Source organism: Atractosteus spatula, chromosome 3 (assembly GCF_055471065.1).
Source record: "Atractosteus spatula isolate fAtrSpa1 chromosome 3, fAtrSpa1.hap1, whole genome shotgun sequence".
Classification (NCBI taxonomy): domain Eukaryota; kingdom Metazoa; phylum Chordata; class Actinopteri; order Semionotiformes; family Lepisosteidae; genus Atractosteus; species Atractosteus spatula.
In genome coordinates, this window is record NC_142708.1 from 76624515 (window position 1) to 76764013 (window position 139499).

The following is a 139499-nucleotide window of genomic DNA, read 5'->3' on the forward strand; positions in this document are numbered from 1 at the left end:
AGAAAAGCATGTGGGTTTCCCAGTTTGGGATTTGCCCTAGTCTGCGGTGGCAGGCAGACAAAATAAAGAGGCTTGCTGCCGCAGTCGGGTGTGTTGAGCTTGAGAGCACTGCTCTCCCCGGGCAGCCAGGGGCTTGCTGTCGCAGTCTTGCACATTTAGAAACGTGCTGAGCAGAGGATCTGAGCTCGCCATTACCTGAAGGTGCTTCCCAGGGCAAATTTTTCCAGACCCAGAAAATTGATTTTCCTGTCCTGAATATGCATCCTTGTAATTTCTACCAGTGTCCACAGGTCCATTTTAAACTACGTAAAGTGTAACAGACCTCTGGGGATGACTTTATCAATATCTGTCCCAATTTGGAATTTATCCATCTTTATTCAGTACTACTGTAGAGGTTCAGTTCCCTGGGCCTGTACACTCATGACAATACAGAATGTTGAAAACTCATCCAATCTGTGTGGATTCAGATCTCCCGTGGACACAAGGGAACAGCGACAGGCTGTTGCTGCGTCCTCTGGCCCAGTGCCAGGCAGTGCTGGTCCGGCGTGAGGTGTGGGAGAACGAGGGAGAGATTCCTGCTGCAGCACGCTGGCAGTGGCTCTCTGAAGACCGGTTAGTTGGTCCTGGCTTAACTAGCAGAGTTTGTGCACATTGACTGCGGGTCCAAGCAAGTCACACTCTTTTTAGTTCCCGATGTAGCGCTAGTCCTGAATCCTGAGATTCAGCTGTCCACAGTTCCGACTGTAGTTCACTTGTTGATCAGGTGAGCGTTCGCGGTGGGTTCACGAGGCTTGCTGCTGGGCTAACCTCGGGTGGATCCTCTGTTCTCAACTCTTAGAACAAAGGAAAGTCCTGGCACTCGGACACACTGGCCGTCACGTGATTGTCCGAGATGAGTCTGAGAAAGTCCTGGAGGGAAGCATTCTGGGCCCTGTGCTGCCTGTTTTATCTGGAGGAACTTCGGTCGTTCATTGGTTGAATGTTCCGCGGGCATTCGAGACCCACGTGGGGTTACCCTGCCCTACCAAGTCCTGATTGGCTGACGAGGTGGAGGATGAGTAACCATGCACTCTGACATTAGGGTTGTAAACCCTAGGATGAGACTCTCCCTTGGAATCTCCCAGACAGTAAGGCGCCAGAGATGACCATTCATTAGGGTGGCTGGACAATCTCAGCCTTGGGAGTTGTTCCTTATTAGGAAACTCTATTAGATAGAAAAACACCTCAAATCTGAGCCAAATGGAATGGCCTCTCTGTGTCCAGCACCACTAAGATGAGGGAGAGAGAGACTGGCAAGGGAGCAGCAAACAGAATTCCTGTATTATTAATAAGCCTTGCCGCTACACAGGGAACAACACAAACAGAAGTCAAGGATGGGAGCAAAGACACAGAAAGGAAGGAGTTTTGATCCATCACCAGTCTGTGAGACCTGCGCCCTTGTGCTGGGTGGTATGCTGTGTGAGGGCTGAGTGTGACACACAACGAGCGGCCAGACAAAGAGGAATGGACAGCCCTTCCTCACAGATATGAGCCATCGGAAAAACAAACCCCTGAAGACAGCAATGTGGTGCAGAGGCCAGCTTCTGTTTTTCTCTCAGGCAAAACAAGAATTCTGAAATGAGCCTGAACATTAAAAAATAATTAAATTTCAAGCACAACACACATTCCATTCCATGCTCAGATCTAACAGATGTACAGTCATGATGATTGTGTCCCAGTCCTAGAAGATGAAAACTCCTGCAATCTGCCCCCGTAAAAAACAAAACAAACTGAGCTACAGAACCAGGAATTCTCCAGCTTGCCAGAGGGAGAGATGTACAGTATCTGCAGAAGGGTTAGACAGAGGGACTCTGTGCAGTGGTTGTAAACATGCACAGCCAGCTCTGAGGATGACGTGACTGCGATTGGCTGACTGGGGAACAAGCATAACTTTGCTTTTCCTGCCCTCCCACCCACAGCGGAGTGTGCTCTGATAGCATCTGGCCCAGGAGACCTGCACACTCGCTGTAACTGGTTAAAATCCCAGGACTGGGGAATTTATTTTAAAGAGTACATCACGCCACTGAATATATCAGAACAAACATCAGTTTTCCAAAAACACCAGAGAGAGTGCTTTTTAAAAACATAGAATCTTTTGGAAACTAAAAAACTTTCCATAGTCCTCTGATGAGATCCTGCTGCTCATGTTGACTGTTTTTTCCGACTCAGGAGAAAATTTCAGCTTTTCACAATTCTCCTGTGCCCTTCAATCCAGTCCCCTGGCAGAAATTCGGCAGAGGGGAGAGCAGGCAGCATGCGTCTTGAGGCTGAGACACAGGCCCGAGCATTTGCCTGGGAGATTGCAGGCGTTAAGCATGGTCAAAGGTGTCTTCAGCTGCAGGGCTCTCGATGCTGGTCTGCTATCTGCCACAGGTGCAGCCTGGAAGTGTGACAGAAGGGTGATGAAGTCACTGTTGAGAGTCCTCCTCTGTCGCCACATCCTGCTTGAGTCTCTTTTTGTTGTTTGTCTTTTGTCATGATTTCAGACCTCATGGGCTCTGGACACAGACTTTCCTTGTTTTCTGAGTTTCCTCTCTCAGGTTGCCAACAGAGCGGCAGCGAGGACACAGAATCGTGTTGTCCCTCAGTTTGATTGCCGACTCTGACCCTGTTATGTTAATTCACAGGCAACTTTCTAAATGACTTTTTGGAGGCTGTGAACATGTCTGGAGTTTTTTCCAAAGGTACTGTAAATGTGAAATTGGCACACCGATATGTTGAAAAGTGGTTTGGGCTTCTTGACAGGTACTGCGACTGTAGTTCTGTAGGCCTGCAGTCCTCTTCTGTAGCATGGACCCCATGTGCACATGTCTGCAGGGGACAAGGGAGCGAGTTCAGGGAGAGAGTCTTTGAAAAACATTTCACAATCCTTCCAGCTTGTTCTCTCCAAACTGCAAACAGTGGAAAATAGGGGGGAATCCTGACCGCAGTGAGCCTGAATCAGAAGGAAGAAGGGACTGGGAATAAAGGGGGTTTTCTTCCTCTCCAGCTTTCTCAGTAATTCAGCATCTGTGCTGGAATCTGCCCCACAAACACTATGTGACCGTTTTGAGATGCACTACTGACTCGACAGCTGCCGAGCTGCTGTCTTAGTCTAATGTCGCCTACCCCACCAGAAAGAAACCATGCACACACACTGCGGCCTTGCATTTGCCCCAGCCTTCAGTCCTGGTGCTGCACTGGGCACCAGTGCTCAGGAACTCAGCAGTGTGAGGTGGCCAGTACCTGGGTGGGAGAATCCTGGACAAACTCAGGTTGTTGCTGGAAGAGGTGTTAATGGGGCCAGCAGGGGGCGCTCAGCCTGCAGTCTGTGTGGGTCCTAATGCCCCAGTATAGTGACGGGACACTATACTGTAAAAAGGCGCCGTCGTTCGGATGAGACATAAAAACTGAGGTCCATTAAAAGTCCCAGGGCGTTTCTCAAGAAGAGTAGGGGTGTGACCTCAGCATCCTGGCCACATTTCCCCCTGGCCTTTACCAATCATGGCCTCCTAATAATCCCCATCTCTGAACTGGCTTCATTACTCTACTCTCCTCCCCACTGAGAGGTGGTGTGTGGGGAGTGTTCTGGTGCACTATGGCTGCCGTCGCATCATCCAGGTGGGGCTGCACACTAGTGGTGGTGGAGGGGATCTCCATTACCTGTAAAGTGCTTTGAGTGGAGTGTCCATAAAAGCGCTATATAATTGTAAGGAATTACTATTATTATTATTATTATTCCAAACATGGAAAATTCATTTGACAATATTGTTTTATAACCTTCACCAATAAAAAGCAAAAACACATGTATACAAGTAGAGAAAATCGATGGATTCTGCTGCTGCCCTCAGTTGCATTGCTAGTAATCGGAGCTGGCCCAATGTGCTCTTGAGAGCATCTGCAGCTCCTTTCTTTCTCCTCTTGAATCTGGAAATTACGTTGATGAGTTTTGTCTTTGTCTCATCTATTGACTAAACTTCCAAAATCCCCCTGGAACGTCCTTGCATTTCCAGGCAAATTCTGAAGCGCCCAGCCTGGAATATTAACAGCGACAGCAAAGCACAGAAAGTCTTTGCATAACTTTTGACTTTCTTTTTCCGAGAGCCCGAGCTGATCCGTACAGCACAGATGAGGTCGAAACCAAAAAAAGCTTGTTGTCAGTTGCTAGAAAAACTGAGATGCGTATTACAGTTATTCTTCAAATTTTCCACGTATCTGGGTCATATGCAGATACATAAGCTTTCTCCTCACATGATTTGGATTAGGGGGACCAACATCCATTACACACAAAGTCCGTTAGACTTTGCAATTGTAACAGTGAAGTACTAAACAGATAAATCAATTAAATGAAAATAAATTTCCTGGACTGAGTCCAGTGTGTGATGCTGTTTGTCCGCTCAGTTCCAAGAAGCAGCCGCTGCTGACAACCAGCAATTTGGTCTGTTCTCCTCCCTGTGTCTCATGGGAATAGCTCCTGTTGCAGTAGGTGCTGCTCACAAATGTCAATACAGCCGAAGCTGTGTGTCTTAATGGCACTTGCATGGCTGGATTCTGTTTGACACATCAGTACTGCCTTGAAATGGGTCTAATAAACCTTTTCATACTTCATTTTCCCATTGCAAAATGGTGGTGGTTCTCATGGTGTCAGGTTCAGACCTGTGTCCAAGGCTAAACTTGCCTTGTGTGTGTCCTGTGTGTGTAATAATGCAGGGACAGATCATTCAGACAGAAATTGGACTATATTCTGAAAAAAACCCCACAAAAATGCATGGATAGAAATTCTCTGGCTCTTGGGCCATCAGAGCTGGCTATTTTCCAGCTCTGCGTGGGAGGAGTGGTGTGATAAAAGCCCCTGTGCTCCTCCTGGCTGCTGTCAGCACCACTGTGCAAATGGACAGCTCCCTGTGCCAGAGTTCACACACAGGGCCGACTGTCAGACACTGCTTCCTGCTGCAGGCATGTGGAACCGCAGCACCACTGCTGGGCTCACTCACAGCAAACAGCCAGGGGGGCGTGTCCCGGCGTCAGCCCAGCCGAGCGACAGCGCTGCGAGGGACACCCACCGCTGACCCGTTTCCTTCTCAAGAACCTCCCACCAGCTGTGACAGCGTGGGCACGCGAGGTACAGAAAACCAGTCACACGCAACCTCCCTCGGTTTCGTCTGCAGCTCTCTTGGGATCCCAGTCGGCACTGCCTTGGCTCATCGCTGAGCTGTCGCTATGGCTCCATGGGGCTTCTCGATATTTTAGTGTTTTGTCTGTCAAGCGACACAACAGACTCCTGTTTGTGCTCTAACACATTCCTTTCTTTCCTGTGCTGCTGAACACAGCTCTCTTTAGGCTTCGTTCCGTGGGCTGTAGCTTTATCTTTGGGACCTGGTTCACAGGTTGATGTTAAAAGTCCATCTTGATGCTGTATGTGTCCCACTGGCGATTTACTACCGGGGGAAAAACAACTGAGCTCTTGACCTGTGACACAAAGACTGGTCTTGGGCACATGCAGTCAGCTTAGCAGCGAGAAGCTGCACAGGATGTGTGTTTATTTTAATATGAATCATTAATCATTTTAAAAACTGCTGCTTCAGAAAAGGTCCCTGCTCTGTCCAGGCTGTGTGGAGTGGCTGGTCCTGCTGCCCGTCCTACCCCTCTGCAGTCCCCGCTGTGACCCCCCTGTGGTGGAGCATCTGCAGTGGAAAAGGCGACTGTGAGGAGTTTGAGAGCTCAGATCGGGGTCCCTGCCTCTGCACTGGAGGAGGAGGGGCAGTAGCTGTGCAGGAGGGTAAGAGACACAGAGAGGAGGAAGCAGCTGTGCTTTCTGAGCCCCACACCCTCCTCTTGGACATCAAACACTGGGCGTCGCGGCCTTGTGGTGGGAGCGCAGCTCGGAGAGGTCGCGTGAGCGAGAGGCCTCCGCGCGCTGTGCTGGTAAACAGGCTAATCAGCAGAGAGCATCTTTAATTAGTCATCTTGTTCAAAGTGCCAGTCTCCTTCAGATCTTCAAAGCTGCCCTTTGTGCTTCTCTCTCCTCACCTTCAGCCATCTGTCTCTGGCTCACAGAGCCCCCTGGTGGCCACATGCGCACAGGACAGCCAGAAATCTTTTTCTTCCTTCAGTCTCCTCCTCCTCAGTCTCTCTTCTTCAGGGAGGCATGCTTGAGGAGTATCAACAGGTCAATAAGCGAAACCTCTCACTTTGATCACAGCCTGTGCTGAGCTGTGCTCTTCCACACAGTGCAGTTGGCGGTGGGCGCTGACCCCTCTGCGTCAGGCGACGACGGAGCATGAAAGATTAAAGCCTCCAGCTCTGACCCCGAGAGCAGCGGCCCCTCTCTCTCACACACCTGCGGCGAACAGAGGCCACCGCCCGCCTCTGTGGAAGACAGAGCTGCTTTCATGTTGCAAGGCTGTCTGGGAATTCTGTTCGCTTCCAGCTTCAAACACGGATTCGCAAAATGTGTTCAAAGACGCAGGGAGGGAGAGGTATATATGGAAGAGAGAATCAGGAGTGATAGGAGCGGGCAGATCGATCCAGACCCTCCTGTGTTCAACAAGACTGTCTACACCGGTGTGACTTTGGGGAGCCGGCTCCTGTCCCTCAGATGACCAGCAGTGGTCTTCTCGGTCCCGAGGCCAGGCCTGTCAGGACAGCAGCTCTGCTCCAGGTCTGCTCCGTGCGTGAGCTCAACAAGGGGACAATACTGGGCACCACTGCTCTCTTGTGTGTCCTTGCTGGTGGTCCGAGTGCAGCTGCACAGCAGAGCCCTGTGGGGAGCTGGTTAGCAGTAGAGCTGATCTTTCTGAAGTGTGGGCGCATGTCTGAGAGCTGTCTGGCTGACGGGATCACACTCAGGATAACAGACACAGAGGCCCCTCTCTCTCCTGTAGAGATCTCTGCACGGTGTCAAAGGAAAGCAGTCATCTCAGAATAATCGACACTGTGGGGAAAGTGATCACCGTGCACCCACTCCTCCCCGCCCCCCCACATTAAAGACAGGCACATGAAACAGACCCTGGCAGCAGCTCTGACTCACACCACTCGTGTGGAATATTCATTTCCCTTTCTCCCAGGCACAAGAAGAGGACACCGCCAGACGGTCAGCTTTCCGCCTTGTTAATATTTATCCCCGGTCTGGAGACGTGCAGGCGGTCTCTTGGGTACGAGGCCTCCGCCGGCCAGCGCCGGGGTCTCCACGGCAACAGTGGGGTCAGGGTCGTTGACCTCTCCCTGACCCTGGAGCACCCCAGGCCGGCTGACTGTCAGAGGAGCACAATCACGGCAAGCAGGGAAGAGGATGAGCGCGCTGTGAGCTCGTTAGAGTCTGACACCACACACGTCTGGCAGGTCCGGGCAGCGTGAACACCGTGGGCTTTGTCCTTACAGTGTATCACTCATTCGCCTTCAGAGCAGCAGTGGAGAGAGACTCGGCAGGCTGGGGCTGGAGGTCCGTTACACAGCCCAGCTCTGCTGGTCGCTACTGCTGAACCAAGGGGAAGGAAACGTGTGTTTTGCTGTGATGTGTTTGGCTGTTATGTAGGAGTAGGAATGCTTTTCAATTAATTTCCCAAAAATATGATAATGTAGGAAACGGCTCATCAAATCGCTGGCACACAGGGTGGATGTGGTTTTGAACATTAAACAGCAGATCTGTGTGAACCCTCCTTCCTGACCCTGTCCCAGAGGGGGGGAATCTGAGCCACTGTGTCAGGGGAGAAGGAAATGTGCTGCAGCTTCCTGCTGGGGACCCAAGTCAGACACTGGGTGTGTCCGTCTGTCAGGCCCAGCAGCAGGGGCTTCTACAGCCACTCCAGTGTGCGACACCTGCGGTAGAGTGTGTTACAGCATGTTAGAGTCTGTTAGTGGGCGTTAGAGTGTATTAGTGTGCATTAGAGTGTATTAGTGTGTGTTAGTGTGTGTTAGAGTGTGTTAGTGTGTGTTCGTGTGCATTAGTGCGTGTTAGTGTGAATTAGAGTGTGTTAGTGTGCGTTAGTGTGCGTCAGTACACTGCGCCTTGGCAGTCTAATCTGTCCGCTGTGATGTCATTTTCACTGAAATGCTGGAATAATCAAAGTGCTCCCCCAGACCTCCCTTCCTCCTCTCCCTCCAGCTCTGTGAGACTGCTCCTCTCCCGTGCTCTTCCCTTCAGGGAACTCGACCTGGTGCCCTCGGGTTGATTTATCTCTCCAACACTGTCTTTGGAAAGGAAGCGCAGGTCGGTGTAACAGTTTCTTGAGCTTCTGTCTGGCCTTTGTTTTGGCTCACAGCCAGTTCACTGGTCGGTGCTGCAAGTCTGGAATGAAATGTCGCTGAGTCTGATTTGCTGTTCCCACCAGTCTGGTTAATGCAGTCAGGTAGGAAATGCACACTTCCCTCCACACCCCCTGCTGTGCACTGTGCCCAGCACGGTGAGACACAGGACTGTCCAGCACGGTGAGACACAGGACTGTCCAGCAGTTTGAGACACAAGACTGTCCAGCAGGTTGAGACGCAGACTGTCCAGAGGTCTGAGGCCCAGGACTGTCCAGCAGTCTGAGTCCCAGAGTGTCCAGTGGTCTGAGACACAGGACTGTCCAGCAGGTTGAGACCAGGACTGTCCAGTGGTCTTAGACACAGGACTGTCCAGCGGTTTGAGACCCAGACTGTCCAGCGGTCTGAGACACAGAACTGTCCAGCAGGTTGAGACCAGGACTGTCCAGCGGTCTGAGACACAGGACTGTCCAGCAGGTTGAGACCAGGACTGTCCAGCGGTCTGAGACACAGGACTGTCCAGTGGTCTGAGACCAGGACTGTCCAGCGGTCTGAGACCAGGGTCCTTCGTTGCCAGTCTGGTGATTCCAGCGGGTTTCCCTGATGAAGCCCTGAGGGCCAGCAGCTCTGAGTGCTGCAGTGCTCCCAGTGAGCTCCAGTCAGGGGGCTGTGATTCCCAGGGCCAAGAGCAGGGACCCAGTCCAGTCAAACAGAGACCTGTCCTCAGCGCCGTCAGTGTCAGTGAAGGCCGGTGTTAGTGTCTTGAGTGGGGCCAAAGACACGGGTCAGAACCAAACTGAACAGGGCAAATCCAGCACATCTGGACCGGAACCCAGGGCAGAGGTGAAGAGCAGCAGCACCAGCCTCTCAGGCCAGGAGGGAAACAGATATTTTAGTGTTCCTCCTGGGCTGAAATTCCTCTCTTGGCAAGATGTTTTACAATCGCTACGTCGACCCGGATCACACTTGCATCAGAGTGAAGCAGCAGCTGGCGAAACCACAGATAAGAGCAGGAACGGAGCCCGCAAAGCTCGCTCGTCCACCTCCGCGGACCAGGTAGCCTTGCTGCCCGGAGTTTCCCCGTGTGGCTTCGATTTAACACTCAGAGAGCAACATGCTGTTTAAAAATAAAAACCCTGAGTCCTAAATTTAACGGATAAACTCATTACTTAATTGGCAAGACGCGCGCACACGACGAACATTTGTCCTTTGATCGTTCCTCTTCATCTCGACGGCCGCACCTGGTCCCGGCTTCTGAAGAAGGAAACATCAAAAGAGATGACCGTGCGGAGCAAGTCAGGAGTGAGACAGCCCAGCCCCCCCCTCGCCGCCCCCCTCACCTCGCGTGCCCATATTTGGCAGGACACGGGCTCAGCCGCTCGCGGCAGCCGTCAGGAACAGCCGCGGCTCCGAGCGGCGCGCGGGCTTTCTGGAGCGCTCCTGGGGACCCCCGGTTCGGAGGAGCAGAGGGGCTCCACCCTATTTCTGCGCTGGTGAGTTTCCTTGGCTGGGTTCACTGGTTTTGCCATTTCGCTCCTGTCTCTTAAAGGTGGCCGCGAGAGTCTCACGCCAGGCAGTGTTTGCGTCGGCGTCGGGTCCAGCAGCGTGCGGTCACCGGGGACCCCTCAGTCTCAGCTGAGGAAAGGCGCCCGCTGTCTCGGCGTGTTGAACGAGAAGGGCGTCCGCTTGATCTAAGGGAGCGCATGATAGGTGAAGAAATGTAATTTTATTATTGTGAAACTTTCCGATAGCTAATATTATTTCAGAACTAAAAATTCTCTGAGACGATAGTCTTGCTCATTTTACCGTGAATACATGGGTTTTTTTATCATTAAAGAGTTCGATAGTAAACTTAATTGACTTTTCAGGCTTCCTCGCTTATTTTCTGCGTGTGTCGGGCTCGCTATTACACCGGAAAATGGAGACAGAAGAGCGAGCACACCTGCTCAATACGACACGACATCCGCTTAATTTCGTTCTTTTCAGAATCATGTACTTCTCTTACAGTGAAATACCCGCATCGCTCCTCTTTCAGCACCGCCTATCGATCTTAGCTGCTGGACAGAGCCCTGTGATTCAGGGGCAGGTCTCCCGATGTGTACACGCGTGCATGGCCGGGAATCGGATTGCAGTGTTCAAACACGTGTGTTTAATTTAAACAGGGGGATCCCCCAGGCTGGCCAGGGCAGCTGGGAGATCCCCGCGAGCAGGTGTGGTGTGTTCCCCTTGCCTCTGTGCCAGAGTGGCGAAACGCGCGGTTGCTTGGCGAGGCCTTTGTGAGGCTGGAGGGGCCCCAGGGCCCCAGGACCCCGGCGCACTCTGATCAATCAATCACCTTTGCAGTTACAGTGCAGCTGAAAGAGCTGGCGAAAGTGGAAGTCCACTGTTCACTACGGCCTCTCCAGGTGGCACAGACACCTCTGTCAGCTGCCAGAGTCCGCGAGACGGCTCCAGCTGCCCAGGACAGCGGCAGCACAGGTAGCAGGAGTCCTCCTGCTGGGGCAGTGGGAAGGCAGCCCAGCACGCCTGGGCAGGGAGAGGAGAGGCCGTGGGGTCACAGAGCGGGGCCGGAAGACCAGCTCCAGATATGGCACGACTGAACGATCCCGGGAAAGGCCAGTAAATGATAAGATCAGAGACATCAGGATGAATTATGATCACACCACTCTGGAAGAGGCGCTCAGTTAAAACTGTTGTGCATCTATTTCTATGGAAACAGCCAGCCTCCTCCCCCCTTGCTGGCTTTGATTGTGTCGCGGCGCCTGCTTCAGTAATTCCAGTTTCTCTCACAGGTTCTTCACGGGAGCGAGGGAGACCAGGGCCAGCGCTCCGGGGAAGAGGGGTTACAGACACAGCCTGCTGAAGGGCTCAGGGCGAAAAGCCACTGCGTGCTCGCCCCTTGTACCTGGACCAAGACAACCCACTCAGGGATCAGAGAGAACTGTTGAGTGAACCACAGCAGCCTCTGCAGCAGCAGTGTGTTACTATTCAATCTCCTAATTCTGTTCTGTCCCACAGGGACCTTTCCAAAATAGTCCATATCCCTTATTGAATCCCACACTGCACCACGACCGCCAGGCCTTAGTCATCCCGAGACACAGGCCACTCGTGAGGGTTCCCTCCTGCAGCCCCGGATCAGGATCAGGATGATCCAGAGCAATTTCCTGTCCCAATGAAAACAGCAGCAGGACTGTATTGACGTCCCAATGCAGTGTGGCTGCTGGCTCGGCTGCCCCACTTGTTATTGCACACTTTCGACTGGAGGACATTTGACCTGTTGACCTCAGATTCTCCCGGGACGGGTCAAGAGATTAAACTCAATTAGTGGTGAAGATACAGTACTGGGCTTTTTCTGGCCTGGTCATCAACAGAAACTGTTTCTCTAAGCTAATTCTGCTTGAGGAATGGGCGTCTGTAAGAAGAGTTTGGATTGCAGGCCAGGGCTTCAGGAAAACAACACAGCTCTCCGTGACTCCACATTAACAAAGAAGTCAGAGTGCTGACAGAGTTTCTCTTGTAATAAGACCTGAATTTAGGACTTCCTGCAAAAACTCTGGCTCAGTCTGTGTACAGTATGCTCAGTGACAGAGATGATACATGCCTGCGTATCTGTTTAGTCCTCAAATCTGAGAGTTTGTTCCTCTGAAGGAGACATCTGAGGAAGGACCAGAGTTCAGAGAGAGCTGCAGTGTTTCTCTCCCTGTCTCCCGGACTGCCATGGGTCCCCTGCAGGACTAATTGACTTCATGGCTGGAGAGGTGGCCGCCCTGCACTGGAGTCCCTGCTTCTGTTCTGCTGTGGCGGCCCGGCTGTGTGAGACAGAAACGGCCACGGAGAGAGACGAGGACACGAGGACCAGTCCCCTCCGGCTTGTGCACAGCGCTGGTGAAGCACAGCATTAGACTGCCAGGGAGCTTTGCCTTGAATGTCTGATTTTTCCTCCTTCTGTCCCCCAACTCAGTGCAGTAAACCCCTAACGTCCTCAACAGTTTGAGATTCACTTGTCCAGACTGCAAGTCAGGAGAGGGTATAGTGCCGAAGATGGTTAATTCACTTGCTCAGCAAGGGACAGAGATTTATCTTGTCAGATAATTGCCTTTAATTGCAAAGAGGCTCAGAGTAATTGAGTAAATCAGTGGCTAATTGAGTAAGTTGAGAATGGACAGATTGACATTAGCAAGAGTCTTAGGCTGCTTGGCGGACTTATTTGCAAATCTAAAGCCACAGACTGTGCCTTTTGTGTGTGCTGCCACCTGACAGTGGGCTGCTTTCCCACAACCTCAGCTGTACTGAATTGCCCGATAATAAACCCTCAGCACGTGTTGGCAATTACTTTTTAAACAAAGCAGGTTGCCTTTCTCTTTAACTGAAACACCACTTTAAATTGCTGAAATTGAAAATCTTCCCCTTTCCCACAAGTTTAAGCAGTGCTTTTGCAGCTCATGTTACTCAGGAGAGTGCCCCCGTGAGGCGGGGCCGATATCCCCGCGCGCGAGGATGGCGAGGAGGGGCGACGAGGGCTGCCGCGCCGCGCTGCGCCTGAACGAGGACAATGCCCGCTTCGGCCTCCTGGCGGCGCTCATCCTGCTGTACCTGCTGGGCGGCGCGGCCGTGTTCTCTGCGCTGGAGCAGCCGGCCGAGCTGCGCGCCCGCCGCCTCTGGAGGGAGCGGCTCCACGGCTTCACGCAGGCGCACAACGTCAGTGCGGCCGCCCTGCGCGCGCTGCTCCGCCACTACGAGGAGGCCAACGCCGCGGGCATCCGCGTGGACCGCCTGCGGCCGCGATGGGACTTCCCCGGCGCCTTCTACTTCGTGGGCACGGTGGTCTCCACCATCGGTGAGTCTCGGCAGAGTCTGTCCAGTCTCCGACAGGGTCCCTGTGCTCAGCACATGGACACCAGCCAGAGGACACCGGCGGAAACCATGTCCAGGTGCACTTAAAACCCAGAACAGGCCCTTCTTTACACAGAGACTGGTGGGAGTGTGGAACAAGCTATTCAATGAGGAAGGTGAAGCTGATACCCACTGGGGTATGAGGGCAGAGCGGTGGCACTGTGGCTTGAAGGTTGCTGGTTCAAATCCTGCAGACGCCAGAGGAATCCTACTCTGTTGGGCCCCTGAGCAAGGCCCTTACCCCCAGCTGCTTCAGAGGTGCTATACAATGGCTGACCTTGTGCTGTGACCCCAGCCTTCTCTCCCTGTGTGTGTGTCTCATGGAGAGCAAGCTGGGGTATGCGAAAAGATGAATTCCTAATGCAAGAAATTGTATATGGCCAATAAAATGATCTTATCTTATACCCTGGCTTCTTTCAAGAAACAGCTGGAGCAGATCCTGGGATCAATTAACTACAAACCTCCAAATGGCTGGATGGGCCAGTTGCCCTGCTCGTGTTTGTAACTGTAATTATATTCTTAGAAGCACGTCTTCTACGATTGCCAAGTTAAACATCAATATTGAATTTGAAGGCAAAACCACAGTCAAGGATCGACAGCACTGAAACCGTGCTGGAAGCCAAGATTAATTTCTGGCTAATGAGAGCTCTATTGCTGCCTCATACAGAGGGGAGGGGTTTGCACAGTGTATTGTTTTCAGGAAGTGATCTGAGGTCCATTTTCATGTGGAGGGATATAACCTAGCAGGCAGAACTGTTGATTGTGAGCCATGTGGTTTTAGCGTTAAAGCACCAGTAAAGGGGTCTTTATGGTTTCTCATTTGCTTTCCATCTGGTTAGAGGATTATTGTGAAGAGGAGTGTGGGTTGAGCTCTGAGGCCCAGACGACATGTATTCAAGCTTGAACTGGGTTGGCTCGGTTCTGTTACAGTTCTGTACAACAGGGATTCCCCAAGCAGTGGTGCACAGCTGGCTGTAGAGCTGGGTGAGTTAGCTGGCAGTCAGGGCAACAGCGGCTCTGTGACTGGACACTGCACTCCTGCGGTCAGCGCTCACTCCCTTGGCCAGGGCTGAAAACATACAGCAATAATATTCCAACACAGGTCGGTTTGTTTTCTTCGAGGGAAAATGTCTGTCTTGATTTTCGGCAGGATGCGCCTGAGCTCCTGTCAGCAGAAGGTGAGCCAATAAATTCTGGGCCTCAGCCCAAAAGCAACAGAACAATGAGAGTAATGAGAGATTTGCTCCAGGACCCTGGAGATGAAAGGCTGTGGTGTGAAATAGTGCTCGCGCATTACCTTTGCCTGATCTGTCACTGACAGCAGCGGAGGCAGGTGTGAGGCCCTGGGGCTGCGGGCCAGGGCTTGGGCTGCCTGTCATGCCTGCGCAGGAAGCGTGTGGGAAGGAAGCCCAGCCAGTGAGACAGGGTCTGGTTGGGCGAAGGAGCAAAGCACAGGGAAAGGAGCTCGCATCCTGGGTGGAAGCAGTGGGATTGAGCACGTGGGGGAGCTGTTGAACCCACAGCTTGATCCGGTGTGTGCGGAAGCTGCACTCTGGGATTCTACACTGTAGGCCAAGAAAGAAGCAGGTGCAGACAGCTGGGGCACAGCTGTTGCGTAAGAACAGAAGAAGGAACATAAGAGAGGGTAGAGAGGAGAGGAGGCCATTCAGATCATCTAGCCTGTTGGGAATCTGGTAGCTTAAAATAAGATAAGATCACTTTATTGGCCATATACAATTTCTTGCATTAGGAATTTCGCATGTCTTTTCACAGACCCCAGCTTGTTCTCCATGAGACACACAGACAGGGAGAGAAGCTGGGGGTCAGAGTGCAGGGTCAGACATTGCACAGCACCCCTGGAGCAGCAGAGGTTAAGGGGTTAAGGGCCTTGCTCAGGGGTCCAACAGAGTAGGATTCCTCTGCCAGCCTGTGGTTATTGACCCAATGATCTAAATTGAACTATTTTTTAATTTGAAGACACCTGAAGAAAGTTGTGTTTCTTTTCTTCTCTTTTCAACATGGAGTAAAGCTTTATTTGTTCCTAAATTTAACTATTTTTTGAAAGAAACCAGGGTATCGGCTTCAACAACGTGGCTGGGTAGCTTGCTCCATGCTCCTACAATCCTTTGTGTGCAGAACTGCCTCCAGTTCTCAGAGTTAAATGCACTTTCATGTTTTTTTCACTTGAGTCCTGTGGTTCATGTCTTACTGTTGATACTGATGAAGTTCACTGGATCAACTTTGTCAATGACCAATGATTTTGAATACTAGTATCTAAAGTTTTAATAAATTAATGGGTGTCGATGCTGAAATGAAGACAGGACATCACCTTGGCATCTTATACAAAAAAGACACCCCTGTCAGACAGCCCAGTGAGCTCTTCCATGGCGATGGGGGGAGGGCAGACTCTACCAGGCGTCTTGTCCAAGGCCATGGTGAGACACACATACCATTAATGTTAATGTATTCATTAATCTGAGCCGAGAGGCACACAGAGAGTAAGATAATATCCCTGTTTCCAATTCAAGCCCTATTAAGTGCACAATAGAGATGTTCAGCTGTAATCAGGCGTCTCTGTGCGAGTCACTTCATCGTCTTCTCCTTCTCTTTCCATTTTCATTTAAAATGCAGCACACTCCGAAGGGAACCACACTCCACTAATCCAAAATAATTAATTAATTGGCTTAATTAGCTGTTCCTACAGCCTGTTTCACCAGCGGGCCGGTTTTACAGACCTGGGACTCTGTTGCATGTTGAGGTTTACTATAGTAAGAGCAGACAAGAGTATAGTAAGGCCCAGTGACATCATTGTGCTCCATTATATCTTCCAATAAAACCATAAAAAATCATCCCACTTGCATAAGCAAAACTCACATTTAATTGTGGGCAAGCTACAGGAACAAAATGTTTACATTTTGAGCAAAGTAAATCCATGCTATAAGCTTGGTGGAGCCATTTTAAAAGTGCTGTGGCATACTGCCACAAGGAAGCGAACTCTGCTGTTCGAGATGGAGCCAGAGCTGAAACGTTCCGGACAGTTCCTCACCTGGACGTTCGTGTCCTGACGCGCTCATGGTGAGCACAGGTGCGCTGTTGGATTTTGATAGCCAGAGGCCTCAGTTTCCTGCAGCAGAGGCCATAAACCTCGGGCGGCCACTGGGTTTGCTCTTTATGGCCTAGATTAGCCATATGTTCACCTCCTAATCACTGGCTTTGCCATAGAAACCACAGAACTGATTAATTTCCTTATTGAACACAGGTATGAAAATACAGGTACAGCAGTCTGATATCACAGACGATATTTCTGCCTTTGCACGGTATGTTTAAATTGCTCATAAACATGTTATTAACAGCTTATTGGCAGGTCCCAAAAAAGCTCTTTTGGGAAGTGAGGTTTTTCACTGACCACTGACAAGGGTTTTTGCCGTAGGTTTAGGCACGAATGTGAAAGGGGATGAGGTCTGCTCCTTCGGCACAGCCTCTGCGGGATGGGGGACACGCTTGTGCTTCCCGGAGAGCTAGTCTCTCGTCTCCGCGCTGTCTGTCCAGTGGGTGCTCTCCGCTGCCCAGTATCTTCTTCATGCCTGCTGTTCTGCTCAACATCCATAACTGTGTCCTCTCCCCCCGCCCCGCCGCTCCAGGGTTTGGCATGACCACCCCGGCCACCAGTGGGGGGAAGGTCTTCCTCATCTTCTACGGCCTGATCGGCTGCGCGGCCACCATCCTCTTCTTCAACCTCTTCCTGGAGCGCATCATCACACTGCTGGCCTACATCATGCGCTGGTGCCACGAGCAGCAGCTGCGGCGGGCGGGGGGGCTGGCCCCCGCAGGGCCCGGGTGCAGCTCGGGGGAGTCGGGGGGGGAGGTGGACAGCCTGGAGGGGTGGAAGCCCTCCGTCTACTACGTGATGCTGATCCTAGGAGTGGCAGCCATCCTGATCGCCTGCATCGCCTCGGCCCTCTACACCACCATGGAGGGCTGGGGCTACTTCGACTCTCTCTACTTCTGCTTCGTGGCCTTCAGCACCATCGGCTTCGGCGACCTGGTGAGCGGGCAGAAGGAGAGCTACAGGCACCAGGTGGCCTACCGCCTGGGCAACTTCCTGTTCATCCTGATGGGCGTCTGCTGCATCTACTCGCTCTTCAACGTCATCTCCATCGTCATCAAGCAGACGCTCAACTGGATCCTCCAGAAGGTGGACTGTAGCCGCTGTCGTTGTCGCCGCCGCCGCTGCTGCTGCTGCCCCCCCAGCAAGCGCCCGCCGCACCCCCATGGCCACCACAGCCGCAACGCCGTGCAGCCCGCGCCCCCGGCCAGGAGCCGCCGCGCCGACGTCTCCGTGGAGACGGTGTGCGACAGCGAGACGGATGGGCGCCGCCTCTCTGGTGAGATGATCTCTGTGAAGGACTTCCTGGCCTCCAACAAGGTCTCCCTGGCCATCATGCAGAAGCAGCTGTCCGAGACGGCGCACGGCGGACCGCGGCAGAGCCACGCCCGGCACAACGGCTTCTCTGGCGGCGTGGGCGCCCTGGCCATCATGAACAACCGGCTGGTGGAGACCAGTGTGGACAGGTAGCTCCGCACCTGCTGGGCTCTCAGCGCCCGCGCTCCTTCAGCCGAGACAGCCTGCCCACATCTGTTCCCACATTGCCTTCGGATAGAGGAGCCTGGTGCTCCATCCGGGACTGTGTGGAAGTGCTCAGGCAGGAGGCAGGGACTTCGCTCGCTTCCCTGGGAATTTGTTCTGGACCGGAGGGCAGATGGAACAGTGTTGTAATCTTCCCCAGGCCTGTAGGGGTATTGGAGCTGCAAAACGTCTCAGTTCCTCCTTTTAGGCATAAAAGAAGTTCTTTCTTGTGCTCATGGGACGTTTTTGGTGTTGCGTGTGGGCTGTGCAGAGCAGGACAGCGACTGACAGGTAATCAGACTGACAGTATGTTTACTGACATTAAGGAAGCTTGGACTGGTTGTCCACTTGTCTCGAGGGGAGACGAGCTGTAGATGAAGGAGCCCCAGCAGGACCTGATGGGGGAACGCGAGACACGATTTCACCAGTTCAATTGAAGGGGATCTTTAGGAAGGCCAGATTAGACGAGTGCAGAGTGGAATCTAGACAGGACACTGTGTTTATCAACCCGCTCTTATGAACAGTGCCATGGGATCTTTACTGTCCAAGACTACCCAAGCACTCAGGACCTCAGTTTAATGTCTCATCTGAAGTACAGTGCCTTGTACAGTACAGTGTCCCCTGGCACCATACTGGAGCATTTGTTTGGAAAAGCAGGTCCAGGGGAAAAAGCGCCACCTACCTGTTGACCACCATCACGTACAACAGCAGCCTTGCTGTGCTTGAGAGGTCTGATGAGGCCAGTCTACAGGCTGGTAGGCTGACTAGGCTGTCCTGAATATCTGTACGATTGAACCATCTTGCCCTGCTCCTGTCACAGTCACAGGAAAGAGAAACATTTTCCCATTTCCAGCTTTAGTCAGTCTGTGATGTCTTGTTTAAAGCCACAGGGTTTACTGCCCCAAGAACACAGACAGTGAGGTGTGCAGTGGGGTGGTGGCTGATGAGCAAGGCCGGGTGTCTGGAGAAAGGTAGGCGTCCCCTTGCAGAGAACAGCCAATCAGTCTTGTTGCTTTTCTGCCTTTTCCATGATTCCATGATGATTTTCCAGACTTCCAAGTCTGGAGTGTGGGAGGGATCCCATGATATTGGAATGTGGGAATCATTTGTGCTGTCTGACAGTGTAAATGTTCAGTACAGTGAGGTCTATAGTTAAGGGGTGAAGTGTTATGAGCACCATCCAAGAGGACTGATTTTGATTAGTGACAGACGTCAGAAAGCCTGGTGGGAGTGGGAAAGTGCTCTTTGCACCATGTGAACTTGACAGTAAAACAGAGTCTTGTCAGACACACGTGAGGCTGCCTTTGAAACTGTTCCCCTCTCCAGACTTGTCAATGAGACTTCTTTGAAATAGTTCTCTATGATTCACAGTCTCAGCCTCTGGGTAGAGTAACACACCTTGGCTGCAGAGAGAGATATTTTTCTTAAACATATTTAGCATATTATTAAATTTTGGGCCTCCCAGCACTTATGTGTTGTGTAAAGTGTAACATGTTCTCCAATACGTACAATAAATAATTCTGAACTGTTACTCCCCCTCAGAGTTAGAAGTCTGTGAAATGCAGGCCTTCAAAAACTCAGTTAACCCCCAGGAGAAGTCAAGTCTGCACACATTAAGAGATTAAAGTTCCGCATCTGGAAATTCTCCAGGCGTGGGCTGTTTCCTGCCTTACAAACACAAAGAGCTGGGCTGAATGATGTCACAGGAGAAGCAATCAGGCTGCCTGTCTGAAGAGCAGTGCTAGTCCGGCTCTTGGTGCTGTTGGCTGATTTCTGAAGAGCCTTCCAGATATCACCCCCAGCCCCGCAGAGAGAGAAGGGGGAGCCTGGGTCACCTTTCATTCAGGCGGCATTCATCCTCAATTCAGCTGGTCTTGGAGAGCTCTGCTTTGTCCTCGGCTCTTTAACCATTTTGCTTGCAGTGAGATTTTCGAAGGGCCTCTGTTTTGTTTTTCGCTCCCCGTTTTCTCTGTTTCTAACTGACGGCTTCAGTAGCTCCTGTGGAGGAAGCAGACTAGTGCTGCACCAGCGCCAGTGCAGAGAGGCTGTGTCCTCATCCACCCGTGTGTTGGAGTAGGGCGTCCCCCAACCTTAGGACAGACGCCAAGGGCGCCTCTGTGGGCGCGGAGAGGCCTCGGCGAGGGCGCAGGGAATACTCTTGATGGAATCTCTGCTCAGGAGACACAGGTCTCAGGGACAGACTGCCACTGCAAGGAGGGCAGGGGTCTCCAGCCCCAGTCCAGGCATTCTTAGAGGTCACTCTTAGTCACCTGTTATGAAAAGATGAGGGACACTCGTCTAAGTAACCGATCAATTAATCAAGTCATGTTTCAATGCAGCCAACACTGATCCTCGAGGGCTGAAGAATATTTGATTTGTGTTCCAAATGACCTCTAAATTGATTAATTAAATTTAATGATTCAAAGACTGCTGCTGGACTGAGGGACTGAAGCCCCCCAGGACCAGGGTTGGAGAGACAATTAGGGAACTGGGCTGAGGACTCAGCAGTGGGGTTCACAGCCCTGTGGCCCAGTTCTAGATTGTAACTGTGGCAACCACAGCAAAACCCCAGCGGGGACAGGGTCAGTCATGTGACAGATCCACACAATCACGGAATATAGAGCCGGTCAAGGAAAACACTGCCGGTGGATGCATGGTTCATGGGTGTGACAGCAGGATACAGACGTGGGCAGGAAACACACTTGTTTTGTTTGGTGTTTGTTCAACTGAAAGTCAGTTTACGCAGTTCAACCCTTTTCCAGAGCTTGGAGATTGGGGGTCTGGAGATGAGCAGCTGTCCCTCTCCCACGGCTGTGTTCTCCAGCTTCTCCTTTCCTAAATAGGGTAAATAATTGTAGTCAATTAAGGAGGATTATCTCTCCTTCAGTGGAAGTGGGTGTCAGGAGGGTTACGTTGGATAAACACCGGAGGGAAGATTAAAAATTGTTCTGTGGGACTGAATAAACTGTGACCAGCTGGAACTGTCACATTTTGTGACTAATTGAAAACTTCTGCCAAATAAAACCGATTAATCCACAATTCACTTAAATAACAAAAGAAGAGAAAAATATCTCAAATATATATCTCGTCATGGATAATCCCCCTGGACAAAAACAGGAGCTTGTGGGTGGTGATACTGAGATTCACCCCTTTCAAATACGAAATAAGAAGAAGTCTCTCGCACTGTGACTGAATCAGCCCCCAAGCCGAACGATACTGAAACCCTGGACAGTGGGAAATGCAAGGTCTCCAGAACCTCAGAAATTCTTTATTATCATGTGTTACATTTCTTTAAAGATTCTTTGCTCTTATTACTGCCCTTGTCACTATCTTTCTGCCTGCCTAACTTTTCCAGCAAAATCAACCTCTGTGAAGAGCTCTGAAGAGCTGCTAGATTTGTAAGGCACATCAAGGAGGTGCAAAGTGGTACTCTGAACCCTGCGCAACACTGATTTCTCTCCCCGTGCAGTGATCTGAACCCTGCGCAACACTGATTTATCTCCCCGTGCAGTGATCTGAACCCTGCGCAACACTGATTTATCTCCCCGTGCAGTGATCTGAACCCTGCGCAACACTGATTTATCTCCCCGTGCAGTGATCTGAACCCTGCGCAACACTGATTTATGTCCCCACACGGTGTTCTGAACCCTGTGCACCACTCATGTATGTCCCCACCTCAGAGTGTTTCTGGAAGCTGGTTTCCCTGATTCACACCCCATAGTCTGAACCTCAGCAGGGCTGGAGAATTCGAGAGGATGTGCAACAAAAACAAAAACTGAGACTGAGTTACACTGCAGCCCTCTGATGTGTTATAATGCAGAAAAAACATATTTACCAATCCATCATGCCTGAGCACCTGACACGCAAAACATTGCTTTCTTTATGCAATTCTTGTCCACCATATTACAGAATGTCCTTTAATGTCCCTTCATTGTCTACTTAAATCTATAATAGCACCTAAAACAGAAGATGAAGCTTCACGTTTTGATACTTCATTCCCATAACAACTAGTTGCATGGAATTTAGTTTGATTTAAAGGTAATTTTTGAATGATTACAAAAAACGAAAACAGTGCCAAAAGAGTTAGGTGGGCTGAATGGGCTCCTCTTGTTTTTAAGTTAGTCTTGAGAGAAGCCAGCAAATCAGCTTCTACCACACGGCTGCATAGATTGTTCCACACTCCCTCTGGACACGCCCACATAGCTCCCAGTTGAAAGGGCATCAGTGCTGCCCTGTGTCGTGGTCCCTGGACGCACCCGACCAGGTCTGCTCCGTGCCCCTGTCACCAGTCAAGACGTCGCTTCTTCATATTTCAGGAAAGAGATACTTCTCCCTTGTAGATGCAGAAATGTTCCACAGTGCTTTGAAGGTACGTGCTGGCCTTGTTTCTCCTCCTCTACCTGTTCCTGTGTGTGAGATGAACTCATGTCGGATGTGTCAGCAAGGACTGAAGCATGTTTTATGTTACTTTGATTGCCATAACAGCAGACAGTGAGTAGTCCTGGGTGAAAGTGCACTCTGTGCTTTTATTTATTTTTGCTTCAACAGATTGCACCTGAATAATAGCCTGGTGTATTCTAGTCCAGTAGTGTGAGGATCCATGAGTTACACATACAGCTGCTGAATCACATCCTTCCCTGTGGCTGCTGATGCACTACTGGGGGACAGAAGGGGATGCGGAGCTCTGGTTCGAGCCGGAGGTGCTGGAGTCACAAGGCAGGGTGGCGCAGAGCTGAGCGTTACTGCCTCGCAGCGCCAGAGCCCTGGGCTCAATTCCTGGGGTGCTGTCTGTGCGGAGTCTGTATGTTCTCCCCGTATTCGTGTGGGTTTCCCATACAGTCCAAAGACATGCTGGTCGGTTGATCGGTTTCTGAGATGTTGGACTGGTGTCCTGTCCAGGCTGCACCCCGCCTTGTGCCTGTTGCTGGCTGGCACAGGCTCCAGCTCCCCCACGACCCTGAGCTGGATAGAGCAGTGAGAAAACAGGTGGTGGATTACAGGGTAATGTGAAGTTCTGAGCACGTCTCTCGCACTGAGCACCTCCATCCCTCCATCCCTGGCGTGACAGAGGTGTATTTATTTCAAGCAGAAACCCTGAACCACGGCCCTGCGACTGACCAGGGAGGAAAGAGTGGAGACTGTCCACAGCAGCGTGAGCTCTGACACCAGCATCACTTCCAGATGGCGAAACTACTTCCAGTAAAGGCCTGTCACATTAAAATGAGCAGCCGACAGACGAAATACAGCTGTGGCACAATGGAGCAGCCCGTAAGAGGGCCTGGCCGAGCAGCGCGCGAGTCCGTGTCTCTGTGCGCTCAGATCGAGCGTGGGGCTTTCACGAAGCTCTTCATTTGTCTCTGGGCCAAAGAGGTGTCTGTGCGCGTCCCCTTCGGGGGGAAAAGGGCTTTGCCAGAGACGTGTGGAAAAATGATTTTTTTCCCACTGATAGCTGGTGTTGGGGGAGCCTACTGACACACTCTGGCTGCTGTCACAGGTGGGGCTGCACACGGGTGGTGGTGGAGGGGATCTCCATTACCTGTGAAGAGCTCTGAATGGCGTGTCAAGAAAAGCGCTGTATAAGTGTAAGCAATTATTATTATTATTATTATTATTACTTTGTGAGACAGGAAACACCACCTACTGCTCGGGCTCTCTGGTCCTGCACAGCGGAAGCCGGTGTCCGGGTGCCGCTGCAGGAACTCAGCTCATAGCTGATGCAATACCGCCACCTGCTGTGAGAGCACACCCGAGCTGCTCGGGCACTGCGTGTCGTGACTCGTTCCTGGAGCAGATGTCTTTACTGGGGGGTCACTGAGGATGCGCGAGGGCCACTGTACATCGCATTCAAATGGAATTTCCTAAACGGAAAAAGTCAGCGGAAAAATGCTTTACATAGGGGGACATCAGCGGATATTTCTACACACAACAATCGACACAAGAGAGCACTTTGTAGATCTCTTATAGCAATACAAGCTTTCCGTGATCATTTATCATCTGTACAAAATATTTTATCTATTAGATTTCAACAGAAGAGCAGCGGTCTGTCCCTCCCGGTCAGTAAACAGCCAGTTCTGTTTAATCGCGTCTGTTACTAAGCCTTACACAACAAGGAATCGTCCTGTAAAGGTAAACAGCGCGACCTTGTGGACATGATTGAAAACTGCAAGTGGTCATGTTTCTGAAAGAGCTCTCGAGTTTGACCCGTGTTATAATAGTTCTTTACACTTATATAGCACTTTTCTGGACACTCCACTCAAAGTGCTTTACAGGTAATGGGGATCCCCCTCCACCACCACCAATGTGCAGCCCCACCTGGGTGATGCGACGGCAGCCATAGTGCGCCAGAACGCTCCACACACACCAGCTATTAGTGGGGAGGAGAGCAGAGTGATGAAGCCAGTTCAGAGATGGGGATTATTAGGACGCCATGATTGGTAAAGACCAGGGGGAAATGTGGCCAGGAAGCCGGGGTAACACCCCTACTCTTTTCCAGAAACGCCCTGGGATTTTTAATGACCACAGACAGTCAGGACCTCGGTTTCACGTCTCATCTGAAGGACGCCCCCATTTAACAGTATAGTGTCCCCGTCACTATACTGGGGCATTAGGAAGAATGTACAAAATACACTCAACACGCATGCCAGCAGTTATATCACCCTGCAGCTCATGGTGATGGTGTAGGTGTGGTCCGAGGGGCAGGGCTAAATGTGTTCGCCAATCGCCCCGCTTGTGGATAGAAGCTACTGAAGAATCTAGTGGTAAGTGTCCATATGCTCTTGTATCTCTTGCCTGAGGGCAGTGGGGTGAAGAGCTCATGCCCGGGGTGGTGACTGTCCTCTGTGATGGCCAGAATGGTCCTCATAGAGCTGTTTAATCTCGGTGAGACCACAGTCAATGATCTTCTGGGCCATATTGACCATTCTCTGCAGTGCCTTTCTCTCTCGAGAAGAGGTGTTGCCGTACCACACGGTGATCCCGTTGGTGAGGATGCTCTCGATGGTGCAGCGGTAGAAATTCACCAACACAGGTACTGGCATCCCCCATCGCTTGAGGCACCTCAAGAAATCAAGGTGCTGCTGAGCCTTCTTCATGATAGTCGGTGTTCACAGTCCAGGTTAGATCTTTAGAGATGTGAATTCCCAAAAACCTAAAGCTGGTGACTGTTTCCACTTCCGTTCCATCAATACTGAGTGGGCTGTGAGTATGTGTCTCCGAAAGTCTACTATTAGCTCTTTCATTTTATTTACGATTCAAGTCCAGGTTATTGCTATGACACCACCTAAGCAGCTATATGAATTCATCCCTGTAAGTGGACTCGTCATCATCACTGATCAGTCCTATTACAGTGGTGTCAGCCGCAAACTTAATGATGCGGTTGCTGCTGTGTCTTGCTGTGCAGTCGTGAGTGAACAGGGAGTACAGCCTTGGACTCAGACAGCAGCCTTGTGGGGTTCCAGTGCTCAAGGTGAGTGGTGTTGATGTTTTATTGCCTATCCGCACCACCTGTGGTCTCTCGATAAGAAAGTCCAGCAGCCAGTTGCAGACAGAGATGCACAGACCTAATCCCCTGAGCTTTGTCACCGGTTGACTGGGTATGATGGAATTGAATGCTGAACTCTAGTCCACAAACAGCATTCTCACATATGAGTTCTTAGTGTCCAGGTGTTCCAAGGCTGTATGCAGAGCCAGGGAGACAGCATCTTCCACTGATCTGTTGTTCTGGTAGGCGAACTGCAAGGGGTCCAGGGACTCCTTGATGGAGGAGTTGATGTGTGACAACACCAGCTTCTCCAGGCATTTCATCACCACAGATGTTAATGCTACTGGGCGGTAATCGTTCAGGCACGTAATTTTTGCCTTTTTGGGGAGTGGAACAATAGTGTTTTTTTAAAGCAGGTGGGGACAATGGACTGGGACAGGGAGGAGTTAAAGATGTCCGTAAACACTGTGGTCAGCTGGGCAGCTGGGTGTCCTCAGGACGCGAGGTGGTATCCCATCAGGCCCTGCAGCCTTACGAATTTTCACCTTGCTCAGAGTCTTCTGCACGTCTAATGCCCCAGTATAGTGACGGGACACTATACTGTAAAAAGGCGCCGTCGTTCGGATGAGACATAAAAACTGAGGTCCTGACTCTCTGTGGTCATTAAAAGTCCCAGGGCGTTTCTCAAGAAGAGTAGGGGTGTGACCTCAGCATCCTGGCCACATTTCCCCCTGGCCTTTACCAATCATGGCCTCCTAATAATCCCCATCTCTTAACTGGCTTCATCACTCTGCTCTCCTCCCCACTGAGAGCTGGTGTGTGGGGAGCGTTCTGGTGCACTATGGCTGCCGTCGCATCATCCAGGTGGGGCTGCACACTGGTGGAGGTGGAGGGGATCCCCATTACCTGTAAAGTGCTTTGAGTAGAGTGTCCAGAAAAGTGCTATATAAGTGTAAACAATTGTAATTATTACTTCACTGCTCTGACTCTCTCTGCTTGAGCACAGCTGTGGCTCAGTAAGGTTAATACTCCACTTTTCTATAAATATGTGACCAGAGAAAACTGTTCCAATTATGTCAACAATCACCCAGATCCACAGGGCACTCTTAACACCATTAACACACAGCCTTTTCAGCAATTAAGCGAGTTAATTTGTTTGGTTAACTCAGCGCTGCCCTCTGCCACTCCTGACTGCAGCCCAGCGCATGGTGATCTGCGTGTCACAAGACCTGGATGGTTCTGGGCTCGGTGGCGTCTGGCTCAGCAGTTCAGTGCCGAATACTTTCGTGGCGACCCGCTGGAAGATAGGTGTAGCTGGGCTGGCTAGTCCTGGTGTCATCCGACCAGTACACGCTGCTGCTCTCTGTCTTTACTGAGACCCCGGCATGCTGACGAGACGGACTGATTTGAGGGACAGGAGCGGGGCGGGTCACCGACTCGACCGGACCGGCTGCAGCGACTTCCTGCGCTCGTGCTGCCGGGCCGGGCCGGGCCGGGGTCCGTGAGTCCGGTGTCGCACTGGGAGAGAAGCCAGCAGAGCCGCAAAACGCGCAGGTCTCGCTGTTTTTTCTGCGGGGCCGATAGTTCTCTCATATAATAAGGTGTCGGCCGTCTTCTGTTATTGTTCTGACCGGAGCTGTACTCTCTCCGAATCAGCCATTCCGGCCCACAGTGCTGGTCCCTGATCGGGGCTTGTATTATCACCAGAATGGGCCCAGTCTCCATCATTTCTGACACAAATCAGAACAGCGTCTTCTGTTTCGCAAACATTCTAGTGGTTTGTATCATCATTTTTGCCAAAGAAAGTAAATTTACCAGATTAATTAAAATTGTTTAAAAGTAGAGTACGCGCCACGCTCAAGACTGCTCCAAATACGAGCCCTCCTTACAGTCCTACGTGTCGTTTTATTGGAAAAACAAAATCGGTTATAATCTGTTTCGATATTTCCTGCGCCCTGAATTTGGAAACGCAATGCACACTCTGGGTGGGTTTCACACGGGTCTGAACAAGGTCAAGTAGTTTGGACATTTGGAACACAAAGGTGGTGAAGTTTTCAGCGTCAGTTCCAGGTCTTTCATCAAATCACCCTCCAGCTTCCTGCTCGGCTCCCCCGCCGCAATCCTGGAATGCGAAACCAGCAGCAGCCCGAACCCAGCGACAGAGCTGGGCTCTGTGTGTGTACGGCTAGAGCTCAGCCCAGTTTGACGCATTGCAGGTAACAGCCAGCCAATGGCGAGCGTCCTTTCTCCAGCTCGCTCCTCTCCCGGCCAATAGGACTCGGACTTACATTGTCTGCAGTTTGTAACTCTGTCTCTGCGTAACCTTGCGCCTCGGAAACATTGTCCCACAAACTGTAGCAGAGTAACCCGCAACCCATATTCATACAATTATGACACTATAAATAGTATCACAGAAAACCTGATGATAATAAACGCAAGTCACCGACTTGTGTCTGCGCCCTGGAGTGTAATAACCGGCCCGTTGCGTTTTGGGGGGGAGGGGGGTCTGTACAGCAGAAAGGGGTCTTTGTGCGCTCTCTGCAGTACATCGTATCTCTACGCCAAGCGTGCAAATAGTGCACCGTCGACATTTATTGCTGAGCCCTGGAACTCGTAACCTGTTCAATTTCAGTAAAAGGTTGCTATTAGAAAAAAAAAGTCGATACCGCGTAATAAATGTGTTCTAGCGCAGTGGGGAGCTGCGGGATTTTTTTCTTGAACGGTTTAAGGTCGATGTGGGTGAGTGATGTCATCGGGCGGAGGGATACAGTACAAATGAGGCTACCGGGGTAGTGAGCAGGACGCGAGTTCCCGGGCAACTTTGTAACAGCGAGGAGCCGCAGTAGAGACGCAGCAGCACCGATACCGATACCGACACCGACACCGACACCGAGGAAGATGGTGAGTGGACTGGCGGCGGGACGCGACCCAGAGGCGCCGGGGGTCTGTGGCGTGAGCGTGCGAGTAAGGGGCTGATGATACCAGCTGGGCGCTTTATTTCTTGGTGAAGGCGGGTGGCTGGTGCCGGGCTGGAGTCGGCTGCGGACACCGCCGGCACCGGGAGTCCCGCAGGCGGCGGCGGCTCCCGGTTCCGGTCCGCTGGAGGAGAAGGGGGATCCGCCGCGCTCCCGCTTCCTGCCCGCCGTGCGCGAGCCCCGCCGTGCGCACGGCCGGGTGCAAGCGGTCCTGCCGGCGCGCGCCGTGGGGTCCGGCGTGGGAGTGGCCGTGGCTCTTCCTGACCGGCCGCGGGACAGCTAGCGCGGGCGGCCGTGGGGGTCTCGGGGGCTTTTGTTTTCCTCGTAGAGGTGCGGGGCGGCTGCGTGTTGTGCGTGAACGGTGTGGGTACCGGGGAGCAGAAACAGCCGGACTCGCGCCGGGCAGTACCGGCTCGCCCGTGGACCGTGTCCTGGCCGCGCGTGATCGTTCTGTGCGCGGCGCGTGCCGCAGTGCCACGGTCGCGCTGGCGGCGTGTTCTCGGCGCGTGAAGAGGCGGGATGCGCCCCAGTCTGCGTGTCCGGGGCCGCCGGGGGATGTCGGCACCCGGGGCGCCACTGCCCGCGCACACGCAGCCCCCCCCCCCCCGGGGTCGTGATCGTGGTCGTGGTCGCTGCGGTCCTGGAGCTCGCTGTCTGCCCCTGTCCCGCCCTCCGCGCGGCCGTCCCCGACCCCTCACCTGGGCTCGAGCACGTCGGCACGGAGCTGCAATGCAGCTTGAACTCGAGTGACCCCGAGCCCGGGGACAGCTGCCAGGAGCCCCAGAGCTCGGTGATCCTGCAGCGATCCCAGGGAAGTCCGGCTGTGCCAGGTCCGGGACGCAGCAGCACTGTTACTGGGACCAGTTTTGTCCCCTAGTGCCGCTCGGGGATCTCCAGTTCCTACTGGTCCCTCCTCACAGTCAGCCTGAGGAGTTGCAGCAGCTCGGGGGTCACACACAGATCCTTCAGGGGTAGCGTCAGTGGCTGGCGTCTCGGGAGGAAGACTCCTGTGCTGGTGGGGCGGAGGGCCGTCCCGCTGTGTTTGAGAGACCAGCTCCGGCCCGGCCCGGTCCTGGTCCGGTGTCTGTGATCCCTGTGCCCACTCCTGCTCTTGTCCCGATTCCTACTCTGCTTCTCTTTCCACAGGCTGACCAGCTGACCGAGGAGCAGATTGCTGGTACGTGTTTCTCTCGTTCTGCCCGACCCCGAGTGAGAGCGCGTGCCGCGGTGTGGCTAGACCCTGAGGCGCGTGTGTCGGCCCAGATGTGTGTCGTGTTTCAGGGATGCAGATGTCGGGTAACGCTAGCAGCCGTGAGGAGCCTCTGGTGGGTTCAGTGTTTGTGACTTGAATGCTGAAATTCAGCCCTCAGAGGGGAGCTGAACAGAACATGTGCTTCCTACTCACAGCAGAGCTTTTAGCACACGTTTCATAACCAGCTAAACTCCAGGAGTCTTTTTACGGCTTTTTTTTCCTTGGATCCCTATTTCTGTGGATTGGAATTCCAGTAACAAGACTGGTGTTTTTCTGCCCCCTTGGCGCTGTGGTCTTGTTCTGGCGGGATTGTCCAGGAGCCAGGGTCCCTGCCTGCGGAGGGCGACTCCAGGATCGGGGCCGGGCCCTCGTGATCTTCGTCCCTGCAGCCTGGTCTGCCCCGGCGTGTGTGGAGAAGGGCTGTGGCGTGGCATCGTGAAGGAGGGCAGCAGGAGGCTGAGGCCCTGGCAGCACTGCAGGCCGGAAGGCGGCCTGGAAGAGTGGAGACTCGTCAGTGAGGACAGGGCTGCAGGAAGGGAGCTGGTCGGGAGAACTGGACCCCACTGTCCCGGCAGGGCTGCAGATCAGGAATGAAAGCAGATGTGGGATTTGGGAGCTTTCCTGCGGCGTGATCCCCCCTCCTCTGTGCTTCTGCTACATTAAGACCTGTTCGCAGGGACACCTGGTCTCCGGCGTTGCTGCACAAAGCCTTGCTTTTAAAATTTCCCCCGGCTGCGGGGAAGCTCGGGGCAAAGTGATAGTGACGTCCTGGGAGAGGTTTCTAATTGATTTCGGAGAATGTTTTTCTTCCATGTCCTCAAAGAGGATGTTGTGATCTCCGGCTCCCGCTGTGCACGTGCGCGCTCTTGGCGCAGAGGAAAACGGGCCGCGCTGCAGCTGAGGCCGAGCCTGGCTGGGAGTCGCACGCTCCTGCCGAGGCCGAGTCCGAGCCCTGACGGTGCTGCCCCGACCCGGGGGTCTTGGGTTCTGTGGGAACTCCTGCCAGTCGGTTTCCGCCGGAGTTCAAACGTAGCGGTGTTTTGCCTTGTGGCCCCGGTGTTGGTGGCCTGGAAGCGGGAGGGAGGGTGTTGTCTCTGCTCCTGGGAGGAGCCCAGTGTGCCCAGTGTGCGCCATGAGTCTGAACTGGTTTGCCCTGTTCGTGGTGAAAGCCAGCGGTCTGCGCCGTTCCGAGCGACTGGCTGCAGTGTGGAAGAACATGGCTGTTCTCCCAGCTTTCCCTGCGCACACGAGCTGGATTCCTCCACGTGCACGTCCTCCGACAGACCTGGGTCGCTCCTGCCTTGTGCCCCGCCCTAAGGAATCTCTCCCGGAATTCCACCCGGCGATGCCAGAGCGCGCTCCCGTGAAGCTCCAGTGCCCTGGCCGGAGGAGCGTGCCCGCCTGAGCCCCCCCGACGTGGACAGGATGCCGCTCTTGCGATGAAACGGCTCTTTCTGCTTCTCAATAAACACGGCGAGCAGCAGGCTGGGGGGGGAGGGGGAGCACAACTGCCTGGAAACGAGAGGCTGGGTGTTAAATTTCCGGAGCCGAGGTGGGCTTTCGGTTTCCTCTGGAATCCTTTTCCCTCTCGCTCCCTGCGGGCGCGGCGGGCGGCTGGCAGGTCCCTGCTCGGCCTGCGAGCTCTCGTCGTGTGAAAGACACACGAAACCCTTTGTGTGTGTGTGTGCGTGCGTGTGCAGAGGGCAGAACCCTGACTGCTGCTGCTCTGGGAGTTTTGCATAAGATGAGCTTCTCCCCTGCTAGTTTTATTTACATTTTATTACACAAACACTGGTGTCCTGATGTCGGGATGCTGTAGAATTGTCTGGAAGACCTCACCTGCTTCAACAGCCGCCCTCTTTTCCGCGTCCTTGCAGAGTTCAAGGAGGCCTTCTCCCTCTTCGACAAGGACGGCGATGGCACCATCACCACCAAGGAGCTGGGCACGGTGATGCGCTCGCTGGGCCAGAACCCCACTGAGGCCGAGCTGCAGGACATGATCAACGAGGTGGACGCCGACGGTACTGACACCTCTCACTCTCCCGGGCTCAGCTGACGGGCCTTCTGCTCCACAGCGCAGATCAGGAGGAGAGAAGCCTTCCAGCTGTGCTTGTATCTCCTGCTTTAAATCGAGCTGATGTTTCTGTCACAAGTCTCAGGTTGGGCTTGGAGAGAGACAAATGGCCGTGAGGTTTTCAAATCGTTTCTCCCCTGTCCTGCTCAGGTAATGGCACGATCGACTTCCCAGAGTTCCTGACCATGATGGCGCGGAAGATGAAGGACACGGACAGCGAGGAGGAGATCCGAGAAGCCTTCCGCGTGTTCGACAAGGTGAGTCTGGGCCGGGGGAGCTCCTGAGGTTCTGCCCGGTCCGGCTGAGCTGTGGGCGACCCGGGAGGCTGGCGGGGGTGACTCACGGCTCTTGTTGTGGGCCAGGATGGGAACGGCTACATCAGCGCGGCGGAGCTGCGTCACGTCATGACCAACCTGGGGGAGAAGCTGACGGACGAGGAGGTGGACGAGATGATCCGGGAGGCCGACATCGACGGCGACGGCCAGGTCAACTACGAAGGTGAGCCCCCGACCCCCTCTCCCCACCCCGTGCCTGCACCCCTCACACGGCTGACGTGTCGCGCTCCTGTTGGACAGAGCTCTTCCGTGCCGTCACCTCACACCACCACCATTCGTCTCCACAGAGCTGTGAGGTGGATCAGAGTAATTCCTGCTCTGCTTCGCATTCTCACTGGGCAGAACTGTTCTGTAGAAACTGTAAAGCACAACAGACCTTTTTTTTGCATTTCTGTATCCAAACAATTCAGTGTGACATTTCATAAAGACACAGTCTGAAAAATTCAGGCCTGTTGGAATCCATGCATGGATTCCTAATCTGCGGGTCTGTTCGCGCTGCATCTGGGTTGTCTTCCCTAGGCAGCCTGTGAGCAGTGGGAAACGCTGGAATCGCAGACGGGAGACGGCGGTGTGTGACAGGGCTGCAGACACTGGCTGTACAGGGATGTGCAGTGAATTGCGCACCAATCAGCTCTCAATCCTTCTCTTTTTGTTTTGCAGAGTTTGTGCAGATGATGACTGCAAAGTGAAGCGTTTTTCTTCCATTGCCTGTTCTTCTTGATCACTCTGTCTATATATATAAAAAAATCTACAAAAAAATCTTTACTGTTTAAATTCTACAATCTGGTTCGGATTTAACTCCAAAGGCATCTGTCAACGAATTAGAGCAGGGGGAAGGCAAAGAGCCGCAATCTTCAACGTGCATGAGATCTCTTCGTTCTGAACAGCCCGATTTTCCCAAATTAGACCAAAAGAAAAAGACAGAACCAGCGACAGAGGCAGTTTTTTTGTTCGTTGAACAAGAGCAGTTCACCATCGAAGCATTTTCTGTTTGTAACAATTTAACCGTGCAGCTAGCTGGAAACGGGAGCGTTTCGGAGAGCCAGTTCCGACACCTGCATGTGCCTGGCTTGGCGGTTTCTTGTTACAGTAGGGCTCCTGATCCTACGCTCGAAGGAGATGCTGGGTTGTGTACAGAAGGAGGCTATATATACACACATGTAAAATCTTTATTTTAGAGAGGTGGTACAAGCTGGCGAGATCTTAGTGGGGCTGGGATGCAGGGTGTGGAATGAGTGTAAAGCTCTATAGGTTTATTTGATTTTTTTTCTAACTTTTAAAACTTACCACAGCATCAAGCTAGAATAGGGCAATGCATTGATACTGTTGTATTAGGAAAACCGTTTGAGAAAAATAAGTAGTTGCGTCAGGCAGCCCAAGAAAGCATTGCTGTAAATACTTAATTTGCAAAAGAATAAACATGTAAATGTAATGCTTTTCAAATGTGCATTATTAACAAATATGGTGTCGTAAACTGTGCATTGCCTAATATTAATATAATGGTATGGCCTGTGACTTTTTTTCCCTTGGTTTTGAAATAAATGTGCCATAATAAGATCTTGAGCCTCAACTTTTTTGCAAGATGACTTTTAGTACATTAAAATATATATTTGCACTTAAACATTTTGTGTACAAGAATGAACTCTACGATGTAATAACCGAAAACCAAATCTGCTGCTGCTGCTGCTGCTGCTGCTGCTGCTGCTGCTGCTCCTTGTGTCTGCTGGGTTGTGAGCTGTTCGGTGCACATGTTGTCCTAGAAGTGCTGCAGTACTGCTCCATGCTCTGCTCGCCGTCTGACTGAACCGAGGCGCTTGGGGGGGGGTTAGGGTTTGGGGTGCAAGTGATCCTTAGGCCAGTGGCATGAGTGTTAGGAATGAGGTCTTGAACAGCTTCTGTCTTTTAGTTTGCTGTACAAGAGACTGTAGTAATAAAAGCTCTTGCAGTCTCTTACTCCTGCTTCAGTGTGCTAAAGGTGTTGTCAAGGGGGGCTTCCATCTGCGAGGTGCAGCGGGGGTCGGGCCCTGGGGGGACCGGGGAGGCGAAGGCCTTGACTATAGCTGTTCAGTCTGTGCAAGTTGCGTCTCAATTACAAGCTGTGAAATATCAATGTTTTCCAATAAAACCTGAAATTTACGACCTGACTCAGCTGTGCTTCTTGATCCGAGGCGTGGTGTGTCCTGCAGTGCAGTCCGAGCTTTTCACCTCGTCCCGGCCCGATGCTTCCCCAGAACACGGTGTCCTCCAGGAGGTCGCGGACCAGGCAGGAGCAGACGGGTCGCAGGGAGGGGCTTGGTGTGGGAAGAGCCGGACCGGACCAGGGCACTGGGTAGTGCGCGGTTATTAACGCGCAGGACGCTGCCCGCCCGCCTGCGCGGCGGCGCTCAGGTGGGGGTTTAGCCTGGACTGAGCTGCTGTTCCTTCACGGCAACAACAAGCACACGCACCTCATGAGGAGCGGTGTCGGCGCGATGTTTCTGTTGCAGGAAGATGGGTGGCTTTTGGCTTGACTTCCAAAAACCGCGCATGCTGGAGGAGGGGGCAGATGCCTGTCGAAACCATTCTGATCCCCAGTCTCTGGCTTCGCCGCTGGAGAGCAGGGAGAGGCAGGGTCCGGCCCTCGCAGAGCTGGGCGAGGATTTCACTGAGCACGCGGTCTCCCGCAGGGAAGCGGACAGCGCCAGGTGCAGGAGAGGGCGCTCCAGCTTGTGTGTGAGTCCCGGTCTGCTGAGGAAGACATGAGCTGCTGTCCTGTTCACAGTAATCAGACTCCTCATGGAGACTGCTGTGACATCAGACACCTCTCCATTCCTGGGGGGGCACAGCCTTTTACGTTTAGCAGTAGCTGAACTGTTATACTGAGCATTGAAAGAAACTCGGCACTATAGCAAATACATATCATCTGGAGAAATGGCTCTTTCCTGTGGCAGCATGTGAACAGATCATGGTGATTAACATGTTGGCAGGTGGGTTGAGTCCTGTTTTGCTCCAGCTTGCAGAGGCTGCCCTGTGGGCTCTGAGCCCCAGACCCTGCAGGTCACCCCAGGTCTTCCCACAGCGAGGCCCCAGTCTGGAGAGCAGGGCTTCTTAGACACGGCTGCGCTGTCGTCTCACAGGGACACTGGAGGCCACGAGTGTTGAGCTGTGCAGTCAGAGAGCAGAGTTCTGCTCTTCTGCTCCACGGGGTCAGTGTGTCTGCAGGGTGTCCAGTCCTGGTCCTGCAGGGTCAGTGTGTCTGCAGGGTGTCCAGTCCTGGTCCTGCAGGGTCAGTGTGTCTGTGGTGTCCAGTCCTGGTCCTGCAGGGTCAGTGTGTCTGCACTGTCCAGTCCTGGTCCTGCAGGGTCAGTGAGTCTTCAGTGTCCAGTCTTGGTCCTGAGTGGTTAGTGTGTCTGCAGACTGTACTGGACACCCCTTGTCCCTTTGTATTTTTATAATAATAATAACAACAACAACAACAACTTCTTAGTCATGAATTAGTGTTTAACACACCGAAGGAATGACCCCACATTGGTCCTGCCTGGACTTTCACCAGATGTAACAAATACTTAAAAAGTAAAACAATAGGATGTCATTATTTCAATTACCGCATCCGAACGGAGTGGATCTGGATTCTAATTCATTTCTGTGTAATTCTGAGAATGTACTAATATGTCAAAAACAGGAGCGAAACGCTGGAGAGGCGGCGGGGCAGCGGGAAGGTCGCGAGCCGTGTCGCAGCCCGAGCGAAAACCGCGGAAAACCGCTCCTCCAGGAGCCAGAGCAGGAGGAATAACGACTCCTGGCGTCATGGGCACGGAGCGTGAGGGGCGCTGTGAAGTGGAACCGGTGCTGTTGCACAGGAATCACGCAGCAGGTACAAGAGCAAAATGTCTCAAACCATTGGAGTCACTGCAGAACTATGACCTGCGTTTAGGTACAGTAGTCACCAGAAAGATACAGGGTTTCCAGCACAAGTATTTTGCTGCCCTGTTAGGATGTTTGAAAATCAAGACCTGGGTGTGAAATGTATTTCTGGGACCCATCTATGTAGACATTTGGCTCCGTACAGAACAAGGACGGCTGACGAGTCATTTCTGCATCGCAGTTCATTTAAGTTATAGTTGTACTTTTATTCCACTAGGTGGAGGCATTGCACTGAGTGACAAAATGTTTTCACCTCTTTACTTCAGTGTTGAGTGCTGAGCACGCCCGCCCAGTCTCAGTGACATTCATGACATCGGCTCAGGAGTGTATGCTGCTACACAGGGAGATACTTGACCTCTGTCATGGCTTTCAGTTGAGACTTGTGCCCAGAGGGAGGGACAGGGAGTCCTTTCCTACCTCGTTGTGGAAAACACTTCTGCTCCAGGGTTGTGTGTCTGATTCCAGCTTGGGGTGCCTTCTGTGTGGAGCCTGCATGGTTTGTTCATGCTGCTGTGTATCTCAGCCAGTGCTTAGTGTTCTGCCACCTCCCAGAGGTTCTGGGATATATAGATATGAATGAGGACTTTTCAAAATTGCTCATTTCTGGGGGGGGGGGTTATGGGATTTTTCCCTTGGGGAGCCATTTGTTCCCTGTTCAAGCAGTATTGGCTGAGCTCCAGAGGAATACAGCCAATGAGCATGATGGGCCAGATTTCACTTATGACCTTCCTGCTGGTCTGGCTCTGCCCTCTGATGTGCCTTCTCAGCATCACTGACGTTCTCTATCCTGCCTGCTAATGATAAACGACAATCTTCTCAAGTCTGCAGAGTCAAGGGAGTTCCTGTGGAATGAAGTTTCTGGAAAATGGGCTGAAGGTTTTAGACTGCGTCCTAGTGTTGGTCACAGGGAAGTTTCTGGTGCAGATGAAAAGAGAAGCTGAGCAGCAGCCCAGCCCTGGTCACTCAGTGCTGGCCTTCGCCTGGCAGCCAGAGGACAGGGCTGAGCAGCAGGTCTTCCTGCCCCTCGCTCGCCTGTGACAGACGTTCCTCTAATACACAGCTTCTCAGCATGGCCTCTCGGGTCATTAGGGTCAGCAGTGTCTGCAGTGACCAGGACCCGACTGGACTTGAGGATAACAGCAGCACTGTGGAGTTACAGGCAGCAGCTGGCGCCAGAACTTCTCCACCTGGGATGGTCATGACACAGGGCTTCCTGTGGGCAGCCTGGAGAGACTCAAACAGCACAAGACTATGAGGTAAATAACACAGAAATAAGAATTAAAACCTAAGGTGACCCCTAGGACGTGAGGAGTGTATTGCTTTTTTATTGCACGAAGCAGACTTGCTTGTAGCGCTGTGATCTGAGCGCCTGTGTGGTGATTTATTCCAGGACAGAAACTGTTCCAGACCAGGGCTGCCCATCCCGGCAATTCGGATCCTGGGCTGGATCTGTGGGGCGGGGAGGACCGAGGAAGACGAGGGAGAGGAGGGGTGTCAGCTGAATCCTGCAGGTTAGGTCGGTCATGGGGGAGCCAGCAGGGAAATCCCTCTGTTTCCGTCCAACACTGAGCAGGCGCTCAGCCCCTGGGCTACAGCTGCCCAGCCAAGCTGTGGAAGCAGATCCCATCGGATCATCAAGACACGGCCGGGTGAGCTCCCAGGATCAATTAGCTCCTAGAAGTGACCTAGACAGGCCTGTTTTTCCTAGTCATTTCCCGTGCAAGTTCCACACACATGCCTCCCACAGATGAATGTCAGAGAATTATTTTTTAAATTTGTGGTTTTATTTTGTTTTTGTGTATTGTGAAATCCTTATATTGACATGTGTGTAATTGTACTTCCCATATTATTTCCAAAACTGCTTCTGCTTGGTGCTACAGAATGTGTCACTTGACAGACAGCTCTCTGCTCACTGGTGGGTCAGAGAGCTGTCCCCCATGCTGAGCTGTGTTTCACCTCTGTCAGCTGCCCCCCTCAGAAGCTATAGCACTTGCTCCCTATGAGCTGTGTGTCTCAGTGCCTCCAACTTTGACACAGGACAGAAGCAGAGGGCTGGTCAAGTATTTTTATACTGAATGATGTTGGCTTTAGTGCATTAGTCATTTCACAGCTGGGGCTTTTGAGGCCTGCACAGGGTTTTGTTGATGTCTAGTGCAGAGTGGGGCTATGTGTTCTTGGTATACAGTATGTGACGGGAAATCAGTATCTCTGAAAGGGCTGTAAACCAGCTGACACCAGCCACCCCTGGGAGGTCTCACCATACATAGTCTCGGCAGAAGGGGGCGCTGTACCACCCCTCCTCAACACCTCCTTACACCGTGGAACAAGTCTGACAGCATGATCATAAGAGCCGCATGGCTCCATAAATACATATGCCTTTCATGTGAGCTGACAGCAGACGCTACTTTCCCAGTGGATAATTCATTGACTTCATCCCCGTGAACTGCTGCACAAAACGAACTTGACTTCAACAAGCATATTAAGGGAAGTTAAAATTTAAGGTTTTGTGCTGCTGGTACTGATGTGCCTCCTCTCCTTTGTTTGCATGGAAAGACAGGGCGCTAGAAGTTAAATGTGCAGGTCCTGGAGCTGCTGGGTCGGTCCTGCAGGACTGGTGGCCCTGGCCAGCGTTTTCCAAGTAAAGGTGCAGCAACACGCAGCAAAATGCAGACAAGGGCAGGGGAGGTGTGGTTGAGCAGGAAGCAGAGCAAAGTCTGGCCCAGCAGGGCACAGCAGCAGCAGCCGCTCGTGGCATGAGCTCCAGCACCCAGCCTGAGCCGGCTGGCACTCGCAGACACACAGGGCACAGAGTGGGCAGCAACATGGTGATCCGCCCACCTCTGTAACTGCTGACCGTTCCACGGTGAGGACAGACGGTTTAGGAGTTGGCGTTTTCAAGGGGTGTTTGGGCGCTCAGCCATGTCCGTCTCTCTGCAGGCGCACGTCCTTGGGCTGCGGTGCCCGAGAACATGGAATGAATTCCGAGCAGCCTGCTGTTTAGAGTAGAGCTGGCCTGTGCAATGTCACCTCTCAGTGATCTTTCACGTTGGGTCGCTTCGCTGCATCCAAGAACACACTCTTCCTCCTCTCCTCCGGGCACTGGCATGTGCATATATTCACCATTTCCCTTTGGATTGGAGGGTGCCAGCAGAAATCAGCTTTCCACTGTGCCCTCATTCAGCTCCATTGCATCTTGCCAGAGAATCTCAGAGCTGAGCGCTTTGGACACTGGAATGTCAGAGTGTAGGAAATCGACTGCTGCTCCTGACACAGTGCACGGAGATGCAGTTAGCAGCTGTGTGGCATTTGAACTCTCCCTGCTGTTACACACACCCTCACAGGATTAGAAAGGCTAGTTTCGACACAGACTGAGAATACAGCTTCACACCTAGCACAGAACAGGATGCACACAGACAGCAACATCTTCTTGCTTGGCCTTGTGCATCATGCAGGGCCTGAAGCAGATGCTCGTAGCTGAACCACCTGATTAGACACAAGTGCTGGGGAGAAAACAGCTCCATTCCATCTATGAAGTGCTCTGTGTGATGTGGAAGGACGCTGAATGGTCTTTCTTGTGTTTTAAAAATGACCACTGGACTAGTTAAGGAATCCAGTGCTTCTCCTCAGCTGTCTCTGTCTTACTGTTTTCATTCTGACATCAGTCTGCTTCTTCTGTTTGATCTTAAGATGTTTTTTGTCAGTTAAGGCAATGATTACTGTGCTGGTTTTGCTCACTATAAACCTGTCCCTTGTGAAGCCCAGAGAGCACTGCCTGCAGGTGCTGGGCTGTGCTGCTCTCTGCCCAGGCGGACAGCAACAGGAGCAATGCCCTTCTGAGGAAGGAACGGCTGTGGAGCCACACAGAAATGTGCTCCTGACTGGAAGTGCCAGCCTCCTGTTTGCTCTGCACGTGGTACAGCTGGCACAGCACACAAACGCAGAAAGGAAAAAGGCAACAACCTTTTCCAGTCTGCACACTGTTCTTCTCAGTGGGTGTGCAAGATTTTGTTTGATTCATTTTGGTAACTGCTTTTTTTTTTTTCCTTCGGTGTCTGTGACATTTATACACTTACAAGTTGTCACTAATCAGATCTTGCTTATCTGCCTGCCAAGCCCTAGTGCTGTTGTCACTCTCTGTGTTTGCTAGCTATCTGTTTCACTGGCGTCTCGGCCACAGGCATGTTGAACCGCTAACAAAGCTCACAGATTCTTCCACTTGGACTTCAAGGATTTGACTGAAACCAGAGACAAGGACTTTAAATAATGGCGGCAGTGTGTATATACCATATATCAGTAGCCTCTCTGTCTCAGCAATAACTACTGAGCAATCCTGCTTGCTGGGTTACACTGGGCAGTTTGTCAGCTGTGAGATACTGTCCGTTGGCGGCACGTTCCAAGCCAGACAGTAAATAGTCTCAATCCAGTCTCTGAACAGAAATTTCAAAGTAATTTTCAGGCTGCAGGTTGACAGCACAGTGTGAGCGTTGTCCTGCGGTCTTGTGTCTTGGGAAAGTGTGAGAAGGCATTCTGCCCTGTGATTGCTCTGCAAGGCCGACTGTGAGGCAGCAGTGTGAGTGCAGGGGCCCAGCGGACCCCCCCCCCGCGTATTCACTCAGCAGCTCATCACCAGCCTCCGTTCTCGGGGGCCAGCTCGGAGGATGCTTCACTTTCGCTCTGTGCTCAGCGTGTGTCTCTGAGCTGGAAGCTGCACCCTGGGAGGAAATGAGAAAGGCGCAAACGTGCCCCTCCCCTGTAGCAGGCAGCTGGAAGATGGTGTAATTAACTTCAGAGCTGCTCCCGGAGGATCCTCCAACAGCTTCATCCAGACCTGAACCGCAGAAAGCAACACACAGACCCTTGTGGTGACATCATCCTGCACTTGTTTAAAACTCCCTTTGTGAGAAAAAAAGAGATGATATCTAATAAGGGCAGTATCCCTTCTGATGCCCCTTAGCTCAGCGGAGTCTCCCCGTGTCTCACAGTGCTGACAGAACGCGATGCGTCTGGCTCTGTTCAAGCTGGCCATTTCCGGGAGGCACAGCTCCCTCCTCCCAGTACCGCGTTACCCCAGTAACCTGACCGCCTTCAGTGCATTTTGACTGACTGGTCACTCAGCAGGAACCTTTCGTGATCTCCTGCTCCTTTCAAGACCTTTCAGATCCCCCAGCTCTGCCCTGAGCCGTTCAGGGTCTTGTCACGCTGTGTCACGCTGTGTCACGCTGTGCCGAGCTCTGCGGTGTCTCACTGCTCTGCGGCTGCTCGCCTCTGACCAGAGGAACCCAAGACCCACATTCCCACAGAGGTCAGGAGACTGCCCACAGTGACAGAAGTCTCACACACTGAGCACCTTTGGTTTCCTGAGTGCAGCCCGCTGGGGAAACAGTCAGCACTGCAGCTCTTCTGAATAAGACATCAGATCACCAGTTTTTAGGCCATGTCAGTCATTAGTGAAAAAATACGCCACTATAAAAAACTGCCCTGTTACCCCAGCCTCGTGGAGAGGTGAATATTTCTGGACACAAAAGCATTTGATTTTACCGAGCATGATCAGTTTTTCCAAACTCGGTTTTTAAAAACCTTGAACGTTTTTCTTTCAGGATTTTGGTGTGGGAAACAGTAGATGCCCATGGGTGTCTTCTTTGAAATGCACTATTAATTGTTGGTTTCCACAAAAGAACAACAGAATTTGTGCCGTCCCTCAGGTATTGTCTCCTGCAGATAAAGACTTCCTCCTGTACCCTGCGCAGTGACTGGCAGGAAGTGCAGCGCTGGCCTGCAGATCGTATTGGAAACAGCACATCACTGTTTTCATTAGGCCACCACTCACACACATGTAGGTCATTTGCTCCGTTACTGCAGACTGATGAGATGATTGTTCGGAGGAATGCAGGCTCCTGCGGCCGCGGGTCTCGCTCGTGCTGAGAGGCGGATGCATTTCCCTAGTTGCCTCACTCAAAGGAAAAAGCCACCAGCACACACAGGAAGATTGCTGTGTGGAACACAACAGAGCACAAACTGAGCAGCATCTTGCAGGGCCTGACACAGATGCTTGAGTCTAAGGCTGATTCAGATACCAAAGTGTGGCAATGCTGGATAGTTCCACTGTGCCTTGCAGTGCTCTTATACACTGGTACTGTATATTCTGTGTGTTTGTTGGCACACATTCCTTGGTGCTTCAGTTGTGTTGTTTTTGTACATTACTTCTTGCCTTCATACAGTACATTTTTATGAGAGAATACTCTTCCAAGCTGTTTTGGTTTGTGATACCAACTTTTCTTGAAATATGCAAAGCCTCCTAGAATATACATGTAGATGCACATATAGTGCAGAATGCTCTGTATTTCAATACTCCCCATCTCTCATTTCCATGCAGCTGGGTGGTCAGATCCCTGCTAGTCTTCTGAAAGAAGAAAAGAGGCATTGTTTGGGAGTGTGGTGCTGGGGTGGGCCTTACTGTCACAGCAGTGATACCTGTTCTAGCTGCGTCTGAGCTGGGGGAGTGGGAGAGCGTCTCCTGATGACAGCTGGGAAGCGCAGTCTGACCCTCTCCCTCCGGCTGGCTGCCTGGGCTCAGTGACTCTGCCTCTGCCTTGGTCTCACTGACAGACTAGAGGCGTTACACTGCATGCTTCCCAAACCACAGAGCTGCACGGAATTTCTCTTCTGACTTCCAACCGGCGTCTGAACTCGCTGAGAAAGTGGAGGGCGGGGGGGGGTTGGGGTTCATAATTCTTAGTGTGTTGCAATGTGGGTTTCACTCAGTTGTGTTATCTGCTCAAAGCTAACAAGAAAAACAAAATTTTGGAAACGTTATAGGAGGTGAACAAGAAGGCCGATGGCTGGAGGTAAGAAGTGTGCTCTTCCATCCCATCGGATCTCCTTCGTGAGCAATTCTTAACTGATTGTACTCTTTAGAAGAATGCTGTGCTTTTAGGCATGTGTCAAAGAAGAGCCGAGCCGTGACGTGAAGAACAGGTCTCGTTTCTCCCAGGCGCCTGGTCCTGTCTCGAATCCGCCACCTGCCAGCGTTTCCGAAGGGTTTATGTTTCACACAGGAGGACGTGTGAATGCAGATTTACTCAGCTGAGGGCTTGTGGGTAACCACTGAGCTCTGCATTCACACAACATAAAAGAAAATATAAGCAAAGGCAAACAGTGTTGTCCTTGATGTCAGTTGTATGGCTGCCATGCCCCTAATTCAGCACGCGATCGTCCTCGGTGTCGTGATTGCTCAAGTCAGCCCCAATAAGCAAACCTGGAAAGATGCCACTGCATAATTACAGCTAGAGAGGAGGCCAATAAGAATTGAGTGTGATCAAAAACAAACATCAGTTTTCTAAAATTGTTCAGAAAGGTTACTTTTTCAAAAGAAGTGTACCTATATAAATATTGTGAAGCAGAGGTCTTCATTGCAGAAAAGGTCTAACAAGTCTATTCAGTCAGAGGGTAAAGACCATCCTAAGTGACTCTGACTTTTTTGTCTTTAGCTAAGAAGCTGTGCAGGACAGCGAATGAAAGCTCAGACAAAATGACAACAGTAAGAGTCAGTGTCCCTTGGACCAGTGCTGGAGAGCTCTGCCGTATTCTAGACTTAACAACGAAAATCTCACTGCTGCTAGAGTCCACAGAGGCAGCCATGATGTGCCATGCAAGGTATCAGCCAGGAGAGCCTTTGTTACTATACTGTAAGTTAACTGTGGCAGAGTGGTGTGGTTTTCCTCTGACTTCCCTTGTCAAAGATGACACATTGCAGAGAAATAGAACAAACAGGATGCTGATAAGAAGGCAGAGCTGGCTTTAAAAAATTGTAAAACACAACTCCCAGCTGCCATTATCTAACAGGATCAGCAGATAGCTAGCATGACCTAAGATAAGTTTTTGCTGTGATAACTTTTTGTACTTGTTTTGTTTGTGTTTGGCAGGTAAAATGTACTGAGAAAAGGTCTGCCAAGATGTCTTTAAGAACACGTACAGAATGCACTAGCTTTCTTTCCAATGCCAGAGCAGTGGCTCTGTGGCTCAGGATCTGCGCCTCTGGCTGGAAGGTTGCCGGTTCGTATCATGTGGCCAGTAGAGGAATCCTGCTCTGCTGGACCCCTGAGCAAGGCCCTTAACCCCAGCTGCTCCAGGGGCTCTGTACATTGGCTGACCCTGCGCTCTGACCCCAAGCTTCTCTCCCTGTCTGTATGTCTCATGGAGAACAAGCTGGGGTCTGTGAAAAGACAAATTCCTAATACAAGAAATTGTATATGGCCAATAAAGCGATCTTATCTAATGGGCACTGGCACAACCTTATTGAAAGAAGCCTGGGAGCAATCTAACAGCACAAGCAAAGTGCACATCACTGGCCACAATACTGGGAAACTTGCAAGGAAGTGAACAGACACTCTAAGCTGCAAGCAGTTCATGGATGTCTCTGGCCAGGACAGTCCCCGGATACCAATCCTATTGAAAACGGTTTGCAGTTCAATCCCATACAGACTTCATCTGTGAAGCACCACCTGGATGATGCACCAGTCCGCTCCCCCCACACCAGCTCTCAGTGGGGAGGAAAGCAGAAGGATGAAGCCAGTTCAGAGATGGGGATTATTAGGAGGCCATGACTGGTAAGGGCCAATTGGAAATTTGGCCAGGACAACAAAGTAACACCCCTACTCTTCTTTTTTAATGCCCACAAAGAGTCAGGACCTCGGTTTTACATCTCATCCGAAGGACAGCACCTTTTTTTTACAGTCTAGTGTCTCTGTTACTATTAGGCATTAGGACCCACACAGACAGCAGAATGAGCGCCCCCTACTGGCCCCACTAACACCTCTTCCAGCAGCAACCTTAGTTTTTCCAGGAGTCTCCCTTCCAGGTACTGATGAGGCTCACACTGCTGAGCTTTAGTGGGCAGTCAGCTGTGAGTTGCAGAATGATATGGCTGCTGGCTAAACATATGCTCAGTGATATGATATGCTTGGACATGTTGATGCGTATGTGCCCAGCGATAGACTGGCATCATGTCTAGGGTGTGGTTGTGGTATGGGCTCTGTGTTTCTGGGCTTCTTCCAGTTCTGGTATGGGATGAATGGACGCAGGTGTCCTGTGGACAAGGGCACTGCTGGCAGCCAGGAGTACACAAATCACTAAATCACTGGTGTGTCTTTCTGTTTTCTCTCGCAAATCTTAATGAAAAACAGCGTCAACCCAACACAGGTCTCACTTAGGCTGGCAGACAGGATACTTTCTGGCAAAGGCAATCCTTTAAAACGCTGAGAGCCAGCACACTAAAATATGAATGAAATGGCTCACAACACAGACCCAATAGGAAGGGCAGTTTAACAGCAGGTAATAAAAAGAGTAGATTTGTTGGCAGAGGTGTGACCATCTTTCTTATCAACTTTCAGCAGCCTGAGAGAGTATGTTCTGTTGGGCAGTAAAAGATTACAGAAACCTTTGTAGAATGAGCTCTAGCCTCATTCCTCCTGCCAAATCATTTTGATAGAATTTCAAGCACAAGTAGAGTAAGTTCCGAAGGCAGGGTTGTGGGGAAAGGTTATCGCAGCGAGACTGGGGAAGGTAAGGAACACCTGAGCCTCTCTCTGAGACCTGCAGTGGCCAGGGGTGGTGTCAGCAGAGCCAGGTAAACAGCAGGCGCATGTCTTCTCTCGCTGGCGTGGCCCGGCGTACTTTCCCACAAGTCAGCGCGTGGGCTGTGAGAGTCTCAGTTCGTTCTCAGCAGCTCTATTCTCAAGAATCTCTCTAGAGCAGAACACTACTCTAGAGAGTCAATGATGTGATTGATGAGACCACATGTGGCAGCTCTGCACTCAGCCTTGGCCACCACAGCGCCCACTGGCCCTTGACTGTTGTAGGTCAGAGGAGGGGGACTGCACATGTGACTGAATGGCAGTCATTGGTGACAGAACCTACTTGATTCCATTCTTATTTTTCATCAGTTTGTCTTGATCTATCTGGTTTACCACTTTAAGAATGGGCTCTCTTTTAGATCTTTTGTCCTAGATCTGTCCAGCCTCTGATGGTGATGGCAGTTTGGCCCAGATGTAGAGCACGCAGCAGAAGCACACGCGAGGAGATGGAAATGTACGCAAAGGGCACAAAACAGCATTTACTAGCAGAAGCGGTCACGCTGGGTGGGCGCTGTCCTGCAACAGCAGTGGCTCTGGGATGCACACAGTTCCAGTCAGCAGGTGTTGTAAAACGGTTTCTAGTTTTGCGTGTGTACCTAGAGCTCTTGTGTTTCAGCAGAGGGAGATATTTCATCTTTGCTTTCTGTGTCGGAGGTGAGGGGATCTGTTATTATAGGCCCTTAGCTGTCACAAAACCAGCTCCACTCCACAGGAAATGAACATAGTGATACCCCTCCATCTTCAGAAAGAAACATGATGTACCTTTGTGCAATGCGCGAATGCTGAATTGTGATTTGAGATTCCAAGCCCTTGTTGGAGAGTTGCAGTAACAGGAGGCTATGCACTTCACGTCCAGCATACCCAAGCAACATGAAGAATTAGTTTGTCACTTGGGTATCCCTGTCTGTGATCAGCACACCACACACCTGTTAACCATTAAAGGACAATAAAGCTGGTTGAGCCAGCAGTTCAGCTCCCCTCTCCAAGAGCAAATAAGGGAGGATCCCTGCAATATTGTGAACAGTAATTCTCTACACGTGTTCACACAGTGGCTGAGAAAGGGTCTGCTTCTGTCTTAAGATTCAGGTTATCTAACTGCCTGAGGAGCCTGAGGAATGTAACCTGCATCATTCAGAGCCAGCAGCAGTGTCACCTCTGCCCCGCACAGCTCTCCCTCAGAGAAGAGCCCTCTCTGCTCGGATGGGAAAGCCTGAGGAAATCTGTCTTTGCTTTATTCAGCTCAGATGGAAAACACAACATAAAAGGAGATGGTCACAATTTTTAATTGGGTCGCCTGTTGCAGTTCCAGGCTCCCACATCCCTTCCTGTAACGAAGCACCACATGTGCTGAGAACTAAATCCTCTTCTCACACATAGAAACACTTGCTGTGCAGCTCATCCCTTTAATGTGTTTTTCTGAAACAGTTCTTTAAAAAAAAAAAATTCAATAACTGATGTCATGAAGAAAGAAAAAGCCATTAGTAACTCTCATGAGGAAACTTTTCGGGAATTAGGAATGTTTTGTAAGCTTCTTTGGAATGTGATAAAGTTCTGTGGTCCAAATTTCCAAAGAGGCAAAAAATAACCCAAACAGATCAAAGGCATGTAACTCAGCTTAACCACCTGCTTAATTAACAGACTCTTACATTAGAAATGTGAGCATTTTTATCTTGCATGCAGCAACATGTTAATTTTGAATTAAATAGCCTCCTTTTCTGGGGAAAAAGACTTTCCTGTGACTTTGCAGTGGCAAGGCTGAGTGCTGTGAAAACCTAGAAGCCACGATCGCACTCTCTTGCAGACAGTTTCCATCCTGAATGGCCTCCCTCCTCCTTGGGCTGGATCTTGCTCTTTTCTGTGTCTGCGTCCACTGGCCCATGCAGCTGGAACTGAGGATGCAAGCGCTCCTCCTTGCTCCGATCTGGGTGCCAGATTAGTTAGACACCCCAGCTGTCTCCACAATGTGGCTCCAATGCACTGCAATCACTCAGGTTTATTTGTTTCGTTCAAACACTTTTACAAGCACCTCTTTACCAGAGGTCAACACTGCCATGAGCTTGGTTAATGTGCTCACTGTCTACAGCACGTGTAACCTGCCAGTCATCATGCATTGTCTCAGACAGGTAGGAGAACATGGAGAGCCATCGGGCACTATCAGCAGAGCACATGGGGCATGCATACACAGACACAGGCATCGTGATACATGCAACTTTGCACATACATGTAAACAACAGCACTTAATCACAACACACACTGCAGGGTAGAATAATATTGCAGATGGACAGACGTTGTAAGACTGCAGCTCACAATATTCTGTACAATACAGGGGCCCTTTTTACACTGAAGGTTTACAAATGCACTGACCAGTTTGTAAAGTTTTGTGTGATTTTTAGCTTCACTGGCTTGAAGTTCCTGCAGCTGCTCCATGAACTGCAAAGTTGAATTGCTGAGGTCTGGAAGCTCCTTCTTTCCTCCCTCCAGCATCCTTGGCTGCAGGGTGGCGGTTATGCTGCATACCCAAGGAACAGCTCCCCTTCTGACCTGTTCTGCTCTTGTGTTGGTTCCCCATGAGGCAGAGCTGAGAGCATGAGTGCCAGCAGGCTGGAGCCTGGAGCTCCGGGTGAGGAGAAGGGTCAGGCAGGCAGGACTGAGTGTGCTGAGGTCCGGTTACTGGCCCAGAAGTGCAGATCTGCTGCTGACATTCCATCGCATCTCTTTACCATGTTTTGCAGCTTGGAGGGATTCATGAATTATAAAAATTATATGTATCATTTGTTCTGAGGGAAATATAGCTAAACATTCCGGGTTTTCTTTCTGGGATTTATGTATTCTTAAAAACACAAACAAAAAAAATGTATTTCAGAGGATCTTTTTTCCTCCCCTCTGCTGAGTTTTCTTTGTGGTATGCTTTTCTGATGCACGTCTGGTCTAATGCTGTCTGCCTGGTTTTACTGATCAGATATGGTCCTACAGAGGACATGTTCCCAGCTGCATGGTCACCCTATCAAGACCCTTCATGCTGTGCTTACTTTAAAACTCCTTTCCTTTGTCAGGGCAATTACAAAACTCGGCAGTGTCCATTGGACTATTGTTCCTTGCGGAAGGCCTGTGGACAGTCTGGGTTGTGATTCTGACTGTGAACAAATGTGACGGGCCTGCTGAAATTCCCAGAGGGACTACTGACAGGAACCAGCTGGAGTCAGCTCTTCTTGCAGCACACAGGCTTCGGACAGCAGCAGCAGCAGGCACCCCCTTGCCCTCTGCTGCTGTGTCCGAGCCAGTCACGGATCTGAGCTGCACACAAGGGCTGTACTTCCTGTGACGAGGCTCCATGTGTGCAACACTGGCCTTGGCCCTGTTCTCAAGCTCTCTGAAGCTGCTCAAAGTCTGACCTTCCTTCTGCAGTGGGAGCAGAAGAAAGAGAGCTGAAGGAGCAGGAGGAGTCGGTGGCGAGCTCACCCTGTCCTCCTGCATGTGGTTCTTCTGGAGTGGAGAGTTGATGTGTCCAGATGTGAGGAGACCTCTGTTATCAATATAAATTAAACCTGTCACAGTATAAATTAAATTACATCAGTTGTTGTGATGAGAAATGTCCATCCTGCACCTTGAGACCACAAAATAATAATAATTTTAATACATGGTTGAGTGCTAATTAATAGAGTTCCTGCCAGCTAATCTGGAAAGCAGCCCAGCGTTCAGGAAGTTGAGAGCCCTTGCTGTAGTCAAGCAGTCATTGCCACCTTCAGTGTCCTGGCTGGGCGCTGGCCGTGAGGGGCTGCGCTTTCTGGAAGAGGAAGAAGGTAGGGCGCCAGGGTGGCACCCAGCCGCCAGCCCCCTGAGCGTGCTCAGTGAGGGGTGACAGGCAGGCTGCAGTAGGTCTGCTGCTCAAAGGGGGTGCCGTGACCCTGGCTGGGCTCGGGGAAGCTGCTGGTCTTCAGAGCGCTCTGGGAGAAGCGGCAGCACAGCAGGGAACGCAGCTTGTGGAATGTGCTCTTCCGGAAGATGATGAAGATCCAGGGGTCCACGATGGGATTCGTGGCGGAGAAGCGGAACGCCAACAGGTTGTCATCGTCATTGCCCCCTGGAGAGATGGCGCTCACGAAGCCGCAGATCTGGCAGGAGAGACACGAGGACAAACAAAGCATTAAGACATGAAACGGAGGCCAGTGGACAACGGCCTCTGCCCAGTCCTGCACACCAGGAAGCAGGAAGCCCCAGAGGCACACGCAGTCACATGCCAGTGCAGGATTAGTAAGACTGATGGGTTTCATTCATCTGGCAGTGTTTTCCCCATGACCTCAGAGGGCTTGACACCCACCCGTCCCACTCCTAGCTGTAGGAGTGGATTTCTTCTCCCTGAGTTCAGACCAGAGGACTTCCTGTTAGAAGTTCACCTTGGTACATATCTGCCTTGCGTTTTTTTTCCTCTGCTGTGGTCTGATGGCATGTGCCATATTTGCCAGTGTCCCTGTGTGCTTCCTGATCTTCTCGCCGCTTGGTTTGGCTCTGCTCTGCTATGCTGAGAGTTCACTCGTGGCTGCTGAGAGCAGGGGCTTGCGTCTCAGCTGCAGACAGAGGCAATAAGACCACAGTCCTGCCCCATCCTGAAGGACGTGCAGTGGAACCTGAAATCGTAATACAGATGTTTCTGCCTGGTTTGCTACAGACAATTGTATCAGAGTTTTCTTTTCTGCTGATTTTAATCAGAATGTTTGTGTCAGTCACTTTGTGTCAGTTATTATATTTTGTGAAAGTTTCTGTGTTGCTATGGATGTACTGTACAAGCAGATAGAAAATGAGTCATAGGGGAAGTGTACTGAGGTCATTATGTGTGTTTCACAGCTATTTCTGATTTTAAATTCTTTTAATTTGTCTGTTCAGCCTGATGTACAGTAGCAAGAGGAAGGGGACCTCAAGAATTGTAACACAATAATAAAACCAATAATTATCCTGACAGGATAGATACTCTTCAGACGATCAGCTGACCCTCTTCATGATTTTTAAAAGATTGATCTTTTAAAACAGCAAGAGACTGCCAGAGACTGTTTGGAATTTCATTCCACAGCCACGAAATGAGGGACAGTATATCGACACATATTTGCGCGGGCATTCATGAGGTTTTACAGATCCCACACCCATCAGGATTTATTGGAGGTTTCATTAAATAAATGTTGTATTCTGCACTGTGACCCTGGCATGCATTCCTGCTCTTGCCTGTCAGACAGCTGCTTATTGTTTTGGAACTTGTACAGATTTATTACTCTTGTCCACAGTATTTTGTTTATAAAGGAAAAATGACTCTGGGTTCACAATTAGTTTTCAGTTGCCCCTGCTAAACTTGGTTCTCGTTCATGGAAAGACCAGGGTGGGCAGCATATTGTTCCTGTTCTGTGGAGAAACAGCTTCCCTTGCCCACAGCAGTAGCCTCGTTTCCCATTGTCTCTCTCAATAGACTGATCTCCTACTGCCTCTATACAGTAGATAAAAACGTGAGGCCCATCTTGCGATGTTTGGCAGTTTAGTAGGTGGATGAATCTAAAATTTTGTCCAACGTTTTCCTAAAGATTTGCAGAATTTGGACGTCAACCGTCGGGCTGGGTAGTGTGTTCTAGACACCCACTACTTTTGAAATAAAAATAAAGTATTCTCTGTCCTAAATTAATTCCCCTTAAGTTTCACACCAAGTTTATGAAACTGGTTTGAACAAATCTAAACCCTTTAGGATTTTGTCTACCTGGATCAAACCTTTTCTAAATATCCTTTATTCTAACCTGAAGAAATGTATATCCCTCATCCTGTCTGTGTACAACAGTCTCATGAGACTGGGACTCACTCCCATTGCTCTTCTTTGAACCCTTTCTATGGCTATAATATCATTTCAGTGGTACATTAGTCTGTGTAGTAACCTGCTCTGACATATTGACTGTTTACACAGTAATCCTGAGACTTCAGACTCTGCTGCCCTGTTTTGTTCTTAAATGAGCAGAGAAAAAGGAACAAGTAAACATGTATTTCCTCCATGACAATTCTAATAGAAGTGCAGCTCTCAGAGTGTCGATTACATACGCCTATGGGATTTCCTTTGTGCTGCAATTAAGGTCTGCAAATATTTTGTCAGGCCAGCCTGTCGTCAATATCAGCGCTGGCAGCCGGCCTGGGTGCTGCTCCAGTGCAGAGGGGAGAGGCTGCAGCTCCCCCCGTGCTCCTGCCCGCAGGAAAGACAGCTCCCATCTGCTGCAGAAGGCCCTAAATATCCTTCTTCATATCATATCATACTAGGTCATGGTACCATGATACTGTATATCTACTCAACGTCTTTCCAGTTTTCCAGCAGGCTTACAACAGGTTGTGTGACGCACTGGTGTGTATCATACTTTCCCAATCCCCTCTGCTCTCTTCTACTTCTGTACCATGAGCTCAGCTTTCGTTTCATTCAAACTGTAAGTGCATGAGGCATCAGCCAAGTCTGTCAGTGTGGTGAAATGACTAACCCCAAAAGTACCTACAGTTTTCTAAGATCTGCTTGTGAGTGTGTAGGTATTAGGAAGTTTTAAATATGCCATCATGAAGACATCTAAGTTCCAGTTTACACCTCTCTGCTCCTCATCAGTCACTGGAGGTTCAGCCTATCGCTTTCCACTCTAATCAGAGGTTTGTCCGTCTGTCATCTTATCATAGCTGGTGTCGCTGTCTGGCGCGTTTGCTGGCTACAGCAATGCTTGAATGCAGGACAGGTGCAGCTTCCAGAATCCAAAGATATCAAGGGCCTTTGTGTGATTCTTGTGGATCAACATCTATCCCAAAGTATTACTGGATTAATTTTGGAACCCTTTGAAGAGAAAGTTCCAGGACTCAATCACAGATCAGGTTTCTGTTCTAGAGTAGCTCTTCATCAAGATTTGATCTTACAGCTGTCACTCCTGGTCCTGGAGATCAACAGCCCAGCAGGTTTACAGCTGAGCTCAAGTTCCTCAATGTGTAGAGACTTGGAAATAGGTACAAGTCAGGCTTGTAAAATAAGTCTTTAACAACACAGCTCTATCACTGTGAAATGTACCCATTTTAAATGCAGAGCCATGTTGAGCTTCAGAATAAGTAAGCAGATGTTAACATCTTGCTGTTAACATATTAACATTTTTGCCCAGTGTTTGCCTAAGGCCTGGTGTTCAGGTGAAAATAGTGTTCAGGTGAAAAAGTATTTCTTTCATAAATAGCCGGTTACACGAGAACGATGTATTTAATAGATCTGAAGATCTCATTCAGCAGTTTCTTGGAAAAAAGCCAAGGTATCAGCATCAACAACACAGATAGATCGCTTGTTCCACACCCCTGCAACCCATTGGGTATAAAAGCTTCATGTTGTCTCGCCAGTGTGGCAGGATTGCACCCGCTGAACCAAGGGACGTGAGCACTGCCCTCCGAGATGCACCTGCTGGGTGCCTGCCCTTTCACACGACCCAGAGAGCTCTGTCTAGGGCTGTGAAGCTATGGCTCCTGGTTTCAATGACACTGTGGTGCAGGACAGCCGCCGATGACCGTGTGAGCAGGCCGTGCAGCTCCGCTCCGCACGGATCTTCACAATATTCACAGTTTGAACAGTCGAGAGCAAAACGCCACACCAGAACGAACCTGCTCTCTGAGGAGGTGTACCGGCCCGGTGCTGGCTGAGACGCCGACTGGTGGCACATAGGAGGACTCTGTGGGAGGGCTGGAGCTGTGCCAGCTTGTGTTGGGAATTTTCTGTTCGGGATTTTCCGTTGTGGTAATCCGAGGGACAGGAATCCCACCGGAGAGCTGAGGCGGAGCACTCTGGCCAGCCGCCCGGATACCAGGAGCATCCTGGAGTGGGTGTGTGGCTGGGACAGGTACACGCCAGCAAAGCACGTGGAACTCGAGGAGGGAGACAGGGAGACCGTGTGGGCTGTGGCCTGGCAGTGGTGCCGGCGGTCCGGGCCCCGCTCGTGCTGGGGCTGGCTGAGGGCCAGGTGCATGTGTGGATCACACACCAGGGTTACGCTCTGCAGGTGGAATCTGTGTCAGCAGCTAAAGAGAAAGTGTGGCAGACAGGGCAAGTTTACATGAAAGCCAAAACTTTTAAAGAACATTTCTGGTGGAATTCAGCCTCTGAGGACACTGTTTGTCAACAGCGCTGCAGATACTTGCTAATATCATTCGACTAAGAGAAAACCAAGCATGTTTCCTCTCAAGAGAAAAAAGGAATTGTTTTCCAACAGCGGGAAAGCACTTAGAAAGGATCTTCATATTTATTGTGTTAATATAGGAATACTACTGTGTGACACAAGTGGATGATGTGCAATTATTCTTTCTTTATTTGAGCTGGATATATAAATTTCAGATGGCTTACTGCCTATTCAGACTTCCTGAAGGTTTTAAACAATGTTTTTATTTTCAAATAAACAAAGCAAAACAGATTGCTAGAATTGCTGCTTGGCTAAATTTATCAGGCATCAGCCTGACTCCTGGGGCAATGCTTAATTGTTAACAGAAAGCAAAAGTCCGCAGGAGTCAGGCCTCTCCATCTAAACGGGGTTGGGTGCATGAGTCAGACCGTGCAGATGTGTCAACACAAGAAAGAAAACAAAAATCCCAAAGTGTTTACATGATCCAAATGATCATTGCTTTTAAAATGGAAATTGAAACTTCAAATCTTGTCCAGGGAATGAAGGTCAGTCTGCAGAGGTGTATTCTCTAGAGTATGAGTTGACCTGACACTAAACACAGAACAGCAGTGGGAGTAGAGGGCTCCAAATCTGATTTCCTGGGGAAATCTTTGGAAGAATGAGGTGAAATGATGTTTCGGGCTTGGCTTTCTTGAAATAAGTCGAAGAGAAACTAAATTGTACAGTAAGTACAATCTATAAAAACATTGCCTACACAGGTAGTATAAGAACGCCTGGAAGTTAAATGACAGATTCTTTGTACCTGTGCTGGCCATCTCGTACTGTATCTGCAAATCCTCGTGCCTTAGTTGGGTCTCTTTCATGACTCCTCACCCTAGTCAGTCTGCGCTCGCTCACAAGGGGGCTGAGAGTCTGGCTCTGACTGCTGTGCAGTGCAAGTCTTGCTTAGACTCTCAAGAATCCAGTCTCAGGCAGAGACACAAGGAAGAAGCACACTGTTTGTTCCAGTGCATCGAAGACAGGAAGTGGTGATCAGTGCCGCCGCCTCCCCGCCCCAGGGTCCTGTGTTGGAGTTTGCATGTTTTCCTTGGGTTATTATGGGATTGTGCTGGTGCTTCAGGTGCTCCACACCTCCCAGAGTGGGTTTGGATTGGATGTACTTTTTTGCCCTTTTTCCTGGACCTGGCGATGTACTGGCACCCCTCCCAGGAGAGAGCAGTCATATCCTCGCACTCTGTGCTTCCAGGATGAGCTCCAGCTTGCCTTAGCCGTTGCCAGGATAAGCAACTTTCTGATAATGGATGCAAGGATTAGCAGTGCAGCCCAGTAACGCAGCTTCATTAGACAGGCTGTCAGAAACGCATTTACTCAGCGGATGGAAAAATTAAATTCCTAATTCTGTTCTCCCTGGTTTCCAAACTTCCCTGGTTACAGCTCATGGTTCCATGTGTACTATAATATTTCACGAGGAATGACAGCAGCCGAAAGCTTGGGAGAAATTAGAATCGTTTATTGGGATGTGGAGATTTGGCTGAACCCGCTTGGCTGAGGGCCAACCTCCCGGCCGTTGGACGGGGAGGATAGGACCCCCATGCGACCAATGGGGTAGCTGCAAAGGTAGAGAGAGGGTGGAGGAGGGATGCAGAAAACAAACGAGGAAGAGGAGAGGGTGACGTTTGATATTTATGGAGACCGGTTGCTTACGTCAGGATTAGTGAGAATTGCAGCAGCTGTGTCGAATAAGCACGGCTGCCTTCATTCCTCCCGAACTTTCATTAAAAACTCCATTTAATGGGAAAGGCACATTGATGCATGAAGAGACGTGGTTAGGTATGACACCAAGCCCAGAGAAACAATGGCACATAGTGCAAACGTGGTATTTCTGCAACAATACTGTGTACCGTAGCAGAAGTCCACAAGTGCAATGTGTCTGGGTAATGCACATTGCTGCAAGTTGGCCTCCTCTGAAAAGGCAACAGGCAGAGACAGTAAAAAGATATTTGCTGCTGCAGTAGCTAATGATAATAGATACACAGGAAGCTGATGTAATAGGGTCAAGCCCACGCAGTGAGTGAGCAGCTCAAACTTTCACAGTGTGTTCATTAGGAAAAAAGCCATTTTACCCATTATTGGATAAAAGGCCTGGACAAACCTGCCTCCTTATGATACCTCTTCCTAAGCAATTAGACTTGTTTATGCTCTTTTAAAATGTTCTTTTAAAATGATTTCCTTTACAAATGTCCAATGGGAGCAGAGACGTCCAGTACAGAGCCACAAGGAAAGAACGCACAATGTTGATGAGTCCCCACACATGTAAGGTCCAACCCCTGACAGTGTGCTGATATATTCCAGTTCCTGCAATGAGACTGGTGCTGACTTTCAAAGGCACACAAGTTCTTCCAATCACATTCAAGACCTCACTCACCACTCAGACTTGATAGTTTAATCCTTTGCTAGAAGAGCTTAAAATAAAAAAGTGAAACGCCTGCCTGTTCCCAATTGCATCCTACTCCTCAGTCTTGTTTTGGTGACTAATGGATAAAGCTTCATTTGTGGAGATTTGCAACCTTGTCAATCATTGGTCAGGCTGGAGTGTATATAGTGTTTTCATGTAGTATATATAATAGATAGTTTATTGTATTTTGGTACAGGTAAGGCAGAGGAACTGTGAGTTCCTCTGTCTTTGTTCAGTATAGCTCACCTCTTTATTTCAGCAAGAAAATACATATAATGATCTAAAAATAACCATCGGGCCATTATTGGTAAATCTACCAGGACCTGAAATCCTGTTATTACTTTTTTTTTCTTGAGTCCTTTGAAGAAACACTTTGTTTCTGACAGATCCTATCAGCACAGCTGTGAGGTGCAACTTCTCCCCTGGCATTGCAGTCGGCAGACAAGCACTTTCCATCTCTCAGGAAGCCACATCTCACAATCTCATTAACTCCCCTGTGACACTTCTAGCCACAGCCCAGGCAGGTGGGACTTTCACTGACGGCCCTGCGCCTGTGAGCTCAGCAAAGCCCACTGAAGAGCTCTTCTACCTGCACCCCCCCACACTCTATCTGAGTGGAGCGGTGGCTCTGTGGCTCAGGATCTGCGCCTGTGGCTGGAAGGTTACCGGTTCAAATCCCACACCTGCCAGAGAAATCCTACTCTACTGGGCCACTGAGTAAGGCCCTTAACCTCAACTGCTCCAGGGGCACTGTATAAATAGCTGACCCTGTGCTCTGACCCCAAGCTTCTCTCCCTGCCTGTGTGTCTCACGGAGAGCAAGCTGGGGTCTGTGAAAAGACAAATTCCCAATGCAAGAAATTGTATATGGTTAAAAAAGTGATCTTATCTTTCCCTCTCGTACCATTTCCAGCCTCACTTGCATGCTTGGTGCTCTCTGTTGGGAACCCCTGTCAGGAATGCAGACGCCAGGATTGGCCACAGGCTTGCACAGTGAGAAATTATTTCTACAGAAATAATTTATGCCGGAGGTCTGATCTTTCAAGATTTCACCCTTTCAACTCTTCATTTGAGTTGGTGAGCTCATTGGGGCTTCATCTCTGTGTATACGTATCAGCGTCAAATTTCAAAACAAACTCTAATTAGGGATGGTGTGGGAATTAAGCAAAAACGGAAGCTGATTTTCCACAGTAAGGAGGCAAATGTCTCCCTCTGGTTTTAGTCATTTTATGTTTCAACCACAGCAAAAGCAACACAGATGAGTTTCATCTTGTGGTCAGTCCAGAGCTTCCCCAGTGAAGTCATGGAACAGTGCCCTGCTTCAGCAGGCTGTGGGCTGTGGGGCTGTGGTCACTGACACAGTCAGCTCACTACTCACTACTTAGTTAACACTCCGGGTTTCAGGAAGCCTAGGATTTCTGTACTTCATTCTGAGCAAATATAGTTTATTTCTTGTTATTTACACAATGTTGCATACATACATTTCTATGGTATAGGGAATGTACAGGTTACTAAATGACTGATCAAATATGTTTAGATTCATTGTTCATCCCTATAAAACAGCATGCTGTGAATGCTAGAAGAATAGCACACACAGGGTTTGGCACATGTGGCTACCAGTTTAAGAACTGAGTTTTTAATCACCTGATCTCGCTGAAGATCAAAACACTGGGGCATGAAAGAACAATTCTACCAAAGAACAGTGATTGCACATTATATTAGTTGATTGGCCTGGCCTGCAGTGTGCGTGAAGCCAAGCGATACTGTGTCTCGTCACATTGACGTGACCTTTGGCTCAGGAATGAAACATTATTTTATACAGCAAAGTAAAGCATTTTATATTCAAAGTTAGGGTCAAAGTGCTTTACAGTAGGTGTAAAAAACATTTATAAGGACATCAAGTTACAAAGTAAGAAAGACAAGCAGTTAGAAGTGCAGTTCATTAAGATTTACAGTAGTTATCCCAGCAAGCAGGGCGTTGCAGTAATTACTTCTAGATAAGACAAAAGTGATGACCAATGTTTATGCTACAGTCAGAGACTGGACGTAGACTGGCAATATTTTTGAGATGGAAAGGTAATGTTTTTACAATGTTCTGCACATATGCTATATCCTACAGTATACGACCCCAAAATTCCTTCCTTCAACATTCTCTAAATTTTCCACAGATAGGCATTGGCTTTACTGAGTTGATGGAGGTACCGAGTAGCATGACTTCAGTCTTTACGCAGTTTAAGTGAAATAAATATTGAGTCAGCTCGGTTTCTAAATTAGAGATGCAATTTGAGAGTGCAGTAACAGCTACTTCAGTGTCAGGTTTAGTATGAATATAGATTTGAGTATCATCAGCATAGAAATGATCATTCAGAGCAGGTGATTTTAATATGTTACCAAGCTGAATAGTAGGGGGCCTAGAATTGAGCCCTGAGGAACACCAGACGTACTAGACCCAACTTCAGAACAAAACCCCTGGCAATAAGTAAGATAGGGGTTGAACCACTTAAGAGTGGTGTCAGAAACTCCACACACAGAGTATCAAGAGGAAAGAGTGATTAACAGTGTCAAACGCAGCACTGAGGTCTAGGAGAATTAGAATAGAAGAATCAGCTGCCATAAGAAGATCATTAGTAACTTTAACCAGGGTAGTTTCTATGCTGTGTAATCAATTGAAACCAGACTGGAAGGGTTCAAAGAGCTTATTTGCAATGAGGTGATTGTTAAATTGTATTGCAACAGCATGTTCTGAATTTTTCACAAAAAGCAGGCTAGTTAGATATAGGATGAAAATTGTTTAGATTGAGGATTTCTAGCGGTGACAATAATCAGAAGCTGTTGCCCGGGGGTGGGAAGGGGGACAGAGAGCCCCTGGCAGGCTAGCGGAGGAGTGCGTAGCTCACAGAGGGACTGGTGTCCCGCTGAGCAGCTGGTAAACGCATCACCTTTGTTGTCCGTAACTGCCCGGCGACTCCTAGAACAATAGCAGAGCTGAGGCCCTACAGATCTGCACTACAGGAATAGCAGTGGCACCACGAGAACAGCTTTGGTATGTGTAGAGGTGTTTTTACTCTATGTTTATCCAGTGCACTGTGCATTGATTGAATTGTTGTTTTCATTATTTTTTATTTGCTTTGCAAGCGCCCTTATCCAGGGTGACTTTAATTTCAGTGATTTGAAAAAAATTCATGGGTAAAACCTCCAGGTTTTTCTGTTCCTAGGCAGTTGTTTTTCTTAATACACAGACACACAGGATCTATATCTCTATCTAGTTTTAATCAACCAAATCCAAAAGAGCATTTTCTGTGTTGTGCTTGATTTTTTTACAAATCACTGCTTGAAAGTTATGGGAAAACGCTGCTTGGATAATGAACTTGTTTCCTGTGGTCTCTCAGGCGTGCCTGATCTGGGCTTGCAGACAGGCTGTTTTAGTCACACTGCCTGATCTTGATGTGTTCACCCACGCAGCTCGTGCAGCCTCCCGTGTGGACGTGCAGGAGGACCGGTACTGTGCCACCCTCGTGCTTTTCTCAGGGTTGGGCTCCACCGAGACCAACTACTGCGCTCAGCTCTTTGGCTTCGAACTGAGGATTGGCAGGACACATGCAGGTGGTGGACGGCACTTGCTGGAGTTACTGTGTACAGGCCTTTCCCGAACTGCAACAGCCCTGTCTCATAAACCCTTGACTGAAGCTACAGCTGGAAAACTCCAGAGTTCACATCTCACACTCACTGCTACACGTGTATTAGAACGTAATGATGGTTCCACATTAGCCATTCCACCCATGTAACCCGTTTGGCAATTAGTACTGTAGCTAACTGAGCCAATTATCTCATCCAGCCACTTCATTAAGGAAGCCAGGGTATCGGATGTCAGTGCACTTCCAGGTAGAAATTATTTATGTCCTCTTCCTCCAGGGCACTTTCAGTGCATGAAAGCATAGCGGAAAATTCCAAACTAAGTGAAATTGAAATTCAAAAGAGGGTTTATTTGAAAGAAGATAAAATGGGGTAGAGTTCAGGGTTGAGAAGAGATACTTCTCACCAGCACATTTTTTTTAACAAAACGTCTCTTCGGCTTGGAAAGTGCTGTGCTTGGTGAGAAAGCCTCCATACGTGGGCTGCGCTGTGCTCTATTAGCGCTCTGGCATCCAGGCTCCCAGACACGCAGGCATCCGGCATGGGGAAGACACGCAAGGGGTTTCACTGGCTTGCAGAGTGGAAAATGGCTTCCAGGAGGGTCCAGAGGCGGGAAAGAGCAGAAGAACTAATTCCACTTCCAGACGCCAAAGCAGGGCCCAGACAGTGCAGACTGGGGGTCACAGCTGACGAATCCCTCACCCAAGAGACAGACGCACTCCCTGAGCCACAGTGCCCTCTACTGGCACTCAGGGGTAACTGCCGCAGCGGTGGGACCCACTGGCATTCAGCAGTTTCTGTTTCTTCCACCAGTAACTAATTTTTGTCACAAACACCCCCTCTCTGCAAATCGTCTTGTTAGAGCCCTGATGTGCACGTAGGGTTACTGCTGGCTCGCAGAGCAGAGATAAAAAAACAGATAAAAGCTAATTATCAGTTTCAATTAAAGGCTGTGTTGGCTGTATGCAGAAACAAACTCCAAGTGAACTTTGGTGCCCTGGTGAGCTTTATCTCTTGTGTCTGCTCGAGCCTTTTGCGTGCACGCTGATAGATACTCCTCTGTAACGAAGACGTCTGCGGGATTGCTGGAACAGCATCACACCCGCCCTGCTGTGGTCAAGGGAAAACGGAACCGACACAACTTGGGGTAAGAGAGCTAGCTGCTTGCTGAAGAAGCCTGAAGAGGGTCTGCTTACAGCGGCTTGTTGCGATGTTACAGGCACTCAGTATGACTCATCCTAAACCTAAATGCACCAGCTTTGGTTTCATGGCTGAGCTGGCAGCAGGTCTTTACATTGACATGTCTGCTGGTGCAATGTGGCTGCTACACTTTGCCATGCTCTGCCACGCTCTGCCATGCTCTGCCTTGGCATGAGTTACTTTTCAGGGCTGGATGAAGTCCTACAGCTATGGCCAGGAATTGATAGCAATCTTTTTATATAACACTTTTTCTCTTTCTTTAGTAACACCCAAGCCTGATATCTGCAGCACAGTGTCATCCAAAGAGTGCATCAACAGAGAACTGCCCCCTAATATAGCAATGGAGAGCACTGCCTCTGTAAGCGGTGTGTTGTGGCTCATTGTTCACAAGCAACAAACTGGCCCTTCGCTTTCCCTTCCTTCCTTGTGTTCAACCTGATGTTGTCATCAGGTTGTGGAGGTAATTGTCTCCAGTACTGTACAGTATGTGCACCGTGTGCATTGTCAGAAGTGCTGCCTAGTTCAGTCATTCAGTGTGAAGTATTGTTCGTGCTGCTCCTGCGGTGCAGGCCTTCCTTCACAAGGGGTGAAGGAGCATGTTCATACAGCCCCTCAGCACCTTGTGGTTACAGGGACGCAGAGGTACAGAACCATCTAACGCAGCCGCTAGCCAATACACGATACATAAAGCAATAGTGTACTGCATAGCATAGAAGCACCCAGATCATTAAAATACATATCTGCAGATTTAAAATCTTCTCAAATTTTAAAATGATCCAGTTGAAATCCTGAGGAGATTTCATACAGATAAAAATGAAGTAATTGAACATCTTTATCCTGAACTTAGAGGACTGGGGTGGTGGGGGTTTAGTTCAAGCCCTCTAAACCGTTAAGTGTGTCTCGATAGTGTCGCCTCAAACAGTGCCCTTAGAGCCCGCAATGAAACAGACAAGGGCCCGGGGTGGAATCACAGGAGGAAGATTTGGGGCTGAAGAGCAGATCGCTGGGGCTGGTCACACGAGCTCTGGGACTCTGAGACTGGACGATGATGTGAGGAAACAGAATGATTCCACATGACAGGTGCACTGTATTCATTGAGCTGAGTCAGCACGTTCAGTCTGAACTCTCGCACGCCTCTGGACTGCAGTTCCTTCATTGTTTACAATAGAACAGAGCGCAACTGAGAGAGGCGAGAGGCTCTGCCCCAGACGGGAGCTCTGGGACGCTGAATTTTTTCACTGTCACTTCTTAAGCATGTACAGTACCTTTTAGATTCCAGGTGTTGCATTACACACAACGTCACACAACAACCGAAACGCATGTCCCAGCAAGCAGCCTCAAGCAAACAGCATGGAGACGAAAGCAAGAACATATTTTCATTGCGTTTTCATTTCCCAAAACTTGGTCTCCATGTTGTTTCAGTTTATCAGCAGCTGCTTTGGTGAAACCAGCCTCCGCCAGGATTTTTGGCCAAAGAGCGTTCTCATGCCAGCCTTTTTAAGAGCACTGATTGCTGGATAAACACTGCGGTGTGCTTCTCATGCTGACTTTGACTGATGTTAGCGTTCCTGTGCAGTTTTCTTTATGAGCCTTCCAGCCAGGCTGATCAGTTGGAATTGAGAATACTGTTTCTGTGAAGAAAGCTGAACTGTTACAGTAGAGATTTCAGTGTGGGAACCAAGGGTGGCACTAACCTGTAATTCTAAAAATAGGCACCTGAATTCTCACGATGCTAAGTTGATTAATTGATTAATTGATTCAATGCTGGCTGGGAGGACTGAATTGCTAATTGAGAAATGTATTAATTAACTGAATGACTTTTATTAGGTAGTGCTCAGCTCCTCTGGTCTCCTGCGTGCTGTGCTGCGGATGGACCCTGCCATCACTGCTCCTTTCATAGAGGTGTTATTGTCTTAAACAATCAACCTCATTGTTTTTCTATATTAGACTAGAAAGACACTAGAAGACCCTCGGCACTCCAGGACCCGAGTCTGAGTCCTCTGCTGTAGGCAGAGATCACATGTGTCCAAATGTCCAAACAGGATTCTGGATCAGTGGACCCCAGCCCATCTGTGCTGTGTCCTCCCCAGTCTGTCCTCTGAAGCCAGAAAGATTGCCAGGTGTGAGGCCAGGCAGCTCACTGCACAGGGAGAGCTTCAGGGGGAGAGCTGCGTGGGGAGAAGAGTGTCAGGCTGAGACGGGCCAGGCGCCTGCAGACCTCCCACACTTGCACCCTGCCTGGCAGAGAGAGCATGGCTCCTCCCCGGGAGAGATGTGTTTACCCTGCTGTCTGTCTGCTAACAGTGACTTTCACCCTGCAGGGGCCACTGGGGTAGCCGGAGCCTGACATCGCTGCTAGGCAAAGACCTGTTTTCTTCTCTGGCAGAGTGAAGTCTGGTGTTAATATTTTCTGAAAAAGAACCAAGTGATTGTGTGCTTCAAGGCAACAGAGACCAGAACAAAAAAGCAAGCAAACACATTTCTGCTGTATTCTTCACAATTTGGAGCATTACTTATTTCCACTTTGCAGAGTTTACTGTACATCCGACTGCTGCCTGAAAAAGTTACTACTGTAAGAGTGCAGTCTGCCAGACAGATCAGAAATGGGATTGAAAGTGTTTTTTGTAAAATATCGGCAAAGGGTAATAAGGAGAAATTAGTGTTCTGGAGGCACAGACTAGGAATTTCACTCTCTGAGGAACTGATGTCTTTCCATCTGTGCTTGCCTGGTGCAAGAGAAGCTGGGAAACGGCGCTTAGCAGGACTGATGTAAAACCTGTAACAGTGAAGCAATTCCTTCTGTATTGATTTAAAAGATTCATGCCTACAAGAGTACATTGCCAAGTTTTTTCAGACATTCCTCTGAATTGAAGTTTTCTGTAAATATTATATTATCAGAATAATAACTTTTGGATTCCAGTTTTCTTCTTTAAAACTAGCTTAAATCCATTTGTCACTGTGGTGTCCTCCATTACAGTGAGTATAGAGAGCATGCAGACACTAAAACACTCAGCAGAAATATCACACAGAATAGAGAAAACACGTTTTTATAAGTTCTTTCTTCATTTGTAAAATGTGTGCAAATGTTAATCCTTTAAACTTAAACTTAAAGATTTTCCTCCTTTGTCTGCACAGCTCCCATCTCTAAGAGAAAAAAATCTTAAATGCCACATGGCATCCAGGAAGATGCAGTGAACTTGATACTTTGTAAGAAAAGGTCAATGCACGAGCATCAGCATATGCTGTCTCTTAATCCCTAATTAGATTATAATATGAACTGTGCACTGTGCAGAGCCCTGATACAGAAGCAGATTCATGCTTCTATTCTTTGTTTGAAATTAATAAGAGATGTATAACAGAGTGGCATGAGAAAATACTGGAGAAATGGATCAACAGTCAACTTTACTCTCGGAAGAAACACTCTTGGAGGAAAATTGGGCTGAACACAGTATTTTCTGTCTCCTGGGTCTTTCTTATGTCATCCCATTTCCAGTGTGCACTCGTCGACATCGTGTCTAGATCTGTTTTCCTTTGGTTCTCCTTTATTGTGTTCACCCTACGAGCTGACCCCCCTCTCCAAGTGAAGGTCGATGAAGTGAAGATAGGAAGCAAAGTGCTTTGAAGAAATGGTGCTCTGAGGTTTGTGCAGCACTGTTTTCCACCCCAGCTCACTTTCTTCCCTTTCCACCATGAGGAATCATTTAGATACAGGCTGCGATTGGTAACTGTAGCTGGAACAGCAAGCAGGGATTTCTAAAGAGCAGCTAGAGGGGAAAATTGCAAAAGAATGTGAGGACCAGGTAAGGAGGTGACAGCAGATGATATCAGCTGCTTGGCGCAAGACAAACACTGGAAGAAAATGTACTGAATTTGTACACAGTTCATTGATTGTGTGAATTTTAACTCCCTTCTAATTCAGTTCCAAAAATATCGTTATTTCTGACCGCTTACTATGAGTTAACTATACCATAGCTAGCTTTAAAGATGAAGCATGAGGGCTGGATTGCTCTGGAGGGAGATCCAGGCTCTGAACACTCCGTGCTCTGGAACACACTATGGTTTTAAGTCGGAGGACCTGGTGTGTCGTCATGTCCTTTACAGCCTCTCTCTGATCCAATACTGTGTATTGATTTCCCATAAAAGTCTGGAAAATGGATCTCTGGTTAAACCTCAGGCCACTAATGCCTCTTGAATGGTGTGCTGCTCTAGTGTTTTGCTGCTGTAATTGTCTGGTAATTGTCTGTGACACTCAGACAAACTTCCATAATGCTGCAGTCCACAGAAAACTGAACATGTGTTTACCAAATGAAACAGCACATGAAACCTGATCACAGGCATTTATCCCTTCATCTCCAAACTTGTTATTGATGTTTATTGTTGTGATTTGAAGGGAACTTTTTGAATGAAACCCAGCTTATGAGTTGTATTTTCTTTCATATTAATACTTGCTATTGGTCTTATTGCCAAGATGTACACTGTTTATAAGACTTTACAAAATTGCCTGTGATGTATGGGAAGCTTTGTACAAACGACACTGACATCAGTATATCCCCATGACCAAAGAACAAAACTAAAACTCTGCGTGGGAGTCATTATTCCTTTCAGGTTCAAACATGTGGCCTGACCATGCTTTGACCAAAAACTTCTTCAGTGTTTCCCCATAAAACATTAACCCTGCCGAAACCTGAATTACCCCTGAGCACAAATAAAAAGTTCTTCCCGACGACTCCTGTTCTTTTCTGATTGATAGGCTACCTTATGACAAAGAGAAATTGCATCTAACGCAGCCGCTAGCCAATACACGATACATAAAGCAATAGTGTACTGCATAGCATAGAAGCACCCAGATCATTAAAATACATATCTGCAGATTTAAAATCTTCTCAAATTTTAAAATGAACCAGTTGAAATCCTGAGGAGATTTCATACAGATAAAAATGAAGTAATTGAACATCTTTATCCTGAACTTAGAGGACTGGGGTGGTGGGGGTTTAGTTCAAGCCCTCTAAACCGTTAAGTGTGTCTCGATAGTGTCGCCTCAAACAGTGCCCTTAGAGCCCGCAATGAAACAGACAAGGGCCCGGGGTGGAATCACAGGAGGAAGATTTGGGGCTGAAGAGCTGTGAGCACATGGAGCAGATCGTTGGGCCTGGTCACACGAGCTCTCCAGGACTCTGAGGCTGGACGATGATGTGATTCATTAGCTCCATGCTGCATTAGTGCTGCATTCTAATGGCATTGTTCACACAGCTGTAAACACATGGTGGGAGCACTTTCAACAACACTCAAAAGCTTCTCAAAAGATTCCCATTTAGGTATTTTTTCCCAGAAACTTCTATTTTTTTATTTTTTCTAATCTGTGTCTCTGCTTTGCCTGCTTGACGGAGAAGTCCATCCCTCCTAGATACCGCTATGATCGGTCTTCACCGCAGCAGTCGGACACGGACTCTCTCTTCCCAGACAGGTGGCCCGACGACTCCACCCATCCCTCCCCTTCCTCCCAAAGCCCTGTGGCTTTTCCAGCAGCTGCAAAACCATTCTTGCAGGAAACATCATCAATTCCAAAGCGAAAATCTTTTTTTTTTCCAACATATTCATCACCAGCTGGCTTGGCCCCAGCAGTCCATACGATTATGTATCACTGTCAACTTAGTGATGAGATTGTGACTATTTTGGTATTTGTATTTAAACATACTTAGGGTGACCCAGGCTCTGGATTCCGTCGTACATTTTTTCATTTATTAATAGATTTCTCCTAAATTTCTCTGTTTTTTCTGAATTTTATTCTCCATTGAAATGTGCTGCTTGCGCCCTGCCACAGTCCTGTCATCAGAGGTCTAGAAGGACCTTATCTGGACAGCAGGACAGCAGGTGCATCATGATGGGCTGACTGCTGGACGTCTGGGCCCCCAGGGATCAGGCATCTGTCCTATCCTGATGCAGATCCGTAGCAGGGTGGTGAGCAGGGAGAGGCAGTATGGGGATCAAATCTCCAGAAGGCACTGGTGGGACAAGTAGAGCTTGTGCATGTGCAGGCAGAATCAGTGTAAAAATATCGGTGTGAATGTGCCCTGAGCAGAGGCACACAGGGACAATTCCCAGGGCAGCGCCTTCGTTCTGGTGGTTCATGACCCTGGCTGTCCATATCTTCTGCCTGCCCGCAGCTAGGAGAGGCCCCAGGGATCGGGGAGCAGCTCGGGGCCTGGGGGGCTGCGGCTGGACAGTCCTCCCACAGGAGGTGACCATTCTGAGGTTCTAAGCAAACTGAGGCCCTTACCGACGTCACCCTCGCCCAGGCATCGAGACATAAATCCAGCAGCCTGCTTTCAGGAATCAAAAAGATCGGGGCAGAAAGGCAGGGATGTGTTCTCTGGAAACAAGGATGTCTTTTTCTTGATCAGGAGGCATTCTTTTCCAAGAATGTTTGGGTGTGTTTTGAAGAGTAAACTGAAGGTCATGAAGCTGCTCTAGGCCACGGCTGTTCAACGCAATTCCAGATCCTTCCACAAATTCAATGTTATAAAAACAAATCAAACCTGACGGAAGCAAGGTGTTTTCACAGCACAGCAATGAGCAGAGGAGGATCAGGGGAGAATCGATTTTTGGGATTTCGAGAATCCAGAAACACACAGAACAACTGCATATATGGCAACTCATCTGTAAAGGTCAGCATAGTTTTTTTTCAGGACTTTTTTAGGCTTGAAAGTTTTCCTTCTGAGGATTAAATTGAGGTTTTCCAACAGCTGGTTATTTGCCATTTGGAAAATTGCCATACGTACAGTACTTGCTTCTGTTGCTTTGCCATTGTGACCACTGAGCTTTCTCACAGCAGGCAGTGAAAGCCGTCCTCTGCTCACTGCAGAGCGACGCAGTCGGGCAGGGTTAGGGGTCCTCCTGTGCCCTATATCCTCCCTGTCTCCCTCTGACACAGCTAGGCTTCGGTGCTGATGGAAACATCCCAGCAGAGTTAACCCTGCTGAGAGCTGCAGTGGAGTCCTGTGCATTTGTTAGGGGGCCAGCAATGAAGTCATAGTTATTGAGCATTTGAGTTACAGTTTTTATTCAGATTAATATTTTTTGGCAGGAATTTTGACATGCTGATAAAATCCCAAACCCCAGACAAACACTCATGAAATGTGGCAGGAGAGCAGGATCCCGTGGGAAGCTGTCAGAGTGAAGGTCACAGCGGCAGGTCACATGGTTTTGCCACCATACTGCCTTTTTCACAGAATGTGAGGAACTCTCAAAGTTGTTGTTCTCTGAATCCATACCTAGCAGAGGTTGGAAACATAGTGGACCTTGTTATTCCATGTTTGTGATATAAATTATGATGTTATTCCATGTTTGTGATGATTGGTCATGTACTTTAATCTTGGATTTGATAAAACAATTGAACTTTTCTTCTTCTATGAAACTGTGAGGTCAAATGAAGGAATACCTGGTATACAAGATGCAGGTCGTTTTGACTGACAAGATTGCTAATGCCACGATCTTGCCTTAAGAAACCAACACAGGTCAATCAGATCAAGGTATGGGAAATGTGCACCTATTGCATCAAATCTTGGGGATATAGTGTACCAGATTTAAGATGGCCAGTCACATGATTTGTTTCTCTCTTTTTCTCTTGCTGTCTATGATCTAATTCCATCCATGCCTTTGTAAACACAGCACAGCATGTTACATCACTGCAGTTGTTGCAGTACTTGGTATACCTCTTGGACTTGAAATTAGTCAATATAGTCTTTTTTTGTGACTTAATAGCTTTTCAAAAAGCACATAACATTGAGTGCGTTTCAACCTGAAGGCAGCAGCCCTGCAGACTGCAGACAGCTGCTACTGTATCACAATGCACAGAGACCCACAATGCGGAACTTCACAGGCCACACAACAGACAAGGCACTGACACCTCAGACACCAGCTAGTGTTAGGAAGGGAGCCAATATCTAGATCACAGGCAGAGGTGCGATGTGGGAGAACTGAAAGCTGGCACTATTTTAACAAGGGTACAGTACTGTGCCACTTGAATTCCAGTCTGGATATTGTCCCCTCCCAGCTGCTGTTCTTTTCTCTGAGTTGTCATGCTTTTACAACAGCCACCACTGCCATTAGCACTACTTAAACTGTCACCAGGCAATTAACCCCTTTCTCTGCCTGGTCTTGGGACCCCACTGCAGGGAGAGGTTGTATCCCTGCAGTGCTTGGTATGTAGCTCTCTGGAGCCATGGATGTGTCCTCCCACAGTCTGTCCGAGCAGAAGATTTCATTATGAAGTTACATGAGCCAGGAGTGAAACTGCTTTTAATGAAACTGATATTTGTGTGTGGTGTGTCTGAACTGTTCTCTCATTAAAACCATTTGAAAATGTAGCCATGCAGGATGCAATTTCGCTTTTGCTCAAGTTCAGTAAAGTGTTTCCTCCTAGCACAAAAAAAATCAATAACATTTTCCTTCCACGGGACTTAATTTTTTGAGAGAGACAAAACAAAAAACACTTTTAGATCAACAGTGCTCAAGAGTGGAAAGCTGGGAGAGAGCTGGAGTGTGTAGGAAAGGAAGAGGAAACACATCTGGAATCCCACATGTTAGAATAATTATTACTGCTGAGCCACACAAACCCAGGAAAAGCCAAAACAACAGACAGGTCACGACCCTTGAACACTGATGTTAGAGCCTTTGCATTACTAAGATGAATAAGAATGCTCTTGAAGGTCATACCTTGCAGATCAGACAGAGGATTATGAACATCCAATTTGTAGGTGAGACAGAAGCATGTTTTGCATGAAAACATTAAGAATTAACTGATTTCAGATAAAATACAGTTTCTGTTTAAGTAACAACTTCCTTCATTTATACTGCAGACATATGGGTGCAGTGAAGAGCAGAGATGATCTCAGGCTCCAGGGTGGCCGTGCTGCAGGCAAGTACCCTAATAGATACCGCCGGGCACCGTAATTCACAGAGTAATTCTGCAGTTTTCCCATTGTGAAATCATCGGCTGATGGATTTCTATAATTAGATCCTAATTAGAACAGTACTACGGAGTCTTGTACAGCTTATAATGCAAATTATGTTCATAGCTGGCAGTAAAGTGATTGAATTGCTCTGAGCCAGGTTGAGCCAGGCTTTTCCAGATGCCAGCGGCATGGTCCTCTTTAGTTCTTTTCTTCACTCTTTGCTGCAGACAGGCGAAGTCTACCTGGCGTTAAATACAGGTGTCAGACTGTCTGTTTCACCAGTGACTACCCTTCTTGTTTGATATTGGCAACCTTAAGCACTAGTGGGTGTGCTGCCCACCTTTCAGCAGTCACCCCACTGAGAGGCTCCCATACCTCCAGGGTGTGCATGAGGCCTCCCGATGGGGCACCCCAGTTTGCTAGAGCCTAGTCCTGTCAGAATGCGCATCACCACTCCCGTGTCTTAGCAGCCCTGTCAGATTGGCACCGTTATCGATCCCTCCTCTGTCATTAGCTGGACAAATGGATTTGACTTTAAGAAAAATCCATATTTTCCATTGCCTAATAGTAAAGCACAGGCCTCACTGATAAAGGGCCTTGCTGTTTGCACTGGCGCAGTGAAAGTTAATGCAAAGAGGTATTGAGGAAAAAGAAGGAAAAAAACGGTTGTTTACTTTAGCCTTGTGACGTTTCAGCAGCCAATTTCCCAGCAGCCAGAATTGGCTTGAAAACCGGTTGGGATGTTGGCTGTGGGCGTGGTTTGCACCACATCCGGGGTAAACGTGTTTCTGAGCTCCAGAGTTTACAGCACGATCATTAATAATCTCATGTCGGAGACCGTGCGGAACGGAGAGCTGTAAAGAGCAGTATAGAAATCCACCAGAAACTGATGCTTCTGTGAGAATTTACCGTGGTAAATTAATGGTACTGAGCAGTGTAGAAGAGCAGGTAGCACTCTGAACTTTAGGCCAGTGGGTGCTGGGTGCGAGTGAAAGGCTGCTGTCGTACCCTTGTCTGGGCTCTGCGCTCAAGTTGACTCCCGTGACATGACCGGAATAAAAACTGGTGCCTATTTTCGCAAGAGGCTCATGATTTTACCAAGCTCGTGGAGCACGTTTACTTTCACTTCATCATGGGCTCCCACTGTTTGAACTCTACTTCAGCACACCTCACTGTCCTTACTCTACTTTTACCACATTACACTCTTAAAGGGTGTGTGATCCCCAGTCAGCCATGACAGTGCAGAATACAAAATTACATTCCGTTTTTTAGAAATTGTACAAACTTCCTGATGACTCTAAACTGCCAAAAGAGAGGTGTCGCAGTCAAAACAGGCTCAACCCATTGCGAATTCCAGAATGTAACAGATTTGATACCTTTCTTCTGTCTGTTTCCCTGCCAACTGTACTTGGGATTCTCCCTCAAGGTTGCAACATCTTTTCAAACTAGATTTCTCTATTTAATGTTTTGTTCCATAAAACAGAAGTGAAATTAAGACTCTTGGTGCTGTTTTTATCAGTGCAACATTCAAGAAAGCAGCTCTGTGTCTTTGCAGAGACTCTCACTGAAAGGAACAGCACCAGGGAAGGATATGAGGTGGCAATGTAGCCCCCAGGCAGGGGGCAGGCTGGGGCTTCACACACACCTCTGGGCAAGCCACAGAGAGGAAAGCACAGCCCACCCACACCACTGTACTGTGTCAGGATGTGGTCGTGAAACTTTGCCTAAATGATCCCTCAAACCTTTCAGACTGAAGGAAAGTGATGAATTTATTTCTACCCTTGGAAACCCATGATTGCTTCCGAGGAAGAGTGAGAACCTGAGCAGCCGAGTGGAAAAGCCGTCCAGCAGGAAGCGTGCCGCTGGCGAGTCTGGCTAGAGCCTGACTCTGCAGAGCAGCGAGACGGGACCAGAGAGACCCAGACGCAGGCAGCAGGGAGGAGCAGCAGCTGTTGCTTCCTTAGGTGCCCTAAGAGTTTGATAAGGTGTTCGATGTTTTGTAAGATCAGCTGTAGGACACTGACCTTCTAAAGCCAGATGGATCAATCATTTACTGCAGTATGCACTAAACTATTTTTTTTAACTTTATGTAAATGCCCTTTTTTCCCATGAAAAATACAATAGTTCATTTTTATTTGATCTCTAGAGTCAAAAAGTTGACCTGGCAACAGCATAGCTGTTCCTTGTTATAACAGTGAGTAAGATGTGCATGAAAACATTGGCCTTTTCCCAGAATTCCCTCTTACATTCCTTCCTTGTCTTTCCATGACTCTGAGATGCACTGGACATACACTGCACGGTAGTAGAGTGCACACTGCAGATCTGTCAGTCTGATTCACTGTTGTCTGAGAGGTGGTGCTGTTTTTCCTGTTAGTGTGGCATGCCTGCTGTTTCCCCTCGAAGGTGCGGTACTGTGTCTCACACGTGGCACCGCAGGAGTGTGACTCTGTTGTCGTGTCTCAGACTCATCTTTATTCTCTCTCCTTAGCCTGTAAGTGTGACGCCTCCTGGGCTCCCTTGACTAGCTTGCCAGTTCTGCACAGCTGGCATTGACGCAATTTCACACCTGGACACCCCCATCCTGACGGCACCCTAAGTGCCGCTGTGCCAGGCGAGGACCTGAGAGCTGCCTGGCCTGGAGGAGAAGGTGGAAATGTTGCTGGAAAGCTGAGCTTGAGGCCACCGCCTACAGGGCTGTGATCAGTCTTTCACATGTAGTGGCTCTGTCTTCAGTAGAAAGGCCTGTTGTCTGCTCTCATTTACAGCGAAGCATCCACATTCACTGGATGGTTGAATTTCATCTACTGACATGTAGTCATTGCCTGTTCAACAATACCAGCCTTCTGCCACCCAGAGTTCAAATGAGACTTTAGTGGCAGAATTGATTTTTCAGCCTTTTCTATACCGACTCTTGATAAATCATTTGCCAAGTCTGAGACAAGATTGGTCCCTTTGCAACAGTGATTAGAATGAAAAAAACAGCAAAGCAGGCGTAATCTAAATCACCCGCCTTCAGGCCATTTTAATCAGAAGCAGGTGACATGGAACTGGTTTGCTTCTCTATTAGTTTGAATTCCGCTTCGGGCACTGCGTAGCAGACAGCAGGGTGTCGTTTTGCACGGTCCTGTGACCCAGGCAGGAACCTGTGTTTCTCTGCGTAGTCAGTGACCACAGAGTCCGTCCCTCAGCATCACCAGCTTCTTGGGCTGCAGAGGACTGACCGCAGCTCCTCTGTGTCTCATCACTCGCTGCAGGACTGCTTGCTCTCAGTTTCAGCCCTGCCGTTCATTAGCGCTAAAAGACAACTTTACTGTGTAATGCCCTGCCGGTAGAAAGCCTCTGTATTTTCTTTGTTACAAAAGTAGTTATCAAGAGATTAAAATTCAATAGGTCATGCAAATCTTGTTAAATGACTCATGTTCCTGATAACGGTATTTGATCCAGTGTGGACTCTGGACTGGGAAGTGTTAGGGAGGGTTGAGTATTCCCGTGTGATTTTTCAGATTAATGACACTTTTGTTTGTCTGGCCTTGGAATCTTTATAAATCAGTGTTTCGTCCTTTGGGGGGTATTATTTCAGGAAAATTTATTTCAAAACCTTTTATCTTTTGAACAAAACCTGTTCTCAGACTCAGATGTTGAGGGGCGCGTTTGGGGTGCAGAACACGGCTGCCTTCAGAGTTGACAAGGGTGTGGATCTGACAGACAGCCAACTCCAGAGCAATGAGTCCTGTACAGCACTCGCTCAGAAAGATAGACGCCACAGGCAGCAGCCTCTTCTAATGCACTCAGAACCAGAAGACCTCACCACTGAAGCCCTGTGTTTAAAAGGCTGTATGGGAAGGAGATAAATGTGAGCTGTATATCAGCTTGTCAGCTAGCGTTAATGTTCTCCAGCTCTAATACATTCAGTTAGGTCTCCAGTCAGCCTAATGCCTTCAATACCACAGTGGGTCACAGAGTGCTGGCAGTCTGATTGTGCTTTGAGGTTGACCACTTCACCAGGTAGCTATCCAGGCTGCAGACTCTGCACACTGCTCTGGAATGCATTGAATATAAACACTGCAGCTGAGCCACAGGACCTCAGCTTTTAAATCAGCCTTGGTCTTTGCCTTTGTGTAATGGAAAACAGAAGAAATGGAAAGTAAACTTTGACATTGCACAGCACCAGAATCAAAGCCTGTCCCGTTCGGACCTTTGCCTACACATGACCGCTGTATGGTATATTGTTCCATACTATCGCAACCCTTTACGTAAAGAAGTGCCTCCTGGTCTCAGTTTTAAGTGCACTTTCATACAGCTCGCACTGGTGTCCTCTGGTTCGTGTTCCACTGCTCACTCTAAAGACACCTTGTCCGTGTCTGAGGATTGTGAATACTTGTATCAGTTCCCCTCGTAGTCTCCGTTCAAGACTACAAAGGTGCTGTTCCTTCACCTTGTATTCGCAAGTCCTGGAATGTATCTGCTCTTGTCTGGACTCATTTAGAGCAGCAACACATTTTCTCCAATGTGGTGACAAGAATTGTACAAAATGTTCTAAATGTGAAGAAGCACTGAAGAGCTGGGAGAATCTTATCTTGGTCCAGTTTGTCTGGCTGATTCAACTCACTAACAGCTGAACTGGAATAAAGACCCACAGACACACCTGCCCTCCAGGACCAGGACTGGACACCCTGGCGCGGGTGAGGGGGTTCACACAAGCACCCTCAGTACCGGACTGCCCAGTGGGGTCGGATCAGGGCTTCTGCCTGTGCATTTGCAGTGCTGTGCTTGAAAAATAAGACGCAAAAGTTTTCCTCTGTCCCAGAGCTTAGTTGGGGTCTTTCCACTGTCTCTGGGCGCATCTTAACGTGGGAGAAAATGGAATTAGCACAAAAGGTCGTCCCTAAATAAGTCTTTGCTCACCACAGAGGGTAGGAGTAAGCTTTGAGAATTCAAGAAAGGAATTTCTCAAAATCAGTTTTGAAAACTTACATTAGTGGAACACTCCCAGAAGTTCCCAGATACACTGCCTTTTCATCTTTTTCTCAGTAATTCTACACACCTGTGTGAGAGTTACCCGCAGCCGCAGGACAGTACAAGCGGTGTAGTGTTACTGCGCGCTGATGTGTGATGCTGGGATGCGACGCCGCTCAGAGAGATGTGATGGGATTAATGCCAGACTGCGCAGTCCTGGAGGACAGGTACACCTACTGTGTACTGTAGATGTTTTTTATGCGGAGTGAGTCTAATTAGGAAGCCACAACAGGACATCTTTGAGTCCATTGTGAGAAATGCTGTTCGAAGCTCGGCTGTTCTCAAGGGCTCCTGTCTGTGGCTGGGTGCGCTCTGCACAGCTGTTTTCGAGCGCGAGCGGGTTTTTCCCCGAGGCTGCAGAGCAGCATGGAGTCACGCGTGACTAACTGGACGAGTTCGCGAACCTCTTCCAGGGGTGTTCCTGGCTGGCTGAGGCAGGGGTGTCTCTGATGATGAGCTCCCCTGAGCCGACTAGGACATACTTCAGTGAAAAAGACTCTTGGGAAACCTCTTACACTTGGCTTTTGTGAGCAAGAATCACAGCACTGAGCCGCACAAAGTACCCTTCCTCACAGTATCGATGTCTGTTTTGCACAGAGCATGCCAGTACAGACGGCACAGAGAGAAATAACCCTGCTTGTTCTCCTCTGAACTCCGCAGCACTGGCACTGAGTTGCCATCTCTTTCAAACAGTAGAATCATTCAGCCGATAAGAGGAGAACAATTGGAAACGGATGTAGGCTCACGCCTGTTTAACCCATTAGTAAACAGAAGCACCAGGAACCAGACAAGATAACCAGTCCGCAGCATGTGGAGCAAACTGTCACCAGACTCCCCTTCGCCTTTCAGCACAGGTGGACAAGTGACGGACAGTGACCGCAGCATGGACAGTGACCACACGGACAGTGACCACAGCACGGACAGTGACCACACAGACAGTGACCGCAGCACGGACAGTGACCACACGGACAGTGACCACAGCACGGACAGTGACCGCAGCACGGACAGTGACCGCAGCACAGACAGTGACCACAGCACGGACAGTGACTGCAGCACAGACAGTGATCACACAGACAGTGACCACAGCACGGACAGTGATCACACAGACAGTGACCGCAGCGAGTCCACAAAACACGAACCCGTGCCTACTGCCTTTCTGGAAATGAACCACGGCGCCACCAGCAGGACTGTAAGTAAAGGAGTGACTCACGGTGAGGGGCAGCGAGCAGATGACGAATATCAGGGTCATGCAGGCCAGCAGCACCAGGTGCTCCACCTCCTCCTCCCCGTGGCCCAGCCAGCTCTTCCTCTTGCGGCCGGAGGAGACCACCGAGCCCCGGCGGAAGCGCTGGGCCCTGTACATCCGGCACAGGCTGACGATGACGGAGCCGTTGCACAGGAAGACGGCCAGCACGAGGAAGGCCATGAGCGCGGCGTAGGACAGGGAGAAGGCCAGCACCGCGCCGCCCTCCCCCTCCCCGGCTTCCATCTCGATGAAGCACCAGGTGCCCGGGCAGTACTGCTTGTGCTTGCCGTAGCCGAGGAAGGGCAGCGAGCAGAAGAGGCAGGCGCCGGCGTAGACGGCCGGCAGCAGCGCCTTGGCGATCCCGCGGCCCACGTGCTTGGAGTAGAAGTAGGGGTGGCTGATGGCCAGGCAGCGCTCCACCGCCATGGCGAACAGGATGAGCATGGAGGCCAGGCCGAAGAAGGTCATGGCGAAGGCGAAGAGGTCGCACAGCCAGGGGCCGCCCACCAGCCCCAGGAGCGAGGCGTTGCGGGCGTAGGAGACGAAGACGATGGGGCTGAGCACGCAGGTGCCCAGCAGGTCCGTGGCGGCCAGCCCCGTCACCAGGATGCAGAACACGGAGGACTTGCTCCGCTGCTCCTTCCTGTGGACGCCCAGGATGGCCAGCGCCATGACGTTGCCCCCCACGCCGGCGAGGAACATGATGGTGCTGACCGCCGGGTTCCCGTCCGCGTGGATCCTCGTGGTGTTCTCGCACGTCTCGTTCGGCAGCATGGCTCCCATCGGCTCAGGGGCCGCGAAGCGCCATCGGACCCGCCGCACCAGGGCTGGACCTGCGCAGGGAAGCACCAGGAGCTCAAGCAGGCGATCGGCGGTAATGCTCAGACAGAGCTGCCCGCTTCTTCCAGAGCACAGAGCTACACACAGCCCGATCCTGCTCGAGAATTTACACTTCCTTACAGAAACCTGAATTATCTCAAACCCTGAACTGAAAAGCCGCGCGGTGGCTGCCGGAGCTCTTACCTCGCTGACACAGAGCGGTACCGGCTCGGTTCCTCCTCCCCCTGTGTCGGGATCGTCGTGCTCCGAGGTCCCGCTCAGCCCGCTCGGGTCCGAGCTCGGGCGCGCTCCAGCGGCTCTTCAAGCGCCTCCGCGCCCCGGGCGCTCCGCTTCGCTCTAAGGCAGGAGAAACTCTTTCACATTGAACACACAACACATAGGAACTGTTGTGCGCAGCCCGGATGCTTCAGCCCGAGAAGAAGCCGCGCCGTGCGGGGATCTGGCAGGAGCAGGAGCCACCCGTGCTCATGATCACGGCCGCCCGCGAGCTCTCCTCGGGAGCGGCCGGTCCTGCTCTCGAGCAGCTCGCGCAGGAGGGCGGTTTGCCTTTAGACATGTGCCAGGTGCTGCTCGGGATTACTCATCTTTGTGGATTCGCACTCGAGGGCTGAGCAGTTGAAGGAAACTTTTGTCTCGATTCTGCCCCGAGCGTCTCTGAGCGCGCCGAGCGAGCGTGTTCTGCCTCGCGCCGCTGCGAAGCCGGACTGGCGCGCGCACCCCCACTCGGAACATTCCCTCGCCCCCACGCGCGAGGAGCCCTTGCAGAGCGTGATGCCCCACGTCTTTCCAGGCGAACCCGCGTCGCGATGCGCACCCGGAGCTCAGATGATGTGCAGAATTAATAGTCCCGCAGCGACTATTACAAACATTTCCCCAGTTTTAACTATTATTTTCATGACATTTTGATTCAAACGGTAAATCTATTCTGAATCTGCCTCAATCTATTGAACTTGAAAGTTAAACCTATTCTTAATGCGCTTCTGTAATTCTCTTTTTATAATCAATAACATGAGATTCACTCTTGCATTACAATAAAATATTTTATTTAAAAACGGTTTATTTTACTCGTTACCGAGTGTATAAAATAGAGACATACTGTACAGCCCAGTAACCCGTTGAAATGGCAGAATTAAAATTGAAACCTGCCACAGCCTAGTGGGTTATTGTATCGTTTCTTCTCGGGGAGGAGATAGGCTAGACACCTGGCTGTATTTCATACTTTATATTTTGTTTTTTGCGGGGGTTGTGAGTGTAACGTTTTGACAGACGGTCACACCTGAGCTCGGGAAACTGGTTTCTGTGCGAGAGCCGCCGGGAGTCACGCTCACGCGTGTCGTGTGCGCAGAGTGTATCCTCCGACCGAACAGGCTGTCGCTGCGTGTTGCTGCACGTCGGTGCTCTGTTTTCGACGGTGACAGTCCACCAATGTTCTTGCGGACTGTGGTTCGAGTTGCAAGGGGCTGTGTCTGGGCGCCTGAAACCCGCCTTGTTAGCACGAACTCGTCATTACTGCTGTCTCCACAGCGACTGGTAACATCGCGAAGCCACGGCCCACCCTTTGTGTGCTGCTGAAGTGCTTAAATCATTGATGTTTGTCGGAACATCTCACGCGAATGTTTCTAGCCTTCGGGGAAAGGGAGCGCAGGCACAGCGGCTCCGAGGCAGTGGGCAGGTCCAGTGTTATCTGACGTCCCGGATTCCGCCGCCCGGTGAAACCGCAGATGCTCCGTGGAGCGCGGGCGGGGCTGCGGTTCGGCTGGGTTTGCGCTCGACCCGTCGCTCGAGCCGCCGCCCGCGTGGAGGGTCGATCAGCCGGGTACCGAAAGACCCTCGAGCTGTATATTAGGAGCATTCATCTCCACAAGATTTTGTTCACTTAAAAATATATTTTATATATATATATTTATTTTTAATTAAAGCATTAACAACAACAAAGAATACAATATAAACATATAACATTTCAAGACAAAAGCATCGTCAGGGGTACATATTACAAAATAAATACAAAGTTTAAACAAATTAAAGATAAACTCCGCACTGCTTTCATATTTTTACAATTTGAAATAGTCTGCAGATACTCCTTTACATCCATTTTAAAATGTTCAGACATGGGATTCTTCCCAGACCATTTCGTTTTGTGTACATGATAACGTGCCATTTTAATAATTAAGTTAATTACAAACGATATTTTGGTATTGTTTTCGATGGGGCTGAAATTTAACATAACATTAATTTAAAAAGAAAATTACACTCCCCCGGTGTAATAGAGAAGTCGGAGGTACTGTAAATGTAGTGGACACAATCTCATAGCTAAACACCATAGAGCTGTTTTGAACACCAACGGTTACACTAATGGGACTAATGATATGCGGAAAATCCATGAACAGCCCGCAAAGCATTAGACTACAATATGAACAATGTATCGTTGCTTGAAGGTAAACTTTTTAAAGCGGAAATATAACCAGTAAATACTATTTAAAAAACTAAGTGTTGAAAATACGTGGAAAATTCTCGTCAGTTCCGGTTTTTCCTGTGCGTGGGAAGCACTTTGTCGAGCCCGTTGGTTCACATTTTTAAAAACGTTAATGTGAAAAATAGATAATGTCTGTGCTGCACCTTTCCGCGGCGTTGTGCTCTTGTGGCGATAGTGCCGCTTCTCCGGTCTGGGGATTCAGAGCAGAGAGTCAGGGAGGCGGGGCGCCCGGCCGGACCGCGCTCTAGTCAGAGCTCAGCTCGATCGGGCCTCCAGGTTCAGTCACAACACACAAAACACACTACAGCCTCAGAAAGGATTCAAAGAAGAGGGTTCCTGACCTCAGCATTGTCGAGTCCTGAGGGGTGAAGGAACTGCATCTCCGCCGCTCAGAGCAAATGAGATTTGATTCAAGTGCAGCATATCGATCGCAGAGGTGCGCCTGGACCACCTCAGTGCCTTGCTTGTGTTCCCATGGTGAATTTCAAACCCATTATCATCATAGAAATAAATGTAGAAAATACCTGTCAATATTGGTAAAAAAAAAGCCACTCACTGGAATGACTCTCTGATTGCCAGAAATCTACCCATCAGACTGTGGCGTCTTGGCTGGGCGGGGAGCTCGGGTGCCAGTCCTGCTCACCCTGCTGAGCCAGCCCTCCAGGGGCATGGGGACTGTCCACTTCAGTCCAGCACTGTTCTCTGCTCCCAGTTCACAGCTTCGTGATCTCAGCTCTTCCTTCATCATTACATGTATCTTTTCCAACCTAAATAATTCCTGATAAAAAAGGAAGCTGCTTCAGGATACTGAGCAGGGCAAGCCGGCCAGCGCTGCATTAATGGGTCTTTATTATTAGAAAATGGTGATTTCCCTCAGTTCATACCAGTGTACCATTCCAATCAGGGTAGTTATTTTGGATCAGAGAGGCTGTTTTGAAGTGAGGAGTTCTTTGAATGTTCCTCCAGGTCGGCAATAAGCAATAAGCTATGCATTAACTAAAAAGACACTTAGCATCTGTTTTGAGACACCGCAATATTGCTTAAAGACTTCAGTGGCTGTGGCCATATCTTTCATCAGTCAAATCAGAATTTTTAAATAAGATACGGTATGAAAATGAATGCAAAATACATTTTAAAAGATAATGTTTAGAAAAATATTTTTTTGTTCTAATTTTCAGGTTTTCCATTTGTTATCTGTTATTTTGCTAGTCACCATGGTGTCTGCTAAGTCCAGGGTGAGAGTTATCTGTCTGCACAGGCCCTCAGGGTGAGACATCAGTGTACTGAATGTGGGCTTGGACTTGAGTGTCACAGCTGTTCATGTAACACCCACTGGGTGTGGACTGTGTTCCAATGATGTGCAGTGGCCAGTGAATTATCAGATCTGAACATGGCGCTAAAACCCCAAAACGTAACATCTCTGGGCCTGCGGTGTAAATACAGCACAGTACCTGCCATCTGCGTGAGCATCTACATCTGGCCATGCTTGTGTCTGCTCCAGCTGGCCTCTCGCTGTAGCCGTGCTCTCTCTGTGGTACGGCCACCCATTGAAGTATAACGCTGGCTGTGTGTTCTCCATAAACCTGTGAAACCCAAATAAACAGGAAAATGTACAGATATCCACAAGAAAGTGTCGACATTATATATAAAGCAGATTAAACACACAGTTCTGAATTTACTGAGACAGAAGTGCGTGTAGGCGTCTGTTTAAACAGTGCATTTGAAAGTTGTGAAGGCAGATCACTTTTCTATAAATGTCCTGGGTTTGCAGTGCAAGAGGGCCCCGTGTCCAAATGTGGACTTCAATGGTAACTGCGTGGCCCCCTGCCTCAGCTCCTGGTCCCCAGCACGGGCCAGGAGCCTGCCATGGGCCTGACCGGACAGGCTCTTCATAGAGAGCAGGCGGGAAGGCACCGCATCCTGGAGTCACACCCACGTCCAGAGACAAGGGTGGCTGAATGGGTTCGACTGAGTTGAGCCCAGCTCCAGTTATCACCCCTCACTGAGAGCCCTCTGCTCACTAAACAGCGGTGAGTGAGAGCCATCTTCATCTACCAAAGCACGCAGAGTCACAGCCTGGTGCCGCAGCAGGAGCCCATGGAAAGGATGAAAAGCATTATTTTAAAAAAAAAGTGACACAAACAGGAGGAGAGTAATTGATGCTCCTGACAGATCTGTATAAGCAGAGACTGGAAAAGAAGGGCAATCAATGCTTTATTATTTGTTAGAGGGGTTATTTTTGGAGCACCGTGCTGGTACAATTCATTTACTGGTGACAGAACAGCAGGGCAGAGCTTTAACTGTGCCAGAACACCCAGAGCAATTTTCAGCTCCTTTTCTTATGGCATTTAACCTCCTGGGAGAGAAGGGAAAAAGACTTCCCCCCAGTTCGCTCGCTGGTTTCTCTCCAGCGCTGGAGGTGGGCATCAGACTCTCGTCCTGGAGTCCAGGAGCTCTGGAGTCCTGCTGCACGGTTGGTCTTTGAAGCACTTTCCTAGTTTGGCAGCCTTGAGCTGGGGCTTCTCCCGGCTCTCAAGATGAGTCTCACTGCGTCAGGACAGGACTTCAACCTGGTCAACTGAGTCTTCATAGACAAGTGAAAGCACAGTCATGGGCTACTGTGGCATGCGCTGGTAAAAGCACAGTGAAGTACGGTGAAGCACAGTGAAGCATGGTAAAAACTGTTTATCAGCAGTGGCAGAGGGGAAGATGACGGGATTATCTACTGAATTGTTCTGCAGTGACAGCTCTGAAAGAACAGGCCGAGATCACTGAGCTCTCACTTTGCCTCACTGCTTGTCTTGAGGAGGTGTACGTTTAAAAATAACAACCCTGAGCACTTTACAGGGGATTACTTCACTTTTCACCATGATTTCTTGAAACCTGCTGCACCAGGCTGTCACAGCTCTGTGATTTCCCAAGTAAATGAATGTACATTTGAACAATATTGAGTGTGTACTGAGGATTGTTGATGCTGCAGTTTCTTCACACTGCTGGTTCTACAGGAAAGAAAGTAGATGAGCAGTGCAAATTGTGCAGCGGGACTGAAGACATCTGCTGCCGTGCTGTATAACCACCCTGTTCATGCCTGCATGATGGCATCTAGACCCTCTGTGAGGCGGAGCTAAAGCTCGATGTGCAGATCTGGCTGCTTTAAATAACAAACCAGGGCCCCTGGCACCCGTGGACAGCAGCAAACTAGTAACACTCCAGCAGGCAAAATGCCTGAAATTGCTTTGTGTGAGTAGGCTTTATGTTCATGTAATCGCTTCCTGTGTTGATGGGCCACATTAATAATTGACTACAAGTCCTGTGATACATAGATCTAACTGCAGCTGAGATGAACTGATGAATAATTTTGGTACAGGACTAGTGTCATGTCCCTTGGTTTGTGAATATTTGCAGCACGGAAGATGCAGCTCGCATGTGTGCACAAGGTCGTATGTGTTGAAGACTAGAAAGCAGCTGCTGAGCAGTTCTGATTCACAAAAGCCCAGAGAACTGCAGCAGCACTCTGTCTGAAAGGGCAGGCAGCAGCATGCTTAACAGATACCATGTACTAAACTTAAGAGTCTGAAAGGTGTACACACGAACTTAGAAGTGCACGTGAAACTGAATACGCACCGCTGTGCACTCCCATTCACCCCTGTTTCACAGAAAGGAAAGATAATGCAAAAGAAAAAGCCTTTTATTTCTTCCTGTTTCTGTGCTGTTTCACAGCACTGAATATTATCAGCCAAGCTCTGTCTGCTCCACCCTTCTCCCGGAATTGCAGTGCCTTACTGCTGTTAAAAACCTGGTTCACTTGGCGAATCTGCTGGGGCTCCAGGCAGTGGGATCTTTGGATTCAGCTTCAGCGATCCCGGGTACATGTAGGGCCTGAGTTAGTGCAGAAGCAGACGTTTGCCTGGTACCATGCTCATTGCTCAGGGCTGTGTCTGGATCACCACCTGCCTAGACAGACCTCCTGGTGTTCCACTGACCAGCCCCTGACTCACGCCTGGTGGCCACAGTACCTTCAGCACAAGGCAGACAGTCAGAACATGAGCAGCTCATGATGTGACACATCTGAATGCCTGTGGCAATCTGGCATTGATTTTGAATAATTATATTTTATTGCCTCTGCAATCACATATCCTCTCTTTAAAGAAACAAATCGTGTCATGAAAGGATTTTCATTAGTTCCCCTTTCCTTTAGATAGGTCTGGACTTTCTTTTCTTGCACAAAAATGTAAACAAAGAATTGTGTAATTTTTAAAGAACTCAAATTCAAGCCTTTGAATTTTCCGAAAATATATATTTTCTTTGCACCTGTGATGTCCTTCCCTACACATCATATTAATTCCAGGTTTAGTTCTCTGTGATGGTTTATAAAAATTGTCGTTGTATTGCTGTAGATCCGAACTATATTTTGTCAAGAGGGTCAAGTGAGGTCAGTCTTGCGTTGCCGGTCTGCTGAAGGATGCTGCTGTTGCTCGACGGAGCCAAGAGGAAGCTGGGAGTTTCAGTTCTGTTGGACACTTCTTGTTCTCTTGGGCCTCTTCTAGCCACACCCTCACTCACACCCACACACATGAAACCTGAGCGGATCTGCCAAGCACAACATGTCTAAGAATAATATTTAACAACAAGGACAACTAGCGCTGTCTGGGGCTAGCTGGCCATTCTCCGGCAGGAAGCACCTACAGATGTGCATATTTTGTTGTTGATTTTTATTTTTATTTTTGGGAAAAGATGAGCAGTGTAGCTCAGCTTCTGGCAGTGTGCTGCAATAGTGGGTCTGTGAGCTGTTCCATTCCAGATCGCTCAGTCAGAAATGAGCGCAGCATGAGAAGACCTCCTAAAAAGATCTTTTGAAGTTGCTATAGTTGTAGTAATGCAGAAGGAACAAGTAATAGGTTTATTCCATGCTGAAAAAAAGAAGAAAGAGAACACAACGTTTCGGCCGTGGAGCCTACCCACCTGAACTACGTAATGCAGAAGGTTTTTTTTAAAAAGCAAGTGATTGAAGTTGCACTTAAAATGAGTGATTTGAACAGACCTGGTCTGCTGTAGTGTGTTTGTGAGAAAGAGAGAGACAGTCTCCTGGTTCATGTCCTGGTTACAGTGAGCCTTCTTTCCAATGTGGAAGGTGCCCTTGGCAGGTCCCTGTTGCTTGTAAGGAAGTGAAATTTAAAGGTGGTTTAGAGACTGGGTTCAGCAGAACCAGAAACATTTACACCTGCAGCTTCCGAAGGATTCCAGGTGAATCCTCAGGAAAAGTAGCCCTTGAGTTTGCTCCCGGTCTCCCTGTGTGCTGCTGTTGAAGAGAGGAGCCTGGAGCACTGACCGAACTTTGACTGGAGTCTCCCCAAAGTGCTTTCGATTCCAGGGCACGGGACTGGAGCCTAAAGGCAAGAACTGGCTTTTCCTTAAACAAAACAAGGGTCAGGATTTGTTTTCGTGGAAAATTCCTGATTAATGAAGGACATCCATGCACGAAAAGCACGGAATTCCCCAGCATCCTTTCAGTGCCACAGCAGTGTTGAGGAGGCAGTGGGCAGGAACTAACGATCCATTTAATTCCCCTGAATTAATCATCCACCAGCTCCCTAATGCAAACAAGTGAGAAATCACTTCCACGTGTGTGATTGTAGTTCACTGCACATAGGAGCTCAGTTATTTTAGAGATTTCCCTCTCCAGCTGGCCTGGAGTTGATGACTGACTTTCAGCTTCAGCTCCAAGACTGCTCTCCTTAATTCTTTCATACGAATGCCAATGGAGTGACAGTGGAATGCAGCAGGTGCTTATAAGACAGTTGTAATATGAATACTGTGCAGCCATGGAAGCCATAGAACAAAGGGGACAAAGACAGCAACCGCATGAGGACACTGCCCCAGTCTAATGGCCTGGAAAAGGGCTGTGTGCCCTCTGGTGCACGCAGTGATATTAGTTCCCCTGGTGCTGTAGTTCTGTAATTTTCTATAATAATAATAATTGCTTACACTTATATAACGCTTTTCTGCACACACCACTCAAAGCGGCAGCCATAGTGCGCCAGTACTCTCACCGCACATCAGATATCAACGGGGAGGTGAGCAGTGGGATGAAGCCAGTTCAGAGAGGGGGATTATGAGGAGGCCATGATTGGTAAGGGCCAATGGGAAATTTGGCCAGAACGCCGGGGTTACATCCCTACTCTTTTCGAAAACCCCCCTGGGATTTTCAATGACCACAGGCAGTCAGGACATCGGTTTTACATCTCATCCGAAGGACGGCGCCTGTTTACAGTCTAGTGTCCCCGCCACTATACTGGTGCATTAGGACCCACACAGACCACAGGGTGAGCGCCCCCTGCTGGCCCCACTAACACCTCTTCCAGCAGCAACCTCAGCTCTCCCAGGAGTCTCCCATCCAGGTACTGACCAGGCTCAAACTGCTGGGCTGCAGTGGGCTGCCAGCTGGGAGCTGCAGGCTGATATGGCTGCTGGCAATGGAAGCCAGTTCCCCATGGTCTAGTCTGTATGTGTGTTGCTCCATAGATCACAGCATCGATGACAGTATTTTTTAACATTGTGAGTGTCCTGTACCTTGTCTGTTCAACTGAGCTGCTTTGACAGACATTATATGACCATGATAAAAGGTGGAGCTCACGAGCACACCTGTGTCTGCTGCAGCCTGGCCTGGTGCATGGACACACGGCCTGATTACATACTGTGCAAACATTTGGAAAACTGCACTGATTTTGAGGTTTCATAATGAAGACTGAGTGAAGAGGAAAGCCCTGAACAATAGTATGATAATATTTCTGAAGACTCTGAAGATTTTCACCGATGTGAGGAGAAGGCTGTCATCTGTGGCACAAGCTCAGCTGTTTTCGCTGCATGAGTACAATCAACCTCAGATCACATCTCGCACCCTGAGCCTCCAGCAGACTAGTCCTGCTCCATCCTCCCTCCCCCCACAGGCCCATGTGCTCAGCTGCTCCTCTGAGGCAGTACAGGTGGTGATCTGGCCTGTCCAGGGGAGACCACCCGGAACCGATACTGGACAACGACAGGGAGCCATCGATATGAAACTGCTCACAATTGCACTGGGAAATCGTTTTCATTTTCAGAGCATGATAATGTTGCACTCATCTGTTTTTTAGTTTATACTTACAGTAGTATATGCAGTCTCCCTTTGATACGTACATTAATAAAAGAATCCCTAGTTTCTCAAGAAGGCAGCAGTTTAGTCCCATGAACCGAGAGCACAGAGATTTATGTGGGACGGGGGTGTCAGAACTGTGTATTTATAGATTTATCTGCCATTAAGAAACATTTCTCTTGGTACAGTGCAGATTAAACACAGTAACTCGAACCAGCTTTCTGAGCGCTCGGCGCTGCCAGCACGAGGCCTGCGGGCAGTGTCGAATAAACATTGCCCAAATACAGGATGATTCCCTTCCCTGACAGCACGGCAGCCGCCCGGAGCCCCACAGCAGCTCTGTAAGTGGGCTTGATGGCTGCAGCTGTAAACTCCACAGGGCAGCAACACAAACAGAGCGCAGCTGCCGGCACCGCGGGGGGGGGGCGCGCTCGTCCGGGTCAGCTCAGGCCACATCGATCCAGCGTCACTAAAACTGTTCACAGCTTCACAGCACTGATATCCCGGTTCTGTGATGATTCAGAGGCCCGAGTGCTCTGATGGACTACCTCAGCTGGCTTCCTGTCAGGTGGCGTGCCCTGCTGTTCCCCTGGGCGCGACACTGAAGGCCAAACCTCAACCTGAGCTCCAAGTCACTTTACTTAAATCCGTAGTGTGCAAATCTGGTCAAAATGATTATTTCTTCTGGCCAATGAGGAATTTTGTTTTTTCTAATGGGAACATACACAGTCACACACATACTGTACAGCCAGTGCAAGTGAGGATTTTGAATACTTGAATAAGGACCTTGAGTTTTTTCTGCTCAAGACTAAAATGTTTCAGTTTGTTTAACCTGTCGGTAGGATGTTCCTTTAACCCCAGGACTCATATTTAGTTAATTGATTCCAGAGCAGCAGTTTCTTGTTTGTAATGTGGTGACCAAAGCTGAGCACTATGTTCTGACTGAGGTCTTACTAGTGTGTTGTACACTCTTATCATAACAATCCCTGATTTTGACTGTACTGTACATCCTAACATTGTACCCTCCGAGAAAGCAATAGAAAGACAGAAGATGAAAGTCATGTGTGAACATGAATACCCTAAGTCTTATTCATGTGTAGCTTCTTCAAGTTCATTGTTTCCCATTTTGTATTTAAACTTCACTTTTGCTACCTGCATACAGCATTTCGCTCTTGTCTACATTAAATCATCCACACGTGTCACAGTCATGACTCATAAGGTCTAAAGATTTCCTATGCAGCTTCTACAGTGTTTGCTAATTCTCTTACTTTGGCATCACCTGAGAATTTCACGAACTACACCAGAATCTTGATTATTGAAATGAATTATGAACATCAGTGTGTAATTATTCCCTTATTGTTCTCTCACCTGTGTTTTCTTCCTTTTGTCTTGACTGTTTGAAAAAACTGAAACAATACTGGCATTTCCTCACTCACCCATGTCCCTGATTCCATTACATAAGACTTCAACTTCGTCAACGGCAACTTCACAGCACAGAAACTGCCCTGGTCAAAGTCACTAACGATCTTCTAATAGCTTCTGATTCTGGTTCTCTTTCTATACTCATCCTTCTTGATCTCAGTGCTGCTTTGGACACTGTTGAACATAACATCCTACTTTCTCGTCTTGAGGCTGTGTTTGGAGTTTCTGACACTGCTCTCAAATGGTTCAAATCTTACCTCACTGATCACTGTCACTTTTTCTCTCTTAATGGGTACAGGTCTGAAATTGGTCTTGTCAAGTCTGGTGTCCCCCAGGGCTCAATACTGGGCCCCTTGCTCTTCAGCATTTACATGTTTCAACTTGGTCATCTTTTAAGATCACATGGCCTCAGCTTTCATTTCTACGCTGACGATACTCAAATATACATCCATACCAAACCTGACACTGATGTGGCTGTCTCTGTTCTATCTAATTCTCTGACATAAAAATGTGGATGACTCAAAACTTCCTTCATCTTAACTGCGACAAGACTGAAGTCATGCTTATTGGCACCCCCCATCAACTTCGTAAAGCCAGTCCTGTAACCCTTTCTGTAGATGGTTCTGTACTTGAGCTTCAATCTAAATTGAAAAATCTTGGGGTTATATTTGATTCTGGCTTAACATTTGACCCACATGTGCAGCATACTGTCAAAACATCTTTTTTTCACCTCAGAAATATCGCTAGACTACGCCCTATGCTATCACTAACTGTGGCTGAAAAGCTGATCAACACATTTGTGTTCTCTCAAATTGACTACTGTAGTGCTCTACTTGCTGGAGTATCAAATCTACTTTGAACAAACTGCAGTATGTCCAAATTTCAGCAGCCAGAATCCTGACCAGGTCTAGTGCAAATGATCACATTACTCCCATCCTGGAGTCCCTGCACTGGCCTCCGGTCAAATTCCGTGTGGACTTTAAAATCCTCATGCTCACCTATAAGGCTCTGCATGGTATGGCACCTCAGTACCTGTCTGAACTATTATCGCCCTACTCCTCACCTCTCAACCTCCGCTCTTCTAATTCTGCTCTCCTATATGTCCCTCAAGCCCCCTACACTCTATGGGTGACAGGGCCTTCTCCTGTTATGCCCCCAAGCTCTGGAACTCTCTGCCCAAGGATATCAGAGAGTCACCTTCTCTAAACTCCTTCAAATCCAGACTCAAAACCCTCTTCTTCAGAAAAGCCTTTACTTAACTGGTTCCATTCTTCACCCCTCTGCTTTTCTTAGTATCACCTTCCACGGTCTCCTCTGTATATTGTAATTGTGTTTTATCTTGTGTATTCTTTTTAATTATTGTTGTTGTCATTCTGTAAAGCGCTTTGAGAAGCCACCTTTAAAGGCGCTATATAAAATAAAGTTTTTTATTATTATTATTATTATTATTATTATTATTATTATTGTTATTATAAGACGTCATCACAGCTAATTTGTGAATGAAGTGGTCTGTATCACACTTTGAACTCTGTGCCCTTGGAATGCTTTCTTGAAGACTGATTAACCCATACGCCTGTCCCTGCTTGCTTAGAACTTATGGAAAAAATGAGGAGATCAAGGACCCCTGCTGTCCCTATTGCACACTCCAGAAATCACTGGGGTGGGTCTTCAAAAGGCTTTGATGATTCAGTCCGTGGTTTGCCAAGTACAGTTACAAGCTCTTTGTCCTCCCTGCTCTTATCTCTGCTCTCTGCCTTTCCACCACTGAGAAGCCAGAGCAGCTTCACACCACACCAGAAAAGTCACATTGACTTCTCTTGCTCTGCAAATCCAGAGCCATGCTAATGGCACATTGAACATGGGCACCATGCCCCAGCAGTCTTGAATCAGCCTGATCAGTGCTAAAGCTGGTGTTCTGTTAACGATAATTAGATCAGGCGTCTGTTCATTGTGTGCTGCCACAATTACATTTCTCTAGGAGGAAATTAAAAGGTCCTCCCCCTGCAACGTTAACAATAATGGACTGTGGGCAGCTAATTTGCACAGGCTCCATGAAGTGATTATGGAATGATAAATGGGGTTGATCAGGGACATAATTAAATGATTTGCAATCAGGCTGCAGTGCAAGGAGGGTCAGATGAAGAAATAAAAATGTGCTCAGTGTCTCAGGAAGGGTCTGGGCTCTACTTCAGTCCTGAGTAGTGGGGTGAGGCTGGATCACTCGTTAGCTCTCCTCTGTGCCATGTCCTAGGTCTACATCCCATCTGTGGCTTCTGAAGAACAGCTCTCTTCCACTCCTTCTGTTGTTATCTGTGTGAAGTTGGGAATGCACAGTATCCTCCCCTTTCTGGTGAAAAGATTGCTGGTTGGGCAACCAGGGTTACTGCTGTGGTGCTCAGAGTACCCCAGGGGGAATGCGGACCACCCTCTGGAGGCCCACCGTGACACCGTGGCTCACACTGGGACTCTGCACAAGCAGTGGTTCAGCCCCTCATTAGCCCAGTATAAAGTGAAATGTTTCCAAGCAGGTGTGGTGCTGTCACTGTGCACTGTCAATTCTGCATGTGTCCATTGTGGGTTAACTTTTCCATGTCTGTGGGAGTTGGGGAATTTCCCATCCCTTATCCTAGCCCCCTGTGCTGCAGTTCCTACAGGTTGTCTCTTGTCTGTTCTACAAGTGCAGATCAACAACATGAAGACCTTCCTTGCTTGGTTCCCTTTAGCTCAATGTTCCAAGATTCTCAAAAACCCATTTCTGAAAAGGAATCTGACCTAAATCCCTACTACTGTGCACAGCACATCACGGCATTTGCAGGCTTTTCCTCTGCTCTTCTCTGAGTCTCAGAGCTAGGAAATAAAAGGAAATTCACTCCATTAGGCCTTGCAACCTGGAATCTCAGTGATTCAGCACGTAAAGGAAATCAGACCTTTACTCCCACAGTAGTTAATTACCGTTTGATTGCTAGCAGAGTGGAATGGGATTTGATGTTGATGCACATTTACCTTTGAACCCGATTTTGTGTTTTTCATGTCCAGGGGTTTTCATACACTGAAACTGTTTGGGAAGCAGAGTGCAGGCAGGGGGGTACCCTGATGTCACCCTCCAGGTGGAGAGGAGAGGAATCACTGAGTCAGTTGATCCAGAGAGGACTTGCTTTGCACAGAACAGGCTGGGAAAGGTTGAAATGGATTTGGAATTTGAGCAGAACTAAATGTTTTGCACCCCTATTCTTTCGACCAGCCACTAGGAAACTTGTTGTCACTTGGAACTTAATGTTACAGAGCCCTTGCAGGTATGTTGGACACCGACTGGTCAGACTATGTGGGACAACATTGAATAATGTCCTGGGCTTCTGCAGGTAGTAAGACGGACTTTGGCAAGGCAGTGTGTGTTTTCCACAGGGTTGTACAATATTTCCAGGCAGTGCAATAGCCCTGTTGCTGTGCAGAGAGTTGCTGTGCTGGGTTGGGAGACATGTGCCTAAGGTGTTTGTTATTGTTTGTCTGCCTTTACAGCTAAGAAATTCAATTTTTGTTAAATTTCTTTGCAAAATGAAACCTTGAAGGCAGAAGCTAATGACATTGTATGTTTTCACCGGCAGGACCTGTGCTGATGTCTGTTGCCATGAATCACAGTAGCAGGGCTGGTGCTCTGTTATCACATCACCCATAATTGTCCAAACGAGTTCACACAGCTGAGGTTTCTGACACTGACATGGTAAAGCCATCTGGGCCTCAGTGCTGCTGCTGTGTCTAAGGCACATCTGTTACTAAAAGAATGCAGATTTGCAACAATAAGTAACTGCAAGAAAAGTGAATTAAGAAGAATAATCTATTTATCAAGATTATATAAGAAACTTATTTTCACACATATCTGAAGTATTTCTTGTTTTCAGTAATAAAGCAATATTAGTTATCTAAGGCACTGTTGTTTACTTTACAAATCAGTTTAAACTAATCCTGAATTTTGCCACTTGCTTTTCCTAGAAAGGACACTGCAGAGCTCTTGCAGGATGAACAGAAGGACATCTGTGTCTTTACCTCGGCTCTTACATACGAATGAGAGAAGTTTGGTAGCCCATGTGTTTACTGGTTGATCTAGTAAACAGAATCAGCAGTCCAGGTGACTGGAGCTGCTCTGGCCAGCACACAGAACAGCAAGCTGTTGTTTTCTTAAAGCATTAGTAACAAACAGGAATGGGAAATACAGCAACCAGGGTGGCATTCAGCACGGGAGAACACAGTATCACTTTCAAACAGTCTTTGTTTCCTGTTTTTAAAATTCTGTTTCATTAAAATAACTTAGCAAGTAGCTCTGAAATGAGGAGAGGGTTTTGATAGTATTGTTTCTGCAGAGCTGAAAAAAAGCTCAAATAATCTGAGACAGAGGCAATGAAGCTGTGACAAAAACACCAGGCACAAAATGGATCAGACACAGACACAGTCTTATTGTTGTACCACAGACACAAACTCATTGTGGAAAACCATGTCACTTTTTTAAGGGAGTGCTCTTTATAATGTAGTAGGTCTTTTACAAGTCACAGAAACCTTAAGAATCATGTCTTAATTCCATGTCATTTCCATACGTGGGTATTTTTTGATGCCCCTGTCTGATGATAATCCTTCACAGGTCCAGATGGCTGGTGTACTGTGTTTGGAGTACTTGCAGAGATTCTTGCAACTGAATAGATTTTGTTTTGTCTTCTTGAAATGCATGCAGGATAGCTCACATCTTCCCCTAGCTTTGCTAGAAGGATTGAGACAAGGCATTTGCGTAATGGAAAAATAAACCAGACAAAATGCTTCCAGAAAACCTCAGAGTGCCAGGTGGCTCAGGATGTTAGTTCAGAAGCACTGTTGGCCTCCTGGGTCTACAGATCTGGGTGTACTCCTATCAATCACAATGGGCGACATGAGAGCAGGGATTCTGTTCAAGGCTCTGCAGCTGACTAGAGCATCAGCGATTCCTGCACCACAGCTCGACTCGTCAGGTGAACCTCAGCCATGCTGATCCCCAGAAGGACCTCTGAGGGGGAAGATTGAGCCCCTGTTAGCCAGAGTCTGGCTGATTCTTATTCTGGAGCCTTTTTTCCTCAGAGACGCTTATCTTTACTGTGACTTAGCATAGCTAAGCATAGCTGATCTGGGTAACACACACAGAAAATACATTACCGCCTCAGAAAGAGCAGAAGAGCAATGAGAAAGATTCCTTGTCTCAGGCAACTGTCATAAATGTACAATGCAAAGCAGCTAAACCTATTCAATTTTGAACATTTAATCCAGCTGTAGTTATCAATCCTCTGAGATCCTCTGAGTCCAGGCATCATTTGTTGTTTTTCTTTGCTGTTTTGTGAAATAGGAATGCAGATCAAACCATGGTGTGGTCCTCAGTCTGCATAAATTTCACAGTGAGGACTGATACATTAGCTTGACAGCAGGGAAAGTAGGGAAGTAAATAATGCAACAGAATGGTCAAGATAGTTCAACCTTTGACAGCATTTCACTAAGAGATCTGGCTGATATCATTGTATTTCATTAGAAAAACACTTCACATATGTTATAAGTACATCAATGATTGCACAACAATTTCTGGGAATAATGATCTGAAATAAGGGGTTCTGTTGCGCCAACAAATGTGGGAGGAGGGGGCTTAACTCAGGCGATCTCCTTCCAGTGTTACTCTGGCGTGGCAAGCCATACCAGTCTGAGGTGGGGGGGCTGGGGGTCCGAGGTTAGTACACAGAGCTTGTGGTCATCTGTCCTCAACCGCAACCCCAACTCCGCCCGGCCTGGAACTAACCCAGACACCTCGCCCTCCTCCACCCCTTTCACAAACATTGCGTGACTCAGAACCAGAGGCCCTGACGAAGATTTATTTTGTGCTCCAAAGGGCCAGATGTGTGACATAGCACTCTTGACAGCCCTGGGTTATTTACAGCTCTCTGCTGAGACCTCCGGGACATGGTCTGAAGTCGCTGGGCCATGACAGTTAGGTAATGAAATCCAGGCAGACAGGAAGGCTTGGTCATGGTTCAAAATGGTTATCAGGGAGCATTAAAAATTTCATTGCAAGTCTAAATCAAAACCATAGTGACAGCAGGGTCTGGACACTCTGCACAGCTGTGCCAGGCTGAGGAGAAGACAAGGACAGATGTGCTGAGGGATGGGGCTGTGTTGAGGAGAAGGACAGATGTGCTGAGGGGTGGGGCTGTGTTGAGGAGAAGGACAGATGTGATGTGGGGTGGTGCTGTGTTGAGGAGAAGGACAGATGTGCTGTGGGGTGGGGCTGTGTTGAGGAGAAGGACAGATGTGCTGAGGGGTGGTGCTGTGATGTCATTAGTATGGATGCACAATGTAAATTTCAATTTGATTGTAATACTTTTGCCAGCAGTGGCAATTAAATGATCTTTCTCCATATTCAAGATGTTAATTCACAAGTATTGCTGGCCTCCTGTCCCTAGGGATCTGGGTGTACTCCTGGGCTGGTACTGTGCTTCAGTTCACTAGTGCATTGATCACAATTGGCGACATGGGAGCAGGCATGTCATGGGATAGGAACAAGTAATAGGTTTATTCCAATGCTGAAAAGAGAAGAAAGAAAACACAACGTTTCGGCTGCGGAGCCTTCTTTAGGTGTGAGCAGACTCCACAGCTGAAACGTTGTGTTTTCTTTCTTCTCTTTTCAGCATGGAATAAACAAATTACTTGTTCCTTTGCAGCCTACGCCTGCTGACGCAGCTCCCCACCTGAACTACGTCATGGGATAGACTCTCACTCACCTTCTGTTCTGAACATAATCAGGGGCTCCTTACTAAACAGGAATAGACTGAAGCATCATACCATTACGCCGTTTTCCTGGTGTGCTGACCCTAATCCCAACTAAGAGAGAGTCTTTGACCTCAAAACGAAGGCTGTATGGACAAATGTTCCAGTGTATTAGCCTGTAATAGTTGAGTTGGCAGCAACAGAATGTACATTGGCAGAAAAAATATAGCAGTTTGTAAAACTAAAAGTTCCAGATTTAAGTAATTTAATGACAACAATCAATCAAAGTGGATTTATCAAATGCACAACAATACAGCATGCAGCAGTAGTTGCTGGCAGTGAAATGTCAATGTCACCACAATATGGTGGCCAGTCACAGCTCTTTGACTGTCCAGGAAAACATCGATGTACCTCCGCTATCAGCACAAGGCATGCTGCAGACAGCGTTTGGTTGAATAGTGCCCCCTGGTGGCCAATCTGTATAGAACTCAATCAGTGTTCGTCTACCCACTTTTGAGGAACAATTGTCAATAAACTGCAGAAAAGATCAATTCAGAGGGACAAATAGAAAGGAGACAGCAGGTGACACAGCAGCCAGTCCTTCGGCATTGAGGGGCCATGACACCTCACAGTTGTTCCTTGATCTGTCTTTATCAATAGTGTGATTAGAACTAGCAGCTCCTAGAAAAGGATTTAAGTAACATCTGTAAAAGGTTTAATACTGCGGAGGCGTAGTGTATTGAAGAGGAGTTTGCCAAAAGATGATGTTTTTTGCTTCTCTTCCTGCAGACTGACAGAAGGGCGGGAACACATATTGGCTGTGATGTCACCAGCATGGAGCAAAGCTGCGAACACAAACTGGAAACAGATGTTCAGTTTGTAAAACATCTGCAGTTGTGTCGGCATTCTCCATTGCTCTGAAATCTTTCCACTCCCTTCCCTCTAAAATCTGGGGTAGGGGGACAGAAGATGTTTTACTGGGACTCCATTTCTTACCCTTGAGTTCCAGACGTGTGATTTCTGAAGCGCATATCTAGGGATAATGATGCAAAACCTCACGCATGTGGCCCTGCCTGCCTGCAGGCTGGACAGAGTGCACCCCAAGCCAGCTGCTCCAGCTGCTCCTGCACACGCCTGGCACTTTCGCACCTCCTCACGAGCTCACGAAACTCTGCCACGGTCTGCAGGTGTTCTCCTCCGTCGTATTCCTCGGGTCCCTGTGAATGAGAGAGCACGGGCCAGCCTGGAGGACAGACTCGGATTGCCGTGCTGTGCCAGACTCGGGGACGAGCGACGAGAGACCCTCTCACTGTCGTCTCTGCCGCATGGAGCCCCCGCTGGACTCGGAGTGATCTGAGACAGTCGTGGTGTGAGCCCCGTTCTCGTCTGCAGAGCGTTGCATGAAGTCGTTTACATTGATTAAAAGCCTTATTGTTGTTGCAAAAAAATGGTTTCCTGGCAACTGCTACGAAAAAGCACAAGGACGGATCTGGCATCCCCTAGGATCAGTGTTGACGAAAATGTGCTGGGAGGAGAGCATGAGAATGAGAAATCACGCACAGCCCTGCGTCTGCTGACTCAGCCTATTCCAGCCTTCGTGCCCAGCAGCAGCAGGAAGCTGACCAGGTGCTCCGAGAAATCCGGAGTGACTCACCAGCTCAGAATTGGATTAAAAGCCCAATTAAACCAGCAGGAAAGACATGAAGCTCCCAGGTTGGGTTGGAGGGATGTGATGGCAGGAAGGAGCATCATGGCTCAGGTGAGCTGGGTTACTCCGCACGAAACTCACTCCCTCTCCTCGCTCCCCCCGCCACGCCCTCCAGCCGCCCCTTTTCCTCCCCCAGGTCTTCCCCTCGAGTGCATTCCTTGTCTCCGCATTCATTCCCACACCTCCTCACCTCTCTCCCTGTCGCTCGCAGCTGCCAGGTGGTGTGGAGGATCATGGGATGGGAATGTAGTTATTCCTTCTCACCCCAACAGCAATACTGTCCTTCGCTGAGCTGTGGCTGTCTGCAGCTCCCAGCCCCCCCACCTTCAGCGCCTTCGTCTACCACACAGACCTCGGGTACTGTGTGCTTGTGGTTTGCCACAGTCTGGACGCATCATGCCATAACTCTCTGTGCTTCACTGCGCCGTCACCATGATCTCACCACTTACTTTGCTTTTGCTGTGCTACACTTTTTACAGGGGTCACTGCCTGTGTCAAGATCCCCCTTTAGGCGAAGGAGTGCTGGTAGGTACTGTGGGCCCTGTACAGGGGCCAAAGAGGAACTTCCTGTTCCCTGAGCTCCCGCGGAGGACTGCACAATCCGGGACAGGGAAAAGGTACGGACAACAGCAAGCAGTAGAGCTTGGAGGGGCTCTTTCATTCTGCAAACCCAGCCCCAGTGTCCACTCTCTCTGATTGATAAAAGACCAGCACTCCTTTTAAGAACTGTTGTAATGTAGTAGAGATTGCATGACTTTGCATGAGCATGTACTTATTGTGAGATTTTTAGTGTGAAATAAAGTTTATTTTGATTTAAATAATCAAGATCCCCTCAGTGATAAAGCTGGGACAAGGGCTGTATTCGTGGTGCCACTCAGAAAACAGGCTACAGCTGGAGACCACAGGTCTGAGGAATCACACCCACATGCGCTGTGTCCAGGCCTGAGTGCCCCTTTGCCCAAGTGGAGTGACCAGCCCCCCTACATAAGCACCAATGGTTCTTTCACTTTAATTGACTTCCCATGACAGAGATCATCTGTTTGCAGCCTTAAGGTTTATTCCCTGCTGAAAAGAAACGTTTCGGCTGTGGAGCATTCTTCGTGTGTGGAAGATGGCTCTTCCCTTTTCAGCATGGAATGAACCTTTACTTGTTTACTCCTGCAGGCATGTTTGTGTCACTGCCAAAGCAGGAACCTGATTCTTATTTCCAGCTGCAGTATTACTGCTTTGTGGTTCAAGGTTATGCATTTCCCTGCTGCTGATGAGACATCAGTCAGGAAGGATGCGTTTAGTCTCTCGCTGAGGCACACAGGGCTTGTGCAAGGCTGTTGAGGACCAGAGACTGCTGGCAAGCTCTCTTGCAATCCACCGAGACAAGCAAGCAGAGGCTGGAGGCGGGCTGTGTTTTAAACCAGCGGAGAAGACATGAACAGCCTTCTAACTACCAGTGAAATTCCTGGTTTCCGTGCATATAGTAGTGTCAATGGCTGTGGTGCTAATAGGGAAGTTATTTTGGGAAGGCCCATGCACAAAAAGTGTGCCGGTTTCCAATGCTAGAAACTAAGTCTTGAAATGCAATGTTATTCTCATATTGATGTTTAACTTACTGTCTGTACCATCTGGTCCATGTGAAAACAAATTATTACTGAGTGTGTTCACTGCAGGAACCATTTCTAACAGGAGAAGCAAATTCCCTTCAGAGGACACAGAGCTGTGACTCAGAGATCCTTTAAATTTTGTCCAAGCCGTTTTTTTCCATTTGTCCAAATTCCCGCCAGGATGCAGAACTGGAACAAGTGGGCTGGCTCAGGCCAGGGATACGGACAGACTACTGGCACTGCGGTCCTGAGGCGGCTGAAAGCTGAGGAACCAAACCCCTCCTCAGGTGTGAGCAGAGCAGCTTCAGTTGTCAGGAAGCCAGAAGGTTTCCGTCACCAAAATAGAGAACTTTAAAAATACTCTAAATATTTTTAACTTATTTCAAAGGACTGAAAGGAGCCATTCAGACACATGAGAACTATTTAAGAACAGGAGCAAGAGGCCCTGGGTGTGTAAACAAGGCTGCTTAATGACCTCAACGGGCACAACTGCCAAACTCCAGAAGAACTCATCCCTGTGTCAGACATCCTTTTATTGGGCAGCGAAGTGTCATTAGTTACAGAGCATTTCCTCCAAAGCAGAGCCTCATGTCATAGACAGTTTTCATCTCAGGACAATTTATTAATTAAAGCATCAGTCACAGGCCCTGATTCCTTAAGAATGCTAGGAAACATGGTTGACTGGCTCAACTGTTCTTTTCGATTAAATGGAGTATACAGTAGTAACTCGTAGTGTAAACATGCAGTCAGTAGACACAGTGCTACAGGGAAGTACTTCCTTTTTCCAATTAATCATAACTAGGTTCGGATTTAAGCTGTTTAAAATTATTGTGCTTTTTTCTAAGAAATTGGGGGGGCATTTGATAAACAGGGCTGTTTTCAACAGAAGCGCTCTGTTGCTGTTGCTATTTTTTAGCTGCCACTGCCCCCTGGTGGTTCTTGTGAGTGGTGCAGTCTCTCCAGACCAGCCCCTCTGACCTCACTTGGCTAAGCCTGACCGTTCAAATCAAAGCAAAGCTGGAATCACTCAGCAAAGCTGACGCAGCATCGACACTTAGGAAGTGCAGGTGGGGAAAAAATTCTATCTGAAACATGGAGATTAAAAAAGTATTTCCATGTGCCTCTTGCTGTGCCTTTTACAAAGACGCAGATATAATAACTGCTGGCTGCCTGCGCTCTAATGAGGGTTCGAGTGAACACAGGAGGGCCTCGGCTTCAAGAAAGGAATCACCCAGGTGAAGCAGCTCATAGCCTCCATTCCTTCAGAAGAGAGACTCGCAGGAGCAAGTTCAGAGCAATCCTCCACGCCGGGCAGGTGGTACTACTGGAATCCCAATGAGACTGGATGGAATCTCCAAGGTTTTAGAGGGGTCACTGCATTGTGCCTGGTCCTACACAAGGATAAGCTCATGATTTACCTTAGAAAAAGATAATAAGTATAAGTTATAAAATTACCTTACGTGTGGTAAAGCGCAATAAAACCACGGTAAATCTGAGTCATCGCAGGGTGGGAGTTTAAACCAGCAAGCCCAGTTTGTTCCAAGCCCGTGCTCTCCTGGACTGTCAGGGGCTGTGCTTTAGGAGAAACCGTTGGGCTCAAAAAGCTTGATAACCACGGCCTCCTGCGGCGCGAGCCGCAGTGTTTCCAGAGAGAGTGCCCCGAGCCGGTCCATCCCTGAACTGGCCACAACCACGCCGCGAGGGGGCAGGCTGGCGGCCCACCCCGGCTCCAGCAGGCTCTCCCCAGGGCCGAAGTTGAGGAGCACCAGGAAACGCACACAGGCCCATGAGCGCAGGAACCCCAGCACAGAGCAGGAGGGGGAGGAGCAGACGCGGGACCTGGGGAGCAGGGCGAAGCTGCCGAAGAGCAGGGCGCCCTCCCGCGAGCGGGCACGGCTGAGGGAGCGGAAGAGCTGCAGCTGGGAGCACCTGGCCTGCCTCCGGCCCTGCGGGCGAGAAGGAAAGAGCTCAGAGGCCAAGCAGCTCCCACGCCAGGCAAACCCAAACTCTCCGAGCAGAGTCTGGGCGAGCACTGGGACTGTACCCTTCTTCTAGCGCTGATCGCGCAGGGGGACACTGCTAGGGTGACTGTGCGCTCCAGGACTCTCAGGAGCCCTCGAACCCCTGTGGCAGCAGGCCCTTGCCACTCACCCAGGCTGTGTGTGGCAGGAGCGGTTCGAAACCAGGGCCTGACTCGCTGCACCAGTGTGGTGTCCCCGCATACCTGAGCTGAAGAATTCGATCCCCAAGAAGGGTTGCACATGAGAGGAGGGCATTCAGCCCATCTAGCTCATCTGGTTTTCAGGAACACATTGATCTGACAATCTCATCCAGCCCTTCTTGAAAGACGCAATCGTATTGGCTTGAGCAACACAGACCGTTACAGTTCGCTTGTTCCAGGCTCTGTGTAAAGAAGTGCTTCCAACGGTATTTCCAGTTTTCAGTGTGATGGCCACACTTGCTGATCCCTGGTTGACGTGCATCATCCAGTATGAGTGACAGTAGAAGATGAAAAACTCCAGACTCCACTCACCTCCACTGAATCCTCCGATGGAGCCCCTGTACAATCTCCTATTTCTCCGGATTTCGGTGGACAGCCCCAGTCCATGGCGGTGAGCCCAGCGGCAGTGGTGCCGTTCTTCAGGGATGCCAGAGAGACAGAGAAAGAGGGAGGTTAGGTGATCGTCTCCTCCTCTCCACTGGGCACCATGTTGAGCTCCAACTTTACCTTCGATTGGCCAAGGCCAGCCTCGTCTCCGTAGAGGACAACAGGCGTGCCAGGCAGCGTGAGGACCAGGATGGTGAGGAGTCTCTGCAGCTCCCCCAATTCGGACGCCAGCTGTCCCACTGCAGGAGTCCCCATCTGAAACACAGCCCCTCCACACAATCAGTCTGGAGCGGCTTCCCTACCACTGAGAGAACTAAGGCTTCCCATCCGTGTCACACAGCAGGTGTGACGTCACGGTCTTGGCAAGCTCACCGTCCAGCCAGGCCACGGCTCCTGCGGCCTCTGCAGCACGGTCTCCACGGCGACGGCCACTTCCTGTTTGGTGAGGTTGTGCTCCGTGGTCGGCAGAAGGGGGCGCACGGTGAGATCAGCTAACGAGCTGTTTACTGCTGGGCCTGGGTCTCCGAGCACGGACTGCACTGCGGCGTCAGCGTGCCACACCACCACGATCCTGCACGCAGCACAGCATGGGCAGGGCTTACAGACGAGTGCGGGAACTGAGCACATCAGCTGCACTGCCATGTGCAGAGCCAATAGGCTTGACAAACTGCAAGCATGTGTACACACTACTCCCCTCTTAGAAACACTGGAAGCACTGTCAGAAAAACATGGCAAGAGATATTCTGCTTTACTTATTCTAAAATGACTTTTGGGCTTGCTGGGATGAGAGCACACTTTAAAAAATTGTCTACTTTCAAAACCACATTGTTATGAACTGCCCTTTAAAGGCAAGAGCAAAATCATAAATAAAAAACCCAGCAGTCTGGGTCAGATCACAGCAGCCGAAAGTACCTCTCGTTGTCCTCAGAGCTGAAGCGCTTCACCTCGTCTCTCCACTCCAGCAGAGTCTGCAACACAGAGGAACGTGACAACGAGCTGCCCGGCCCCCTGCTCCAGTCTCACCGGGACATATCATTAAGAGTAGGTAGGTAGGGTTCCCTTTTCGGGCCATCAAGGCCCAGGGGGAATGGGGGGCAAGGGCCATCATTTTTCTCAACCATCCGACACTGGAGGTGCAGGTGATGGGGTCAGCATCACGCTCCGGCCGGCCTGTTACCCCCAGGAGGATTAACCCCTGGTACTCATTCAGAAAGCAGGCTGAGTGACCTGGGAGCCATCTGGAAGGGATTAGAGCTCCATCGCTTGCCCCTACCTGGGATTGAACCCAGGACCTTCCAGTCAGGAGCCAGACGCCCCTGCCGTCTGAGCTGCCACGGCTCCATCAAGAGTGATTCACAATTTTTTTTCTAATTTTTGAACTAGAGGACTTGAAAGTTTTCCACACTAAACATCTTCTTAAGGGTCTGTTCCATGCTGAAAGGAAAACTGCCTCTCTCACATCCTAAATCCAGAATCCCTGCATCTGCCTTGGCTCCTTCGGAGAATCAATGAACACTTTTTCTAATCCACCACAGGAAATGAGAGAAGAGCTGAAAATGGAACATGGTGGTGAATACCATAGAAACGTGGCCCTTATTCCTGTCCATACCTGCTCTGAATAGAATGGATCCGTGTCACATATTCTGAACCCGGCCAGCCCTCTCTCCAGCCACACGCGCAGAACCCTCTGGGGAGAGAACACAGGCAAGAGCACAAGTGCCCAGTGGCATTCAACAACACAGCATCATAAAGGTCTCACAGGACACGGCACAGGCCTGAGAGGGGACCGTCTCACAGGCCAGGACACGGCACAGGTCCGAGAGGGGACCGTCTCACAGGCCAGGACACGGCACAGGTCCGAGAGGGGACCGTCTCACAGGCCAGGACACAGCACAGCACAGGCCCGAGAGGGGACCGTCTCACAGGCCAGGACACGGCACAGGCCTGATCCAGGTTCATTAGAAAGTTTTTATCTAACATCATGTTTTTAATAGGGGTGAAATGGCAGCTTTTCAGAGCAGTGTTAATGACAGTCCAGATCACAGCTTTGGGATGTTAGAATCCATATGTAGTCCAGGTATTTCCGGAGCTGTCTGTGAAGACTTCCTCCTGATTAGAGGAGGGTGGGAGGGGGACCTGTACCTCACCTTCAGAGTGCCAAGCTGTACTGGGAGCCCGTCTCTCCCGGAGTCGTCCCTCGGAATACGGGAGACGTCAGGGAGGTTGACTCCATGTGGCAGGGAGACGTTGCAGAGATCCAGCAAGACGCGTACGCCTGCATTGGGGAGAGAGAGAGAGAGAGAGAGAGAGAGAGATTTTACTCCCACATGCAGCGCTGCCCCTTGTGCTCTTTGTGGGGCTCAGAGCAGACCTGACTGCGGACAACACTCTTTGTTAAACCAAAGATTAACAATCCAAACAATGTCTGTGTTGAACAATCGTCTTCTGTGTTGTGGGTGTATGCCGGTTGCGTCTCTTCCTGGGCGCGGGTGCCCCTGTGCCCATCCCACCACCGGCGCCTACCCGCTGTGCTGCAGTGGGCCAGGAGCTCCTGGAACTGGGCCTCGGTGCCCAGAGTGCGGTTGATGTGGGTGAGGTTGGAGACGGACCTCAGCTCCCCCCGGGGCAGCAGGCCCCTGATAAGCAGGGCGTTCACGCCCAGAGACCGCAGGTAGGGCAGACCATCCTGGAGGCCTGCGGGCACAAGCACAGACAGGGACAGACTGTAGCCCAGAGCTGGCGGGCAGAGGCAGTGCCTCTCCTGGTGCAGGCGATCGCGTTACCCTTGATGTCGCCCACTCCGTCCCAGTCTGAGTCGAGGAACAGGGCGGGCTGCAGCTGGCAGAACAGCGCCCCCTGCCACCAGGGCCGCAGCGGGGCCCGGGGCCACGGGCTCTGGGCGAGGGTGGCGATGGCAGCGCACAGCATGGCCAGCCAGCCCAGGCAGAAGAGCAGGACCAGCCGGGCGCGCCAGGCCCGCCACACCGGCCCCCCCGCCTCCCTCTCCAGCTCCGCCTGGCTCAGGGGCTCCCAGCGCGGCTTCGGCACGGCCCCGAGGAGAGGGCACCCCTCCGACACCCCCGGGCTCCCACACACAGCGCCCCCCAGAGACGCGCTGCTGCAGCCAGGTGCACCATCCGCAGGCAGGGTCATCCTGTGGGGAAAAACACAGTCAGGCGCTCAGGAATAAACACAGGCCCCAGGGGCTGATCGCCACTGCAGCAGCGCAGCTCGCTCGGCTCTTCTCCCGGCGGCGCGACGGCAAGACGCTCCTTCCGCTCCGGCCGGCCGCGGCGGGAGTACCGGGCGTTGGGGCGCAACAGAGGCGCTTGTGTTGATGTACAGTAGGCGAGGGGCGACGTTGCTTGCCATGCGATGAATAAAGCAAATAGTTCAAGGTATCGATACCCAACACTCTAATAACGCTGTTATATAGTACGACAAACTTCTAATATCAGTTATTAGATTTCGTGCGGTCTTTAACACTCATTATTTGGGTAGCTTAGCGCCACGTATCTACAGTATATCATTATGCATCGTGTAGATGACGGCTGTAAGTTATGACCCTTGCAAGCGCCTCTGTCGCGGGTTACCTGTGTCAGACCGCTCCTGGCGCGCGGTCCCGCGACTCCCGCGCTCCTTAAATGCGGTCAGACATCACATATCGACCAATAACGTTCGCGTTTCCATTTAAGTACAAAAACCTCATTTGACATCAGGTACAAGCGCTGATGCCCTTACCGAAGAGTACGGTATTTCACCGCTTCCCGCAGCGCGGTTTGAGCAGGTGGGAATTCTGCGCTCACACTGCTGCTGTAAAAACGGTCGATTACAATCACAATTTTCACTTGTCGTTTTTTAGTCTGTATGAGTTTCCAGATTAAACAGTAACAGTTTCCTGTTAACTGACGCGGTATGTTTTACTTGACTGTATGTTTTTATTGGACTCCCCTGTGCTCGGGTAAGACCAGTGTTTCTTTGTGTTGTTGATAACAGCCTGTTCTTCCAACACAGCTTTCTGTAGCTCTTGCACCAGCCAACGAACGGCATTGCTTTAGGGACAATAGCTTAGTTTACACCTTCTAGCCCTTTTAATTACTGTGCAACACCTGAGCGTGGTTACAGGTGCCCGATTCAGTCTCTCCTGGAAATCTGCGCGACACCGGCGGCTCAGAGCGCCTGTTCCTGCCTTCGCTTGTATCGGTGCGGATGAGGAGCCCGCAGGTCCTGTGAGTTCATACTGGCTTCTCGGTGTAGTTCATGTGTTTGCTAGGCATTTCAGTCGTGTAAAGCATTACCGCTACCAACACAGCACAAACTGTACCGCTACAAGTTATCTTTACGTAAGACAGGGAAGGGAACTCGAAAGGGAGCCCACAAAAAGCCTTGAGCATCTTCCGTCCTTACGCGTTTCATAGAAATCATTTCAATGGAAGAGAAGATTCAAGCGTCTCCGAATCGGATTTTCAGGGGTACGACACCGGAAACAAAAGGCGACTTTTTCAGTCTTCTAGCTGCCTGAAAACCTTTCACACACTGAGGATCGGGTATAAACTTACTCTGGTAAGATGGTTGGATCGGGAAGTTGCGCGATTATGCGAAAGAACGAAATGTAAAACTAATGAAATCTGTCTTCGGTGCTAAACGTGATGGGTTCGCCTGCATCAGTGCATCAGTGATCAGGAATTCAGCTTAATTCAGTCTGTATTCACATCCTTACACACTGTGGAGGCAGTCAAATGGACAGAACAGGAACAGATGCAGTTCTTCCCTTGGACGGTCAGTAATGCAACTCAATAAAATGAGCATCTGAGCGGCAGAGCAGACAAACGCCACAGCTTTGAAAGTTTGATTAGGTGCAGAAGCTAGAAGAAAACAGGGCAGAGTCCACTCTTTCTGGAAATGTGAGAGTGTGCACAGGTCTCGGTGCTGGCTGCCAGGCTTTCATCAGAACCGCAAAGCACTGCAAGCAGTTTCAGGTAATTACCTGAGCCGCTAGGAAACAATTACATTTACCTTGGATTTCCTTGCTTCCTGTAGCTGGGTTTTCCTCTTGGTCCTTTCTGCTCTGGTGCTGGTCTCCTTCTCCCTTGCTCTTGCTGTTCCCAGCACTGGTCCGCCCTCTGGCCTCACGGTGGTGTAAATTCCTCTGTGTAAATTCTGGTTGAATTTACACAGAGCTGCAGCCTGCAGCCACACCCCTGTGGTACATTCTGGAGCTGCTGTCTCCGTCCAGCACGAGCCCGCAGAGAGAGAGCCTGTGATAGTACAGCTGGAGGTCTTGCTCCACAGCTAACGGGACCTCCAGCAGCTGCTCACACAGAGGCTCGTATTATGAAAACTGCTCAAAAATAAACAGGGGTCAGCAGGCAGGCTGGGTTACCCGCTGTCCTGTCTCACCGTGTGAGATGTGGGAGTGGGGTGAGACAGGAATGGGTGCCACTTTCTTTGCTGCTCTTAAGGGCCCTTACTCCAGTGTGGACTGCACCTGGCCAAGGGTTTAGATCTGAGTGACCAGGAGACTATTCAAGATTTCAGTTCACTGTGGAGAAGACGAACGCACACTGGCGCAGTCCTTGGGCACGGACGACATTCTGATGAAGTGTGTTTCTGTGGCCTTGTTTCTTTGAATTTCTGAGTTTTTCTTCTTGCTGAATTCACTCACTCCCTCCTCTCCTGTAGTATTTGTTCCTGGTCCCACTTGTCACTTTCTAAAGCGCATTAGACAGTTTACTGCCAGAATCCTAGGCTGAGGTGTGACCACTTGTGAAATACTTCAGCTCTCAGAAGAAAGAGACATCACAGTATGTTTGTGTTAATTTATTAAAAACAAAGCACAGCTCCCAAAGGAGAAACGTTAACATTACAGTGTTTGGAAGACATGCAATTCCAGGCATGTCTGTTATACAGATTAACCAATTAACAATCTCATTCATTTTCCAAACTCGATGTAATGTAAATTGCCTGTCCCTGCCGTACAACACAGTCAAACTTTTTACAGCATGTTGTACGATTTAGAGTATGTTATTAAATATTTACATTTTTTCCAGTTACAAATGGTAAGGCAGCAAAGTACATTCTAAGACAAAACCAAGTAATTGGTTTTGGACCTGCAGGCATGAAGGAAGGTCCTGTGTCTGTTGTCACTTGCGTCTAGTCATGTGAACAAGGTGTTAGGTCTTAAGTTTCAACACAGAAGAAACTGTTAGAAGCAACAGTTTGTTCCCTGTCAATAGCCTTGCTTCTTTGCAGATAAATATTTCTCAGAAGCTCAGAAAACCCTCCATTTTCAATGTCCCTGCAGACTCGGAGGCTTGTGGGCCTGTGTCAAGAGCTGTGTCAAGAGTGACTGCGCCGCTGTGACCTGCTCTGTGTCAGATCACGCCCTCTGACCCTGTGTGGCCGTGTGGCTGTGGTATTTGTTATTACAGGTTGGGAAGAGACACTAAAATTGCTGAGTGCCTGATGTGAAGACTGGATATTGTGTTGCTATTTTCTATGCATCTAAAACATAAATGTGGAACATTGCAACGCCTGGCTGCAGAGAAGCCCTGGGGTCTGCAATGACTATTCCACGGAGAAGCCTACTGTTTTCTCAGACTGCTACCTCTGAGCTATGCATGATTAAACCCAATTTAAATATTTTGTTTTTGTGGCCTCACTTAGTATACTGCACCAGTCACAATGTTATTGAGACACATTTGCAGAGTCCTACAGCACTTGTAAATACTTGTCAGGTGCTCAAATCATCTCCATTCCTCCTAAGAAGAGAGAACCTGATTTAGAAACGGGTGTAAGCATTTTAGCCTGCTGGTTACCCCATTCCTCTCCTTCTTTTTGCTCTGTTTAAATCTCCATGGAGGGTACAGGTAAAATCCATATTCCAACCTTTCCTTTCCTTGTTTGTTTGCTTTTTGCTGTGACCACAGTAAGTTTTTAATTCCATTTATCTTTGCAAAGAGAGCAGAGTTTGAGGTCACTTCCTTGGAGATTTTTTCAGGCTTCAGACTTTGCTTTTCTGTGGGAACTGCCTGCTAATTGGAGTCTTCTGATCCGCTGTGGAACTGGAATGACAGGAGAGGGAACAACAGTGGTGTCAGTCTGCGGTGAGGGACAGAGGGAGAGACAGTGGTGTCGGTCTGCGGTGAGGGACAGAGGGAGAAACAGTGGTGTCGGTCTGCGGTGAGGGACAGAGGGAGAGACAGTGGTGTCGGTCTGCGGTGAGGGACAGAGGGGATGGCAGTGGTGTCGGTCTGCGGTGAGGGACAGAGGGGATGGCAGTGGTGTCAGTCTGCGGTGAGGGACAGAGGGAGAGACAGTGGTGTTGGTCTGCGGCGAGGGACAGAGGGAGAGACAGTGGTGTCGGTCTGCGGCGAGGGACAGAGGGAGAGACAGTGGTGTCGGTCTGCGGTGAGGGACAGAGGGAGAGACAGTGGTGTCGGTCTGCGGTGAGGGACAGAGGGGATGGCAGTGGTGTCAGTCTGCGGCGAGGGACAGAGGGAGAGACAGTGGTGTCGGTCTGCGGCGAGGGACAGAGGGGATGGCAGTGGTGTCGGTCTGCGGTGAGGGACAGAGGGAGAGACAGTGGTGTCGGTCTGCGGTGAGGGACAGAGGGAGAGACAGTGGTGTCGGTCTGCGGTGAGGGACAGAGGGGATGGCAGTGGTGTCGGTCTGTGGTGAGGGACAGAGGGGATGGCAGTGGTGTCGGTCTGCGGTGAGGGACAGAGGGGATGGCAGTGGTGTCGGTCTGCGGTGAGGGACAGAGGGGATGGCAGTGGTGTCGGTCTGTGGTGAGGGACAGAGGGAGAGACAGTGGTGTCGGTCTGCGGTGAGGGACAGAGGGGATGGCAGTGGTGTCGGTCTGCGGTGAGGGACAGAGGGGATGGCAGTGGTGTCGGTCTGCGGTGAGGGACAGAGGAGATGGCAGTGGTGTCGGTCTGTGGTGAGGGACAGAGGGGATGGCAGTGGTGTCGGTCTGCGGTGAGGGACAGAGGGAGAGACAGTGGTGTCGGTCTGCGGTGAGGGACAGAGGGGATGGCAGTGGTGTCGGTCTGCGGTGAGGGACAGAGGGGATGGCAGTGGTGTTGGTCTGCGGTGAGGGACAGAGGGGATGGCAGTGGTGTTGGTCTGCGGTGAGGGACAGAGGGGATGGCAGTGGTGTCGGTCTGCGGTGAGGGACAGAGGGGATGGCAGTGGTGTCGGTCTGCGGTGAGGGACAGAGGGAGAGACAGTGGTGTCGGTCTGCGGTGAGGGACAGAGGGGATGGCAGTGGTGTTGGTCTGCGGTGAGGGACAGAGGGAGAGACAGTGGTGTCGGTCTGCGGTGAGGGACAGAGGGGATGGCAGTGGTGTCGGTCTGCGGTGAGGGACAGAGGGGATGGCAGTGGTGTCGGTCTGTGGTGAGGGACAGAGGGGATGGCAGTGGTGTCGGTCTGCGGTGAGGGACAGAGGGGATGGCAGTGGTGTCGGTCTGCGGTGAGGGACAGAGGGGATGGCAGTGGTGTCGGTCTGTGGTGAGGGACAGAGGGAGAGACTGGTGTCGGTCTGCGGTGAGGGACAGAGGGAGAGACAGTGGTGTCGGTCTGCGGTGAGGGACAGAGGGGATGGCAGTGGTGTCGGTCTGTGGTGAGGGACAGAGGGAGAGACAGTGGTGTCGGTCTGTGGTGAGGGACAGAGGGGATGGCAGTGGTGTCGGTCTGTGGTGAGGGACAGAGGGGATGGCAGTGGTGTCGGTCTGCGGTGAGGGACAGAGGGAGAGACAGTGGTGTCGGTCTGCGGTGAGGGACAGAGGGGATGGCAGTGGTGTCGGTCTGCGGCGAGGGACAGAGGGGATGGCAGTGGTGTCGGTCTGCGGTGAGGGACAGAGGGAGAGACAGTGGTGTCGGTCTGCGGTGAGGGACAGAGGGAATGGCAGTGGTGTCGGTCTGTGGTGAGGGACAGAGGGAGAGACAGTGGTGTCGGTCTGCGGTGAGGGACAGAGGGGATGGCAGTGGTGTTGGTCTGCGGTGAGGGACAGAGGGGATGGCAGTGGTGTCGGTCTGCGGTGAGGGACAGAGGGGATGGCAGTGGTGTCGGTCTGTGGTGAGGGACAGAGGGGATGGCAGTGGTGTCGGTCTGTGGTGAGGGACAGAGGGAGAGACAGTGGTGTCGGTCTGCGGTGAGGGACAGAGGGAGAGACAGTGGTGTCGGTCTGCGGTGAGGGACAGAGGGGATGGCAGTGGTGTCGGTCTGTGGTGAGGGACAGAGGGAGAGACAGTGGTGTCGGTCTGCGGTGAGGGACAGAGGGGATGGCAGTGGTGTCGGTCTGCGGTGAGGGACAGAGGGGATGGCAGTGGTGTCGGTCTGTGGTGAGAGACAGAGGGAGAGACAGTGGTGTTGGTCTGCGGTGAGGGACAGAGGGAGAGACAGTGGTGTCGGTCTGCGGTGAGGGACAGAGGGGATGGCAGTGGTGTCAGTGTCCTCAGGTTGTTCTCTCCAGATGAGATCCAGATGTCCAGGAGCTTACCAGCACGTCCTTGAGTGTGTATTCTTCTCTCAGCTTGTAATAGGCAGCAGCGATGCAGTTCCTCCTGAGGGCAGAAGACAAAGCCAATCAGTCCACCCACTCACACTCCGGCCCTGCGCGGGTCCGAGCTCAGCCCCCTCTCCCCTGAGACCTCAGAGTTCCCTGCTGCTTCCTCGTCCTCCTCGACTGAGACAGAGGTCCTCGTGCTTTCTGAAGCCCTGCCTTTATAGCTGTCAGTCGCATGGTTGAAATGTGCAGAAAAGACCATCTTCGCAGTGCAAACGCATTCACTTTCTGCTCCATCAGTACTATCTGACTAAGAACCTGCAACTTAGAAAAGCTGAAATGCATCAAACTGCAGTGCAATAGGAGTCTTATTTTCATCCCTGGAATGGAGAATCCCAGTGCATCTAGACTGCGGTTTCCCCAGGCCTGGTCCCTTGCCTCTCCCCCTCTCTCCCCAGCGTGCTGCCCGACTCACTTGCTGGTGATGCCCCCTCCAGGTGGCAGCCCTGGTATCCTCTCGGATGACATGTACTTCATCACGTACAGCAGGTCTGGCAGCCCTTCCTCGTGCCGCTCCTCGAAGATATCTGCGCACAGCAGGGACACGGAGAGCAGTCAGCGCCCCCCGCAGGCAGTAATCCCAATGTGCACTAGCCTTGCCCGCAGTGTTGTTTCCAGGCAGGAATTACAGTCTACGCGTGTTGCCTGTGTGTGTTTAAGTGGTGTTCTGATGACAAGCTTTTCCCCTTTACCTTCATGCCTTGCAAACATCTCACCATGGGTATGAACGTTGGACCTAATAAGATAAGATCACTTTATTGGCCATACACAATTTCTTGCATTAGGAATTTGTCTTTTCACATACCCCAGCTTGCTCTCCATGAGACACACAGACAGGGAGAGAGAAGCTTGGGGTCAGAGCGCAGGGTCAGCCATTTATAGAGCACCTCTGGAGCAGTTGGGGGAGCAGTTAAGGGCCTTGCTCAGGGGCCCAACAGAGTAGGATTCCTTTGCCGGCCGCAGGCGCAGATCCTTAGCCACAGTGCCACTGCTCCACCCTAAGTGAATGTTTAATATCTAATATATTTAATATCTAATATAATATCTTAACCCTAAGTGAAAGTTTTCCATCTGGGCTGAAGGAGCTGTCCTTCCACTGTGTGTGATTTCGTGATGGAGTTAAACACTCATGACACCCACAGACCTGGGTTCCCCTCTCTTACCTGCCACTCTGCTCTCCAGCAGCTCCTCCAGTTCTGCCTCGCGTTGCAGTGCCTCCGCTGACACCTGGGGGGCGCCAGGGAAGCAGATGAGCGTGATGCTGATGTTGTCTTGGCTACCCTGTAGCAGGAGGACACGGGCCGGGAGCAGAGTTACCGCAAGGAGCCGACTGCTTCAACCCTAGAGAATTAAGGCCCTTCACTTCCAGTTGTTATTGATTTAGTCATGCAGGGTGATGACTTTTTCACAAAGGAAGAGAAAGACTTGCAAGTGACTGTCACGGATGAAGTCTTTACACAAAGGGTTGTGGAAGTATGGGACAAGCTATAAAATCATGATATTGAAGATGATGCACTGGCTTCTTTCAGAAAATAGCTAGATGAGGTCCTCAGATCAGTTAGCTACTAATTAACAACCAAATGGGATAGACTGGCTCAACAGCCTCTTTTCATCTGTGGCCTGTCTTTAGGTTCTTAGGAAGCTCAAAGTTCTTTCTGCTCAAAGTGAGAGTGGGGTCAGTGTGAGTTCCGATATCAGCAGAAGGATTCCTCAAACTGCTGGCACAATAGGAAATGAGATTATTACTCTTCTCAAAACACATCAAGCCAGCCGGATACAGCGAGTCAATGATCATAGGAAAAAAATAAGAGTTTCTTTGGAATTGAATGGTTCATCAACAGCTGCAAGATTAAACACCACCATCTAATTGCCCTGAGCTGGAAGAGGTCATACTAATGCATGGAAATGTTTTTTTAAGAATTGTTCTGGATTTGATGATGTCAGTCAGCGTTAATCTCTTCCTGTTTCGTTTGTCCTAAACACTAATTAAGTTAAAGGTTTACCTGTGTTTTGTGGAGGCACAAGCCACCTAATTGAATTGATTATTAATTCACTGTTTAAACACACTGTTAATCTGCCCCTGCCCCGATCTGTAGATTCAATTAAAAATCTTTTCATTCTTTTTAAACTGACACCCTGCCCTTCTCGTCCTTGAGCAGTTCTGTGCTCCGTGATGTCAGGTCTCCCTTCCTGAAGCTTGTGTAGAGAGAACGGGGCAGACGGTGGCAGCACCTTTTCCAGTAAATTGCAGTTCTTCAAAGTAGCAGTTCTCAAACTGAGAAACATTCTTTACCAGCCCAAGCTGGTTCTGGCAGCAGGCTGTCAATGGAGGCAGCATGTCTTCTCAGAGAGGTGGGACCAATGTTTCAGATTCCAAGAGTTCGCAAAGGGATTCAGGGTCACTGAGTACAGGAAGTCAGGCTGGAGAACTGCTGTCTGAAGCCAGGGATCGATATTACAAAATAATCAAGGTGTCAAACCTATGCCCTTTCTCCATTGAGAATATTTCAGCTGGTCTGTGGTGGGGCCAGTGGTTTTGTGTGTATTTTTTCCAGCGTTAGCTGGGTCATCCTCCCTGCTGTCCCACAGGGATTTCCTTGGTCGTTGCGTCTACCTGCATCTGACCTGCTGCTCCGCAAGCTGTGTGCTAGCAAATCCCTTTGAACTCTGGGAAACCGTCATTAATCCGAGCCACACGTAGACCCCCTTCGCTAATCTGCCGTCTTAGAGACAGAAATAGCCCCTCCAGATCGCTGCCCGGGCAGGATTTGGGTATTATTTGTTTGCAGTACTCTTCGAGAGATAGGCAATAGCAATGATTGGGCTCATTCTTGGAAAAATCAGCGTTGCATTACTGCACTGTCCTGCTCGAGGAACAGTTAACGAGAGGGACGTGGATCACAGTGCACTGGTTTAGCCTTATTGTCGCTGAGCTGTGATGACGTGTCTGTTGTGTGTGCACTGTGACACCCCAGCTCTGAGGAACACACTACAGTCATTTATAATTCACTGCTTTCAGTGCCCTTCCTTACCCCAGTCTGAGGCAGACTGTCTCCGTCATGGACATTAATGAGCCACTGAAGAGCCACATTAGTGACAGTGATCAGCCGTGTCTATGTCTAAGGAAGTTAATGAGGCAACACTGCAAATTAAGCAAAATATATAAAAGATCATCATAAAAGACCCTGCTTGGTTTTCCCCAGTACCATGCAGAAGGGGCTCCAGGGTTTTGTTGGTAACTGCTCTGCAGTTAAAGACAAGCAGCCTGTCGTTTTTCTCCCTGGTAACAGAGGAGAGAAGGCAAAGCAAGTGTCCAGGCCACAGGAGGCCTTTCAGCCTATCTAGATCTTTCCTTGCTAGTAGCTAATTGATCTAAGGATCTCATCCAGAAAAAAGGAGTGGATCCACTGGGTAGCTTGTTCCAGAGGACCACAAACTTTTGCATACTTTTGTTCAGCTTTTTCTGCTGCACTAATTTTTCTACACAGCAGGAAATCCAAGTGTTACACAGCTGGAAAGAAGTGTCAGGTGCGCCTGAGCTGAGGAACGTTCACAGTACCTGTCCGACTGGCAAGAGACTGTGGAATTAATTGGCTGTGAGCAGGGTTAGAGCCCATTGGTATCCAGTTGTGAAACTGAAAGCTTGTCTCCCTTGGGCAGTTATACATTGTTATCCTATTACCCAGCGGACATTTCCATATGTAAGTCTGAAGGAACTGCGCAAGTAAGTGTGAATTCTGCCGGCATGCATATTGCTTATCTCATGTGGGATTATGAATGCTTTCACTGCTGTGTGATTATAGAAAGTGCTGTGACCCAGCCTCTGCTTCTTGTGTTGCGTAATTCCGCTGAGCTGAGGCCTGTCATTGTGAACACAACATCTCAGGCATCACCCAAGAGAACAGAACTGTGCTTCCAGGGAAATTCTCCCCTCGAAGTCCTTCTGGCCAAATGGTGTTTTCTCATTGCAGCTGTTTTAACTGTAAATCTGCAGCTAATCTGACCATGTGTGAAGCAGTTGTTCCCATAGATCATAGTGCATGCAGGTCTGTATATTTGTAGAAAAAATGTAAACTAGTGCAAATCATGAAAAGTGCTTGATTGTTTCTGATGCAAATTATTTCCCAGAAATCCTCAGTTGAGTGTATTATTATCTACTAATTGGAACTGGAAATATGCAGCTCATTTTCATGTGTGTGTGCAATTCAATGTTTAACAGTTGTATTTGAAAACAAAATCTTTCTGTAGTTCTTAAGTCTTGACCCATCAAACAGACTTAAATCTAATAATTCTACAATGATGTCTCTGTATGCATTTGAAAATGTGAAACAAGTGTTTCTGATACAGTTTCATTCACGATGACTTTGAAACGCGCTGGAGTGTGAGAGCGGGGCAGTGACTGGTTCTGGTTCTGCCCGTCCCTGGGCCTGGGCCTGTGTTAACCCGCGATGCTGACTTTTCTCTGGCTCGGGTGGCGGTGCTGGGGCGGGGACTGACCTTGTAGAGGCAGAGGTCGATGACCTGGCCGCACACGTCCTTGAGGTCGCTGGACAGCTGCAGCCGGCTGCGCACGAAGGCGCACAGGTCCTCGTTGGCGATGGTGTCCCAGACGCCGTCGCAGGCCAGCACCAGGAACTCGTCCCGGCAGCTGCGCTCCACCTCGTACACCTCGGGCTCCGGCGACACCAGCTGCTCGGTGGGCGCCCTCCACTGCACCTCCTTGAAGTCGAAGTCGCCCAGCGCCCGCGAGACGGCCAGCGAGCCGTTGACCCGCTGCAGGGTGACGGTGCCGCCCGCGTTCTGGATCCGCTCCCTCTCGCGCGGGTTGAAGGGCTTGTGGTCCTCGGTGTAGAAGCACACGGACCCGTCCCGGCACAGCACGGCCCGCGAGTCCCCGCAGTTGATGAAGTAGACGTGCCGCGGCGAGATCATGGCGGCCACGGCGGTGGAGCCACTGCGGTCCCAGCCCTCGCTGCGCGCCAGCCTGTGCATGTGCCTGTCGATGCTGAGGAAGCCCTCCCGGATGCCCTCCTTCACGGCCTCCTTGTCCTCGTCCGCAGTCGCCGCGCCCGTGGCCAGGATGTGCTCCAGCAGGTGCCGGGAGCAGTACTGCGCCACCCTGCTGCCCGCGTGGCCATCATACACGGCGTAAAAGCCCCAGCCTGACAGCTCCCCGGGCAGCTCGGGCACGCAGGCGTGCGCGTCCTCCATCTGGGCCCGCCAGCCCTGCACGCTCGCCAGGGCGAAGACGATGCCCCCCGCGGAAGCCCCCTCCTCCAGGTGTTTGTCCAGGATCGGCCTCTCCAGGTAAGGGCTGGGCAGAGCCTCCTCGTCCTCCTCCTCGTCTCTGTCGCCCACCACCCCTCCCTTGAAGAAGTACGACACCATCTTCTCCGTCTCCTTCACCAGCAGGCGTACGAAAGAGGTCATCTGGGGCATCTTCCGCTCCCAGTCCTCGCTGGGCACCTGCCTTGCCGCCAGCATGGCACCTGTCCCCCCTGCCAGTGCACTGTTCTTCCTCCTGGCCTGTGGCTGCTGCTGCTCTTCCTGCGTCCTCCTGCTCCTCTCTTCCTCTCTGGAGCACAGCGGCGGCTCTGCGCTCCCCGCCTCCTCTTCACCCTCAGCTCCAGCTCGGAGTCGCCGGATTGGCCGGCCTATTTCTGTCCCCTGGGCTGTAGTCAGGCCTCTCCCACTCTCCCTCCCTCCGGTTTTGTTCCCGTTAATCCGCGGCCTGATTAATGAGCACAGATTAATGAGAGACTTTCCCATTTGCAGGTTAAAACATATGGCGTTTCATAATCGGCTAAAAATACTTCCCAAGAAGAGATGTGTTTTGTAATCTCCATTAGACCTGCTTGCATATGGGTCACTCTGCAGGGGCCCAGCCAGGGCTCGATTTCACACAGAACCGCACAGAACCAGCTGGCCCGCTCCAGGCAAATCAGGATGAGTGTGAAAGTGATTCAAATTGTTCTTGTACCACTGATCAGTTTAGGGTTACAGATGTCAGGTTATATTCACTAGGTAATGATTGCATACGGTATACTTTATAGAACTCAAGTCCTGGTGCCCCTCTGATTTGGGTAAACTTGGTCTGCTCTAAATACTAAGATTCAGATTTATATCATTAATACAATTTTATTTTCCTGTTCCAATCAAAGAAGACTATGAGTTGAAGACAATGAGGGGAACTGATAAAAGGATTAAAAATCTTCAGAGTCAGCAACAGTCAACCCAGTGCACGTCTTAAGAACCAACAGTGAATCTTGAGCCAGAAGACAGTAGAGAAAACTATGTAGAAGTGTATTTGAAACCAGCAGCAGGAAGCACTTCTTTTCACAGAGGGTTGTGGGAGTATGGAACATCCTACCCAGCCATGTGGTTGAAGCCAGTACTTTGGCTAAATTCAAGAAAACGCTGGGTGAGATCCTCAGATCAATTAACTATGAAACGAGCTAGTTGGGCCAGATAGGCTCCTCTCATTTGACTGCAGATGGGTTTCGGACTGGAGATGAGAAACTGCCGTCTTTGTTCTGGATTTTCCCTCACATTTGTGTCTAGCCCCGTATCCATCTTAGCTGCCCCTTAGTATCCATGTGAACTGCCAGTTTTCTCTGCATGTCGCTGCTTGAAAAGGCGAGCTGCGTGCTTCCCTGCAACCACCAGAGGGCGCATTACACCCCAAAAATGACTGCACTCTACCGTCACAGCCACAGGCCGCACTGGAGTGTTCCGGGCTCTTACAGGGTGCATCCTTCTTCAGCATTCACATCCTGTTTTTCTCAGGCATGGAGTTACCTTATTTGTTATTATTTCTTGATTACTGGGTGATGTGGTGGTGCAGCGGTTAGCTTTGCTGTCTCACTGTGCTGGAGCCCTGGATTCAATTCTTAGGGTGCTATATCTTGTGTCCGCTGCTTGCCGGGATAGGCTTAGGGTCCCCTGAAGTCCTGAATTGGATGAAGTGGTTAGAAAATGGATGGAAGGATTATTACTAATTTATTTAACATTACATTTGGACCCATTTATACAGCAGGGGGTTCTTCTGGAATGGTTCAAGTGAAGAATGTTGCTCGGGGATACAACAGCAGTGTCTCACCTGGGATTTTAAGCCACAACCTTCCAGTTACAAGTCTGTCACTCTGAGCTGTGTGAAAATACACAAGAAAATTGCTGCTCGGTTCTACCTAATATTGTAAAGGCAAAAAAAATCAGTAGAGGTTTTTTTAATAAAAATCTGCTATTTCAATTTGTCACCACCCATCGTCGGAGATATTGCTGCATTTGGCCTGTCACTTCATTGAACGTGCCCCTCATCTGATCTGTCAGATCTATAAAACCCTCCTGGTTCAGAGATCGTTTACAAGCCACAGCAGGTACAGCACATTAGCACAAAACTGTTGTGTTTTGTCTTCCTTTAGTTTCCCTTTTCCTGTGCTGCTTGCTGTTGCAATATGTGCTCACCTCTGTGCTGGAGAAGGCTGGCTTCCTCGCTGTAGGAGCAGAGGAGCTGCAGTGAGGCGGCGTCACGCGCGCACACTCTCACACGCGCACACACGCGCACACGGCTCCTCTCTCTCACGCACACACTCGCACTGCGCTGAGCCAGAGAGGGAGCCCCTGCAGCCCTGCGATGAGGGGGGGGAGGGGGAGAGTGAGACAGAGAGATCGCATGGTGGAGAACACACAGCTCTCCAGAGCCAGGACCGAGGAGGAGGAGGGCGCCGAAGGGCTGAGCAGCGGCGAGAGCAGAGGGACAGCGCTGCCTGCGACCACAGCCGTGGAAGGACTCCAGTCTGAATGGGCCCAGACGGAGCCGGATGGAGCATGGGCCAGGTTTTAGGATTTGCCCACTGCAGTACGTATCCTTTGTCCTCCTCCACACCCTGTCGGCTGTGCTGTCTGTGCAGGTGGGCCGTCTCCCTCCGCCACCCTTTCTCTCTCCCTCAGCCCCGGATCGGCTCCCAGCCTCTTGTTTCCTTCTGTTCTGTGCTGTTTGTGTGATTGACTGAGCTCCTGTCATCTCTTTCTTACTGCGTGTGGCTCTGTGATGCCCTCCGTCTGTTTCCAGCCTCCCAGCTGATTTTTTTTTGTCTTCAACCATCTAAGTCTGTAAGGGTACACCTCCTGTCTCTCCCCTTGAGGAGCGAGTGTGTGTGTTTCTGTGCACTGCGCTCAGCACAAACTGCATTATCTCGAACGGCACAACACATGATGCATCCCCCTGCCTGCGTTCCACAGCCTCAAGCCCACACCCTGCGGCTGGGTGCACAGGGCCTAGGAGGTTCTCCTAGAGTTTGGATCACTGCTCTTGCTAAACCAGCAGGCCCGGGTCGAGGCAGAACTTCACTCCACCCTCCCTGTGAGGACCAACAGGTTTGCGCAGGATAGAAGGCAGAAGCCACTAGCAGACTAAAGGTTTGACCATCCAGTGCTGGATTTGGAATCTGGGACAGACCTGTAGCCTGTAGGTGTGACATGATCTGGGTCCCTCTCCCTCTGGAAACACTTCAGCACCTTCTGGATGAAAAAGGCATTACAAATCAGAGGAATTAATATAATTGCTATAAGAAGCAATCCAGCTAGAATCATGCATGAATAAACAAGGTACTTTAGTTTAAACTGATATCAACAAGAATAAAGGCTACCAGGTGACCGGTAGGATCTGAGTTATGTGCACCATTTCATCCTGGTTTTAAGCACCTACGCTGGCAAGCACCAGTTTCGGGCTGATTCTCTGCTGTGCTGGGCCAGGGTTCTGATTCTAATCACTTTGAATCCTCGTTCATGGAGGCCTTGTAGGAACCAGAGCTGTGGTCTGCAATTACCCAGAAGACTGGGTGGGTCTTCTGACTGGATGCCTCCAGCAGCGCCCACAGAGGAGCTCTGGTACCTGGGCACGACCTGGGAGCTGCACTGGCACTGCAAACATGTCTGCTTGAGCAGGACCCTCATGCAGGTCCCCTGAGAGCAGCTCACTGTGCTTCACTTTGCATTTCAAAGGGTGGCCTCCTGTCTGTCAAACCCTCTGCTATTGGCTGGGAGGCTGGCTTTTGTCTTTTTGCTTTTGTATGCGATAGTGTTGCTAACGTCCCACCTCTTGGCTGTGAAATCATGCCGAGCACGAGCAGCCAAGCAGGCAGAAACAGCTTCCGTCTTCATTGGTGGTGTGAGTGAAAAGAAAATCGATCTCGGAGCATCATTTTTGTTCATGTTGATTTAAGAGGAAGCTCGGGGTAAATGAGTGTGAAATGTCTGACCTAATCCCCAGATCATCCTTTCTGTAATAAATTACTCTGAAGAAACCCTGAACCTCTTTTACAAATCAGTACAAATGGCCACAGCCCCTTTATTCTCTTGACTCCCAGATGTTCGCTGGACCTGATGACATCATCTTTCTCTTCTTTTTCTCTCTAATTGGTTGCAGAGGAATCTGGTTCTGTCTCCACGACGCCTGACTCCACCCCTTCCAGCACCGAGGGTAGGTCTCTTGACAACGCCGCCCCCCAGTGGGCAGGGAAGGGGTGACTTGGGTCCGAGTGCCTGTCAGCGTGCTTGATTGTTTGTCTCCGTTAGGCTGTTATTTGTATGAAACACTCCTGTTGCTGCACGTGCAACTTTGATAAAGGAGAATAAAGTTAAAGAAATTAATAGTTTTCCATGATGACTTACATATAATAAAATAACAAGAAACACTGCAAGGCTTATTGAATATTTATACCCAGCTAGAAAGTGTAAAAATAACAGTTAAAGGCTTATATTTTGGATGTTTATTTTTTTACGTTAACTGTACCATTACTCTCTTGTTTATGCTTTTCAAGAAGCTTGAACTGTGTGTGTCTTACAGGGCTCCTGAACTGTGTTGTGTTCAGTGACAGTGAGCCCTGTTCCAGCCTCGGGCAGACCCCAGTCAGTGCCCCGGGTCCGAGCACGTAGACAGGCCTAGTACCGCTCTGTGGCGCTCTGGGGCTTAAACAGCAGTCTGCAGGCCTGGACGTGAAGTGGAGATCTGCCATGCAGCCAGCTGTATCCCGGTGAAGGAGAGCTGGTGCCGTCCGCTCACTCACGGGAGACTTGAGCCCAGGACACTGTGGCGCTGCTGCTGCAGACTCCCAGCTCAAACGTTCCTCTCCCTCTCCTTCTCCAGGTGGGAACGAGGAATCGGATTTCCCGGACCTGCACACGGCCCGAGAGTGGTCGGAGGATGAGGAGGAGGGGGAGGATGGCCAGGGGAGCCCCTCGGTGTGGGGGACGCCCCGACAGAGCTCCTACGAGCTCACGTTCTCTTACATTGCCTTCTCCGAGCCCGAGGGCGGCGGGACACGGCGGAGGCGCGGGCGGGCGGCCGCTGGGATGAGCCGCACGGACACGGTCGAGACGCTGCTCCCCGAATCTCCCCAGGCGGACACGTCCTTCCAGCAGTGGGACCCCACTTTCCCTATGGGCGCCGAGGAGGCGGAAGGTGGATGTTGTTGTCCTGCGGTTGGGCGGCAGGAGGCAGAACTGCCCCTCGTACCCCCGATGGAACTGAGACTGCAGCCCAGCACAGCCACAGTCCTGCAGGGCGGCGCTCTGGTCCGACTGACCCGGGAAGCCCAGGTCTCCGAGCCCTCAGCGGACAGTCTGACCCGGGAAGCCCAGGTCTCCGAGCCCTCAGCGGACAGTCTGACCCGGGACACCTGGGTCTCTGAGCCCTCAGCGGACAGTCTGACCCGGGACACCTGGGTCTCTGAGCCCTCAGCGGACAGTCTGACCCGGGACACCTGGGTCTCTGAGCCCTCAGCGGACAGACTGGCCCAGGACACCTGGGTCTCCGAGCCCTCAGCAGACAGCGAGAGGATGACCCCAGGGGACAGCAGCCCAGGTAACAGCCTCCAGGCTGCTCGTACCATCACTTCCTGTTCCTTTCCTGCTTTGACCATATGCTCCGTATCATCATAGCAAGCACCACAGAGCAAGTTAAAACTGCAGTAATCACATAAAAACTGAGGTCAGAACGTCGTGACCTTTCCCTCTTTAACAGCCTCAAATCCCTTTCGATGCGCCTGCCAAGCAGGCTGGGCCAAGCAGCCCTGGGTGTGAGCAGGTGTATGAAACCGGGCCAGGCTGTTAAAGTAACCAGCGCCTTCCTGCTCCTCCACCTGTAATCTAAACTGACTGGAACAGAGGAGGCCGAGCGTCAAGGCCAGAGACAGAGGCCCTTTTCAAGACTGTGTTTTAGGTTGCCATTCTTTATCACAGTGACAATGAAACCCGATTCAGCGATCAGGACTGTTAAACAACAGTGATTGCAAGTGGCTGTAGTTGCTTGGTGTAGAAAAAGCTCATGTTTCTATTCCAGTGGCAGAGGGGAGACCTCTTCGCAGTGGCATCTCGTGGGTTTCTCGGCTTGTGGTTGATGGCAGGGTTCTGGCTGTTTAAGATCTCTGTCACAGGGAGATTGTGCTGCTGCAGTGATTGTGCTGGAGGGAGCTCTTTGGGATCCTCCTGTGATATTGCACCTGTCCTCTCCCTACAGTAATCTAGAATCCCACACTGGTGCCACACTGGCCTGGACCATGTAAACAAGCTGTAAAGAGCATCATCTTCCTTCAAAGCAACACTCTATAAGAATCATGCTTCATACTTTTGCTCTAGCATGAACCCATAAACTGCCTATTCCTCTGAAAATCATTTGCTGGTGAGCTGTTTTTTTTACTAATCATATGGTTTCACTGGACATGGTCATCCCAGCTGTTGTCTCTTTCCACAGTGCTGCTGCACCCCAGCACGGACGCTGTGCTCTTGGGGGCGGGGAGTGTCGACATGTCATCTACCATTGGCCAGAACACTCAGGAAGAGCCAAACAGCGAGCGGTGGTTTGCAGCGTTTAGCCAATCAGAGGGTCACGTCCAGGTAGCAGGTATGGTCGCATCGCCTTTTGTGTCCTCGTCATATCAGAATATCCAGATGTCTTCAAAAAGGGTGGATCCTCAGTGCACAAACCATGGTATTGATTTAAAAAAATTCTCAAACACAAATAATCTTAGCGCACTTGCCAATTAAATTATGCCTGGAATGTTGTTGAAGGTGCTGAATAGTAGCTCGATACAATTTAGGTGTCACTGGAAAGGAGGCAGTCATAAAGTTCAGCACCCTAATGAATGTTTAAGACGAAGTACAGTGAGAGCGGACCTGTACGACACAAGGCTGCAAGCTTTCCTGCAGTCTTTGCTGATTGCACAAGGATGGAAGGAAGTGGGGGTCTTCAGCTGTGGCTCCATGCATGTGCAGATGTGGTGGCAGATGCCCACTGAGACAGTGTGGCGCCGAGAGACGTGGCTCTATCACAGGTCAATGAACTGACTCAAGGCTCCCTGCCTTTGAGGTTTTGCAGAGATTAGATTGCAGCTATAGCAAACACTAAAATGTGATGCATTATAAATGCACTTTACAAAGTCTTCTAAATTGCCAAGCTTAGCATTTCATCTTGCATGGTGGAGTGCTGCATCGTGCAGGAAGCAGGAAGCAGGAAGCAGGAAGCAGTGCAGGACACAATGAAATCGGTCGCCATGCAGGACAGGAGCACGAACAGGAGGAGTGGAGTGGAAGAGAGTGAGAGACCGGGAACAGGAGGCACCGTCCTGCTGGCACCACGGTCATCACAGAAGGTTGTTCCAGTGCCCAGCCGTTCAGAGACATCTGCCACCGGCGTCTATTTAAAGACGCAGCCAGCGGAGGCTGGGAGGACTGGACAGGACTGGTGTCCTGCTGTCCTGCTGTCCTGCTCGGCCCCAGGGACATGGCTCCGGCTTTAGGAGAGCTGCTTCTCCCTGTTCTTCCAGGCAAGCAATGATGGACACTTTGAGAAAGAACATCTTGCTCTTCCTGCGGTTTGCTGGGCACTGAAGTCAGGAGAGTCGCAGTTCGGTTTAGAATGAAGTCAGGTTCTAGTTCAGCTCCGTGCTGACTTTGCTGTGCAGTTTGATGATTTACTGTACTTTACTCAACTTTACACTTCACTAAGTGTTGAGATTGAAGTGCTATCTAAACAGATCCGGGCTGTGATGTGTGTGGGATTCACACTGGGCTGGCTTATCTTATTTATCATGTGACTCGTCATGACAAGTGCTATATACAAGCATTTCAGGTTTTAATTCTTTTATTCTACCAGATCTGGCTCAAGCAACGTTTTATGAAAAAGTGCCTCTTGTTTTTTTGTTTGAAATGCACTTGCTGGTCTGACCTTTTCAATGAGGATTTTTAATACTTTCATCAGGTCCCCTCATAGTCTTCATTGCTCAAGAGTGAAGAGGTTCAGTTCCTTCAGACTTTCAGTGAGGATATTAATTAAAGCCCAGCAATGTACCTATATCTTTCTTTTCTGTTATGACTTGTGAGCAGTAGCATAATTTCCGTAACACGGTGACCAATCATAGCATGCACAGTATTCAAAATACTTACCAGTGCATTATCCAATTTTAGCGTAACATCCCTTGGTTAAAATTCTGTGCTTTTATCCTAACACTTTTTGCCTATTTTGTTGCTTTCTCCTTCTGTCTAGATGAAAGATGAAAACAATGTGTTAACATAGACAGCAATGTTTTGTTCTCGAACAGCCACTTTGAGCTTATATTTCCAGAGTGTAAAACTCTGCAGCTGTGTACATTAATCATCATGTGGCAGCTGATGTAGTCAAGATCTAAATATTTTGGAATTTCTTTCTTTTGCAGCTTCCACAGTGATTACTAATAATCCTGTGTTTATATCTTCTGCACACTTGACTAGTTTCTTAATTACATTAGAATCTACGTATTTGTCTCTAGTCATGTGGTTTGCTTTTGTCATCCTTTTATGGATGGAAACAACAGTAGCTGTTGTCCTGTAAGGGGTATTTTTCCTGTCTTGAGTGAATATTATTGTCTGGACTGTATCTTAGCTCAGTCAAGCACTACACTCCCATGCAGGTGTAGGATAAGCAGGCAATGAGCTTAGGAAGCTCTAGCAGCTCTAGCTGTAAGGAGGCTATGGGAATGTAAGGACACATTCATCCTCCCAGCCCCCTAAAAGAAAGACTCAGGCTGCCTCTGGGAGCAGAGCCCCACTACCAATGTTCAAGTCTCAGGCCTGCAAGCGGTGTTGTCTCCATGGAAACCACCCCTGGGACTGAGGAAGGGCCCAATTAAGATCAGCTGAACCCCAGGAAACAGGGCGCTGTTTGCTCAGAGTCAGCGAGCCGCGGAGGCGACCAGAACTCCTGTTGCTGCTGCTGTCAGCTCCACACCCACAACCCCAGCAGCACAGAGAAGACAGCACCTACAGCAGGGGGGTGAGGCTGTGTTGTCCACTAGTACCTTCCTAGTGTCACAGATGCCAACGTCTCCTTTTCTTCATGGACAGCTGAATCTCAGCAAGGAAACACAGGTTCAGATGCAGAAAGCTTTGAGTATCAAGACAGTAGTTTTGATACAACAGTTTTGCCACTATAGGAGAAGTAGAGCAGAAGCAAACACCAAACACAAGATGTGGTGACAGAGACACGTCTCGCTTCGAGACGCCGAGGAGTAGCTGGTGTCCAGCGCTGCTCGTGACCGTAGCTGCCTGCAGTGTGCACAGCAGGTGCTGCTAGCCTGCAGCTTCCCAGTGAGCAGGGGGAGGGGGGAGATCTGATTGCAGGACAGAAGGGAGCCTGGGGACGGGGAGGGGGAGTGAGAGCTCTTGTGTTACAGGTGTGGGCGTCTGGCCACTGGCAGGCCCCCCCCCCCGACATGCTCCCCCTGGCCACGAGCGTGCGAGAGAGCACACAGGAGCTCTCGTGTCATTGGCCAGTTAAAATTAGGCAGGTCAGCCTTTTCGTGCTGACCAGGCAGCAGAGGCCAAAAAAAGTGCAGAGGGGAAGACAGGAGAGCCGCGAGGAAGCACAGAGGACCAGCTAGAATGGCCAGCAAAGGTGAGCCGTTCCTGTGTTTGAGCAACTGGACAATTTGTGTAGCTTTGTTGTGTACCAGAGCGGGGCAGGACTTTCAGGACTCAAGCTATTTGGCGCGTTCCTTCGCAGTTACGAGGCTTGTTTGTGGCAGACTGACTGGAGACTGTTCGCGCAGGGAAGTGTAGCCACTCGTGCTGCACAGACACCAGCAGGTAACCATGACTCCAGCCCAGGGCACCTGGCACCTGGAGGGTGGTTTAGAAAGGCTTGGAAGTCAGTCTTCATGAACATCTGAAGACGTTGTTGGCAGATGTTGAAGTCTGTGTCTGCATGAACATCTAGATTCTCGGTGTGCTCAGAGGAACATCGATCTGTCTGTCTGGAAGATCAGTGCTTCTCCTGGACCTGCTTGTCTGGTGATGGGACTGAACATGCTGAAACAGAGCACTGCCAGTCTGTTCCACCAAAACAATGAGAGAGAAATAATGAATTCCCATTCCCCATTTGTTACCGTCTGTTTCCCCTGTTCTTAGGGGTTGAACAGGCCGGGAGTGTGCGCCCTGATCTGATTCGTTGGTACAATGTGGAGCCCAGGCTGTTACCTTGGCACTGGACTCTTGTGGGAGACCCAGGGCACAGACACACACGGCTGGGCAACATGTTGCCGTGTTTCCTTGTTATAAGAGCTGTCTGCTCTCAGAGCAGCAGTGCTTCATTAATGCTGCAGCTCAGGATTTATTTATGGGAGGTTGAATATGAGCCCCTGAGTCATTAGCTGGGTAGGCTCAGGCTTCAGGCTGCATCTTATTCAATGAGAAAACAGCTCCGCTGACGTCCTTCACTGACGTGTACTCTGTTCGGCTCAGGTTATTTGTCATATGCACAGGTGCAATGGAACACCTGACGAAGGCTCCACGGCCAAAACGTTGTGTTTTCTTTCTTCTCTTTTCAGCAGGGAATAAACCTTTACTTGTTCCAGTGCAATGAAATGCTTATTTACATGTGTGCTCCAATGACAAAGACATTGGAATCGCTAAAAAACATGAACACAGAACAGCAGCAACAACATCAAGTTAAATAACATACAACTTAAAATAACGTCAGACAAGCAGTGGGTAGATAAGCAAAACATCGTCCTTCTAAATTTACAAAATATTACAAAGGGCAGTATTGGTTGTTTTAAATTATTGTTCTTGTAAGGGAGAAGATGCCAGGGTATTTTTAATTTGATGCACTGTGCTGTAACAAGAGGAGTCTCTTTAAGAAGGAATACATTTCTCTCATGATGTAAAACTTTTTATATTCGCAATACAGGCAGACTGCAAATGGTTGGATCTAAGTCATCAAATTAAACTGATTTTCAGATGGAGATGATGAAAATGTGGTTAAGTTATATAGATGTGTTTGGAATGCGTTGAGTTGTGTGACTTGTGTTTTAACAAGAGCCTTATTCCATGGCAAACGTTTTAGCAGTGACTGTAGCTGGACAAGCGAAAGATGAGAAATTAGCCAGCAAACAAAAGCAGTGCTGAGGGCTGAGACAGATGCTTAGAGAAGTGGGAATACAGACTGGCGCCCTGGAAGGGGTTTGGTGGGAGAGCAGAGATAGGAATTGTGGGAAATGTAGTGCGAAAGCACACTGCCTTCATTACTGCACTCCTGCTGGAATTCTTCTCCGCAGCTCCAGCCTGCAGCAGACGCCCCCAGGACTGAAACTGAGGAGAAATTAGCCGGCACATTGACTCCTTTAGAGACCTGTAAGAACTAAACAAGGAGAAGACTAACAGACTAACACATTTTCACTCAAGGAGTGCTGCTGAATTAGAAGGGACACCAAACAAACCTGTCAGTAAATGTGTCTCCGCAGGTGTTCAGTAAGTGGGAACACTTATGCGAGGGCATTTTAGAGGAGCAGTACTAGCTCTGTGATGTGTGGCCAGTAAAGAGATCGGTCCCACTTCCTCATTCAGGCTGCTTCTTACTCATTCAATGGCCACTTCAGACACCAGGTCCGTCGGAGCCAGGCGGTTCTGTCAAGACCGGTACTTGCATAACAATAGTGTGTCTCTATTACTGGAGCAACGTGAAAAGAAAGGCCTTAAGATCAGCAGGCTCCCATATACTGTCAGTCCTGTTGTGCAGCAGTTTGATCTGCTTGGGTTTTCCTAGCTGTAGACTCTTGAATAATTATACCGGTGATGTAGAAAAGCTTACATCTTCCTATATACAGTACCTGCCACCTCTGTCACATCCCTCTCTGGACATTCAGGCACAGATGAGTAGTAGAAATGAAATGTCAGGCAGCAGAAGCACTTCAGAAGCCTGGGCTGGCTCAGATGGCTATGGAATGGGAGTCTTGATGTGGTCCCTGGGTGCCTGCAGTGTGAGGAAAGGGCAGAGGGTGCTGGATGAGCTCTGGAAGCAGGTGCTCCAGAAGGCAGACAAGAGCGTCTCTCTTCTATGACGCCCTTGTACAGCCCCCTCCTCCGCTACCCTGCCATCCAAGCCTGCTCTGGCTAAATTTAGGACAGCCCGAATTCTCCCTGCTCCCTACCCAGCAGCCTCGGAGTTGGCCTGGCTGCACTAAAGTAGCCTTTGCATTTCACGGGCCCTGTCCTGCTTTCTGTCCTCAAGTGTCTTCGTGACGAGATCCCGCCATCCAATCTCTCTCCAATCTTTCACGCCCTGCTCTCTTCCCTCCCCCTTGATCTCTCACTTCCTGCTCCTCAGCCCTTCCCTTGCGTCTCCGATGCACTCTCAGCCTCGGAGCCAGGAGGCCAGGAGCAGACTGAGAAAGGCGCTGTGGGAGTCTGGAGCGCATTGCCTCAGATCAGTAACGGACTAGCACCCAAACGAGCAAGAAGAGAGGAAAGCCCCCCTCTCAATTATCGTCCATTTTCCCTGTAGTGATAATAATTTATAAAGTGCCGCTGGGAAAAAAAACACAAATGGTGCACAAGTTGTAAAACGTAGATAAAACATGACACAGACCTGAAGGTAATGACCAGATTAAAACAATGGGTGTCTAAAGTAGATGGGAATTCTTGTAGTGTGTCAGTCCTAGCCAGTGGGGCTCTACAGTTGACGATTTTGTCCAAAGCGACTGGCGTTTTAACCTGTTAATACAGCTAGGTGTTTCGGTGCCGGAACAGAGGTGCGGTGCCTTGTTCAAGGAGGTGTCTCAGTTCTTTAGCACTGGGTTCTCAGGTAGCGTAGGAGATCATGGTGTGGACCTCCAGTCCGAAGGAGGAGTAAACCTAGGAGCTTCACCTTTCAGCACCTCTCAGCAGAACCCTGTAAGTTGTCTTCTGTATTCTGCAAGCCAATGTGAAGAAGCTAGAGCAGCTGCTATTGGCTCACAGAAGCCAGGCCTTGAGATTCTGTAGCGTGAGAACCTCACCCTGTATCAGCATTACAGTCAGGCATCGACGGCATTACTCCTCAATGAGACATGAACAAGCTTTTCAGTGTTGGTTACAGAAAGCAGCACTCTTAACCTTGCGTCCGCGCCCCCTCGTTTCCCTCCTCTCTGTCCCTCCAGCAGTGTCGGAGCTGATCTACTGGAAGGATGCCCAGCGCACGGGCGTGGTGTTCACCGGGCTGGTGGTCAGCCTGATCGCCCTGTCTCAGCTCAGCATCATCAGCGTGGGCTCCAACCTGGCCTTCGCCGTGCTCTGTGTCACCATCACCCTGCGCCTCTACTACAAGACGCTGCAGGCCCTCCACAAGTCTGACGGGGCCAACCCCTTCCAGTGAGTCCCCCCCCAGAGGGCCAGCCTCCGCCAACGACATCCTCATTGCTACTTTTAAACAGATCAGGACTTAGGTGCACGTTTCCCCATTTGTTGTTGACTCTCAGACTGATTTTGCAAGAGCTACGTTCCAGCGGTGCTCTTTCCTGGGGCTTGCTTGTATGCCTCCCGGCCTGCTGCTGGTGTGAAGCCGTGCCAGGCGCTGTCCAGAGAGACGCCTGAGCTGCTGCAGTACTGCACCCCGCAGCGCCTGGGCTGAGCACTCTGTGTGGTTCTGGTTCCAGAAAGAAATGGATTTTAATGCTTGAAAATTGTGTGCTGTAGCCCTCCAGAGCACTTAATATAGAGGATAATAATACTGTAAGCTGTCATTGGTAGTGTAATTCATTTCGGACATATCAGCCTGACCTTTCATGCAATGGGCAGCTCCATGCTTATACTTTTCTATGTCAGTTGGGACTTTATTTAATTGCAGTATTTGGTTTAAACTGCTTTGGATTTTTTTCTCTAATGCTTTTCTGCAAAGTGACACATTTTTGCACCCGTCTCTACAGCTGGGTATTTCAGTAAGTTAGTACCTTGCTCAAGGGGGCGTCTCTGTGTACGCAGGTGGTACCTGGACTATGACATCAGCGTGTCCAAGGAGCTGACCCAGCGCTGTATGGACCGGGTCGTGCTCATGGCCACCACTGCTGCCACGGAGCTGCGCAGGCTCTTCCTGGTGGACAACTTCCTCGACTCCTTCAAGGTGCACAGCCACATCCCTCCTGCTTCTCCTCTCCTTCTCATCTCCTTTTCCTCTTTCTCTTCCTTCCCCTCTCTCACTACTTTTCCTGTTCCTCCTCTCCACATGCCCTCTCCTCTTGCCTTTCTCTCTCCCTCTTCCTGCCTGTTGAATTTCTGATGCAAGAAAAACACTGCTGCTCAGAGAAGGGAGTGTCCCACACGGACATGCTGGAGGAACTGAGTCTCTTTAGTCTGAAGGGAATGTCCCACACTGACAGGCTGGAGGAACTGAGTCTCTTTAGTCTCCAGGGATTGTCCCACACGGACATGCTGGAGGAACTGAGTCTCTTTAGTCTGAAAGGAATGTCTCACACTGACTGGCTGGAGGAACTGAGTCTTTTGTTCTTGAACAGAGAAGGCTATGAGGGGATCTGACACAATTATTCAAAATCCTTAAAGGTATCCCTGTGGATTTAATCAGTTTAACAGTGAATCAAAGTACACAAGTAGGGAAACAAATGTATATTTAAAATTGAGATCAGGAGGTGCTTTCGTACAAAAAGGGTTGCAGACCTGTGTTCCTACAGGTCTCTCCATCTCTCGGCTCCCACTCCCCTTCCCTCCCTCTCTCCTGCTCTCTAATTCAGCCCCACTGCCTTCCCTGTGGACAGGACCTGAGAGAGTCTCATGCCATCATCGCCTTGGTCAACTGGAGCATCTTCTATCACAGCAGTGTAAAACCTGCCAGTAGGAAATCAAGGTGTCCATGTCACACTGCAGTGTGACAGCTCAAGCTGCTACTCCCCTCCCAAAACTGGCCGACACTCCTGCAGTATTTTCCTGTGTTTCCTACAAGGTTCCCAGCAAAGGGCAATGCTTGGAAATTTGGCCACAATCACTGGCTTTATCTTCTAGTTCGAACAAGCACCTAAATTAATTGAATTAATTTTCTTCATGTTGTGTGTCCTCAGTTTGCACTGCTGATGTACCTGCTGACCTACATCGGAGCTGTCTTCAATGGCCTTACTCTCCTCATCATGGGTGAGACACTGTCGCCCCCTGGGGGCATCTGCCTACCTGCACTCATGTTGCTGTGGTCAGTGGGTTTTTATAAAACCCTGACAGATGCGCAGCTCACTGGCGACAGGAGGCTCTCCAGTCCATCTCTGTCTGTCTGCTCAGTGAAACAGGAGGCGCTCAGCACTGCCCCTAGTCCTCGAGGATGCAGAGATTGTGCCTGAGTTCTGGGGTTATTTAAATTAGTTTCCTGAATTAATTAATGAAAGACTTTATGAGAGAAAAAAACAGAGGCTGTCTTACATCAGTGACCATTGTTGAGAGGCTGTGTCCCATGGGGAGGGCGTGGTGCCCTCAGTGTGTGACGGTGGTGACTGGGTGTGACCCATCAGGAGGGCGTGGTGCCCTCTGTGTGTGACGGTGGTGATTGGGTGTTACCCATCGGGAGGGCGTGGTGCCCTCGGTGTGTGACGGTGGTGATTGGGTGTGACCCATTGGGAGGGCGTGGTGCCCTCGGTGTGTGACGGTGGTGACTGGGTGCGACCCATGGGGAGGGCGTGGTGCCCTCTGTGTGTGTCGGTGGTGACTGGGTGCGACCCATGGGGAGGGCGTGGTGCCCTCGGTGTGTGACGGTGGTGATTGAGTGTGACCCATTGGGAGGGCGTGGTGCCCTCTGTGTGTGACGGTGGTGATTGGTGTGGTGCCCTCTGTTTCCCAGCCTGACTCCAGTTTCTCCTGTGTTGCAGCTGTGATCTGTGCTTTCTCCCTGCCGCTGCTTTACAGACAACACCAGGTAATGTCCTGCGTCTGTCTCTCCTCCTGCTCGGTCCTGTTCCTCAGCCACCTGCTTTATTCATGGGTTTTCGAGGGATCACCATTACAGAGGACACTGCAGCTTGTTTCCTGTCTGTCTTGTCTGAAGCACTTGGAAGTCACAGGTGGCTCAGCCAGTAAAGGCGCTCCTGGCTGTGGAATACCAGAGCACAGCAAAGTAAATGCAATATAGAATCAGGGATAACTAGGAAGAAAGTACCTTGTGGCACTGGGATAGATCCAAATGCATTGAAAACACAGAACAGAATATTACAGTACTGTAATATTATCATCATCATCTCCTTCTCCTTGACACATACGAACAGCAAATCAAAGCTTTGCAAGCAACCGTTTGCACTTCATACTGTGCTGATAGCCCTCAGCATATTGATTGTGGCCAGAATTCTTAGTCCTGTGTGTTTGTGTTGCAGACGCAGATAGACCAGTACGTGGGGCTGGTCACAGGCCTCATCACTGACATCACAAATAAGTGAGTACAGCGCCCCCTGGGGGAATACGTGGGGAATGACTCTCTGCATTTATCTTCAAGTTTCAGTTTTTTTCAGCTAGATAGGACTGAGGCAAGCAGTTCAGGGGTTCTACAGAGAGATAAGGTGTCAAAGCAGTCAGATTTCTTTACAGCTGTTATTGTATTCACCTGACACAATTGGCAGATCTGTAACTATATGCCTGCTCTGTAGACTGTGGGGATGTGGTTGTGTTGTGTAGCCTATCTCACATGGGTACATGTGTCACAATGGCTTCTCTTTCTGCTACATGGTCTGTGGCCATGTGTAGCACTGAAAGCTTTGTAAAAATGTGTTGGTCAGCATGAAACCATCACAATGGCCAGAAGAGAAGTGATCAGAATCAGAATGACCAGACGTAAACAAGAGAGAAGCTATCTGCTTCTTATTGTGGACAAAAACTTCCTCAACGATGTGCCTGATCGGTGCTGACCAGGGCTGCCAGATTGGTCTCCTGGTCTGTAAATGAAAACACACTGGTTGACAATAATTTGTTCCTATACTGAACATATTTAATTAACAGCTTCATCATCACTAAGCTTTATTAAAACAGTGTTATACAAAAAACAGCATTTTGAATACTTTGTATTTGCACTGTTTCTTCTCTACTCTGTTAAAGTTAGCCAAATTGAGAATTGGCGATTGTCCCCTGTTCATTTGCCCATCTTTGCTAGGAGTCAAGAATGGGAGTCACCTGTTCTGACTGCCCGATCAGTGGAATCTGTGGCTGGCAGTATAAACAGACGTCACCAGTTTAGTATACAGGCTGTTTTGTTTCTGTTTAGAGGGTAAAAGGTAAGACCTGTCCTGTCTCAAAGGATGGGCTGGATCTGGGGCCAGCTGGTAACCCCAGTGTGACCAGTAGCGCAGGGATCAATAACAGTCAGGGGAGGACAGGGCATCTCATCTGAATATTCCTCTTCGAGCTGGAGGGAGAGCTGTCACTTTCAGAATTAAAGAGGCTGCAGATGAAGAAAACAGAGATAAGAGCTGGGTTCTGAACTCTGCATTGCCTGCAGCCACAGGAGCTCCTTAAAACTCTGTGTCTCCTTCTGGTTATTCCACAGGATCCAGGCGAAAATTCCAAGTGCCAAACCCAAAGAACAGTGAGGAGAAAGGGGACACTAGGGGCGCCTCTCCAAGTCGTACCAGGCGGCTCTCCTGCCTCAGAGCCCCGCTCCTGCCGGGGGTCAGGGGGTATGGGAAAGGGTTCGAGAGGCAGGATCTGAAAGCTGAAGTGGATGGCAGGGTGGGGCTGCAGTTTGCAAAAACTATAGGTGTCCATCTCTGACAGAGAGAAAAGCCTCCAGTCCAAAATCCATAGTTTTAATTTAATTAAAAGGGAGAAAAGCATCTCTGGAGTTGTGTGATTGTAGTTTCTAGCTGTTTCTCCTTCTATTTTTAACACCCTCTGCTCCATTCTTCTTCTGAGTTCCTCTGTGTCCGAGCTGTGGGCCACAGAAGTCCGCTTCCTGTCTGCCTCCGGATTGCTCCGGAGTTGCAGTGGGAATGCGCGGCAACTCGGGATCACCTGCACAGCCCCGGGTTCAGCTCCGGCTCAGCAGAGACCAGAGACTTCCAATCCCCCGTTACTTCGGCCATTACTTCCCTTGTGAAACCTACTGCGGTTTTGATTCTGGCATTTTTACCAGGGTTTTACCATAGTTTTGCTGTGGCTTCAACACATCCTCACTGTGCTGGACTGCAGTGGACCGTGGGGGTGTTATTCCATGATCTAGTGGACACAATGAGGGCATGGCTACACCACGCTGACATGCAGGTAAAACCCCAGTGAAATCGGGTCAAAGTGCAGAAACCCTGCGCTCTGCCTCGCTGCTCAGGAACGGGACTCCGGACTCTGCTTGCCTGGCCGATGTGTGTGCAGGGATACAGTTCATTTCCCAAGCTGGTGATGCAGTGTAGGTAATACAATCGCCTCTGCAGGCTCCTCAGCTCAAGCTGCTGCTTGAGCTCCCAGGAGGACACAAGCTGATCAGACAGACCTCGTCTGTATTAACAATGATATAAAAAACGTATGCTTTCGAGGACCAGAGATCATCGGGTGTGTTTTGCTACACAGCGATTGGAATGTTGAACCTGTCGTATCACATTTTACATACGGGAGCGACAGTTGAGTCTACTTCCTCCGCCTGATCGTGATGGGATCTGGACTGGCAACGGACATGTGGCCCCAGCCTCAGCAAGAAGAGAAGAACTTGGAGGAGGAGAGAGAAGCAGAGTGTTACATCAACTCACAAGCAGGTCCGGCCCCGTTTAACCAGAATCTTGAGTGATTTGTATGAAAGAACCACGAATCCCTGTGAGCAAAGTTAGTTTTTCTTGTTCACCCATTCCCTGGTGAAAACTCAGGAAAGCGTTAACTGTGTGAGCTGCACTGCAACAGTAGAATTTGCCAGTGCACCACCACAAGGGGGAGCCCCTGCGCTCCGCTCAGCGGCATGTGAATGGCCCTCTACAGCGCCCCCTGTGAAGCAGGAGGACCTCTGCACGTAGTGAGTTAGTGAAGATGTTTCTGCCGTGCCTGGGACACTGGCACCTGAGGGTGCAGCGAGGCCTCCGAAGTCCCCCAGCTCTGAGAGAGACATGAGAAAGTCTTAATACAGGAATCCAAATGTCATTATTAGTATTATTATGGTTATTATTGATTTTTTTGTATTGTTACCAAGTATAAAATACCCTACTTTGACTCTTGCAATAAATAAAAGTGAGGAAAAAAAACTCTGGAGCTCTTGGAAATCTAACTGGGTGTGGGTTTGTTGTCCTCTGTGGGAGAGTTTTCTAAAAGATCCCTTGTGCAGAAGGGTCTGGCTGGCTGCTCCAGAATAAAGAGACATACTCCGAGCCCTGCCCAGTCCCACATCGTGGCTCACGTGGGCTGGAGGAGTGAGAGGAGAGCGCCGCAGCCAGGTGGCGTCAGGAAACACAGGTACACTAGCACCTACCATACAGCACTGAGAATCTGAGTGGCTTCATGGCAGCTGTGCTCAGAGACTCCAGGGCACTGGACTGAAAGACATAGGCACTGCCCACGGAAACAAGAGGCCCAGGGACAGATCTGAGAGGGGAGTCGAGTTTTAGCGAGGGAGTGATGTAGAGACAGTAAAAAACTGGAGTCACTTAAACTGTGGAACTAAAGCTGGTGAAGAGGGTTATAGGTCGCATGTGGCGCCCGATTTCCCCCCTGCATCGTGATCCACCTCTTCATTCCTGTGGCTGTCTTCTCCATTCCGCCTGCGACTGCTCCTTCAGCAAACTGTCACGGCAAAGTGTTCATGAGTGTGGGGAGCATGTTCTGCCAAAAAGCCAAGAGAAATATATTTATTAGACCGACTATATTCAATCAATTACTCTTAAGCAATAGGTGGACAAACCAGAATAAGGAGCAGGTTCTGTCTGCTCATCTGAAACTCCAGAGGACTGGGATCTCAGGGTGTGCTGGGGTGCTGTTGGCGGGGGGCCGCCCAGAATGGGGAACCGGCTGCTCTCCAGAGCGCTCTGAGCTGATCCTCTGCATCAGACAAGAGGTGCCCCTGCTTGCCTTGAGCACCAGGCACAGCTCCGACACACAGGGCAGGCCTGCAGGAGACGGGAGGGAGGAGAGAAGTGTGTGCTGGCTCTCTGCAGGACGGGCTCTGCCCCTGTCCCCCCCCCTTCACTGCCCCTGCCCCAGGGCACAGACCAGACTACCCCCTGGTTCCTCCACAGGGATATGGTGCCGCGGTGTTTATGTGAACACAAGACTGCTGGACTGAATCAGTTGTTTCAGTTGTTGCAGTGGCTTAGCTTCAAAATGTTGTTTTTTAATTGGTCGTTTGTTTTAATTGCTGTTAGGTCATATTTCAAATTATATCGATGTACAGGCATTTGTAGCACTTTGACTGCGAATGATTTTTTTTCTGTGGAGAAGAATATTTAAAGAAATATACACCACAGAGACTCATCCGATAACGTCAATTTGTCGATTTCGTCAGGATGCCTCCAGCTCCTGCATCCCCTTGCGATTCTCTCGGTGTCCACCAGAGGGCGCTGCAGGATCATCTGTCCCGTTGGAGCCCCATTGTGATGCAGCCGGTCGCCACTCCACTCGGCAGCAGTTCAGTGGCAGTTCGGTTGTGCATTGATGTTCCTAAAGACACCTACAGCTGGGACATTAAGCCATTGTTATACAAAGCCATCACTTTGTTAGCACTGAAAGAGATTTTAGTCACATAGTAAGCGAGAGCAATTGAGTGCAGCGGTTCATACTCATTAGATTTTAAATATCACATTGTAGCTTTTTTCATAACAAGACGGATTATGTATTGTGAACTGAACTAATGAAGCTGATTGTCAACTGTCCATTTTGTAGCTGGTTTCCATAGACCATGTTAAACAATGCGAGCATTTCATCTCCGGATTATAAACCTATGCAATTAAATGCTCATTTCTCGCTTTGGCTGAGCCGCTGTCTGCGGACAAGGTGCTAAATTTCCACAGCCTGAGTGACCCACTCCACTCCCCGCGCCCCTCGTGCGCACACGGCCTGCGTCACGTAGGCAAATCCCCACGGGCCATCTCAGACTCCCCGAAGGGTATTTTAAAGTGAGATAAACCTCTTAATGTAAAAGCGCAAAGTATCCAAAAAAACAAAACCCAGGGCACAAAGTGCTGATTGTGTGAATGTAGAACAGTAACCTTGCATGCAGCCCTCGGACTGGTCTCATAGTTACTACAGTATTAATGACGAGACTCGAAGACGGCCGCACAAAAGGTCAAGACAGGCCTGGAGACAGCTGTTATTAATACTGCATCCTCTAACACGGGAGCAGAGTGTAACTCTGAACAGTTTGCGTCAATTCTACAAGATTTGCAGAGGCCTGTAATTTCTGACAGTCCTGGTGTTTGCTCCGAGTGAAGGCCCGCATGTTGATGCAAACTGTCAGGGGATGTTTTGAAACTTTTTTTTTCCATCTTTGTTATTATTGTTGTAAGTCGACTGTAAAAATAAAAGCCCGTTAAGCCCTCCAGCGCCAGGCGGTCGGAGATCTCGGCCGAGGCGGCATGTCCGGGCATGTCGGGTCCTTATTAATATTCTGAGGCTCGGGGCTATTACACAGATATAACTCGGGCTACTGGCGACTGCCCGCACACAGGAGCTCCGCCAGCGTCCGTCACCCTCTCCACACCTCTCGGGTGACATTTTCTCTGCTTGCATGTGTAGCTCGGTCTGCTCTGAGATCGTCCTGTGTTCACCGCTGGTTATGAATGTTGTTTGGGTCTGTGATAGTTAGAGCGCGTAACTCAACTCTGTCGATAATCGATACCGTTGGTTGCGCAGAAAGACGTCATTAAGAGTTTTGGGGGTTTTATTTTATTGTATTTATTTTTGAGTTTTTATTGACCAGTTAGAATGTGGTGGGAAAGTGAGCCACGTGCGAATGAACATCCCCTAAACCGAGAGAAACAAAACTCAGAGCCTGTTTTCTCCTTTTACTGAGAAAAACACTTGCGGTGTTGACAGAAATATCTACTACTAACCTAAGGAAATGTAACAGACTGCAGTCGAAGCTGTGGTTATTTCTGCTGTGAGTAATCCAGACAGCTCAGTTCTGGATGACATATTGCGCTTTATAGACTCGCTCTGTATATACAGACACCCGTGTACGTGTGTTTCTAACTTGTGTCATAATAGTGTATAATAATAACAATCATTCTATAATTAGGTCACCCAAACACGGAAGCGCATGCGCTCCTGTACAAAAACAGTCGTGTCTGCGGTGTTATAAGGTAAACTCCCACAAAACATTACTGTGTACGACCCCAAACGTTCGTGTTTTTTTCCTTTTTTTGCTCACCAGCGGAATGCTACAGATGTAGTAAATTTTGTAGTTTCCTTTACCTGACTTCTGTAACCAACTAATCACAAACAAATCAATCGCAAACGCCGCAGTAGGTAACTGAAGTGAGGGAATCGATACTCAGGACGTCAATAATCAATAATCACGATCTCTGTCTTATGCAACACACTTCACCTGGCTTGGCGCTGAGCATAAAAGAGGTTAATACAGTAAATAAAACAGAATTATCTACCGGAATTCAATATAGTTTGTAAGACAATGTGAAGTGTCGAGCGACCTGCAGGGTCTGATCCGATGGCTCGTGTCGCAGCGCGGCGTGATGTTTGTGTCACGAGCGCGGATCGTTTCCAGCCCTTACACTGGTCGAAGCAAATAAATCACGTAACTGTATAAATACGGGCACTAATTACATAGTGCTGTGTCATTTGTCTTCTATACTCAATGGTAAGGCGGTTTTATAATGGCGTCGGAAAGGTGCTTTTTTCCAATGTTTTAAATGCTATGAGGTTACAGCGCTCCGGCCAGTCCTCCGCGCGCCGCTGTTTGAAAGCGCGGTGACGCAACAGGGGGCGGGGATAGGCTAATGAGCTCGCGCTTTATACCGGAGTCTCGCGGCCGCGCCGCTGCCAGTGCCCGTGCGCTCGAGGAGGGTTGCACAGCAGGGATATCTTTTAACACATAGTTAGTCTTTCGGAAATGAATTCTCAAACTTGAATTATTTTCATTTTACCCCGGTGTTTTTAAATGAAAGCGTGTGTGCTCTAGAATCGGCGTTTCTTCATCTATTGCGGGGATTTCGCAGAAGCCGGTCCGTGGAGTGGTCTCGACATGCCCCGTGACGCGCCCCTGGGTCACCGGACAGCGGCTCCCCCGGTGCCGCCGCACAGGGCCCGGCCGGCCCGCCCGGGGGGCGCGCAGGAGCGGCCGCTGAAGTGCGTCCTGCTGGGGGACGGGGCGGTGGGCAAGACCAGCCTGGTGGTCAGCTACACCACCAACGGCTACCCCACGAAATACGTGCCCACGGCCTTCGACGACTTCTCAGGTAAGCCCCGAGCCCCGAGCCGTTACTGAGCCGGGTTCCGTGTTGTGCAAACGCGCGGCGGGCAGGAGCACGTCCTGCTGCAGGAAGCTTGTTGATGTTCAGGAGCCCGAGGAAGAGGAGCTCGGTGAAGCCCAAGCCCCAGGTTTGCTGAGGTGCTGTGGTCACTCCGTCACCCCAGAGGTCTGCGTGAAGTGATCGAGTTCTCGAAACCTCCGCGTCTGGCCCGGAACTCGGGCTGGTTCTGCCCCCCGTCTCGGTTCTGCTCGCGCAGCTCGAACCCAGGGCCGCGTGCATCCCGAGGAGCTGACCAGCTGTGCGCGCGCCCGCGCGGCCGGACCGCGGCTCTCGAGGCGCACGCGGCGGACTGGGGTGCGCAGCCCGCCGGCGCGAGGGGTCCGAGAGGGGGTCTGCGTGTCTCTGCGGAGGAAGCAGGAACAAGCCAGCACCCTGGGGCGCGCTTCTCCCCGTTGGCGATGGACAGCTGGGCTGTCGGTACCGGACGGGGATGTGAACAGCGCTGGAGCTCCTGGCGATGCGGGGCTCAGGCCAGCCGGGTGCGTGGCGAGGCGCCTCGCTCAGGTCTTCTCCACGCCTCCAAGCCCCTCCGCGATCGCGTCCTCGCACTCCAGCTCGGGAGGAGTTTGAGAGAGCTGGGGTCCAGTCAGG

General features: G+C 49.8%; 7 protein-coding genes and 1 long non-coding RNA gene across 9 annotated transcripts in view; 5 read left to right on the top strand and 3 right to left on the bottom strand.

Moving 5' to 3' along the window:
- The first annotated feature begins 12759 nt into the window (after positions 1-12759).
- Positions 12760-17853, top strand: LOC148838819 (potassium channel subfamily K member 13). Its single transcript, XM_088912285.1, has 2 exons — positions 12760-13099; positions 16797-17853. The coding sequence occupies exons 1-2, from the start codon at positions 12760-12762 to the stop codon at positions 17729-17731; spliced, it is 1275 nt and encodes a 424-aa protein (XP_088768411.1). The 3' UTR covers positions 17732-17853.
- A 9968-nt stretch (positions 17854-27821) lies between these two features.
- calm3a (calmodulin 3a (phosphorylase kinase, delta)) lies at positions 27822-34034 on the top strand. Its single transcript, XM_088912290.1, has 6 exons — positions 27822-28163; positions 29384-29414; positions 31367-31510; positions 31714-31820; positions 31926-32061; positions 32559-34034. The coding sequence occupies exons 1-6, from the start codon at positions 28161-28163 to the stop codon at positions 32585-32587; spliced, it is 450 nt and encodes a 149-aa protein (XP_088768416.1). The 5' UTR covers positions 27822-28160; the 3' UTR covers positions 32588-34034.
- Positions 34035-35283: 1249 nt separating this feature from the next.
- LOC148838821 (uncharacterized) lies at positions 35284-37311 on the top strand. Its single transcript, XR_016090883.1, has 3 exons — positions 35284-35751; positions 36862-37057; positions 37192-37311. It is a non-coding gene; the product is annotated as an uncharacterized LOC148838821 (long non-coding RNA).
- Positions 37312-47410: 10099 nt separating this feature from the next.
- ptgir (prostaglandin I2 receptor) lies at positions 47411-76860 on the bottom strand. Its single transcript, XM_088912286.1, has 2 exons — positions 76042-76860; positions 47411-49545 (listed from the first exon to the last, which is right to left on the bottom strand). The coding sequence occupies exons 1-2, from the start codon at positions 76858-76860 to the stop codon at positions 49279-49281; spliced, it is 1086 nt and encodes a 361-aa protein (XP_088768412.1). The 3' UTR covers positions 47411-49278.
- A 22729-nt stretch (positions 76861-99589) lies between these two features.
- On the bottom strand, positions 99590-103773 carry LOC148838823 (amino acid transporter heavy chain SLC3A2). The gene is made up of 9 exons (XM_088912282.1): positions 103404-103773; positions 103144-103314; positions 102768-102895; positions 102230-102307; positions 101533-101588; positions 100993-101191; positions 100741-100875; positions 100546-100650; positions 99590-99958 (listed from the first exon to the last, which is right to left on the bottom strand). Exons 1-9 carry the CDS (start codon positions 103771-103773, stop codon positions 99590-99592), a joined length of 1611 nt encoding a protein of 536 aa, XP_088768408.1.
- Positions 103774-106427: 2654 nt separating this feature from the next.
- On the bottom strand, positions 106428-115827 carry ppm1na (protein phosphatase, Mg2+/Mn2+ dependent, 1Na (putative)). Of its 2 annotated transcripts, XM_088912284.1 has the most exons (5): positions 114688-115827; positions 111354-111471; positions 110606-110717; positions 110125-110188; positions 106428-107684 (listed from the first exon to the last, which is right to left on the bottom strand). In XM_088912284.1, the coding sequence occupies exons 1-5, from the start codon at positions 115672-115674 to the stop codon at positions 107655-107657; spliced, it is 1311 nt and encodes a 436-aa protein (XP_088768410.1). In that variant the 5' UTR covers positions 115675-115827; the 3' UTR covers positions 106428-107654. The 2 variants fall into 2 exon arrangements, with proteins under 2 accessions (XP_088768410.1, XP_088768409.1); XM_088912283.1 differs by lacking the exon at positions 106428-107684 and having other exon boundaries at positions 110080-110188; positions 114688-115821.
- A 1919-nt stretch (positions 115828-117746) lies between these two features.
- On the top strand, positions 117747-134672 carry rtn2a (reticulon 2a). The gene is made up of 10 exons (XM_088912292.1): positions 117747-118048; positions 119618-119671; positions 120338-121054; positions 121943-122092; positions 128640-128850; positions 129460-129598; positions 130548-130617; positions 131340-131386; positions 131838-131896; positions 133001-134672. Exons 1-10 carry the CDS (start codon positions 117991-117993, stop codon positions 133041-133043), a joined length of 1548 nt encoding a protein of 515 aa, XP_088768418.1. The 5' UTR covers positions 117747-117990; the 3' UTR covers positions 133044-134672.
- Positions 134673-138441: 3769 nt separating this feature from the next.
- Positions 138442-139499, top strand: part of rhoub (ras homolog family member Ub) — a 4206-nt gene continuing 3148 nt past the window's right edge. Inside the window, exon 1 of the mRNA XM_088912287.1 lies at positions 138442-138833. Within this exon, the coding sequence (XP_088768413.1) occupies positions 138620-138833 (214 nt within the window). The 5' untranslated portion in view covers positions 138442-138619. The remainder of the gene's footprint in view (positions 138834-139499) is intronic.

What these genes read in the sequence shown, in the direction of transcription:
- LOC148838819 (XM_088912285.1), top strand. Translation starts at nt 12,760, where the DNA reads ATGGCGAGGAGGGGCGACGAGGGCTGCCGCGCCGCGCTGCGCCTGAAC. An exon ending in CACGGTGGTCTCCACCATCG is followed by an intron (nt 13,100 to 16,796) that starts GTGAGTCTCGGC and finishes CCGCCGCTCCAG; the next exon opens with GGTTTGGCATGACCACCCCG.
- calm3a (XM_088912290.1), top strand. An exon ending in GACCGAGGAGCAGATTGCTG is followed by an intron (nt 29,415 to 31,366) that starts GTACGTGTTTCT and finishes GCGTCCTTGCAG; the next exon opens with AGTTCAAGGAGGCCTTCTCC. An exon ending in CCTTCCGCGTGTTCGACAAG is followed by an intron (nt 31,821 to 31,925) that starts GTGAGTCTGGGC and finishes GTTGTGGGCCAG; the next exon opens with GATGGGAACGGCTACATCAG.
- ptgir (XM_088912286.1), bottom strand. Translation starts at nt 76,860, where the DNA reads ATGGGAGCCATGCTGCCGAACGAGACGTGCGAGAACACCACGAGGATC. An exon ending in TCTGCTCGCTGCCCCTCACC is followed by an intron (nt 49,546 to 76,041) that starts GTGAGTCACTCC and finishes CTCTCCTGCCAG; the next exon opens with ATCTGCGGCTTCGTGAGCGC.
- LOC148838823 (XM_088912282.1), bottom strand. Translation starts at nt 103,773, where the DNA reads ATGACCCTGCCTGCGGATGGTGCACCTGGCTGCAGCAGCGCGTCTCTG. An exon ending in GGCCCACTGCAGCACAGCGG is followed by an intron (nt 102,896 to 103,143) that starts GTAGGCGCCGGT and finishes TCCCCAATGCAG; the next exon opens with GCGTACGCGTCTTGCTGGAT. An exon ending in AGCTCTGAGGACAACGAGAG is followed by an intron (nt 101,192 to 101,532) that starts GTACTTTCGGCT and finishes TGCTGCGTGCAG; the next exon opens with GATCGTGGTGGTGTGGCACG.
- ppm1na (XM_088912283.1), bottom strand. Translation starts at nt 115,674, where the DNA reads ATGCTGGCGGCAAGGCAGGTGCCCAGCGAGGACTGGGAGCGGAAGATG. An exon ending in TCGACCTCTGCCTCTACAAG is followed by an intron (nt 111,472 to 114,687) that starts GTCAGTCCCCGC and finishes CTCCTGCTACAG; the next exon opens with GGTAGCCAAGACAACATCAG. An exon ending in GGAGGGGGCATCACCAGCAA is followed by an intron (nt 110,189 to 110,605) that starts GTGAGTCGGGCA and finishes TTCTGCCCTCAG; the next exon opens with GAGGAACTGCATCGCTGCTG.
- rtn2a (XM_088912292.1), top strand. Translation starts at nt 117,991, where the DNA reads ATGGGCCCAGACGGAGCCGGATGGAGCATGGGCCAGGTTTTAGGATTT. An exon ending in TGCTTTACAGACAACACCAG is followed by an intron (nt 131,387 to 131,837) that starts GTAATGTCCTGC and finishes TTTGTGTTGCAG; the next exon opens with ACGCAGATAGACCAGTACGT. An exon ending in ATCACTGACATCACAAATAA is followed by an intron (nt 131,897 to 133,000) that starts GTGAGTACAGCG and finishes GTTATTCCACAG; the next exon opens with GATCCAGGCGAAAATTCCAA.